The sequence below is a fragment of the Rutilus rutilus genome (genome assembly GCF_951802725.1).
Source record: "Rutilus rutilus genome assembly, chromosome: 12".
NCBI classification, from domain to species: domain Eukaryota; kingdom Metazoa; phylum Chordata; class Actinopteri; order Cypriniformes; family Leuciscidae; genus Rutilus; species Rutilus rutilus.
The window spans coordinates 11,509,022-11,653,200 of NC_140217.1; the positions used below are offsets into that span (position 1 = coordinate 11,509,022).

At 38.1% G+C, this 144,179-nt stretch overlaps 3 protein-coding genes across 24 annotated transcripts; all 3 read right to left on the minus strand.

Annotated features, from left to right (window-relative positions):
- Positions 1-38,809: 38,809 nt before the first annotated feature.
- lrrfip1b (leucine rich repeat (in FLII) interacting protein 1b) lies at positions 38,810-79,817 on the minus strand. 21 transcript variants are annotated; one of them, XM_084425778.1, is made up of 22 exons: positions 79,188-79,814; positions 62,707-62,793; positions 61,025-61,042; positions 60,729-60,776; positions 60,176-60,220; positions 59,090-59,140; positions 58,002-58,067; positions 54,933-54,977; positions 53,795-53,860; positions 52,725-52,802; positions 52,341-52,370; positions 52,091-52,216; positions 51,838-52,008; positions 47,078-47,170; positions 46,827-46,919; positions 46,464-46,556; positions 46,181-46,325; positions 43,714-43,763; positions 43,144-43,261; positions 42,955-43,034; positions 42,642-42,746; positions 38,810-40,717 (listed from the first exon to the last, which is right to left on the minus strand). In XM_084425778.1, exons 1-22 carry the CDS (start codon positions 79,275-79,277, stop codon positions 40,607-40,609), a joined length of 1,809 nt encoding a protein of 602 aa, XP_084281904.1. In that variant the 5' UTR covers positions 79,278-79,814; the 3' UTR covers positions 38,810-40,606. The 21 variants fall into 21 exon arrangements, with proteins under 21 accessions (XP_084281904.1, XP_084281918.1, XP_084281920.1 ...); XM_084425792.1 differs by lacking the exon at positions 54,933-54,977 and having other exon boundaries at positions 79,188-79,815; XM_084425794.1 differs by lacking the exon at positions 53,795-53,860.
- Positions 79,818-88,683: 8,866 nt separating this feature from the next.
- mlpha (melanophilin a) lies at positions 88,684-108,064 on the minus strand. Of its 2 annotated transcripts, XM_084425447.1 has the most exons (15): positions 107,984-108,064; positions 107,076-107,217; positions 99,096-99,317; positions 98,851-98,963; positions 97,437-97,478; positions 97,201-97,262; positions 96,043-96,132; positions 95,841-95,955; positions 93,402-93,598; positions 91,860-91,943; positions 91,521-91,739; positions 90,590-90,760; positions 90,274-90,438; positions 89,989-90,060; positions 88,684-89,888 (listed from the first exon to the last, which is right to left on the minus strand). In XM_084425447.1, exons 2-15 carry the CDS (start codon positions 107,183-107,185, stop codon positions 89,823-89,825), a joined length of 1,728 nt encoding a protein of 575 aa, XP_084281573.1. In that variant the 5' UTR covers positions 107,186-107,217; positions 107,984-108,064; the 3' UTR covers positions 88,684-89,822. The 2 variants fall into 2 exon arrangements, with proteins under 2 accessions (XP_084281573.1, XP_084281574.1); XM_084425448.1 differs by lacking the exon at positions 90,590-90,760.
- Positions 108,065-113,351: 5,287 nt separating this feature from the next.
- trim63a (tripartite motif containing 63a) lies at positions 113,352-114,929 on the minus strand. The gene has a single exon (XM_084427116.1). The coding sequence runs from the start codon at positions 114,826-114,828 to the stop codon at positions 113,791-113,793; it is 1,038 nt and encodes a 345-aa protein (XP_084283242.1). The 5' UTR covers positions 114,829-114,929; the 3' UTR covers positions 113,352-113,790.
- Positions 114,930-144,179: the final 29,250 nt, after the last annotated feature.

Genomic DNA, 144,179 nt, shown 5'->3' on the forward strand with positions numbered 1-144,179 from the left:
AGTCATTTGTCTGCCTTACCGGTCCCTGACGAGGAGGAGGACGCCACTTTGCTCTGCCCGGTCAGGGCATTTAGAGCTTATGTGTCTCGCTCGTCTGTTTTCTGACAGACAGAGCAGCTATTTGTTTCGTTCTACGGGCGCTCTAAAGGGCTAGCTGTGACGAAACAGACCCTATCCAGATGGATAGTGGATGCCATAGCGCTGGCATACATCTCTAAGGGCCTACGATGCCCATTAGGTGTCAGAGCGCACTCCACAAGAGGCATGGCCTCTTCGTGGGCTTGGTCTAGTGGGATTTCTTTACATGATATCTGTATGGCGGCAGGCTGGGCCTCCCCGTCTACATTTATCAGGTTTTATAACCTGGAAGTTCCCGCTTTGCAAGCTAAGCTGCTGTCGGTCTAATAAGCCAGTACTATCTGCCCCGATGTCGGCTCAGAATACTGGGAACTGTTTGAGCAATGCTCACGGATCGATCATGCAGCCCTGAGGGCAATTGTAAGACCCATAATTTTCATCAGATCAGGCCAAATTTTGCCCTGACTGTGTGGAACACAATTATCTTAAAGCATCCTGGTGGGATGCTACTTATTCAGGAATGATGCTTTACCCTCTCTTCCTGGGTTCTCTGTGAGTCCCTGATGATCATGTACCATATGGGCCCCGGGCACATGCCCTTGGGACTTTGGTATTGGATCTCAGCACGCACGGCGTTTTACATTGTGTTCCCCAAGCGTAAGTTCTTACACAGTACGAGAGAACCTCTCGTAAGAGAACGTACTCGGTTACTAACGTAACCTCGGTTCTCTCTAGAGAGGGAACGAGTACTGCGTATCCTTGCCGTGCCTGCAGTTCGCTCTGGTTCGCTCCGGCGATGAAAACCAGTGAACCAGCCTCTCGACGCTATATTTATAGCCCTAGGCCACGCCTATTTCGGCGGGACGCTATGCAAATGGGCGCGAAGCACCCCCATTGGTCAAGGCGTCAAGAGGGCCTTCTCGATAGGCTGCTGCAGTTGCCGCAGGGCAGCCAATAGGCGCGCTAGCTGCCTCGCCTATGTCTGTATGCTGCTGCAACGCGTTTTGCATTATATAAAAAATTAAGGATAATTTTTGGCTTCAGTATCTCACGGAAAGAGACTTTCCCCCAAGCGTAAGTTCTTACGCAGTACTCGTTCCCTCTCTAGAGAGAACCGAGGTTACGTTAGTAACCGAGTACGTTTTATTCCATTTTCCAACTGTACATTGGTTAAGAATGAAATGGCTAGAATTTGTTTACACCGGTAACACTTTACAGCAAGGGTACATGAATAATCATGTACTAATACCTGAATTAATAGTTTCTTCAACATGAACTCATGATTAGTGAAGATATAAACTAATCATGAACAAATGAAGAGCTATCCTTAACTACGACAGGAGTCATAAGGATTCATGCATGAATAACAGCAGCCTTAACTACATGTTAGTACATGTTTGATAGTTAATGCGTTCATTTAGGGGTAAACTAAATCAATCAGGCTCCGTAGGTATATATTGACTTATTTGAAATATTTTGACTTTGAAATGCATTTAAACAATGTATTACTGTCATAATTTAAACTATTGACATCAGCAGCTTCCTCATAAACATTACTGAAAGGCACAGGATTAGTTTGTCATTAATTTTTCTGATCCTCCTTATCAAACATAGATAATACTAAATACACTAATAATTTATCTTAAAAAGGTCTTAATCTGTTTTGTGATATTCTCTATCCCATGAAACTAAACCTATTGTCACTTAAAAAAGTTCTTGAGGAATCGGTTCCCAAAAAAATAACCAAACAGGAAACATGAACTAATGGGGCCAGGGGAAATACACTAATAATTTATCTTAAATGGTCTTAGGGCCCTATCTTGCACCCAGCGCAATTGACTTTGTACACCGACGCATGTATCATTCCTATTTTGCACCCGCGCAAAGCGGACTTTTCCCTCCACAGATGCACGTCGGTTAACTAAGAAATACACTTGCGCTCCCCGGGGCGGTTCAGCGCAAAGAGGAGGCGTGTTCCGGCGCAAACGTTCCCTCATGCTATTTTACAGGTTTAGAAAACAATTGCGCCACTGACCGAAAAAAAAAAACAGTTTAAAGTCAGTGGCGCGTTGCGCATGTTATTCATATGCTATTTTAAGGGCGCATGCTTGGCCTTAATCAATGTAGCGTGTGCACAACGCGCATACACTTTGATTCTCTCATATACACACAGACGCAGCAGTTATCATTTTTGCAAATCATACATTATTACGATAGATAGATAGATAGATAGATAGATAGATAGACATTTTATTATAAAAGCATACATCTAGCTTACACATTTACCCAAATTATCATACGCCTGTTTAACCGAAGTTAATTTGGGTGTGTTTCTCCATCCCCAACGTCCCTGACGAGAACGTCGGTCTCCTCGGCCTTGAACCGCTCCTGTCGTGCGCCTGGCAAATCCGCCGTTATAATAGGAATCCGCTTTAGAACAAGCGCGCCTGCTCTTAAGGAATGTGAGATGTCGCTCTGATTGGTTTATTTCACGTTACGCCCAAACCACACCTATGAATAATGAAGCCACTTCAGACCAACCCCTTTTAGATTTGCGCCAGGCGCAAGAGTCATTTATCCCGCCGGGAAAATAGCAACAGCGCCAAGACCCGCCCACAAAGTTACTTGCGCTTTGCGCTTTGACACTTGCGTTTCAGATCGTTAAAATAGGGCCCTTAGTCTGTTTTGTGGTATCCTCTTTCCCATGAAACTAAACCAACTGTGACTTACAAAAGTTCCTGAGGAATCGGTTCCCAAAAAAATAACCAAACAGGAAACATGTAAGCAAGGTCAGGGAAACGTTTGCTGGGATCAGTAGTTTACTCTCCATCCAGACATATGCTTTAATGACACTGTACCTCCGTTCTCTGACTTCCTGAAAAGCTACACAACATTACTTAACTGGGCTGAATAGTAGTTGTAGTACATGTGTATTTGATAGTAAGTTTATGATAAATCATGAGCTGAATTTGGTAAGTAGTTAACAGTGAATTAATTATGATGTGCCCCCTAAAGTCATGACACGATGCATTAAAGTGCCCCTATTATGGATTTTTGAAAATGACCTTTCATGTAGTGTGTAACATAGCTCTAAGTGAATGAAAACATCCTGCAAAGTTTTAAATCTGAAAGTGCACCGTATATAACGTTATTTTCTTTCAAAAGTAAGAGTTAACTCTGAGTCAATGAAATGAATCATTTGTTCAAACAAGTCATAAGCCGTTTCGTTGTGTCGTCAAGACGAAACATTAGCATATTGCCCGCCCACTTAATGGGTGAAGAACCCCCTCAAACCGGCAGCTGATTCCTGTGGATACTGGATAGCATCATGTCGAGAAGACGCTATGCTCTACAATGTTAAGGTAAAGCCAGTTTTTTTTTTTTTTCGCTGCCCAAGGACGGGCATGTGAAGAATCCGTGGTTAATATTCATCTTTACCACGATACCACAGCAAAAACTTCCTAAACCTAAACCTTCCATCCTAAACTTTTGCTGTGTTACTGAGTTTTGCTGAGTCGTCTTCTCAAATCTCAGAATTCAATGCAATGTTTCTGCTAACTGGTTAACTCACATTATTCCTGTCTTACTGAAATACTTCTGCTAATCAGTTGTGGGCCACTATTACCTAAAACTCTGTCTATTACTGCAGATTGTCGTTCTCACTACTTTGAGTAAAGATAAGCATGGAGCAAGATTTGTTTTACCAACGTTTATGTTACACCAGTCATTCACGACTCGTATAACGTATGCACTGTTATTGATACAGTTTCCACATGTTCACCGTAATAAATTCGGAATACTCTGTAAATAAATAAGTTCAAGTAAAATAATCGGTTTGTTGATGGACATGCACTTGTTAATGCTGATGGTGAGGAGTTACAGTTGCAACATCTCATAATGTACCTCAAAATGAGTTGCGAAACGTCCTGCTCGAGTCGTCCTTGCGACGGAGGTTTGGGTTGAATGACTAGTTCTTTCAATGTTTCATCATCGGACTCGCGCTCGGATTGATATGGTAAAATCAACTTCATTGTTCGTTACAGTTTTTAGTTTACAGTGTAGGAAGCCTCAGGACATGCAGAGCTGACGTTGTTATGGCATTGGCCGTTTTTGTTTTTTTGACGCACGCTGTACACGGTAGACAAATGAACTGAATCACAACAGACTGAGCTGTCTGACCAATCAGAGCAGAGTAGCTCGTGGAAAGGAGTGATTTAGAGAGATTGATTCATCTGACGAGTCGTTTGAGAATGTGGTGATGTGCAAATGTATATTACGAGAAAATGAAACAGTTTTTTGATCTTTGATGCATGTAAACCTGTTGTAGGAGACGATGTGCCTCCTCAAGTAAAGTCATGACACAATGATGCACTTACAAATCATTAACTAAAATTTGAATAAACATACAATGAGTGCCATCCTTATTCCTTTACACCCATGGTACAAAAAAAATAAAACATTATTTTTGGTTATTTTATTTTTATTTATATAATGAAACATATATGGGGCCCTATCTTGCACCCAGCGCAATTGACTTTGTACACTGACGCATGTATCATTCCTATTTTGCACCCGCGCACAGTGGACTTTTCCCTCCACAGACGCACGTCGGTAAATTAGGAAATTAACTTGCGCTCCCGAGGGCGGTTCAGCGCAAGGAGGAGGCGTGTTCCGGTGCAAACGTTCCCTGGTGCTATTTTGCAGGTTTAGAAAACAATTCTGCGTTGAGTTACCGCGTTGCGCATCTTATTCATATGCTATTTTAAGGGCGCATGCTTGGCCATAATCAATGAAGCGTGTGCACAACTCGCATGCACTTTGCTTATCTCATCTACACACAGACGCAGCAGTTCTCATTTTTAGAAAATCATACATGCAAACATCAACGTCTTTAATTATTAATTCTGTTTACCAAAGCAGTCAACATTTATTAGATTAAAATGCCAGCATTACCGTAGGAACACAACTAGCGTGCAGAACGAGCACTAAGTGCGCCACTAATGGTTGTCCAACCAAAAACAGTAGCTATTACTAAACATAGGCATAAATGGACTATAAAAAAAATCAGAAAATGGATTAGATCAAATTAATTTTATTAGTGGTAGTTATTTGTCTATTTTCCACATTTGGTTAGACGAATCTGTGTAATTAATGGCTAAATAATCACGTACCATTCCAACCCTTTGTCACAAAGCTGCAGATTGCAGATTATGATAGTTTAAATTATAGCAGTATTAAATTATATGTTTAATTCAAATTCAGATTACTTCTTATTTATTCTTTTGAAGCCTATGATTTAGTTTACACCTAAATGTTAATTAATGCATTAACTATCAAACATGTACTTTCATGTAGTTAAGGCTGCTGTTATTCATGCATGAATTCTTATGACTCCTGTCCTAGGTTATTTTGACTCCTGTCTTAGATAAGGATAGCTCTTCACTGGTTCATGATTAGTTCATATATTCACTAATCATGAGTTCATGTTGAAGTAACTATTAATTCAGGTATTAGTACATGATTATTCAGGAACAGTACCCTTATTGTAAAGTGCTACCTTTACACCTCTACTTTTGAATCCAACGTATCAATGGCGTTTGGATTTGCTTCAATGGTGCTGTCAAGTACGACTTGCAGTCTGTGAGGTAAACTAAATGCTATTGGCTATTTGAAAAGGGGGAGGAGCCATTCAATATGTCCCACCTTAGCTTCCTGTTTCAGTGGAAATTACGTCAATGCATCATACAAAGTTGCGCATTCCAAGGCACTTCAGTGGGCCTTTAAGTTCATGCCTTTGACTCCTTAGTTGTCGGGTATTGTTTGTGTCTACACTTTGGTTGTCAGCCTTTCTCTCGTTTTGGATTTTATTGTGTATCTAATAAAGACTATTTGCATTTATCTTAAAGGAGAACTTGGTCACTTTTTTAACGTAATAAAACTGTCTAGAAATCATTTGGATGGTTAAACAACCTGTTCTGGTGATATTGGTGACTTTCCCCGCTCTCCCCAGCGTTCCCAGGCGGAAAACCAACCTTGCAACTTGGGGACTACCGTCCCGGCAAGATAGAAATTGGAAGTCTCGTGAGAAGCGAGAACGAGAATGAGAACGAGCGCGAAACACAAATTGCTTTACGGCAATTCGACATAAACAAACACGCATGTATGATGTATTACCAGATTACCCACCTCGGTAGACATAGCTCCACATGATACAGTTGGCTTGCTCCGATTAAAACAAACGCACATGAGCAGCGGTAGAGAGGGGGAGGAGGCCGCCGCAAGTGAGTTTTTTACGACCGTGTTGTGAAATATACACCCTCCCACAGCTGTAGGGGGAGCTCGTGGGGAAAACATGCGACAACAAAAGGGAAAATCAGCGAAGAAGTGAGTAGAGTTCGCTAGAGTTACCGAGTTCTCCTTTAATCTTCCTCGTCGCGAGTGTCCTTTGTGCAGCCAGAGACATTATACATATATATATATATATTTATATATATATTAAAAAAGAGTGACTTTGACTAGGGCTAAACAGTGATGGCAAGGCGACTGGGTCAGAGCTTCTCCAAAACAGCAGATCATGTGAAGTGTTCCTGGTATGCACTAGCAAACATAGTGCAAGACAAGACAAATGGTGAACCAGCTTCAGGGTCATGGTCTGATGAATAACACTTTCTATCAGGTGGAAGGCCAGGTGCATGTTGTTTATTAAGGGAGGAGATGGCAGCGGAATGCACTGTGGGAAGAAGGCAGGCCGGCAGAGCCAGTGTTATGCTCTAGGCAATGTTGTTCTGGGAAACTTTGACTAGCCTGGTTAGAGATATTTTTTTAATTAGTTTCAAATAACAAAAGGGAGTCCAATAATAGTCATGCGATGTTGGTTAGTTAAAGAATTTTTAATATATTTCCTTGGAACTTGCTATGACTATTTGCAATGTCTTGGAACTTGCTATGACTTTTTACAATGTAACCCTTATTTTGTTTACAATGGTACTCATAGTCCTTTGTGAATGGAATAATATATAACTGCAAACCTGTCATGAAGTAATACCTGTTTAAAACACAGTTAAACACAATTCAAGTTCAAATTAAAACGAACCGAATTAATTCATTTGAATATGGAAACTTAATGTGGCACAACACCAAAAGTAGTGGGACAAAACTGATGCTATTAATATCTGGTATGACAATTATTATTATTATTATTTTTTCTTTCAGTTTATGGATATCAGGATCATTTACCAGAATTTAAGCGTGGCATATGGAGAAATGCACAAGGCTAACAAGTTTTACATAGGGGTAATTGTTAACATATTTTGTTGATCCTGGAACAACATTCCATTCCGAAAATGTTGTCCTAATCTTCCAAAAACATGATAATTCTCTAGTAATGACTGAAGTCATTGTAAGCTTTTAAAGTTTTTGTAAGGTTTTGGATAGTAATGACTTCTGATGGATTTGGTAACACCTACTACAGAATACTGTTCCAACTTCCAAATAATTAGTAATTAATTTACAAGGATGTAGTAACATATCAGTCATTCCTATCCAAACCTTTACGAAAACCTCAAAAGCTTACAATGACTTAAGCCATTACCAGAGAGTTATCATGTTTTTTACTTTAGAATACTGACCAAATAATTAGTCATTCCTTCTGAAGGATTTGGAAACACTTGAGTCATTATTAGTGGGTTACTATGATCTTCACTTTAGAATTAATTATATTTTATGCATTATTCACATTAATTAAGAATCCTCTTGCCATTTGCTTCGGCTTTGAAGCGTTGCGAGGTATTCACGCCTCCATCTGCCCCAGAAAGTGTTGACGAGATGTTGCACCCTTCTCCATTGCTGTCTATGAAGATTGGTTTCCTTGAAGTCACCTGGAGGTGGGAGGAGTGTATGACCCTTTTGAGTTAGGAGAATGGCTGGCACCAACAAGAAAGGTGAATCTGGGTCTGTGGAAATGGGAACAAGGGATCTTGAATTGACAATTCCTGTAACCTCTGCCATCAAAGTAGACAACACTTCATGTGTCAAGCAGGAAGGACTGATCTGTTGGAGCATGGAATCTAGTATGCGCCTGGAGACTCCTATCATTTGCTCCCAGGCTCCTCCCATGTGGGATGCGTGAGGTGGATTGAAGACCCATGAATAACCCTCTCCACCTAGGTACTTCCTCACACTAGGCTCTTGAGGATCATTTAGCACGATTTCCAGCTCCTTACAGGCTCCTACAAAATTGGTCCCACAGTCAGACCGGAGCTTTGCAGCATGACTGCGTCCTGGAACAATCAAAGGAAACTTCTCTTTGAGATCAAGAGTTGCATTTTTAAGCCGACCTCCTATCCTGAGAAGGCCTCTACTATCTACGTATGGGTTCAGTTTTTTCAGAGCGCTGTGCCTCGGGATGTCATTTCTTTTGGCGATGCAGGTAAGCTCTTCTTGGTAAGCTCCCTTCTGAACGCTCTTGATTACAACTTCCTCTGCTTTTAACAACTCTTTCACTGTACGAGGCTTAGCACAATAGTGCCACAATCTGCAGGCTCTTTCTCTATCATCAGACGACTTGTAAGTCTGGGCGACATGTATGAGAAAAGCTATGGCTCTGACTAATGACCTCCATGAAGAGAATCGCCCAAATCGTTGACATTCAAGATGAAAATCATCGGATACAGTAGTAGCAAGAAGACGAACTTCTGTATCCAACTCTGGCTCGAGGAGGTCAAATTCCTTCTCTAGAGACAGATTCTGATCCATTTGCGACAGGAAGGCAGGTCCTGTAAGCCAGGTGGTGGTGCCCAACAGAGCTGCTGGAACAGAGCGGGTGGCGTGGTCTGCAGGGTTATGCTTAGTAGACACATAGTGCCACTGCATTGGGCTTGACACTCTGTGGATACGCTGCACTCTGTTGGCTAGGTATACGTAGAAACGCCTTGTCTGGTTATATATGTACCCCAGAACGACTCTACTATCTGTGCAAAACTCCACAGCATCTAGAGTGAAGTCCAGCTCATTTGTGATTGTCTCTGCTATCTCTGCAGCTAAAACCGCAGCTCCTAGTTCCAGCCTGGGAATGGTATGAGCAGCTTGCGGAGCTAATTTCACCTTCCCTAAGACAAACCCGGTGTGACAAGCTCCTTCGCCATTGATGACACAAAGATATGCCACTGCTGTAATTGCTCTGACAGAAGCATCAGAGGAAATGTGGAGTTCTTTCCTCTGAGCTGTAGAGAGTAGTATAAACATATGTTCTAGGAATCTCCAGCTGTTTGAGATCTTGTAGGGATTTCCTCCATGCATTCCATGCTTCTTCCTTATCTTCAGGGAGAGGAGAGTCCCAGTCAAAAACCTCACCTGAGAGTTCTCGTAGCAGGAATTTCCCTTCAATGATGATAGGGGCAACCAACCCAAGTGGGTCCCTCTGCGAGTAAAGGGCTTCTTAATGTCGGTTATATGAAAGGTGAATGTGTCCCCCCTCACATCCCAGCTAAGTCCGAGACTACGTTGGATGGGAGTAGGGTCAACTTTCAAGAGTCCCTTCGCATGGTCTTCGGTCGGGAATGCGTTCATTACTTCCTTGCTATTAGAAGCGAACTTGTGCAGTTTTAAATTCGAAGTGGCCAGCATTTTCTTTGTTCGCGTCAACAGATCAATTGTTCCCGCAGCTGTGGGTGTCGACAAAAGTCCATCATCAACGTAGAATTCTCTTTCTACAAAGTGTTTGGCATCTGAACCATACTCCTCCTCACCATAAGCCGCTGCTCGTCGGAGACCATAACTGGCTACAGCAGGAGATGGACTATTACCGGACACGAGCACCCTCATGCGGTATTTGATGATCTCTTTGCTGGTGTCATTATCCTTGAACCAGAGAAAACGAAGGAAGTCTCTATCTTCCTCTTTCACAATGAAGCTGTGAAACATATGTTTGATGTCAGCAGTTACAGCTACCAGCTCCCTTCTAAAATGCAGTAAGACTTCCAAGATGCTATTATTTAAGTCAGGACCAGATAGAAGAACATCGTTCAAGGAGATGCCCTGTTTTTGCGCACTGGAGTCGAAGACAACTCTGATCTGACCGGGCTTCTGTGGGTGGTACATCCCAAAGGTAGGTAAATACCAACATTCCTGTCCTTCTCGAAGAGGAGGGGCTACTTCGGCATGGTCACGATCAAAGAAGTTCTGCATGAAGGTAACAAAATGAGACTTCATCTCAGGCTTCTTTTCCAGTGTGCGCAAAAGGGAGATTAGGCGCGTTAATACCTGTTCTCTATTATTAGGGAGTCGTTGGCGAGGTGTTCTGAACGTTTACATCTACATTACAGCTAATGCTAATCGAAGCATATGTGTACATTTAGACAATAAAGAATACAGTTAATTACTGTGCATAACTTCCTGAAAACTCCCAATAAATCATACATGCAAACATCAACGTCTTTAATTATTAATTCTGTTTACCAAAGCAGTCAACATTTATTAGATTAAAATGCCAGCATTACCGTAGGAACACAACTAATGTGCAGAGCGAGCTCTGAGTGTGCCACTAATGAGTGTCCAACCAAAAACAGTAGCTATTACTAAACATAGGCATAAATGGACTATGAAAATAAAAATCAGAAAATGGTTTAGATCAAATTAATTTTATTAGTGGTAGTTATTTGTCTATTTTCCACATTTGGTTAGACGAATCTGTGTAATTAATGGCTAAATAATCACGTACCATTCCAACTCTTTGTCACAAAGCTGCAGATTGCAGATTATGATAGTTTAAATTATGGCAGTATTAAATTATATGTTTAATTCAAATTCAGATTACTTCTTATTTATTCTTTTGAAGCCTATGATTTAGTTTACACCTAAATGTTAATTAATACATTAACTATCAAACATGTACTTTCCATGTAGTTAAGGCTGCTGTTATTCATGCATGAATTCTTATGACTCCTGTCTTAGGTTATTTTGACTCCTGTCTTAGATAAGGATAGCTCTTCACTGGTTCATGATTAGTTGGGACATTCTACCAGAAACGTACATTATCTGTCCTTGGATTGTTTCAGTGAATAAAAAAGTATTTCATCCAAAAATTTCTAAAACTGGCTCATAGTTGATTTCTGTGAGTTGTTCTGTAAAGGAATATGTCATTCATTAGGTTCTCAGATATTTTTTTCTTTATTAAAAACACTTTTGAAAATTACAAATCCTGTCCATGCCCTTGTCCTCAGCCAAATTGCTACAGCTTTCATAGTTTTGTTATGCTACAAACTGTTATTTAGAAAAAAAAAACTCATCAATATTAAGTTTAAGCTGTTATCATTCACATCAACTGATCAAAAACATAAAATTATATATAAATTCTACAAATAAATTCTATTTTACAACTGTCCCCATGTTTTGGTCAGTCCTGTCACGTTTACATAAAACTCTACATAAAATGTGTGAAATATGCCTTTACGGGTATCACTCAGAGGAAGTGACATCATTTGACCCAGGTGAAGCTTACATTGATTAAGGCTGAATTCTTTCATTGAATTGTATGATTTTAAGCTTGTTTTGTATGTTTTTTTTAGGAAGACGAGCTAAAGGGTCAGGCCCTGTCACGGTTAAAAATTCCAGAAAATAATGAAAATGTTTTAAATCCAAAACATGTCTAAAAAGGTTACTGAAATTCCTTGCTTGCATGTTAACAGTTTTTATGCTAGCATGCTAGCAGGCTGAGTAATGGCAGTTTACAATGGCCAACCGTCAGGCCCTGTCACATCAGGCCCTGTCACATTCCTGTGTGACACGGCCTTACAAATGAATGTTATTGTTCTTTTTTATAACATTTATTGCATATGTTATGTATTTAACGCATGCAATAGTAAAATGAAGGCCAAGGTGCTTGATTTTTATACAACTGTGGCCATGGAAGCGATTTAAACACCTAAATTCAATTATTTGGAGGGCTGTCCCAATACTTTTAGCAATATTATGTATGTCCTTGGCTGAATTTTACCATAGTCTAATATTACTTTAACATTAAAATTATAATAATAATTTAAAAAAGAAATGGCAATCAAAACTTAAATAAAGAACACAAAACATAACTTTTTCTGCATCATCAAAATCCATAAAGTCAGTCCTGTCACAGTATCGTCAGTCCTGTCACGCCATGGTCAGTCCTGTCACACAGGAAATATGACAAAAGTGTACTATTTGAGGAAATATTAATTAATTAATCTCTTTAACTGTGTAGATGAAGGTGGGGGTATATATCCACTACTATGTTTTTATAAAAATCTCCTATGTAAAGGTAGTTATTTTACAACTATATGAGTGCCTGCGGGTATTCTGTGATTTTGTGTACTACAGTTGACCGAAAAGTTACTTATATTTCTTAAAGGAATTATAAAACCATGTTAGATACAATCAGGGACATGTGATCAATAAGAAAATGCTATCTGTATCAAAGAAATTCATTAGGAAACCATTCTAACATATACAAATTTGTCTGTGACAGGGCCTGACATTTTAGGGGTGAAATGCGTATAAAAATGTATTTTATTTAATCATAAAAACATGCTGAGATGGGATGATATGTGTTTCTCATAGTTTAACATGTCCTCCATATGACTCAACGTTCAGATTTAAGAAAAATATATTTTTTTCCCCAAGATTTTTTAAAGTGGAAATGTACATTTCTGGTAGAATGTCCCAGTTCATATATTCACTAATCATGAGTTCATGTTGAAGTAACTATTAATTCAGATATTTGTACATGATTATTCAGGAACAGTACCCTTATTGTAAAGTGCTACCTTTACACCTCTACTTTTGAATCCAACGTATCAACGGCGTTTGGATTTGCTTCAATGGTGCTGTCAAGTACGACTTGCAGTCTGTGAGGTAAACTAAATGCTATTGGCGATTTGAAAAGGGGGAGGAGCCATTCAATATGTCCCACCTTAGCTTCCTGTTTCAGTGGAAATTACGTCAATGCATCATACAAAGTTGCGCATTCCAAGGCACTCCAGTGGGCCTTTAAGTTCATGCCTTTGACTCCTTAGTTGTCGGGTATTGTTTGTGTCTACACTTTGGTTGTCAGCCTTTCTCTCGTTTTGGATTTTATTGTGAATCTAATAAAGACTATTTGCATTTATCTTAATCTTCCTCGTTGCGAGTGTCCTTTGTGCAACCAGAGACATTATACATATATATATATATATATATACACTGTATATAATATATATTTATATATATATTTATATATTAAAAAAAGAGTGACTTTGACTAGGGCTAAACAGTGATGGCAAGGCGACTGGGTCAGAGCTTCTCCAAAACAGCAGATCATGTGAAGTGTTCCTGGTATGCACTAGCAAACATAGTGCAAGACAAGACAAATGGTGAACCAGCTTCAGGGTCATGGTCTGATGAATAACACTTTCTATCAGGTGGAAGGCAAGGTGCATGTTGTTTATTAAGGGAGGAGATGGCAGCGGAATGCACTGTGGGAAGAAGGCAGGCCGGCAGAGCCAGTGTTATGCTCTAGGCAATGTTGTTCTGGGAAACTTTGACTAGCCTGGTTAGAGATATTTTTTTAATTAGTTTCAAATAACAAAAGGGAGTCCAATAATAGTCATGCGATGTTGGTTAGTTAAAGAATTTTGATTATATTTTCTTGGAACTTGCTATGACTATTTACAATGTCTTGGAACTTGCTATGACTTTTTACAATGTAACCCTTATTTTGTTTTCAATGGTACTCATAGTCCTTTGTGAATGGAATAATATATAACTGCAAACCTGTCATGAAGTAATACCTGTTTAAAACACAGTTAAACACAATTCAAGTTCAAATATAAACGAACCGAATTAATTAATTTGAATATGGAAACTTCATGTGGCACAACACCAAAAGTAGTGGGACAAAACTGATGCTATGAATATCTGGTATGACAATTATTATTATTATTTTTTCTTTCAGATTATGGATATCAGGATAATTTACCAGAATTTAAGCATGGCATATGGGGAAATGCACAAGGCTAACAAGTTTTACATAGGGGTACTTGTTAACATATTTTGTTGATCCTGGAACAACATTCCATTCCGAAAATGTTGTCCTAATCTTCCAAAAACATGATAATTCTCTAGTAATGACTGAAGTCATTGTTAGCTTTTAAAGTTTTTGTAAGGTTTTGGATAGTAATGGCTTCTGATGGATTTGGTAACACCTACTACAGAATACTGTTCCAACTTCCAAATAATTAGTAATTAATTTACAAGGATGTAGTAACATATCAGTCATTCCTATCCAAACCTTTACAAAAACCTCAAAAGCTTACAATGACTTAAGCCATTACCAGAGAGTTATCATGTTTTTTACTTTAGAATACTGACCAAATAATTAGTCATTCCTTCTGAAGGATTTGGAAACACTTGAGTCATTATTAGTGGGTTACTATGATCTTCACTTTAGAATTAATTATATTTTATGCATTATTCACATTAATTAAGAACCCTCTTGCCATTTGCTTCGGCTTTGAAGCGTTGCGAGGTATTCACGCCTCCATCTGCCCCAGAAAGTGTTGACGAGATGTTGCACCCTTCTCCATTGCTGTCTATGAAGATTGGTTTCCTTGAAGTAACCTGGAGGTGGGAGGAGTGTATGACCCTTTTGAGTTAGGAGAATGGCTGGCACCAACAAGAAAGGTAAATCTGGGTCTGTGGAAATGGGAACAAGGGATCTTGGATTGACAATTCCTGTAACCTCTGCCATCAAAGTAGACAACACTTCATGTGTCAAGCAGGAAGGACTGATCTGTTGGAGCATGGAATCTAGTATGCGCCTGGAGACTCCTATCATTTGCTCCCAGGCTCCTCCCATGTGGGATGCGTGAGGTGGATTGAAGACCCATGAACAACCCTCTCCACCCAGGTACTTCCTCACACTAGGCTCTTGAGGATCATTTAGCATGATTTCCAGCTCCTTACAGGCTCCTACAAAATTGGTCCCACAGTCAGACCGGAGCTTTGCAGCATGACTGCGTCCTCGAACAATTAAAGGAAACTTCTCTTTGAGATCAAGAGTTGCATTTTTAAGCCGACCTCCTATCCTGAGAAGGCCTCTACTACTATCTACGTACGGGTTCAGTTTTTTCAGAGCGCTGTGCCTCGGGATGTCATTTCTTTTGGCGATGCAGGTAAGCTCTTCTTGGTAAGCTCCCCTCTGAACGCTCTTGATTACAACTTCCTCGTCTTGTAACAACTCTTTCACTGTACGAGGTTTAGCACAATAGTGCCACAATCTGCAGGCTCTTTCTCTATCATCAGACGACTTGTAAGTCTGGGCGACATGTATGAGAAAAGCTATGGCTCTGACTAATGACCTCCATGAAGAGAATCGCTCAAATCGTTGACATTCAAGATGAAAATCATCGGATACAGTAGTAGCAAGAGGATGAACTTCTGTATCCAACTCTGGCTCGAGGAGGTCAAATTCCTTCTCTAGAGACAGATTCTGATCCATTTGCGACAGGAAGGCAGGTCCTGTAAGCCAGGTGGTGGTGCCCAACAGAGCTGCTGGAGCAGAGCGGGTGGCGTGGTCTGCAGGGTTATGCTTAGTAGACAAATAGTGCCACTGCATTGGATAGGCTTGACACTCTGTGGATACGCTGCACTCTGTTGGCTAGGTATACGTAGAAACGCCTTGTCTGGTTATACAGTGAGGAAAATAAGTATTTGAACACCCTGCTATTTTGCAAGATCTCCCACTTAGAAATCATGGAGGGGTCTGAAATTGTCATCGTAGGTGCATGTCCACTGTGAGAGACATAATCAAAAAAAAAAAAAATCCAGAAATCACAATGTATGATTTTTTAACTATTTATTTGTATGATACAGCTGCAAATAAGTATTTGAACACCTGTCTATCAGCTAGAATTCTGACCCTCAAAGACCTGTTATTCTGCCTTTAAAATGTCCACCTCCACTCCATTTATTATCCTAAATTAGATGCACCTGTTTGAGGTCGTTAGCTGCATAAAGACACCTGTCGACCCCATACAATCAGTAAGAATCCAACTACTAACATGGCCAAGACCAAAGAGCTGTCCAAAGACACTAGAGACAAAATTGTACACCTCCACAAGGCTGGAAAGGGCTACGGGGAAATTGCCAAGCAGCTTGGTGAAAAAAGGTCCACTGTTGGAGCAATCATTAGAAAATGGAAGAAGCTAAACATGACTGTCAATCTCCCTCGGACTGGGGCTCCATGCAAGATCTCACCTCGTGGGGTCTCAATGATCCTAAGAAAGGTGAGAAATCAGCCCAGAACTACACGGGAGGAGCTGGTCAATGACCTGAAAAGAGCTGGGACCACCGTTTCCAAGGTTACTGTTGGTAATACACTAAGACGTCATGGTTTGAAATCATGCATGGCACGGAAGGTTCCCCTGCTTAAACCAGCACATGTCAAGGCCCGTCTTAAGTTTGCCAATGACCATTTGGATGATCCAGAGGAGTCATGGGAGAAAGTCATGTGGTCAGATGAGACCAAAATAGAACTTTTTGGTCATAATTCCACTAAACGTGTTTGGAGGAAAAAGAATGATGAGTACCATCCCAAGAACACCATCCCTACTGTGAAGCATGGGGGTGGTAGCATCATGCTTTGGGGGTGTTTTTCTGCACATGGGACAGGGCGACTGCACTGTATTAAGGAGAGGATGACCGGGGCCATGTATTGCGAGATTTTGGGGAACAACCTCCTTCCCTCAGTTAGAGCATTGAAGATGGGTCGAGACTGGGTCTTCCAACATGACAATGACCCGAAGCACACAGCCAGGATAACCAAGGAGTGGCTCTGTAAGAAGCATTTCAAGGTTCTGGCGTGGCCTAGCCAGTCTCTAAACCTAAACCCAATAGAGAATCTTTGGAGGGAGCTCAAACTCCATGTTTCTCAGCGACAGCCCAGAAACCTGACTGATCTAGAGAAGATCTGTGTGGAGGAGTGGGCCAAAATCCCTCCTGCAGTGTGTGCAAACCTGGTGAAAAACTACAGGAAACGTTTGACCTCTGTAATTGCAAACAAAGGCTACTGTACCAAATATTAACATTGATTTTCTCAGGTGTTCAAATACTTATTTGCAGCTGTATCATACAAATAAATAGTTAAAAAAATCATACATTGTGATTTCTGGATTTTTTTTTTTAGATTATGTCTCTCACAGTGGACATGCACCTACGATGACAATTTCAGACCCCTCCATGATTTCTAAGTGGGAGAACTTGCAAAATAGCAGGGTGTTCAAATACTTATTTTCCTCACTGTATATGTACCCCAGAACGACTCTACTATCTGTGCAAAACTCCACAGCATCTAGAGTGAAGTCCAGCTCGTTTGTGATTGTCTCTGCTATCTCTTCAGCTAAAACCGCAGCTCCTAGTTCCAGCCTGGGAATGGTATGAGCAGCTTGCGGAGCTAATTTCACCTTCCCTAAGACAAACCCGGTGTGACAAGCTCCTTCGCCATTGATGACACAAAGATATGCCACTGCTGTAATTGCTCTGACAGAAGCATCAGAGAAAATGTGGAGTTCCTTCCTCAGAGCTGTAGAGAGTAGTATAAACATATGTTCTAGGAATCTCCAGCTGTTTGAGATCTTGTAGGGATTTCCTCCATGCATTCCATGCATTCTTCCATGCTTCTTCCTTATCTTCAGGGAGAGGAGAGTCCCAGTCAAAAACCTCACCTGAGAGTTCTCGTAGCAGGAATTTCCCTTCAATGATGATAGGGGCAACGAACCCAAGTGGGTCCCTCTGCGAGTAAAGGGCTTCTTAATGTCGGTTATATGAAAGGTGAATGTGTCCCCCCTCACATCCCAGCTAAGTCCGAGACTACGTTGGATGGGAGTAGGGTCAACTTCCAAGTTGAGATCTTTGAGTCACTTCGCATGGTCTTCGGTCAGGAATGCGTTCATTACTTCCTTGCTATTAGAAGCGAACTTGTGCAGTTTTAAATTCGAAGTGAGAGTCCCAAGATGCTATTATTTAAGTCAGGACCAGATAGAAGAACATTGTTCAAGGAGATGCCCTGTTTTTGCGCACTGGAGTCGAAGACAACTCTGATCTGACCGGGCTTCTGTGGGTGGTACATCCCAAAGGTAGGTAAATACCAACATTCCTGTCCTTCTCGAAGAGGAGGGGCTACTTCGGCATGGTCACGATCAAAGATGTTCTGCATGAAGGTAACAAAATGAGACTTCACCTCAGGCTTCTTTTCCAGTGTGCACAAAAGGGAGGTTAGGCGTGTTAATACCTGTTCTCTATTATTAGGGCGTCGTTGGCGAGGTGTTCTGAATGGGGGTGGTGTGACCCAACTATTGCTCTCGTCCATAAACATCTCTTTATCCATGATGTCCAAAAAGCGCCTGTCTTCAATAGACAATCCAACTTTGACTCCTTTGTCCTCTCGAAGATGGTATCCCCTATGGCATAGTCATCAAAGATGAAGGTGCCGTGCACCAGAGATATCTCAGGCAGAGGCTTGATGTCAAACTTCTCCCTGACGCCGAGTTTGTTGGGACATGGAGGAAGTATAGAAGGACGTCCATTATCAAGTACAGACCTGTGCACGGATCCTAAGCAGACATCTCCTACTACGACCCATCCTAGGTCTAGTCTTTGCGCGTAGGGTGCGTTATTAAGTCAATTGCGTTGTTCCCGTACTTTATGAATCTGAAGGATGTCATGACCCAAAAGAAGAAGAATTTGGGCTTCTGGATCCAAAAGAGGAATGCAATGAGCGATGGGCTTTAAGTTTAAGTAAGAGGTGTTGGTATCTCGGCCCTGTCGTCCGGCATATTGTTGCATTCGATCAATGTTGGCAATTTCACCTTCGTCACTCCATCTAAAGACTCTATGATTAAACCTGTAGCTCTTGTTCCCGCAGTCTCTGTCACACCTGCACAGGTACGTAGAGTATGTGTTGAGTTCTCTCCTTTGACATGCAGCAAGTTGAAGAACTTCGTTCTAGCAAGCAATCTATTGCTCTGGACATCCAGGATCACATAAAGCTTGATTGCTCCTTCTGGGTGGCCTTCTGGGTAAACCTTAGCCAGGCAAATCTTAGAGCAGGACCGTGAACATTTGCCGTAACCACAGACTTCTGTACAATTGGAAGTGATTGCAGGTTGAGGCATGTCTATCTCTCCCTCCCCGCCATGATCGAATAAGTTTGAAGGCTGCAGTCCTGGATGAAGCGCTGCGATATAAGCATCACTGCCACATCCCTTATATTTAATAGCTGCCTTACAGTCCCTGGCCAGATGAGTGGTTATTGCACAGCACCTGTAGCAAACACCTTTCTCCTTTAGGAAAGTCTTGCGCTCATCCAAAGGTTTTATCCTAAAACCTCTGCAACTGCTGAGAGGGTGGGGCTTCTTATGAATCGGGCAGGTCTTATCCACATCATCCAACTTATAGTTTGAGCTGCGTGTCTGACTCACAGTCCCTGATGACACTTCCATCTTGAGTGTAGACTGGGCTTTTCATTTGTCTCTTGAATGGCTGCTCTGGTTTCAACACACTATGAATTCCTGAAGACAGAGCAAAACTTGGATTGTTGTGTGTTCAAGCCTCTCTGCAGATGAAATCACAGAAGAATGAGAATGGAGGAAAGGCAACTTGATGTGCTGTTTTTTACTGAGAACCTTGAGCCATCCACCTCTCCTGAAGACTGTAAGGTAACTTATCCATGATGGGAGCAACACCACGAGCGGTGTCAAGACAAGTAAGTCCGGGTAGGTAGCCTTCATGTTTCGCAGACTCCACTTCCTGTAGAAGATCTCCAAGTTCTCTAAGCTTTTTCGCGTCTTTGTTGCTGATTTTTGGAAAGCTATCAATCCTGTCAAAGAGGGATTTCTCAATAATCTCTGGAGAGCCATAGCAATCTTCCAAGCGCTCCCAAGCCTGTGTGTGGATTACCTGTGTGCACAGCTCTGATCCTTCACACATGATGTGAAGACTGTTCTCCCAACCATTTCGACAGAAAGTCTTACCTGCTCAGCAGCTGACAGGTGCAAACCTTCAATTGCATTGACGAAAGATGACTTCCACGCCCAATAATTCTCAGGACGATCGTCAAACTTGAAGAGACCTAAGTTAACAAGCTCTCGGCGTGCTAAGTACCTGGCGACCTCACTCACATTAGTGTTGTTGTTGAACGATGGTTGTGGTGTTGTCTTATATGGAGAAGAAGTGAATGGCGGATCTTGGTATTTATGACAAGTTGTTTGCACTGACTTCTGAGAATGCTGCGTTATACTCTCAGTATCAGGTTTATTGTTGGAATCTCTGACATCCCAAGATGCTAAGCAATGCTGCCTTGGGGGTGTCTCGGGCCCGAACTTTAGATGTGGTTGACATGGTTCATCTCCAGCAGGAGACAATAACCTCAGTTGAGACTGATTCATGACGTAATCACGGCAGCTTCCAGTTAAGCACGAGCCCTGGCAGCAGCTATGCTAGCCGATGAGCTTCTAGATCTATTAGTCGAAGCAGAGGCTATATATCTTGTTTCTAATGCTTGACTTTGCTCTATAGCTTCATCAACCTCCGTAGCTTTCTCTGCCATCAAGAATTGCTAATACCGTCTAGGAGTACAGGGCGTGATGATGAACAAGGAATGATGGAGTTAGAGCTTGCTTTCCTTGAACTTTAGTGCCCACTGTGCAGTTGCCTTTTTACTATTCTGTCCTAGATGCGTGTTCCATCTACGCTACACTGACAGATAGCTAACAGGAGTCAGAAAAGGGGCAGACGCAGGAGTAAAGTTGAAAGTTTTACTGTTATATTCTTTCCTCTTCTTTCTCTTTTTTTGTATAACTGAAATATACAAAGATTACAAATATCTTGTTACAAAATGTTCTCAAAATAAACACAAATGAATTTCCGTTGTTTACAAATTTTCTCTGAGCACATACTAAAAGGCTACAGCAATCAGCTCTACTTAGTGTTATTGTTAACAAATTGCCATCACTGTAGAATAGTTCGTTTTTAAACTCAGACTAATGAATTACAAATATATACATGCACATACATTCATGCAAACACTGGAAAAAGGTAACAAACTTACAGGCAAAGCCTTTCCGAGGCACAAAAACGTAAAGGAAATAGAGAGATGACTTGTTGGCCAACCGCATGGAAAGAATCTGTAACACTGCGGTTATTTCCTGGTTAACCTCTAACCCAGGAGTCACATGATCTAAACCAACCACTTAGAAAACAGTTTACAGTCATCAATTTCTTTGTTGTAACACCAAACTGCCACAAGATGGTGCTAAGAAATAAAAAACAAATGTGTGCCATGACACGCATACCAATCCTAAACTAAGCTATAACATTTTTATTTATTTTCCCGTTATGTCTATTCCAGAACCATGTGTCAGTTTCCAGGGCTGTAGATACTTTGGAGCGCCTCCGGAGAATAAAATACCCCAACAGAGACACCATAATCCATGGTTACAGTCATTTTGAGGCCTTGACAGAGACCGAATACTTGCATTCTTGTGTTAACTGTGACTACCATCCTCCCGTGGTCATCATGGACTTGCACAAGTAGGGTGTTTCATGTCAGGCAAGAGTTTGTTTTCTTTAATATAGTAACCAGTGTAATGAAATGTAAAAGTACTTTTCTTGAAATACTATCTATCCGCCCATACGAGCGAACAACCGACTATCTATCTGTCTGTCTGTCTCACTTTTTTGTTTGTTTCTTTTTTGTAAGTGAGTGACCTCAAAGAGCCTCCACCTGATTTTAGAGGGGAAGTTGACATTGAGGATTTCTGGAAATCAGTAAATCTTGAGATGATTGCTTTTTTTAAGTGTTTTTTTATTTATTTTTACCAACAATAAATTTATCTTTGTTGGTGTCTCTTTTGGGAATGATTTATTACATTTTTAATCTAATTATTTTTCCTCTGAAATATGTCTCAGTTTTCATATTATGTAGACTAATAAATGTGTGCATGTGCATCAGGCTGGGCCAAAAATCCATTTGCTGTGCAACCTAGCTATGAAAGGTGGGCTCCATGGATAGGAAGCAAGACTAGGAAGGATAACACTGTATTGAATACAGAATACGCTAAAGTTGTTACAGCAAAGATCACATCAGCTGAAGCTCAAATGATGAATGTGTCAGAAGACAGTCTTGTGGATGAGCTGATGAAGCAGAAGGTAGAAATCTTCATAAAAATTCAACTTCAGTTGAATCGTGATCTTTGAGACAAAACGACTAAGGAACGTTGCCTTGCAATTTATATACATTTAGGGGGAGGGATTTACATTGAGGTTGAACAAAGCATGTAAATGAAGTATACAGGTTTAGGAACCAGCCCTAGACTCCAGCGTGTTACCAATCCTAATCCAATCAGCATAACTATTCAAACGCATAGATGATAATCCAATCAGCCTAACTATTCAACGACTGGGGCTGGGGCTCGGGCTCCAAGAACCATTAAAGACAAAAGGTAAGAGTCTCAGTAATCTTACTCATTTAACTTACAATAGAAAAAACAGGTCTGGCAGGAATATCTTCCTGGAAACTCAATAATCATCATTTATACCTCAAATGCTAAAATCAGTCTACTAAACTTTCTCAGTTTATATACTATTGTAGGGGAATCTAAATTAAACATTTAATAAATTTGTAATACAACATGAGTCTACCTGTATGTTGTTCTATTCCCTGATATGCATGCTGTTTTGATGTGTTCACTAAAACTTTCTAATTCATGTCAGAATGATGCTCACTTGAAAGATGCCCATGTGATTCCGATTTGGACACCTGGGGCCTCATTTATAAACGTTGTGTACGCACAAAAGAAGGCGTACGCCGCTCTCTACGCAATAATTGGTATTTATAAAAAGCAAACTTGACGGGAAAATGTGCGGTCCTTCACGCAAACTCTGACCCAGGCGTACACACAAAAAAAAAAGTGTGAAAGTGTGTGAAACTGTAGACCGTTGTGTAAAAGAAATGGCAATACTGCCTCCCATAAATAACATGAAGACTTCACACTGTGCCCTCCAAACAACATTTTACTCCTCTTTTCCACCTCGCCAACGATAATTTCTACTTCTACTTTCTACTGAAGTTACGTTTCTTGGTTTTCCTCTCTGTGTTTGCCATGATTTCGCAATCGATGAATATTAACTTGTGGGCGTTTCACGGACTATTTATGGGCAACTATGGGCGTGACATGAAGCCGCAAAAGCTGCGCTACATTTAGAATTGATTGTGATTTATTAAGGGAAAACTGCGTAGGATGTGCGTGCGCACGGTTTTATAAATCCGAATATTTCTGTGCGTACGCACGTCCTATGTTTCATCCGTACGCCACTTCTGACGCAAATCTTATGCAAAGTTTTATAAATGAGGCCCCTGGACACTACCAGTTGTGTGTACGAATTCACACTGCATTTAGTGAATATTTAAAAAAATATGTCGTCTTTGCATGACCGTAGTGCTTTGATTTCAGTGTATGTATAACTGCAGCAAGTACCAAATAGATGTAAATGTACACATTCAAAAAAAAAAAACTGTTGTTTTTGTAGAATGTAAAAAATAAATAAAATAATAATAATAATAATAATAATTTGTGCTGTTAATAATGTTATTTAATGAAAAAACAATACTGTACTTTTCTTTAGGTTTTGAAGTAATTCTCTTTTTAGACTCTAAATGTTCTGAGACACCATTCGGATTTGGTAACCAGAGATACAAAGCTCTGTTGAGGTCTAATTTACTTAAAATGCGTGGTTGCGCTTTTGTTCAGAGAAGGTCACGTTCATATGACCTGTCTCTACACTGCAAGATCATCTTGTTTCATGGATTGTTCAGTAAGAGCTAAGGTTTTTACTTGTTCTAATGTACTTCAGGTTTCTCAGACATTTTTTGCATTAGTGATGATTTCAGATTTAAACACCTTTATTTCACTGTGACAACTTATGGTCTGAGAAATCTGTGTGATCTGACAATGCTTGCATGTTCAGTTGTTCACTAATAGTCACAGTTTTGTGACTTATTTCATGAAGTTCATGTTATTGTACGTATTGTTCAGGTGTTGTTTTCCAATATTATGCATGAAGGTTTGTTCTCATTGTGTTCTTGAAGGGGTTTCTCAGAGGTTACTGAGAGTACTAGGGGATCCCTATCTGATTCAAGCTCTTGTTTTGTAATCAATATCATGCTAATGTTATGTACATAGAACTTTGCAGGCCATATTTAAAAATGTATGGATCCCCTAGCTCTTTCACTTAACCCAGTTTGAGAAACTGTTCTATTTAAATGTGCTATCTATTTAAATGATTTAAATGTGCATGAACGTTATTAAGCAAAAACTGCTAATGTTAAAAAGAACACAATCTGTAATCAACAGGGATATTGCGAACAGGATAATGCCTGGGAAATGTGCTGAAAAGACAGGCCTTGATTTAGAGGTAAATTTGATCAAGTCTCAAAGTGTTACTTATTGAAATGTCACTAATGTCTTTTGCTATATGGGGTTTCCAGGGCAACCATATGGTAATGACTGCGGTGTCTTCATGTTAATGGTAAGATTGTTTTTTGTGTGTACATCATCTGGCTGTTTTTAATTCTCTTTTGCCTCATCATGTTTCCCTGTATAGTCTGCATTTTACCTAGTGATGGATTCCTCATTTGACCACAATTATGAGTACTTGTTTACAATAATGTTGAGTCAGTGTGATTTTAAAATGCAAAGGGGTAATAATTACTTTCATGTTTTGTGCAGCTGGACATGCCAGAACTGTGGAAATGGTGGTGTGTGATGTTAATGGAGAACTATGGTCTGTATAGGTACAGTATTATTTTTTTTAGATATACAAATACATAATGGAACAATGTGTAATATTGTCATGCTTTACAGCCATGGAAATGTTTTTGCACACTTCTGAGGAGTCTAAAGCCTTCCTTGAGGGGTGATCGACAGCTAGTTTTTAGGCTAAAGAAAAGGAAGTTGGAGGGGACCTTTCAGGTGAAAGCATATACTAGGGGATATGACACTTAAAATGTCATATTACCTTGTGAATGTTTGATTTGCTTATGCTGTGGTGTTTGACTAACAGGCAGAGCCACAATATCGGATTCAGGAATTATCATCACAGGTATATGTACTGTGTAGTTGATAAAAAAAAATAAAAAAAACCCTAATCATCTTTAAATAAAAAGTTATTAAGTTAACACAGACTTAAATGTAATATTAATTTCTTTGTATTTTATATATTTTTAGGCAGATGTACTGCATCCTGTGTTGGAGGATGCACACTAGAATCATCACAAGAGGTACACTGTTTTGTTACATGACTAGCAACAAAGTCCTAATAATTGTAAATAGTTGTTGCTTTGTTTTGGTTTTTGTTGTCAATGTGTTTGCTTTATCACAGTTGTATTTCCCTTTTTCTCTGTGTTATTTCACAGATTCGATTGATGCCAGATTTGAAGATAGCCAGCAAGTGGTGTTTGGATCAGTCAAGTGTGCTGCTTGGTTCTGTTCAGTTGCCCAAAGTACTCTGTATGGAGGAACAAGACGTTGCGGAAGCCATGGACAGATTAGAGAAGGCTGAGTTTCCAGACAGAATCGATGCTCTGGAACCCTTCTGCTTCATATTTTCTGAAATGAATGACATGCAAATGTTCCTTGAACATGTAGTTGATGTCATGAAACAGCTAATGTTTTGGAATGTTGGATCTCTGAAACGTCACAGATGTCGCAAATTCGTGCCACGACTGATGTGAATGGTTTTGAAGCGATCACAACACATGAGTAGAGAGCACTAATTGTTCTTCACGCGCACAGTAACTTTAAAACTGTTCAAATAAAAGGCTCAATAAACGATTGCATAGATAGATACTGTATAATACACTACGCATCGATCTATGTCTTTCCTTTGTGCTTTGAACTTTTCAATGCAAACTCGAAGAGCTGCATTAATCTGTGACTTGCTTCAAGCGTATCATTCTGCGCACAGGATGCGCATAAGCGCTTTGTGCCGCACTGTATTGGAGTCTTTCATATCATAATACTTTTGCGAAATGAAAGATTATTAATAGCCTTTCTTGTTCTGTCCTATCTATCATGTTGCTGCCTCATTAAACAGCTGTGCTATACATTTTTTTTAAAAAGTCTTAATTTTATAATAGCCTAGGCTTAGGCTATAAAATAATTGATCTTTTTGATTTTTGTTGTCTTGGTTTTCATGAATGTATTTTACAACAATACAAAGAGCAATGTGTAACTTTTACCAGTGCTACACTTATTGTCTCTTATTTGTTCCCCACTAAATGTTTTTTTTTTTTCACTAAATGTTCAGATTTTATACAATTATTGTGCACTCGTGATCTTTCTAGACTAAATTTTACTGCTGAATTATCCACTAATCTAATTTATAATAGCATTTTTGTCATAGATTATGATCAGATTTTTTTTTTTGATTTGTAGTTTTTCTGTATAATGAAGTTTTGTCTGTTGTCTGTAGATTGTGTTTAACACACAAAAGAGTGATTATCAGTTCAACACACAGAGTTATAGAAAATTATACTTGATTTAAAAAAAAAAAAAACTGCGCTGGTATAGTATCGTATCAGTCGACACTCAGAATTTTTGGTATCGGACTGGTTCTTAAAAAAAATATATTTGTAGCATCTACTTATCAATAACAAATATTCTCTGTTTATGTACTCCGTATGAAACCACCGAGAGGTACAGTTTCTCAATACTTGCTCATTATCTTTGAAATATATATGCCTTTGAAACACAAATCGTCCACATGTGAGGCACGCAAACCTGTAAAAGCCCCTATCACCTTAAAACAAAACATCAAATTTGATCTTTCCTCTGCTTTTCATGGATTTTGCTTTGGGCGTAATAATAGTAGTAATAATTTTAGGGCATAATGTGCTAAATAATAATGTTTCATGGTGAGCGCGTTTACATGCACCCTCATGATGCAATTATAATGTAATTTTGGCAATATTGCTATTACTCTTTCTCATGTAAGCGCAATACTTGAGCGGCTCTATCGTTCAGTAAATGGTCTCTGCAAGCCTGCAAGTTTGAGTCACTTACTCTTTTGCATCTGAAAAGAAAAACGCAAAAAAAAAAAGAACGTTTTTACTCCAAACTCACTTCATAAATTCATAACGTATGAAAACATTTGAAGTAGGCTTAACATATGATAATCCATATATTTTTCTCTACTGAAGTGTTCCTTTCTAATGATTTATAGGTACAGTATAGGCCGTAGTTATAGTTATAACATGGTGTTCTTTACATTTTTTGTTTGTGAATTTTATATCACAATTACATTTTTTCCCCCAAAGGTGTTTTTTTTTTTTTTTTGTATGTTTTTTAACTGGGACCATATGCCACTGATGAGTCCTGCTGACTGAAACATTCACACAAGTCTCTTCAAACTGTTTTTCTCTGCGAGCACTGTACCAACATCAACACGCTACTCTACACGAACATAGTAAAATAAGCTCCATCACTGACTACTGATGGCAGGGCAGTTTCCATGGCAAAAGAAAACAAGTAATAAAAACTCAGTGAGTGTTTTAGCGCAATTTTCTCACGTCATGGGATCACAACACTAAGAGATAGTAAATGAAAGAGAAAATAAGTTGCTCGAGAATATAACTTTCTCTTGAAATTCAATTGAACTTTCTGAAATCAAATCAGCAATGGATAATAAAAAAGGCACAATCACTTGACTAGTTGAACATAATTTTTTTTTATTAGCTCATTATTTTTTACATCTTGTGTTCACTCAATATCCTCAATTTTCTCTGTATCAGCTTCCTTTTCTGCTTTGTCCTCTTCAGATTCTTCCTTCTTTTCTGCTTGACTATTGGCTTGTGACTTTGTAAACTCTTCTTCTGCTTTCGAGATATTTGCCAAAACATCATCTGAAAGCCACGAGTCATCGTAGAAATCAGATACGCCTGATGAGGAAGCCGTTGGTGTGGATGTCGCCATCTTTTGTCGCTTTGCTGAATGTTCTTCCATTTATTTTGCAACAACCTCTTGTCGTTTTCTCATATATTCTTGCTCCTTCTCCAAATCTTGATCGATACCTTCATTGATTTCTTGCCGTAATTCAGTGGAATTAATTGTGCTCATGACTCTTGTGAATACCTTCCTTACGTATTTCTGTGGAACAATAGTTTTATAGGTGAAAAGGCAATATTTTTCTTATTTCCCTTCATATAAAGTTTTAATTAATTTTTGAAGCATAAAGGATAGATTTTTGATCAATTCTTGTTTTCTAATATTACTGTAAATTTTAGAAGCTATCGATTGCAATTTGTTTCAACTCGATAGCTATTATGGTTGCCGAGAAATTAGCAAAAAACGGATTTTTTTCTGGAATTTCCAGGAAATCCAAAATCTTTTCCTGGATTTTTTTGTGCGTTCCCGAGATTAGACCTTCCTTAACATAATGCCGAAAACCCGAAGTCTCTAGGTGGTCTGGTTGAGGAGTAGATAGAAGTGCAAGATTGGTGCGCACAGACAGAACAGAAATCATGAGTTAACAATCGCAATTTTGTCCGGTGGAAAATTGTGCTAAAAAGGAAACACCTTAGAAATGACAGGTATGTTGAACAGGAACTGTTTCAGGAATGGCACAGAGGTGTGTGACTGTTCAAATCTCGCTGTTTAGATCATGTGTGCTCAATAATGTGCCTTTTTGTCCTTCGTTATGTATATTTGGATTATTTAGAGTTGTAAATAAAATGCAATCAAAAAGTCATTCTTTTAATATCCTCACATTCCTTGTTGTAGTTCCCTCACAGTCCCATTCAGCTGATAGGGTCATTAGGGGTGGTGTCTTTGTCTTCCCAGATGTCAAAGACATCAATATTCATGATGATTCACGCCCTCCCCGCATACAGCTTTCTGACACAAAACAGGTCTTACAAATTTTAAATCAATAAAATGTTTTATGTGAATGAGTGTGATGCAGTTTCCAAAAGTCTTGTGAACAAATATTATGTATGGAGTAAAACATTATTATTATTTTTTTCACTAACCATGCATAAACGTAATTTTCTCGAAATTACAAACGTTTACATGCTGCTCACATATTGTTGTAGCAGAGTTTGTGCTCAATACAGTGTAATCAGACTTTAGCTATGAAAATGTTATAAGTAACAGAAATAAGCACAAATGTCAGGGCATGTCAAATCACCTCCAGGGCCCAGAAAACACCTCAGACCCAAGAGGGTTAAAGCCAAGTTCTTAGTGTGTTTGCAACACACACTTCACAACCGGTCAAACAAAGATTGTTTCCCATAGCGCTAACTCAGCACAGCATCTTGTTCCTGCTTTGTCAGGGAACAGGGTTACAGTCAAGTAACCCGATACACCCTCTAGTCTAGGCAGTGGAGTAGTCTGTGTATTTGTTACATTTTGTGACAGCAATCGATTTAAATAGTACATTGGGTTTAATTTGTCGTTTAATGAGATGTAATATGTTGTCAGTGCAGAGAATTTTCACATGAATAAATACATAGACTACTTACGTGTGCACTTTAATGGTCCAGTGGTAGAACTTTGCCAAGCGTGTCAGAGGTTCTGGGTTCTAATCCGCACTCGTATATATATATATATTTTATTAATTTTTTTTTTTATCATCAAAACCGAATATGTTCATCAGTGGTTGTATATCAAGCAGGGACAAGTTTGTGTGCATTTTGTTTTGTGATTTCACCGGAACGAATAGAGAGTCTCCGCAACGGATTGGTTCGTGCAAAGACTGTGAGTGAGCCACAAGAGAACACTGTATCCGTGCCACTGATAGCAGTGGCGAAATGAATGCTCTGCTAGTTAACTGGAGATGTTTTATTTATTTGTATTGGTACATCCGTGCCGCGAGATGTTTTAAAAAGTGGTGGGAACAAAATCGACCCTGGCAAAAAGTGGTGGGGACATGTCCCACCCGTCCCTATGGCATTTTATGCCTATGGTAAATTACGCCTATGGTAGTAACTGTAGTTGTACAGCTGAGCTCCAGAAAGTAATGTGAATCAGTGAATCAGTAATGAGGTGGCTTTGACAGTTACAGATTTGAAAAACAAAAAAGTGGGGATTAAGAACCCCGAACTCTAACATAAAGAACCATTTCAGCTCATAAAGGGTTCTTCAGGACAGTGGCGTGCACAGACCTCCTCCAGGGCAGGGGTGGAAGGACCAAAAAGGGCACTTTTTTTTAAAACGTTAAAAACTGTATTTAAAGCAGTACCCGTCTGTCTGTTGTGTTTTTATATATTTGAATGATTTCCTCACAATTATTTGGAATATCTCGCTCGGTGGAGAGCAGCAGTAGGTCAGAGAGCCTCTCTTCATTACCAATGAAAATATGTTGATACAATTAGAATGCATAACACATCAAACAAAAATAGGGAAATAATATTAGGATAATATTACTAAATATGATTTACTTTACCAAACAAAACAGAGAATCAAGTAGGTAATTATGAGGAATTCATGTTTAGTTATGTTGATGTTATAAATTGTATGTAGGCTATGTATTCATTAAAGTGTTAGCTATCATGAAATCAGTAACACTTTACAATAAGGTTTCATTAGTTAAATTTGTTAACATGAACTAATAATGAACTGCACTTCTACACCATTTATTAATCTTAGTTAATATTAATTTCAGCACTTACTAAAACATTACTAAAATCAAAAGTTGTATTTGTTAACATTAGTTAATGCACGGACTGTGGCATAACATGAACAAACAATTAAAAGTTGTATTATTATTAACTAAGATTAACAAATAGGCCTACAGTAGCCTAACAAATGTTTTGCTCATGATTAGTTAATGTTAGTTAATATAAATAATAAACAATGAACCTTATTGTAAAGTGTACTTTGAAATCAAAGATATAAATTCCTTACAATTTAGAGCTTGACATGTTCTTAAAATTTCCTTTCACTAGATGTAACGTTATTTCCCCAAGCTAATAACACTTGCTATGGCCGTGGACAAAAACGAATGACATTGTCAGACTCAGAATGCGGCTGCAATTAAGTTATACTTTTATGATTGTTAAGCATAACTCACATGCTGCCGCAACTTTTACAGTAGCATGGTAGGATAAACGTAACTTTTACGTATTAGCTTAATGTTACCTGCTGCCCGTGCAGTTTGAAGACTCGCGGCGAACTGCTGCGTACATAGCGCTGCAAAGGAAACTCCGCCTACCACTTCACCTCCGCCAAATGCTTCCGCCCAAAATTTTTTTGTATTTAATATTTTTTTGTATTATTATTGTTAGTGGCAATGGTGTATAAGTGTATTGTTATTTATTATAATATTTATTTTAATAATAATAATAATAATTTACATTTATCAGAGAGGGGCACAATACATTTTGAGACAAATGGGGCAGGGGCTTGATTTGGTTGTCTATTTAATGTCATGCCATCCACCTTGTGCTTGTCAGATCGTTTTGGAGTTTCCTGTGTTCATGTCCTGGTCGTCTCAGTGTTCCTTCGTCTTGTATCTGGATCCAGTGTTTGTCTTCCTGATCGTCTGATTCCTCGTGTTCCTTGGAAGGCTGGTTGCCCATTTGCATCCCTGCGCTGCCAAGGAGGGACTTCCGTGCACCTTGTTTCATCCGACCCACTGCTACTACTCTTGTTGGACGTTTTCTAATAAATATACTGTTTATTCACTCGCAACTGAATCCTGGTTTATTGAACCTGACAGTATAGCTTCAGTTTATAATTTATAGAGATCTGAATGTTTAAACACACATCCTGATACTGAGCAAATACTATCACACCTACATTTGAACTAAGTTTTGCTGTTCCTGGAAAAGTTACTGTAAGGTTAATATTTAACAGCAGGTTTGGAGATTTAATAGTATTAGATTGATGATATTTAGATTAGATATTAATGTTATTAGATTGAAGGAAGTAGCCCCTTAAAAAGAAGGCTAGAACCTAAACATTTGATTAAAGTGTCCCTATTATGGATTTTTGAAAATGACCTTTCATGTATTGTAGTGTGTAACATAGCTGGTGTCAAAATCACTGTTTTCTCCTTTTTAACTCCAACAATGAAAATACTGTTTAAAAATATGACTTATCTGGTATAATGTACCTGAATTAAGCACTAGTAAAATAGTTAAAATACTTTATAGTATTTAATTTGAGACCATATTCAATATTACTTTTTATACAAAATATAGCTGTCACACAGTATTGGTGTCATTTCCACCACAACACTGTAATGTCTCTTTAAAAAATTTGTGTGAAAGTGCCCTACCAACACTGTTTACAGTGGAGGTGGGTAGCTGTTGACCTCAACTGGGGATATCGTCGGACGGTGGAAGGAATACTTCGAGGATCTCCTCAATCCCACCGACACGTCTTCCATTGAGGAAGCAGAGGCTGAGGGCTCGGAGGTGGACTCGTCCATCACCCAAGCTGAAGTCACCGAGGTAGTCAAGAAGCTCCTCGGTGGCAAGGCACCGGGGGTGGATGAGATCCGCCCTGAGTACCTCTAATCTCTGGATGTTGTGGGGCTGTCTTGGCTGACACGCCTCTGCAACATCGCGTGGCTCTTTTCAAGAAGGAGGACTGGAGGGTGTGTTCCAACTACAGGGGGATCACACTTCTCAGCCTCCCTGGGAAAGCCTATGCCAGGGTACTGGAGAGGAGAATTCAGCCGATAGTAGAACCTCGGATTCAGGAGGAACAGTGCGGACTTTTGTCCCGGTTGTGGAACACTGGACCAGCTCTATACCTTCTCCAGGGTGCTGGACAGTGCATGGGAGTTTGCCCAACCAATCTACATGTGCTTTGTGGATTTGGAGAAGGCATTCGACTGTGTCCCTCGCAGCGTCCTGTGGAGGGTGCTCTGGGAGTATGGGGTCCGGGGCCCTTTGCTAAGGGCTGTCCGGTCCCTGTACGACCGGAGCAGGAGCTTGGTTCGCATTGCCGGCAGTAAGTCAGACTTGTTCCCGGTGCATGTTGGACTCTGGCAGGGCTACCCTTTTTCACCGGTTCTGTTCATAATTTTTATGGACAGAATTTCTAGGCGCAGCCAGGGGCCAGAGGGTGTCCGGTTTGGGGACCACACGATTTCGTCTCTGCTTTTTGCGGATGATGTTGTCGTGTTGGCCTCATCAGACCAGGACCTTCAGCGTGCACTGGGACGGTTTGAAGCTGAGTGTGAAGCGGCTGGGATGAGAATCAGCACCTCAGGAAGTGTCTAGGGAGAGGGAAGTCTGGGCGTCTCTGCTTAGACTGCTGCCCCCGCGACCCGGCCCTGGATAAGTGGAAGAAGATGGGTGGATGGATGGATTATGCTATTATTTTTATTTCTATTTTTATTTTAGTATGCACTGTAACCGTTCATCTGTGAGACAAATAAGTTGTATACATCAAACTCAGAACTACATTAAAAACAGGTGTGGTTATGTTTAATGACTTTGTGAATTGAGTTTAATGAGTAAAAAATATTTGAAAAGTTCTTATCACACATTAAAAATGTATCCTCAATTTATGAGATCATGCTCTACTTAATATAAAAATTCAAGTTATTTATTTTCTAATATCTTACCCAAACCAATATTAAATTTCAGAGTGTGACAGGTGTACAGTTCAGCATTTGGTCCATAGGGCAGTTATTTATCTCATTGACAAACATAATTATTGTACATTGTGGAAAAACTGGTAAAACTAGTTACAAAAATGATCTTAGAGACCATTCTTGAGAGGCATAAGTTATTCTATTTTTTAAATAACAGCTGTATATTGTGATGTGGTGTAAATGACATTTGTTCATTGCAGGTTGGAAAAAATGTAAAATACTAACAATATCTTGTAATCTAAGTTTGTCCTCTTACAGACCTTAAAACTAGACAAATTATTTAAACTTATGAGACTATGTTATGTGACTTATGAACAAGTTTTTTTATTCAACTTCACAAAGCTAAAAGTGCCCCTAGTTGAAGAAACACCCATATATAGCCTATATATATGTCTGTAATGAAAGTAAAAATGACTGATACATGTCTTTTGAATGGAAATAAATAACAGTACTTTGGGTGTCTTATTCATTACATTTGGACGGTGCAAAACAGAAAATCTCGCTATTAGTGAACAAAAACAATTTCTAAAGCTAGGTCTTCTAAACATTAGATCACTCACACCTAAGGCAGTTATTGTAAATGAAATAGTCACAGATAATAGCATCGATGTACTTTGTCTTACTGAAACCTGGCTTAAACCAAATGATTATTTCGGTCTTAATGAGTCTACTCCACCAGGATACTGTTATAAGCATGAGCCCTGTCTGATTGGTCGTGGCGGCGGTGTTGCAACAATCTATAGAGATATTCTTAATGTTACCCAGAAAACAGGTGACAAGTTTAATTCGTTTGAAGTACTTGTACTAAATGTTACGCTCTCAGATGTAAGAAAAAAATCCCTATTATCTCTAGCCTTGGCTATACCGTATATAGACCGCCAGGGCCTTACGCTGATTTCCTAAAAGAGTTTGCAGATTTTCTCTCAGATCTATTGGTCAACGTCGATAAAGCATTAATTGTTGGAGATTTTATCATACACGTAGATAATTCAAATGATGCGTTAGGGGCTACGTTTACAGATTTATTAAATTCCTTTGGGGTCAAGCAAAACGTCACTGGTCCCACTCATCGTCTTAATCACACACTCGATTTAATTATATCATATGGAACCGATCCAATCGATATAGATATCATTCCACAAAGTGATGATGTTACTGACCATTACATGGTAACTTGCATATTACGCACTGCTGTAATATGTCATGCTGCGCCGCGTTATCGACCAGGCAGAACAATCCTTCCATCCACCATAGATAATTTCTCAAATTGCTTATCTGATCTGTCTCAGCTGCGGCCTGAACCCAAACAAACAGATGAACTAGAGGAACTAACTAGCACTATGAGCACCATTCTCTCTAGAACATTGGATATTGTTAGAATCGCGTGGAAAGACAGTATTGGCGCTTTTCCACTACACAGTACCAGCTCGCCTCGGCTCGGCTCGGCTCGACTCGACTCGGCTCTGTTTGGTTTTCCACTGTGTAAAAGTTGTACCTGTACCTGCTTCCAGGTACTTTTTTTCGTACCACCTCCGGCAAGGTTCTAAGCGGGCTGAGGCGAGCTGAGGCGATACTAAAATGTGACGCAGTATCCTGAATAAAAAACAGCAAAAACAAAAACAAAAACATCCAAAAACAGCATACACTCGATTTCCTCCTTTGCCCTGTGTGTGTGTGGGTAGCGGGTGTGTCTCGCGCGTCTCGCGTAAAAGATTAAGTCACGGCAGTTTCCTGCGGCGTCGCTATGACGACCAGGTACTATTGTGGAGGTACTATCTGCAATGGAAAACGGAGCGAAAAGCGAGCCGAGCCGAGCTGAGTCGAGGCGAGGCGAGTCGAGTCGAGCTGGTACTGGTAATGGAAAAGCGCCATATGTCACGTTATAAAAAGGCCCTAAAAGCGGCCAGGGCTGAGCACCTCCGCAAACTAATAGAAAACAACCAAAATAATCCAAGGTTCTTATTTAACTCCGTGGCTAGACTAACAAATAAACAGACGTCACCTGAACAAAATATCCCGTTACAGTTTAGTAGTAATGATTTCATGAACTTCTTCACTGAGAAAATAGAAAGCATCAGAACCACAATTGTAAACGTTCAATCTTCAATCGCGCCTTATAATTCAGCGACAATTTTCAACCCCACAAGAACAATTACAGTGCTTTACAACTATAGAACAAAAAGAGTTAAATAAACTTATCACTTCATCTAAAACAACAACATGTTTATTAGATCCTATACCAACTAAACTACTTAAAGAAGTGTTACCTATAGTGGAAGAGCCTCTCCTCAATATTATTAACTCATCTTTATCTTTAGGTCATGTTCCAAGAACATTTAAATTGGCAGTTATAAAACCACTCATTAAGAAACCACAATTAGATCATAATAACCTAGCAAATTATAGACCCATTTCAAATCTTCCATTTATGTCTAAAATATTAGAAAAAATTGTGTCCGCTCAACTGGGCTCTTTCTTGCAAGAAAATGACATCTATGAAAAGTTTCAGTCAGGATTCAGGCCGCACCATAGCACTGAAACTGCGCTCGTTAAAATCACAAATGATTTACTTTTAGCTTCTGACCAAGGCTGTATCTCAATATTAGTTTTACTTGATCTTAGTGCTGCGTTCGATACTATAGATCACACAATACTCTTAGATCGACTACAAAATTATACTGGTGTTCAAGGACAAGCATTGTAGTTGTCCAAACTATGGAGTGCCGCAGGGATCTGTGTTAGGCCCTCTATTATTCTCAATATATATGCTGCCACTTGGAAATATTATAAGGAAACATGGAATTAGTTTCCATTGTTATGGTGATGACACTCAAATATATATTTCATCACGGCCGGATGAAAACGCTAAATTATCCAAATTGACAGAGTGTGTTAAAGATATAAAAGTCATTTTCTTTTATTAAATCCAGACAAGACAGAGGTACTACTTATTGGTTAAAAAAACCGCCCACAAAACCTCTCACAATACAACTTTAACATAGTAGGATGTCCTGTTACTTTATCCTCTACAGTAAAAGACCTGGGTGTTATACTAGATTGCAACCTGTCTTTTGAAAATCATATTTCATATGTTACAAAAACAGCCTTTTTCCACCTTAGAAACATTGCTAAGCTACGTAATATGCTATCAGTTTCTGATGCAGAAAAGTTAGTTCATGCATTCATGACCTCGAGACTAGATTACTGTAATGCTTTATTAGCTGGTTGTCCTGCATCCTCAATAAACAAGCTACAGTTAGTCCAAAATGCAGCCGCTAGAGTTCTTACTAGATCAAGAAAATATGATCATATAACACCGATTTTAACATCACTACATTGGTTACCTATAAAGTCCCGTATTAATTACAAGGTATTGCTACTGACTTATAAAGCCCTAAACGGCCTAGCTCCAGTCTATTTAACGGATCTTCTATCGCCCTATAATCCATCGCGCTCTTTAAGATCACTAAATTCGAGGCTTTTGGTCATACCTAGGATATCCAGATCCACCAAAGGAGGGAGAGCATTTTCACATTTAGCTCCAAAACTCTGGAATAGCCTTCCTGATACTGTTCGTTGCTCAGACTCGCTCTCCCAGTTTAAAACTAGATTAAAGACGCATCTCTTCAGCCAGGCATTCATATAATATTTTTAATCTTACAGTTAAATCCTGTCTCTAGTTCATAAACGCCAGAGGAGAACTGGCCCCCGACTGAGCCTGGGTTCTCCCAAGGTTTTTTTTTTTTTCTCCATTAGGTCACCTGATGGAGTTTTAGGTCACCATTAGGTCACTTGATGGAGTTTTTCGGTTCCTTGCCACTGTTGCTCAGTTGGGGATATTTTGGGGATATTTAATTTTATCAATTAATAAATTCCACTAGAAACAAACCTTGTTGTATTATTTTAATTTAATACTGTGAAGCTGCTTTGATACAATCTGTATTGTGAAAAGCGCTATACAAATATACTTGACTTGACATTTATTTTCATATGAAAGCAACAGAACTTAAATTACATCCAGTTTATCATCAACACATGTGAATCCACGATATCTACCACTGATCACGTAGGTGTCAGATCCACTGCGAGAATAGAGAACTGTCCAGATTGACTGCACTTTTTTTTTTTTCACTCCTCCCCTCACCGCAGCCACCTACTCTCACAAACATTTCTTGCGAGGCGAGGCGCATCTCAAACAAGCCTATTGATGTAGACCACTTATCTATATAGAATAATTTTTTTGCGCTGACATCACAATTACGTCATGGCGTTAGCTGGAGGCTAAACAAAGGGAAAACTGGAGGCATAGCATACATGACCCTAGTTAACTGTGGTTGGCCTGGCCGTGCGTCAATCAGAAAACAACAGGACAATCAGAAAAGAGGCTCATGGATATTAATTAGAAAGGCCAAAATCGACCTGTTCTTCGCAGAGCCCCTGAGAAAGGAGCTGTACAAATATATTGGGATGGTTTTTGGTACTTATACTACAAATATATATTCTTAAGGACATCAAAATCTAAAATAAAACTTCGGAAAGGTGTACAATATGGGACCTTTAATTGAGTGAGTTTGTAATTTATGTGTCGGCCAATCTGGTTCCGTCCGTAAAATTAACTTTTGCAAATAACAATCGCGGTCCTGGACAGTGAGTGACCTTAATGAGTGACAGTGAGTGATTTTAAGATCAAATCTAATTTTCTCCAGTCATTATTAAAAAACAAGCTAACAAAACTTGCAAACTGACGTTAATTAGTGAAGCGGCCAGGGTCCACCTAAGCTCTGCCCACAAAAAAACGTCACCATGTTTATATAAATTATTTTTATTGCCAACCATATGACTTCACCATGACATGTTCCTGAAAGATTTGCCTTTAACATCTTTAACACCAAAATGCAGAACCGATTTATCAGCAGAAAATGTAATGCTGCCCTCTGCTGTTCAAATGTACACCACTTCCATCTTTTCAATGTTTTGAGGGAGCAGCAGGATCCATTTTGTAATTCTTGTTTATTAAACGTAAAATGCAATAAAAGAATGAAATAAATAAAAACCTGAAAAGTCAGTGTTATTGCATGAGTTTATTTATCTTGCTATGCCATGTCTTACAGAAGAGGTGTAATACAGGTAAACAATATAATTTGTGTGTCTCTGTCTGTTATTTCAAAAGTTCAGCATATCAGTCCTTATGAGACAGCATGTTCACTGAGTGTGTAAACAAGGTGGCGGATTGTCTCCAATGGTTGCAGAACCCTGGGAGGGATACAAGTGAAGCTCACAATCAGCAAAAAGAATCATCTTGCCACGAACAATCATCCAGCGGATATAGCATCATGACATCATTGTCACAGCTGTTAGCATAATGATGTACATCTGAGCGTGTTGTGGAAATGTAATGGTCAGTTCCTCTGAAAAGCATTATTGCAATACAGTTCCTTTTTCTTTTTCTTAAAAAAGCCATGTTTATTTCTATAAACCCCAAATTCATTGAGATTAATGAAACACTCTTTAAGTGGCAGACCATTAGTGAAAGTGCTACAACGACCAGCTTAAAAAAACCAGCTGCACTCCCATTTATAGTGTTGACTCAGCATGTTTTCGAAAAAAAGACTCAGATTACAGATTGTATCTATAAAGGCTGGTGACGTCTCAAATGTCCACTTAGCCCTCCGATGATATATGCTGTTGCAGTATGATCTGAGTTTAAACTGGATATGAACAGTATTCTGATGATCAGCTGTGCTTATACTGTCTACTTCTACTTACCATATTACAATGACCAAGACCTCTGTTTTTATACACGGAAAGCGAGTAGGTGATCTAAAACCTGCATATTAAACAAAACAAAAGTATTTTCATCATTTGGCCCACTTTAGTTGAATAGATATGTGAGAAAAAAAGAGTGCTTCAATAAAGCAACAAAGAAAAATAATTGCTGCCACTGAGAACATTTTCAAGGACAATGATTCAGATACTTCCAATTTTGGCTTTGACCCAAATAAACTCCATAAAGTTATATTAGCATTGTTATTGCATCAAAGTTTTTTGTAACCATGTCCTCATATAAGTTCCTCAGGATGTTTGCGCAACATTAGCATGTAAACAAAAATTACTAACATCATAAAGTGCTAGTCCACCTTATTTAAGTACGAACCAACACTTGCACACACAGATTTGGCGTAAAACAAAATGGACATTATAACAATCCCCCATTAAACGTTCAAAGTGATGTTGCACATATCCTGCACATGTCTGTTGTTAAGTTCCTGTCTGCACAAAACACTGCAAGAAAATGCACAACTGTCTCTGTATGAGAGCATACATTCATTCATTTAATATCTGGACTACACAATTTCCATTACCTCATTATGCAAAATGGTTCCATGTACAGTTTCCGAGTAACACACTTGAATACTGATGCAGAGATAAAGTGCATGATCTGCTAAGTCAATGTCCCTCTGAACCAACATACTACCATAAAGTAACATGCTGTCATAGATGCGCTCTGCCTGTGTTGTGTTGGTCTGCAGACACAGAGATCCGTAACCCAGTCAAAAAAGTATTGAGAGCTCATTGAGGGCCTGAATTCTGCTAATCCAAACCAAAGGTCACTTTAATGAGCCTCAGTAAGAATTTGTTTTTGATGTGTCCTCCGCTTGGAATCCTACTAGCAAACAAATGAAGGTTGATGTTCATGCCTGTTAGCCTTATTTATCTTTTCGAAGTCTGAATTAGCAAGATGATTGAGCTAATTTGATCTGATTTTGATAGAAATTTTAGTTTTATATGGGTGGCACGTCATCTGTGCCAGTGGGTGATAGGAATCATGCCCTGACTGCAGAGTGGGCACAGGCGGGCGTCACTGCTGTGCCAGTAGGGCACTCCGATTGGCCTTCATCTTCTCTAGTCTCTTCGTCAGGTGGCTGTTGCTTGCTTCCAGCTCATCGATACGGTCAAGCGCAGACCTCAGCTAGAATAAGCACAGCATGAATTTGTTACATCACACGCTAAAAAATATTCAGTGGCTTTGTAAATATCACACAATATACTACCTTAATAAAATCTCTGAATATCACTTGTTTGTTGAGTTGGACATACCAAAATAAATGTCTGAAAATCAAACAGTTAATTTTGACTAAAATGTACATCTCTTATTTAAGTTTAATGAAAAGAAATTAGTATTTGACAAACAAATTATATTTTTAAGATATACTTCATATTTTTGTTAAATTTCATTCATCATATTTGAGAATGAAGAAATGATACTGATCAGTTTCAAGAACTACTATTGTTACTCATTCCATCTCAACATTCTCTCATCTTTAACAGCAACTTAAGAAATTGAGTAAGTTGGACAATCACGCGCAAAGAGAGGGAAATGAGATTTTCCAAGCATTCTATGATACGGACTGTATAAGGAGAGTAATTGTCGAAATTAAGTGTTATTTTGTGTTTTGCACAAAATTAATATAGTAGGAGATCTGTTAGTGCATGTTCTTTTATGTTTGGATTCATGGGAGTTTCTGTTAAATTGACGTTTTGGTTAGGGTTGTCACCCGTCCCTTAAAATACGGAATCGTCCCGTATTTGAGAATAAAATAGCGCGTCCCGTTTTGAATCAATACGGGACGGGGTTTGTCCCGTATTTTCGAGTTGTCTTCAATGCAGCATCTCTCATGCAAATCATCCCACCGGCATTCTGTAAAGACTCGTCCTATTCTGCCCCTGATTGGGTAATACTCGCTGCTGCCATCGTTGGATTGATTGGTTTGTTTCATGGTCATGGCCAATCAGAGTCAGAGGAGGGCCGGTCTCTTGGCACTCACAAAGTCGATTTGAAAGAATGGCGGAGGCTGCTCCAGATACCCCCCCGCGTTCAGCGCTGAAACGAAAGCGGATGCAAAAGTACTGACGAGAGTGGGAGGAATCAAATACTTGGCTGGAAAGTGTCAGCGGAAATGAATATCAAGCCAATTGCACAATTTGTCGGCGAGTGTTCTCTGTTGCGCACGATGGCTTGTCAGATGTGCGACAGCATGCCTCGGGAGAGCAACATTCCCGCAATGCCAGAGGTCACAGAAATCAAAGCACCATCTCACAGTTCTTCATACCTCAATCATCTCCTGAGGCAGATAGTGTAATGACAGTTTTTTAATCACCTCAGTAATTTTCTGATTGATTACATTAGATTTAATAGGCTGCCTATTTGTTAAGAAATAATGTTAAAAATGTAAATGAATCATGTTATGGTATGATTGGTTGGTAACACTTTACAATAAGGTTAATTTATTAAACATTAGTTAATGTATTATTAACTAACATGAACTAACAATGAGTAATACATTTGTTACAGTATTTATTAATCTTTGTTAATGTTAGTTAATAGAAATAAAGCTGTTCATTGTTTGTTCATGTTAGTTCACAGTGCATTAATATTAACAAGATTTTAATAATGTATTAGTAAATGTGGAAATGAACATTAACAAAGATGAACAAATACTGTATAAGTGCAGTTCATTATTAGTTCATGTTAATTAATGTAGTTAACTAATGAACCTTATTGTAAAGTGTTACCGATTTGTTTATTACGGTTAAGGTGTACAGTCAGACACGTAAGCATAATTTTAATAAGAGGGATATATTTAATAATAGAAATATAGTGCCTATGTGAAGCAAATAAACAACTTAACTAATTTAGTATGAAAGCATTTGTTTAATTTAAAGTTAATAAGTTATGGATCTGTTAATTTAATAAGTTAATAAAATATGGTTCACATCTCACAAGTTCCTCCAAATGCCTATTTTTTGTGGTCTCACTGTCAAACTCTCACTGTCAACCCCCCCAATCCCCCCCCCCCCCCCCCCCCCATTCCCCCAATCATTTAATAATGTACCTCTCTCTGTAACTTGCGTTTCTCCACTTTTAGTTCATCTTCCACTTTCTCCGCAGCCTCAGCAGACATCTTATAGCGGCCCACCTGACCCTCCAGCCGAATTATCTGCCACATGACAGAGATTACAGGTTATGCATGAAACACTGTGGAACTGGTTGTACCACAGTCAGAACAAAATGAATAGTGCATAAAGAGAAGTAAAACTTGAAATGAAAATATTATTAACCACTGATGATGAAACTGAAAGCAAGAGCACGATACTGAGTTGTGCCTCTGGGGAAAAAGTCTTGTGTTAGATTTAACCATGACTTACATTTTGTTCAAGCGCTGTGACTTCTTGCACAGACTTGACCAACTTGAATTTCAGGTCACTTATCTGCCTGTTAGCATCTCCTGTAGAAAAAAAAAAAAATGTTGAGGTCACATGAAAACATTTAACTCCATGTGACAAGCCAGCCTAAATCAAGACTGATAGTGATTGAAATTGAAAGGTGTATCTTACTCTGCAGATCTAGGATATGAGGGTCCAGACCATTCTGAAGGTCATCGTCATCCGTGCTTCCCATTTCTTCTGTCCCATTCTTCTGTTTCTGCTCTGCAGTGGCTTTAAGCTTCCGTACCTGCAAATACACACACAGCACAGCAGAACCTGATTTCACCAAGTGCAACATGTTCCTGGATCAACATCTTTGTTGATCCTGGAACAAAATTCCAATCAACCAATTAGATTTGAGGGACAAGTTTACAGTTTTTATCAAATTTAGGCTTACAGCCAGGGTTAGGTGCTTCTACATCAGTGTGATTCACCTATCATTTCCCTCTGATTTTAGGGAGAAGTTATAGGTAGGGATATGGTGATGATAAAATGTTCGGACAGGTATGTTGTTCCAGGATCAAAAAAATATGTTGACACAGGAACGCGTCAAACTCGGCAAAATCAGGACGTGCCACCACAGCGCACAGTCATGCTAACAAAGTCCTTATGACAGAGATTTCATAAGATGCTCTCCCACAATATCAATTATACAGAAAACAATGAATCACTTGAAAAGCATAAGATGACAAAACTCACCTGGTCGAGCAAACTCTCTCTCTCTTCCACCAGCTTCCTTAATCTGATCTCTGAAAAATTCAAACAAAAATATGTACAGCACATGAACCTCATACAGAATCGAACAATGTAACATACACAATGAGTCGATGTAGGCACTAATATAATTTATTTTGTAGTACAGAGTATACAAATTGGAACTGTCATTTTAACATTTTACAATGAATTATACAATGAATTATAAAAAAATGCAATTAACGTGCATTTAACATGACCAAAAATGCACGACTCGATTGCAAAATAGATTGTTGGGGTGATAAGGAATAAGGAAAGAAAACAAATAAAATATTTACTTCTAACGGCAGTTTTGTAAAGTCTATTTAAAGCTTTATTCCTCTTGTATGTCAAATTATCTTAATTTGAGTTGGGGGGTTTTCACAGCAATATTTCTATATAATTAATTCATTCATATCATGTAATTAATTTTAAAAAGTTAACATAATTACTGTTTTTATTTAATATGAATATACAATTGTGTATAAATAGAAAATGTATATAATGGTGTTATTATTAATATTATACACATTGTATATGTACACTGATGTGAATATTATTTTGTATAAAACATTTTTGGTATTTGCTTTCTATTTGTGGTGACAAGTGATTTCAATTATGATGATGATGATGTATTGGCACACATGGAGAAGTACTTATTCTTCCAAAGTGCAATGCATCTAATTGTCCATGCATTTGGATTTTATCCATATCACAATGTATTCACATTTCTCTTGAAGAATTTCTTTCAAAAACCAAGCTTTTTATAATTTCAGAATATTGAAAGAAATGTACAGCTTTTGCATGCCCAAAACATGTCTGGATCATTCTCATTTACATTAAAGATTTAAAAAGTATATATGCAAAATTACACCACGAGTATAATTTCTCAATGAAAAATCAAAATCAAAAGGACATTGTCACAAACATCAGGAAAAAAAATCTGTGAAAAATCATAACACACAGCAGTTGAAGATCTTCTTAATTTTAAACTTTGTCTTAAAGAACGTCTGTGTTTCATTTTCTACACTCAGTCCTCTCAGATCGAATATTGTTTCTTTTGGAGGTTCACTGCTATGCATATTTACACCATCCAGCACTAAAAGAGCAGCAACTGCTTCCTCACAACTATCGAGAAGGAAAGCTTTGCCCTTGTGCTCTACAAGCATGCTATACGTGTCCTCCACACACTGCAACTCTGGCTCAGCCTCTGTCTCTTGCTGGTCCCTGGATTGTACACCATTGTCTCCTGTGATATTAAATATATCCACTTCGTTAGAGTCTGTGGGTTCAAACATGAGATCTTGAGAGGTTTTCATGGCAGCATTGAGTTCTATTCAGTTAATGTTCTCTGCTAGTCTGGTCTGAGGTTCATATACTGTAATTTCCGAAATTATCTGATTCTCAGGTTTAAATGGTTATAGTGAATCAAGTTTCTGCACTTGAATAAATGTCTCCTTTATCCTCTGACATGTTTTTTTCTGATTTTAACAGTAGTTACAGGTTATTCAACATTAACTGGAGTGCACTTTACCTGTGAGGTGTTAAATCTGCAATCAGTAGACTTGGAATAGTGGTTTTCTAAATATTGAGAGTTGGAAACCTCCTTTACGTACATTGACCTTTCACTGAGGGCTGCCATTTCTGATTCATCTAGGGTTGTTTGACCTTGCTTTGGCAACACATTTACTGAATGATTTTTGTTAGGACTTAGAAGATTCTCCTGTGTCAGAATTTCCTATTATTAATCTTGACAACTCTCTAAGTAGTTTTGGCAATGTTAATGAAAATGGCAAGGTTAATGTGTTTGGTCTTGGCAGATTATATCTGCTACACACTGTGAGCATGTAAGATATGCTGCTGCATTAATACATAAATCCTGTTGCAGATCTCAGCAGGTGGAGCTAAGGGAGGTGGAGGATTTCAGAGGAACTCTGACAGCTTGCTGCCAAACTAGCCTACAGCGAACACCGAACCAGACTTTTTAAATGTTGAACAAGCAATCTCACTGACTGCAGAATCAGCAGACGCCAAACAACTTGTGCCATGTGCTAATACTGTGATTGCTTGCAGTTTGCCAGTCCAGTTTCTGTGCCTCAGAGTTTGTTCTCCCTGCTCTTTTAACTACTTTTTTGGGGGATGTACTGTATACAGTCAACGTTTCCTCATTTAACAAATTGACACATGAATGACACCAAAATGATTTCCTCCCACCATCTTGAACTACGCAGTCTTCACCATAGTTTTGTTTAATCTCTAATCTTTAACATATTTATAATGTTTTCTACAATAAATAAAACATTGCAAAAATGCATTTATATGCCATAAAAGCAAAATGGTAAACATTTGACTCCATCAATTTGATGGCAAGAAGTAAATCTGCAGCAATTGTTTAGATTATGAGTTAAAAAATACTGGAAACCGTTTGTCTTACCTAACATGCTGTCTCCAGTCATGGTTGGCGTGTGAGAGTCTTGATTCAGTCGGCAAGCTGTTTCCGAATCAGCATGCCCATCAATCGCCCCGTCTGCTACCTGCCCATTGGCCGTCACCTCAGATCCCAGCACAATGCCATGTTTCTGAGCAAGAATACAATCTGATGTCAACATCCCATTTTTTCCATTATGTTATTATGGTCCTTTGAATTTAAAATAATGATGCTTCATTTAATGACTTCTTTATCTCTGTGATTGCAAATATTCCTTCTACACCACTACCTTTAAAGCATCCTTAAGCCCGCAAACCTCATCCCTGAGTGCCTCCCGTTCATCATGGATAATGTCTGAATATTCCTTCTGCCTCTCTAAGGCCTAAATTAGGCCATCCGCAAAAGTGAACAGTCAGGGAAGGGAAGAACAAAGGAGTAAAAGAAAGCTGTAAGGTTAGGAAAGACTACAAGGGACATGTGACACAGTATAAAGCATTCCATCCTTAAACAAGTTGGGTTAATAAGTTACACAAGCTAAGGAGGATTTAGGGAATTTTGAAATTCAAAATATTATTAAGTGTTAAAATCTAAAAGAGAGAAATGTTTCGATGTGATATGATTAAAGAAACATGGCCATGAAAAGTAATTGTACCAGGATCTTTTTATCTTTCCATTCCAATGTTTCTTGCAGGTCAGATATCTCTCTAATATAGTCCGCCTGCTTCCCGCGAGACTGTTTGGCTTCCTGAGCCCCGGCCATGAGGGCAAGCAGAGGAAAACAGATGGGCAGATAGAAGAATATTAAGAGGAAAATATGAAAGAAGACAACAAAAAACAGAATCCATCTATGTTAGGAAGACAAAGAGCCAGAAGAGTGCACCATCATTTACTGGTGATGCTCACCGTCAACAACTCTTCACTCTGCTTCAGTGTTTCCTTCATCTCCTCAAACTGGATCTTTAGGACATTGTGGGCATGACGTTCTCGCTCGCACTCCTAAAAACAGAAATGCCCATCATTGAAGTATGTACTGAAAAATTCATTGTAAATTTGCAGTATATTCCTGGTTACTAGCAGCTGTACTGTCATAGTTATTTGAATGCTAGTATTTATTAAAGTACAACCAAATTCTGACTTTCACAATGACCATCTGCATGACTGTGTGCATGTCAGTAATCTTTGCATATTAACAGTCTGTGTACTGTATATTGAGTGTTGATATCTCTGTGTGCTTGATTGATAACTCACACTAAAAGCTTACCAGAGATAACAACTTCTCTGCTAACCATTTCCATATTTGCAAAACAACTTCAATATAACTGATTACACTATAACATGCAACATTGCCACATACAGTAGTTTAGTTATGATCAGACTTAACCCGAAATGCCCAAAAGGGGGTCAAATTGACCCAACAGAGTATGATTTTTAGATTTTTTCCCAATATAATCTAATAATAGATCCAAGATGGCGGCGCGAGTACATCGCGAGGCTCGCGGTCTCTCCAGATTCTGTAATTTAGCAGTATTTTTCTTGCTCATTTCGGGTCTGTTCGTCCAGAACAGTTGTGCCTTAACATCGTACACCCAAGGTGAGCTTTTGGATATTGGTTTGCGAATTTCCGACAGTTTTATGGACAACCTTCGACTCCTTCCTGAGATCGCCAGATCACCCGAGGCTATGCACTCTGCCCGGCCGGGCGGAAGTGCTCGCAGGCGCCGGCGAGATCGTAAACAAAGGCGGGGGAAGCGCGGAGGACTAAGAGCTAAGCTAAAGCTAACACCACACCGGCTCTCTTTACCCAGCATTTTCCTTGCCAATGTACGGTCGCTGTTGAACAAAATGGAGGAGATTCGACTCAACATCACATACAGCAAGAGACTTTTGAACTGTAATGTTCTAATTTTCACGGAAACATGGTTAAACAGCGGAATACCGGACAACGCTATTGAGCTAGCGGGACGCCATACATTCCGGGCGGATAGAACATTACATGGCTCCGGTAAGACCAGAGGTGGTGGATTGTGCATTTACATTAACAAAGCTTGGTGCACAAACTCTGCTATTGTTGGGAGACATTGTTCAGCTAACCTTGAGTTTCTCATGGTTAAATGTAGACCGTTTTATCTACCGCGGGAGTTCACTTCCACTATTATAACTGCAGCCTATATTCCCCCGGATGCTGATGCCAAGTTTGCTATGAAAGAACTTCACGCAGCCATCAGTAAACAACAGACCGTTCACCCGGAAGCTGCGTTTATTGTTGCGGGTGATTTTAATCATTCAAACTTAAAGTCAGTGCTACCGAAATTTCACCAGCATGTTTCCTGTCACACCAGAGGAAACAAAACCTTAGACCATGTTTACACAAACATGGCTGAAGCTTACGTCGCGACACCCCTCCCCCACTTGGGACAGTCAGATCACCTTTCTTTGTTCCTCACCCCCAAATATGCACCTCTGATCAATCGCGTGAAGCCATCAGTGAAGACCATCAAGGTGTGGCCTGCGGGGGCAGATTTCTCACTCCAGGAAAGGTTTCTACACACAGACTGGAGTATGTTTGCTTCTCAAGCCACCAGTGGCTCTCACACGGACATTGACTGCTACACCTCCTCTGTACTGGATTATATTAATACCACCATTGACAGTGTTACAACCCAGAAGCAGATCACCACATACCCAAATCAGAAGCCATGGATGAACAGGGAAGTGCGACTCCTATTGAAGACACGCAATACTGCCTTCAGATCAGGAGATGCACAAGCCTATAGCACATCCAGAGCAAATCTGAAAAGGGGCATCAAAGAGGCCAAGCACTGCTACAAGCTTAAGATAGAGGGACACTTTTCCAACGCTGACCCTCGGCGCATGTGGCAGGGCATTCAGGCCATCAGTGACTACAAACCCTCTCACTCCACCCCCGCAGCCACTGATGTCAACTTCCTGAACGAGCTAAATGACTTTTATGCTCGCTTTGAAAGAGACAACAGAGAAACTGCCACCAAGCTCAAATCCTCAGCTGACCACCCACCGATCACACTCTCCTCCACAGATGTCTGCAATGCACTGAGCAGGATCAGCGCGCACAAGGCTGCTGGACCAGACAACATCCCTGGACGCGTACTCAGGGCATGTGCGGAGCAGCTCGCTGGGGTTTTTACAGACATTTTCAACCTGTCTCTTGCCCAAGCAACTGTACCAACATGCTTTAAATGCACTTCCATTGTGCCAGTGCCAAAACACTCCAGCCCGAAGTGCCTTAATGACTACCGCCCTGTAGCACTCACACCCATCGTAATGAAGTGCTTTGAGCGGCTGGTCCTGGCACACCTAAAAGACTCTCTACCATCCACATTGGACTCACACCAGTTTGCCTACCGTAGCAATAGGAGCACAGAGGATGCAGTCTCCATGGCACTGCACTCTGTGCTCACACATCTGGACAATAAGAACACTTATGCACGCATGCTGTTTGTTGACTTCAGCTCAGCATTCAACACTGTCATCCCAACTAAGTTAATAGCCAAACTTGGAGACCTGGGCTTCAACACCTCCATGTGCAACTGGATTTTGGACTTCTTGACCAACAGACCCCAGAATGTTCGATCAGGCTCCAACTGCTCCACATCCATCACACTCAACACTGGTGTACCACAGGGCTGTGTGCTAAGCCCGTTCCTCTACTCCCTCTTCACCTCCGACTGCAAGCCTGTGTACGGATCTAATTCCATCGTCAAGTTTGCGGACGACACTACGGTGATTGGTCTCATCAGCAACAACGATGAGACTGCCTATAGGGAGGAGATCAAGCACCTGGCCACATGGTGCACCGAAAATAACCAGCTCCTCAACACCACCAAAACGAAGGAGCTCATCGTGGACTTCAGGAAAGTGTCAAGAGGCACACACGACACCATCCACATCAATGGAATGGCTGTTGAGCGTGTCTCCAGTTTCAAGTTCCTGGGGACCCACATCTCGGCGGACATGACCTGGACAACCAACACCTCCAGCCTGGTCAAGAAGGCTCACCAGCGCCTCTTCTTCCTGAGGACACTGAGGAAGAATCAGCTTTCCTCCACTATCCTGGTGAACTTCTATCGCTGTGCAATAGAAAGCATCCTGACCAACTGTGCTACAGTGTGGTATGGGAGCTGTTCTGTTGCAGAGCGCAAGGCACTGCAGCGGGTGGTGAAAACCGCCCAGCGCATCACTGGGACTCCACTACCTGCCATCGAGCACATCCAGAGGAAACGCTGTCTGCATCGAGCTCGCAGCATCCTTAAGGACTCCTCTCACCCAGCCCACAGACTGTTTTCTCTCCTGCCTTCCGGCAGGCGTTTCAGGTGCCTCCGGACCAGGACCAGCAGACTAAAGAACAGTTTTTTCCCCAGAGCTGTCTCTTTATTAAACTCTAACCCTCATTGATCCCACTCCCCTCATATACTGATTGACTCTCCTCTCCCTCCTCACACCTGCCTCCATTTTGTTATTTGCAATACTATAATGTTCATTTGCACTGCTGACTGTTATTACAGTAACAACTGTTTACATATGCATCTTGCACTACTACCTTGACTGGAATATGCTCATTTGCACTGCCGACTGTTTATTTACAGTACCGACTGTTATATATACATTGCAATATCGTACCTTAACTGTAATATGCAATTACTTTCCACTGCACTTTCACTCGGATAGCTTCTGTCCAAACTTTATTTGCACTACTTTAAATCCATTGTTATACTGCTCATTAGCCTAACTATACATATATCTATTTGTAAAATTCTGTTTATAGTAATATCCATCTGTATATTATGCTCACATTCTGTTTATAGTAACAGCCATCTGTATATATATTCATAGTACATATCTATCTGTACAATTATGTTTATAGTAACAGCCATCTGTATATTATATTCAGTAAATATCTATCTGTAAACATTCTGTTTATAGTAATAGCCATCTGTATATTATTATATTCAGTACATATCTAGCTGTAAATTCTGTTCACAGTAATAGTTATCTGTATATTATATTCATAGGACAATCTATCTGTAAATTTTTGTTTATAATAGTATTCAACTCTATATTTATTCAGTACATATCCATGTTCTGCACTTATGAACCACTGTATATCCTGCACTTGCTGCTATTGCACTTCTGGTTAGACCTAAACTGCATTTCGTTGCCTTGTACCTGTACTTGTGTAATGACAATAAAGTTGAATCTAATCTAATCTAATAACAATATTTTTCCAATAATAATTTAATTCCTTGATATTCCATTCATTCCTCTTGTATGTCAAAACGTGTACTATGTGAGCCTCTGCACTGTTATTTATTTCTTGGTCATAGGCAAAAAAAAAAAAAAAAAAAATTTGTTTCAATACTCTCTTTGTACAATGGGGTCAAAATAACCTGTATGCACTTCCAATGGGATTTTGTCTCACCGTAGTAGTTTTGTCAATAATAATATTTATTCATCACACTTCATGGATTACATGAATGTAATGTACACTTTACATTAATGTAAATTTCATATTTTGTAATAAAAAAAATAAAATAATTATGTATTGTAAAAGGGTCAATTATTCTACAGGATTTTGTATTAAAACCCTCTTTATCAAATAATTTATTTTATCATTTGATTGACCTTACCCTGTTTTTCTCCTCACACTCTCTTCGTGTCTCACACAGAAGTTCCTCCAGCTCCATCAGAGTGTCTCTCAGTGTGTCCACCTGATACATCAGGTTTGTCTTCTCATTGTCCAGCTGAGCGTTGGACACCATGGCCTTACGGTACTTCTCCTCTACCTCTACCAGAGAGTCCTGAGAGTAGACAACAAAATGAAGATCTTTACATATAGATCATGGCCATTATAATTTAGTATTATGAACACACCAAAACTACCTTCATTTCCCGTATGGAGGCCTCAGTGTCAGCTGAAAGCGAGGTATCACAGCTTCCTCTTCGTGATAACCCTCCACCCAGAGATGCTAGAGTGGCAGCCGAGAGGGTGGAGGCTGTCCTGGAACCCTGAGGATGTAGTTTAAATATTTACTTTGTCTGGTAGATCACTTTGTTGCGGTATTATTCACTGTGATGGATTAAAAATTGTGTTGGTGCATCTATTCAACATCCTCAAAATGATTCTACTGACCTTTTCCAGGAAGTCTGACCTTTCCTCCACCTGTATGAAAAATGAAACATGTTCAGCAGAAGCTACAATGTAAAATCATCCAGCCTCTTTATACAAATCCACATTAAATGAGAAATACTTATTTAAAACAATAATGCATCAGAATTGGGGCATCTATAGATATGTTCCATGCTTTACTCACTAGAGGGAGCACGACACAAACAAGATTCATGCTAATTCCACACAATAGCCTACTGAATATTCCAGAGTGAGGAACAGGATATGCAAAGGAACAGGAGAACAGGTCAGTTTTTGCCATGGATCTTCATGTGTTACAGAGATGACAGACTTGACCTTGAAACTGCAGTACTAAAGCTTGGTCAGTGATAGAAATGGGAAGCTCACCACAGGACTGGCACGGGCTGAACTCGCCCTAGATGAAGCCCTGGAACTGGAGCCCAGAAAGCCATTGTAGTCTGAAGGCTGACCAGAAAAGCAGGTATAGAGAACAAAGCAGAATAAGATGGACAGAGGAGCAGATGTTAGCAGAAAGAGAGTTAGTTCTGAGCATTAGAGGAAAAATATGGGAACTGATAGGTATAAAGTTTAAAGAAATGACACAGTACACTACTGTTCAAAAGTTTGGGGCTAGCACGTTTTTAGTCTCTTTTGCTCAGCAAGAATGCATTTATTTGACCAAAAATATAGTAAAAAACATTAATATTGTGAAATATTAATACAATTTAAAATAACTGGTCCTATTTTAATAAAATGTGATTTATTCATGTGATCCAAATTTCAGCAGCCATCACTCCAATCTCCAGTCACACAATCCTTCAGAAATTATTCTAAAATGCTGATTTGGTACTAAAGTAACCATTCTTTTTATTATCAGTGTTGTCAATGATTAATTAAAAACAGCATTTATTTGAAACAGAGGTCTTCTGTAGTAATATAAATGTCTTTACTGTCACTTTTGATCAATTTTATCCATCCATGCTGAATAAAACTATTAATTAAAAAAAAAAAAAAACACTTTTAAAGAGTAGTGTAAAACCATACCCATATTGTGGGACAAAACACACTGACACACAGCATTAGCAGGTATCTGTGCGAAGCAGAGTCAATCAGTGTGACTAGTAAATAACCATATTTCGACCACACACAAAAGACAAAAAGATATTCAATCCAAGATGATTAACCATCAAATGCATGCTTTACATACTGTACATACACCAACAGTCCCACTCTACTGCCATGCAGGCATCCAAACACAACAAGAGTGAGAAAAACAGTAGGGTGGAGACTCCCAAACTCCATGAGAAGCTCATGACATAAACAGACACAGACAACACCTAGTCAAGCCTGTGGTGTGGTCTGAAAACAGAACCATGCAAGACGCTCAACAAGCCCAGACTGGCATTGGGTATCAGGTCATGCCTCTTTCAGAGGGATAGGTAAAAATTGGGCCTTACGCCTCTAGCGCTGGAGCCACTGAAACGCCTAGTGCCAGAGAATGAACTCTCTTCATGCAGTGACCCCTGCAGACAGAACAGAACACCTCACCATACTATATTCACCTCACAGACTCGATATCTCTCAGACATAACCATGGAGAACACAACAAACAGTTAAAATAAAGACCCTTAAATGGCCGCTTTATGTATCCAAGATGGTTCACCATCATGAAATGTGATCAAACAGGGCTGCTAACAACCAGAGTAGATGTACTTTAAACACATTATGAGGAGGAAATGCTCATGACATACAGAGGAGTCCAAAGAAAGCTTCTTTGTGTGTTTACAGAAAGTTAACACATTAGCCATCAACTCTAATGCACTCTGATGTATTCTGATTACTTATGGAGTGGCTAAATAAAGAATTGATTTCTGCGTTAGATGCCTGAGTAAGAGGCTATGGAAACCATAAACTTGTCAACACAAGATTCTGCGAATCAGTTTACTACACTGCATGCAGGTATCTGCTCAAATGAGGGATTGAACACACACAACAAGTCCGTAAATGAGATAGTTTACCCAGAAATGAAAATTAATGTCATTATTCTGCTCTAATATTGTTCCAAACTAGAGATAGAGATACCTAGCAGAATGTCCAAGTAGCTCTTTTCTAAAATGAAAAAAAAAATATATATATATTTTTTATATATATATAAAAATATATAATATAGAAGTTGTAATTTAGTACAAATATTAATATATTTTAAATATATTATATAATATAAATATATTAATAGTTAAAATTATAATCAAGTACATTACATGTGCTTTAGTCAACACATTACATACTTCTCTAAAGCACAACAAAAGAGTATTAAATATAATGATTGTACTTTAAAGGAAAACAAGGAACAGCCGGGGTCATCATTCACTTTCATATTATAGAAACTAACAGTTTGAACATTCTACTAGATCACTCCTTTTGTGTTCCACACAAAAAATGTCATATGGGTTACGATGACAAAATAATCATTGTCATTTTTGGATTAACTATCTTTAAATTCATTACAATGTGTGTCATGTATTCACAAGATGAAACAGAGTTAACGAACAATCTGCATGTCAGGTTGCATGCAGATGACAACTGGAAACAAACCCTGAGACTTCTTGAACGGGGGGTTTCACTAAAAAGCGCAGAGGGCTAAAAACAGACAGAGAGGGGAGGAAGAAAAATGTATGCTCATAACATTTCATTTAAATACTATACATTCTTCAAGTTTTAAAAAAAATCTCTCCCCTAAATAAATAAATATCAGATTTTATCAAACAACTTCCTACAACATCCTACCAGCAATACAGCACCACATCTTAAAACAAGTTTGTATAGAAAAACGACAGCTTACTTTTGCAGCTTTCTTCGTTACGAAAGTATTTTTTTCCATTAATTTTCTCAATAGGCATTTAAAATAGGAGGTAAAATGTGCATTTTACTGTTTGCATTTGCATGTAAGTATTAGCATTTCGTCCCCTTGGAATTTTATAAGGTTCTATCTGACATTTTTGTCAAAATTTAGTTATTCACATATTCTTATTCTGTGACCACTTCTTTACATTATGTGATGTTGTTTTTTAAGTTGGGTACATTTTGGAACTTTTTATTTAGAAAATAAAAAGGTTCTTTCTACACAGTCGAATGGAATGCAAAAACTTTAAAGTTCAATATCTCAAAACTGCTCAGAACGCAGATAGAACCTTACAATTCCAAGGGGACGATTTCTGCATTCAATCAAAATAATGCAATTCAAACATATACCAGAAACAGTACTGTATTTAATCTGGCCACACTTAAAGTCCCCCTGTAGTCAATAATTGTATCCCTTAAAACTCATCTTTGATCACCAAAATTACATTTTTAAAAGGTTTTTCCTTGAAAAAAATTCTTCATGGCTTAAAATAGCTTGAATGTAACTATACACCCTTGCCTCATTTAGTGTACACGGTTCTATGAATATGCAAATTAGCCCTGCCTCCACTCACTCACACCAGCTCAGAGATCCACTCGTTGACGTGATTGGTTACAAGGTAGTTTGTGACGTCAAAAACACCAGTGATTTCAAACCGCATTTTTGAGACTGTCTTTGGTTCACTGCTGTTTTAAGGAGAAAATACTCAGCAATGGTGTTGACTTATGAATTTGCACATGGTTTGTCTTAAAGCATATTTAAAACAAGACATAGACATATAAACAACATTAAAAACTTGATTTTCACCACAGGGGGACATTTTCAACATGCTATAATTTGGGATTTACTAATTCTAACCTTGACTACTTTTTAAGGCAGAAATTAAGGTGCAGACACATTTACAGATGTTTGGAAAATATTTGCGACCAAAATAAAAATAATTTAGATAGGAATCCATCCGGTTCAGGGCGAAAAATTTCCATTGCATTGGGTTCAAGTTTGTCAAAGTAAGTTCTGGGTGAGCGATGCTTCATACATCGCTACACTATTAATAATGGACTTTTTTAGTTCACAAAATTTCATAGAAGTTTTGCTAATGTGGTTTCAGTAACAACAACTTCTCTAATTGGTGGATTTCACAGTGCTATTGTGGGTAATGTAGTACTTAAAAATATACCGCAACATTTTTATTTTTTTGTTAAGTTAACATCAAAATTTCAGACCTTTGGATTCTAGAGTTGCTTATACAATCACTTAAATTGATTTTTTTATCACAAAAAGTCAATACAGTTTTAATTAAAATTATTCAAACCCCATTGCAATTCAGGTTTTTTGGCAACATTTACAGATTTTCGGGTGTTTGCAATGAACAAATCAAACCAAAGTAATTGAAGTAGCTCAACACAACAAATGTTTCAAGTGTCTTCCCCAAATTCAACTAAAAATGCAACTTTTAATGACTTCTGCAGACTCAAAATTATTCAACCCCCTGAATAGAATCCCCCACAACATCACAAAACAGGAAAACAGATGCAACTAATGAAGGCTTCATTAGTTGCAGCAGGTTTACTTAAGCTAGAACACATGAAATACCTGAACTGGCTAGGTTTGTTGTTGAGTGTTAGGCTATGTTTACACGGAAACGATCTGAAGAGAAAACGCAAAAGTGGCGTTGCGTTATCACTTTTTATTCTGCGTTTAGACGAGCGTTATGGGGGGGAAATCTGCGTGCATATGGTGACGCAAAAGTGTGTGAAATTCGATGTAGTATGCACTCCAGGCGGCTAGGTGGCAATGTGAAGCACTGCCACACAACAACACCAAGTCCGCGCGCCTTCATACAACCTTCACTGTCTAGCAGACTTTTGCGTTTTTACCCTCTAGACGGGAACGTGTTACGTAACGGCTGTTACGTAAGGGTGGAGAGTTTTTAAGATTTCCACTCTGGAGGGTGGTTTCACTTTTTTGCGTTTTTAAGCCCCAAAAACGCTGTGGCCGTCTAAATGAAAGGCACATCTGATAAAATATTTTTACGTTTTCACCAGCGAGCGTTCTTTTGACTGCATGTTAGAAATATGGTTAAGTCAAAAGAATGGTCCAAAAAGTTAAGAGAAGAAGTCCTGGAAGATTCTACAGTGGCCATCACAGTCACCTGGTTTGAACCCCATAGAAAATCTCTGGTGGGATATGAAGAAGGTGGTTGCAGCACGCAAATCCAATAATATTACTGAACTGGAGGCCATTTCTCATGAGGAGCCAGAAGCTGGTGTCTGGTAATACATCTCATTTGCAGCTGGTACACAACAGCAAAAGAGTGTTCTACTACATATTAAAGATGCTTGCCATGAAAGGGTTGGTTAATTTTGAGTCTACAGAAGTCATTCAAAGTTGCATTTTCAAGTTGAATTTGGGGAAACCACTTGAAACATTTGTTGTGTTGAACTATTTCAATTACTTTTGTTTGATTTGTTCATTGCAAACAGCTGTAAGTGAATTTTGCCAATAAACCTTATTTGCATTGAAAGTTGAATCATTTTGATTACAACATCTATTTGTCTATCAATTTGGATATTTTGAATGTGATTTATTTTTTAGTTGTGGTCGACTGACAGTTGTTTGAAAATAAGCGTCCCTGTGAGATGAACGAGGAAAGAGGAGCGGGCAAAATGAAGAAAGGGTTATAAGATAAAACAATGAGGAAGGGAACTAATTATAAAGGCAGGAATAAAGAGGGATTGCTAGGGATTGTGAGAGGGACAGACCCGTCCATTTTGTAGTCTGGCTGAAGGCAGACTGCTGGTGCTGCTGCAGAGATCTGTGTGGTTACCCTACGGTAAGCAGAGGAGGACAAAAGAACAATGTGAGAATGAGAAATAAAAAAAAGCCCCATGAAAATAGCTGAGGTGACAGATTGTTGCTCAAGTGTGATGAAGAATGAATGAAAGAGGGAACAAGCAGTGAAAGGACTCTGTGTGCAAACGGCAGTCGCACAGAGTCTGGATTCATTATTCTGTTACCAATTCCATCAGCTATTTTACAAACATTGTTTCTATTTGCATTTCACTGATGTTTGCTTACACTACCGTTCAAAAGTTTAAAATAGGCTAATTGCAATTGTGTTATGTTTTACAATTTAAAATAACTTTTCTATTTTAATATATTTGTGTTTATGTAATGTTTATTCCTATGATGGCAAAGCTTTTCAGAATCATTACTCCAGTCTTCAGTTTCACATGATCCGTCAGAAATCATTATTATATGCTGATTTGCTGCTCAAGAAACATTTCTTATCATTGTCATTGTTGAAAACATTTTTTGCTGCTTAATATTTTTGTGGAAAGTGCGATCAAAAGTTTGGGAGATACTTTTATTCAGCAAGGACACATTAAAAAATGAGGCAGAATGTTTCAAAAGCTTTCTATTTTAAATAAATGCTTTTGACATTTCTATTCATCAAATAATACTGGAAAAGTGTATCATGGTTTCAACAAAAATATTAAGCAGAAAAAAACAGTTTTCAAAATTGATAATAATAACCATTACTGACCATTGAACCGAGCTAATAACTAATTAGACTAATTTCACATGATCGAATCATGTGACACTAAAGACTGATGCCTAAAATTCAGCTTTGCCACCACAGGAATTAAAATGATATTTTTAAATATATTTAAATAAAATTTTTATTATTTTAAACTGTAATAGTATTTTTAGCCTTGGTGAGCATAATCATAAAACAAAATAAAAAAAAATCTGAATTAAAATGATTCCAAACTTTTGACCAGTAGTGTAAGTCCTGAATATCTGTTCAAATGAAAAGCTTTATAGGAGGAATCACAGGTATACTAACCCTCAAACTCCCCCGACTGCCAACAGACATCCGCTCCTCATCATCTGATATCTGAGACAGGAAGACAAAGAAAACAGTGAGTTTAGAACTGTGCTTTGGGTAAACCATGCTTTTCTGTATGCCTGAGAGTGTACTTTAAATGTGGGTCAAAAAAGGATAGAATTAAATGCATATACAACATTTTTTGTCAGTGAATTATTTAAAAAAAAATTATAATTAACATTTTGTGTGTACCTACATATTTTGAGGTTATAGTATTCATAATTAGCTACAGGCTATATAAAAACTATGGAAGCTTGTTTCCACCACCACCAAAAAAAAGAAGAAGTGAATGCGACTTTAACAATTCTCTTTTTTTATCGCAATTGCAAGTTTATCTCACATTTTGTACTTTATAACTCTAATTCTGACTTTTTTCCCCCTAACAATTCCAAGTTTATATCTCACAGTTCTGACTTTATTTCTTACAGTTCCGAGTTTATAACTCGAAATTTGATTTCTTGCAATTCCAAGGTCATATCTCGAAATAAGGTCAGAATTGTGATATATAAACTTGCAATAGCAAGAAGAAAGATTTGTGGGATAAAAAGTTGTAATTGCTGTGGCAGAAATAAGCTTCCATGAAAAAAAGTATATGTAACCATTTAGATAGTAAATGTGTGCGTGTGTGTGTGTGTGTGTGTGTGTGTGTGTGTGTGTGCGTGTCAGCCTACATTGTCTGTTTTTTCACACAACGTTTTCATATTGGAAGAGTTGTATGGACTATTTTTATGACAATGTAATGGAGTTTTATGATGCTTGAAAGCTTCAGTCCCTGTTCACTGTAACCGCATGGAAATTAGCATGAAATTTAGTTTTTTAACATCATAAAGGTGATAAAGTGATTTTCATTTTTGAGTGAAGTACATCTGACATCTGTTATGAACAGCACACTACAGGCCTTTAGCAAAAATAAAATATAGGAAATGAGTGATGAAGAGGAGAACCGAATGAGGAAGAAGGGGAAAAAAGGGGAAAAAGGGACTAAGGAAATATAAAAAAAGGGAATAAAAGTGTAGGACAAAAAGCAGATGGAGAGATACAGACCGAAGTATGTCTCCGAGAGTGGCGGGAATACCGCTCACTGTCCTCCTGAAAAGCAGAGTGGGAAAAGAGGACAGAAAGCAGGAAGTTTTAGGTCAAAAGGTCACATGACTATCAAACACTGCAAAAACTGAACAACAAAGCATGCACTGAGAGATTATGCTGTCTGTCATATCACGGTTTATTACAGGGCTCAGACAGGGTGTCTGGAGGGGTGGGAGGGGAGGGAGGGTTGAGTGCTTTAAGATGTGGGTCACGCGACCGCCCTATAATCCTGCTGTATGTTATGACCACCTCTACTAAGCCCTAACATGTCAGATGGGCCTCCTGCCCCCCACTGCTCCAGTAAAGCCTGTGAAATGAGGATCAGACACAGACTGCCTAAGAGACATGCAACACCAACCAATCACATTTCATTCTCTGAAGGATACACTGTGATAGTTAGGGTTTGATTAACTGCATTCAGGACCTGTGCTGTGTGGGACCTGTTTCTAATTTGAATTCTATCTTAGGCGGTCTATTGCATGCAGCAGTGTGGTATAATAACAGGTCATACCATCCACTGTTCAATATGGCCCCATTTGTTGTCCAGCCCATAGTATTTCTGGTGCAGAGAGGAGGAGAGCAAGACGATCAAATGAGGAAGGGTTATAATGAAAGTATAGGAGGATGTTACAAACAGATTTGCAAGAGAACTTGGTTTGAGATTGGTCTTGTTTATTTCTTCCTCAAGCTTTAGCTGTATTTTTATAACCTGATGTTCATTAAACAATGCAAAATACTACAGCCTTGTATTTCTAATGATCAAATATGAGGACTGTTAGAAAGACATTATGGAGGGACAGATCTTACCTTTTGCGCTTGATATATCTAATTAAACAGCAGGGAGACCAGGATGAAGAGAAAGAAAGAAAGTGAGGCAGGAAAAGAAAGATATAAAGAGCTTAAAGGAGACTATAGGGATCATTTGTAAATAAATCAGGATAGAGCTGGTATAAAGAATAAAAATCTGTCATTTTTATAACCTGCACACCATTTACACAACCCAAAACATTCTCAAAAGCCTTGTTAAAATGATGCTGATTCAAAATGCCAACAAATTAACAATATCCTGGGGGATCACATTTAAATTTAGCAATTGATCACATGATGCACTGAACGTTCTCAGTCAACAGTTTTCAGCATTAATATTAATAATAATAATAAAATTAATAATAATAAGAAGAACTGTTTCAGTTATCAGCATATTAAAATGTTTTCTGAGGGATCATGTGACACTAAAGACTGGAGTAATGGCTGCTGAAAATTCAGCTTTGCCATCACAGGAATAAATTACATTTTGAACTATATTAATTATAAAAACATGCTCATTCTTTCAAATTGTAATAATATTTTCTGTTTCAGGAAATAGTATTGAATCAGGAAATTTTTATAAATTATTGTTTCATTGTATTTTTCATTAAATAAATACAGTCTAGGTGAGCATAAGAGACTTTCTACAATTAAAAAACTTTAATGACCCCAACCTTTTGAACAGTGATGTATTATCAGTCCAATATACAGTATATTTAAACACACACACAATAGCAGAGAACACTCTAAACGACAACTCCAAATATTTGCACTTTTATGCTAAAAATGATCAAAGAAGCTATTCTGAAATATGATACTCTTAAAACACCAAAAAAGTCACATGACAATACATGTACTAAATAAAGGATATACCTCCAATGTATGTGAAAAGTAATAACATTCACCCAGTTACCTCATAAGCCATACTCGGCACTACGTACAGTACATATCACATCTTCAGTTTACTAACACAAACTAGCAAAGGTTAACACCAGCACACACACACATACACACACTAGGATCCATGATCACACGCATCCCCCCTTTTTCTATATGCTAAGCAAAACCTATATGCAAGAAAAAGGAATATTTATACTTTTTTTTCTCCGCATCATGATTTAATGAATAACTGTGTTTCTGCTCCAGTTTAATTCTGAGAGTGGTACTGTACTTTAATGCTTGGGTGGTTTATGAAAATTAAAGAGAATTCACAAATCTTTCGTCCTGGAGAACCATTTTACTCCACTTTGTTTTTCATTTCAGTTTGTGTATTAGTGGTGGGAATTTTCAAACCCTATCTGACTGCAGGTTACATTATAACCTTATTAAGAGTGAGTGAATGAAACATTCACTAAGCTGACTCGTTCAAAAGCACTGATTCATACACTAAACAATTACTATATGTTAAAAAACAAAAACATAAATGTCAATATTGCTTTTAAAATTTAAGTTACTCAGTATTAACTTCTTGTTTACTGAACATTTACACAATTATTTTGTATTATTTAATGATACAAGATATTTACTAAATTAGAATTTAGTAATTGTACTTTTGCTTGTATGGATCTGCTTAAATAAAGCTAGTGTGAAATTCTATGTAGAACCATACAACACAGGCTATTTGTTATAGCCTAAGAAGAAACTAGAACTGCAACAGTCTGCCAAACAGATTATCTCCTGACCTCTTTCTGTTGCCTCTCCAATTCCTTCATACGGATTTCTCGAGCTTCTGCCCGGGCTGCCCGTTTAGCTGCCAGTCTTGCCTCCGCCTGGTAGAAAGAGAGAGAGAGAGAGAGAGAGAGAGAGAGAGAGAGAGAGAGAGAGAGATTCAGAGTCAGAATTGCCCAATAGAGAAAACACTAATCACATAAAGCAGTTTTTTTTTTTTTTTTTTTTTTTTTACAAATGAAAGTCAAGACTATTTACCAGTGTGAGTGAGAAAGGAAAATTGTATGACAGAGAAAACCCTTTTCTGCTTGAGTTCTATGTAGAGCGAATGCTAAAATTGAAGTTGAGAGTTCTTGGAATGTAATCTAATTAAGCTATTGACAGACTTTCAGTGATTAATCCATTATAGTTTTAATCTCATCATTGTCTTGAGGGGGTGGAAGTCCCATGGAAATGAGTACCAATCAGTAGCACCATAACTAAGATTAAGAACCATTAGAAATGACTGTTCTACCTATAAAGAAAATGTTTGAAACATAACAACAACAAAATCAACATGATGGTCAAGGAAAAATATAATCGACTGTTATATAAACATGAAAATAAGCATTAATAGATTGTAATATTGTAAGCTGTATACATAGATTGTGATACTGTGACCACAAACACCGATTGTGAACTAAAGTTACCAGCAAAGCACGCACACACACAAACTGTGCCAGGAAGGAATAGCTCACTCACTGCCTCCAAGCTGCCATTTCCGGTCAACAAGTGAAACCCAAAGCATAACTGAGAAAGAAATACTGCTCAACAACCCAACTGATGTACATCATTGTAAATGCTTACTATCTGTCACCATACAAATAGCATTTTTTGGTCCTCACACTTCAAATGTCTCAGTGGTTTAAACTAAAGCCAGATGGAACAGAACTGACAAACAGGAGAAACACTGTTCGATACGATACAGTCACAAGGCTTTTCATTCAACAAATGGCCATCATTTACCATTGTGGCAGAAATGTGGGATATTCATATCGAATTTTTTTATATTTTTAATGTAGACGTATTAAATGTATTTAAGTGGTGGTTGATTATGATTTCATTTTTCAAACTTGAAATAGTGTGTAATGTTGTTGTTTGAGCATAAACAACATCTGCAAAGTTATAACACTCAGAGTTCAAAGCAAAGGAAGGTATTTGCTTTTAAAGAAATTGTTGTTTAAGGACTAGGGACTACATGACATTCCTCCCGGGTTAGTGACATCACTAACCCTAAAATGTACATAAACCCCGCCCCCGGGAACACGCAGTCCATGTTGAGAAGAGGAAGAGTTGTTGTAGTAGAGCACATTTGTGAGTCTGCTCAAGCTGTCGCATCCGTCTTTTCACATGCAATACAGTACGTAACACAAATGCAATATCATGTCACTCAGTAGGCATCTTACAGGAGTTCCCACACGAGCGATTTTATAGATTATCATGACAGAATATGCTAATCCATGACTTGAAGATAGTTAACAACTAACCATTCAGAAACGTCCTGTTGCATTCTACATGTTGTCACTTCTTCTTGAGTCTCTCCATCATTGTCCGACTCGAGTTTAAATATAAAAGGCAGAACATGTAATCAGAGTAGCTAACACACACAAGCTCTTGAAGCTCTGCCCTTTGTGCCGAGAGCAGCAGCTCATTTGTATTTAAAGGGACACACACGAAACAACGCGTTTTTGACAAAAATGCGAATTATGATGTTGTTACTTTCATTTTTGAAACCGTACGTTTTTAATAAGTAACTAGATAAGGCAGTTTGGGGTGTGAGTGTGTGCAGAAAATTTTATAGAAAGGAGATTTTTCACAAAGAAGTGGAATCAATGAATTATGAATAATTTAGTGCCATTGTGAGAATAACAAGTAATCATGTAATCAATACAAAATGAACTGTAGTCTGATTACAAGTATTTTAAAATGTAATATAATCTAATTACAATTACAAATACTTCTTTTTTTTTTTAAATCTAATTACGAAATCCAGATTACCTGTAATCAGTTATTACCCAGCACTGCATAATATAATGTATAATGTGTAAATTACAATGTGAATAGAGATCAGTGGTGGTAAGGGGAATTCAAACGAGGAAATCAAACCTTTGTGTGAAAACAGCCTGTCTCTGTTGAATGAAATTAGTCAATTCCATTGTGCTACCTTTTTGTTTTACCCCAAAATTATTAAAGTAGCATAAAATGATTTATTTTATTTTATAAGCTCCGGAAGAGCAAGAGTTTTGTTGTGCATGCAATATATCCAGACAGCATAGGCTAATGCACTGTATGAAGTCTGGCTAAATCTCTGAAAGTGGACAGCATAACAAGCTTGCCGAGGCGACACAAACAGACTGTTAGAAAGCAGCTCTGTTTCTTTTGTCTGAACAAGTCACAACTCATTGAATAAGGGGCTTCAGACAAGCCTCTGGCCTAGATCCTGCCAACCACGTCCACTGGCCTGTCAACAGCATGCAGGGAGCTGGGAGTTCACACTGCTCAGCAGAGCAACTCTCACACTACTGACTATCAGAGACATAACAATGGAAAACTGTTACAATATAAACTGTATAATTGTACATGTATATTATCTTAGCTTCCGCCAGGAAAAAAAGTTCACTACAATGTACAAAACTACATAGCAACAAGACAAACACTGCAACAATATTACAGTAATATTAATAATGAAGTCCTCTGAGGTTATTTTCACCACAATCAATAAGTGAGACACAAAATGGCACCAGTTGTGTTTCTATAAAAGAAGAAAGAATATGAAGTGTAGCATCTGTTTCAGTTAAGGCCAGTTCACATCAAAACAAATGTATGACGCAAAATTTAGGCGTTTTAATTTGAATGAACGACTGTTAATGCATCTACTCAGGCCTACATACAGTAAACAATTGCATAGCGTCAATGTGACAGATTTTTTTATTGAGAAGTGTTCTAATCTCTTTTCCATCGCACTGTTAAGAAAACTGGCCAACCAATGACATTCGTGTTTTTGGTCACATGACATGTCTATGTTCTATAAAAAAGTATGTTCTATATAGCCTAGTATGAATGTGTGTAGTATGAATAAAATTGACGTGACCTACAGTGTCAGTTGCGTGTGCACTTCAGAATCCCGCTAGAAGTAGGTAATTAGGATACTTTTCGCCTTTATTGTTTTATAAACAAAATGGATTTGTACATGCTGCTTGGCTCACATGCTGTTTTTCGCCCACAATGTAGTATGTAAGTAGGCATATTTGGATGCAGCACATGCCTTGGTGGCACTAATGAACAGATTATTTAGCTATAAGCGACAGTGAATGGCAGAGAAAGAATCCGCAACCGGCTCTCTTTTCTCTGCACTATTTCATTTGGTGTTATTTAATAAACCCCATAGAGAATACAAAAATCTGAATGGCTGTTTGAAAACATAAAACATTTTTCCATAAGCGCCACCTACTGTCAGAGAGTGAATTTGTATTTTTATTCGGACCACCTGCCGTTTATTCGCACTGGTTCAAACTGACAAATCCCATGCAAAATTTGCACCATTTTTTGTGCCAAACATTTGTGCTGGTGGGTAAAGGCCTTTACCTATAGATAAGTGGTCTGATATGCACTGTTTCAATAAATATTATGAAATATCAGACTGCTGGATTGTGCCCAACCAAAATCGAGTTCCAGAGAGCCATGCACTAATATGTGATCTCCATATTGTGAAGTAACCTTTCAGAATCTTTCTGTCATTTTATTTATTTTTTTTGTGCATTTTCAGTTTTACCATAGTATAATCATGTTAATAATCCAGGTGGACACAGTGGTTATCATGATGAGCATATTTTGTAAAAGAAAATGAACAACCCAACTAGTCAACAAGTGTACGTTAAGCAATATTAGGCTGAAGATTCTAATGGACAATATTAATAAAGAAACAAGAAGAGATCCCAACCACAGTTTGAGAAACGATTGCCATAATGTCTACTGAAATACGGCACCAATAATGAACAGTTAAAACACATGCACATGCCAGTATCTCCACAGGTTAAAACCCTTTGATCAGTGACTCAGCATGAGACACATGTGTATGCGATAAACTGGTGCCTTATCAGTCATACCAGACTTGTGTACATTCTTTAGACCACTGATTTTTGTTGGTTTCATGTATTGGTGCAGAACTAAATCGTAGTGAAATAACATTATTACTACTAATGCAATATTAAGCTTCTTTAATTATGAAAGGCTCCAGCTTCACTGATTGTCGCAGCTGTCATACATGAATGATTTCTAAAGCACTAAATCTTTTTGCAAATACACTCTACCAAAGAGAAGAAAGAAATACAGTCACTGCAATCTGCGTTTTTCTTCTTTGGCTGGATTCCTACACTGGGGGAGCTATATTTTGAGCTTTAATGTTCAGTTTCTGGTTTCGTTAAATACCGCTCTGTAAAAACAGACTGCAAGTCACTGCTATTAGAGGGATTTGAGGTTCTGTCAGGAGAAGACAGAGTGCCTGTCCTAGATCAAGCATGAGCGTGGCAGAATATGACAGATGTTCCTTTCCTCCTCAGCTGTGTCAGGACCCCACAGGCCTCCCTATGGAACCATAAGGAACTAGATTCTTTCAGAGCCAGGAAAGAGATCAACTCTGTGAACTTGCATATAATATAATATCCTAAAAGTTTTTACAGGTCTTGGGTGAAATAGCCTACTTGAGTGCATATCTAGTTTAGACATTTTTGAAAACATTTAATATAGTCTACCAGTTATTGATTCTTCATTTTTTATTTCAGATGATGACCATCCCATAATTGAAGATGTAGCACAGGTACTACCACCTATACCAGCTGCAGTTCAAGATGAGATGCCCAAGAGTTTGAATGTACTTGCAAACACAATGATGGTTTCATTAAATAATAGTGAATCAAGTGAGTCTGAGGATGAAGTCATGTGGAATGCCGTCGGGGTCGGGGTCAAGGTTATGGAATTGAACTGTAGGTGTCTGAACTGTAATAGTTATGAACTGTAAGAGTTAATGTTGATATGTCTGGATATTTCCCTACGTTTATAGTCTTTTGCAGTTGTAATTAGTATATTGAGTGTATACATTTTAAAGTTTAATTTCAACAATAAATGTGAATAGCTGTGGTTCAGATAATATAATAACATAATATTAGAATAATTTAATTTTAATATGAATAGATCTTAAATATTTTTATAGACATTTTTTAGAGGATTAAAAAAAAATTGTTAATAGAGTATGTAACTTGTAATAAGGCTCTTATACAAACAGAAAATGAGTTAAATAAGTGAAATACATTGAATGTCATAATAAACAGATATACGTATCTGTACACTTAATGTTCAAAATGTTTGTAAGTGGTGTGTGTTCCTTGGGGTCAAAGTAATAATTTTGTATCTTTTACATGTACAGTGACTAAAATAAGTCTTTTACCACAGCAAAGTGACTTTTACTTGTGTTGTGATACTTGACTGTTGTGTTTTTATTTTCATTGCCTCTCTTTAACCCCTTAACTGTCTTTTTGAGAATAGATGTGAAAATGCACTAGCCAAACTTAAATGGTTGTAATTCAAAAATGCTTAGGAATATCGTTTTTTTTTTTTATATAATCCTTTAGGTGAGTGTATATATATATATATACACTCACCTAAAGGGTTATTAGGAACACCATACTAATACTGTGTTTGACCCCCTTTCGCCTTCAGAACTGCCTTAATTCTACGTGGCATTGATTCAACAAGGTGCTGAAAGCATTCTTTAGAAATGTTGGCCCATATTGATAGGATAGCATCTTGCAGTTGATGGAGATTTGTGGGATGCACATCCAGGGCACGAAGCTCCCGTTCCACCACATCCCAAAGATGCTCTATTGGGTTGAGATCTGGTGACTGTGGGGGCCATTTTAGTACAGTGAACTCATTGTCATGTTCAAGAAACCAATCTGAAATGATTCGAGCTTTGTGACATGGTGCATTATCCTGCTGGAAGTAGCCATCAGAGGATGGGTACATGGTGGTCATAAAGGGATGGACATGTTCAGAAACAATGCTCAGGTAGGCTGTGGCATTTAAACGATGCCTAATTGGCACTAAGGGGCCTCAAGTGTGCCAAGAAAACATCCCCCACACCATTACACCACCACCACCAGCCTGCACAGTGGTAACAAGGCATGATGGATCCATGTTCTCATTCTGTTTACGCCAAATTCTGACTCTACCATCTGAATGTCTCAACAGAAATCGAGACTCATCAGACCAGGCAACATTTTTCCAGTCTTCAACTGTCCAATTTTGGTGAGCTTGTGCAAATTGTAGCCTCTTTTTCCTATTTGTAGTGGAGATGAGTGGTACCCGGTGGGGTCTTCTGCTGTTGTAGCCCATCCGCCTCAAGGTTGTGCATGTTGTGGCTTCACAAATGCTTTGCTGCATACCTCGGTTGTAACGAGTGGTTATTTCAGTCAAAGTTGCTCGTCTATCAGCTTGAATCAGTCGGCCCATTCTCCTCTGACCTCTAGCATCAACAAGGCATTTTCGCCCACAGGACTGCCGCATACTGGATGTTTTTCCCTTTTCACACCATTCTTTGTAAACCCTAGAAATGGTTGTGCATGAAAATCCCAGTAACTGAGCAGATTGTGAAATACTCAGACCGGCCCGTCTGGCACCAACAACCATGCCACGCTCAAAATTGCTTAAATCACCTTTCTTTCCCATTCTGACATTCAGTTTGGAGTTCAAGAGATTGTCTTGACCAGGACCACACCCCTAAATGCATTGAAGCAACTGCCATGTGATTGGTTGATTAGATAATTGCATTAATGAGAAATTGAACAGGTGTTCCTAATAATCCTTTAGGTGAGTGTATATACTGTATATATATATATATACATATTAGTCAGCTACAACTTTAAAGTGAGCAAACATATCACAATAAACAATGACAAGGACAAGTAATTCTTGAGAACTGGTTCTTTTTTAATGGGAAACTCACATAAGTAAGCGGTATGAATCCAACTCGGCCAGTGAACCATTCAGCACCATTACTGAGTTTACAGGAACAGCTGACTCCCTCATTAAACCATGATTCAAAATGAAGACTGTAATACAACAATTTTTCCCCCAAATAGGCAACAATTTTCTTACACAGCATCAATATTTATCTGGCACAAGTACAATCAGGATCAGTAGTGTGTGAACATAAAATTTCTCCATTGATTCTGTAACTAAACATTCCCTTGGTTCTAAAATGATTTGTGCAGTCTCGAGCCCTGATTCTACATCTGACACACTGCAGCTTAAAATATGTTGCTTTCTGAAGCAAAATGTCTATCATAATCCAACCACATAATTAGTATTCAGAAGAGTTTAATCTTCATAGATTAAGGAATAATGATTCAACTACTTGCACTTAAGTAGAGTCTGTAGTCTTGGCATAAACTATAGACTGTGCTTGGGATGGTGTACTTGTTTGTGTGTATATATCAAACTCAAGGAGGGAGAGAGGTCAAATTGATTCAAATTGCCGCAGTGGAATGGCTAAATATCTGAGATCAAACTCATGCTTTGGCAGGCCCATGTGAATTACCTCACAATCCGCTCCAGGGCAGACCAGCTCAGAATAGCTCAGCTCAGCTCTCTTTCAATTAGACAATCCTATAACAAAATCACCTAGCCTTAATATATTCTTGATCTATTGTATAGAACTTCTACCATGGAAACATTTATTAAGTTTGATATGCAGTCCACATGGCAGAAATGAAATATAGGCAGCTGTGGTTCTGGCCCAGCACATTTTAACTTACATTCTGGGTGTCTTTGGAACCATGAGCACACATAGTAATAGCCTCCAAAGCAAACAAGCCTGCACCTCACAGCCATATTTAACATATGTGGCTCAGAGCAAGAGTGCAAAATGAACTTTGCATAGGGACTGATGGAACAAACAACAAGAGCGTTCCTCCTCCTCCACAGTCTTGCGGAGGGGTTAATTTGAATATCAAGTATGCTGACTCACAATTCAGATCACAAATGTGTGTGTGTGTGTGTGTGTGTGTGTGTGTGTGTGTGTGTGTGTGTGTGTGGACTGGAAATGGAGTCACCAATTCAGTTTGTAACACTCAGTGAAATTTGTTAGGAAAACACAAGCAAATCATTAAAATAATCAGAGCAAATTAATAAATATTTGTATGTGTCGTAATTCAGTGCAAGAAAATTATTTTTTACATTTATTGACTCTCAATGACAATTCATTGGTTTTATTTAACTATTTACTATGTTTTTTTTTTTTTCCTGCATGTTTCTGCATGGTGGTTGCACCACGTGACTTTGATTAAGCTGATTCAGTAGATTTAGTAAAGTTTTAAAATAAGCAGAAATTATTTTTGTTAAACAATCGTATAAGAAATGATAATAAATAATTCATATGGAATATTCACAAGGTTTTCTTTTTTAAGAATTTTAATGCAGATTCATTCAAGTCAGTTTTTGAATGAATTGCATTTTTTAAATATATTTTTTTAATAAGATAAAAGATTTAAAAAAAAAAAACCATCATGTCATTTACCCAATTATTGCTTGTATAAAGCCACCACTAAATATTTTAGAAGATAAATATTTTGTTTACATTTTCTATTTTAATTTAATTTTAATTTTCTAATGAAAAAAATGTACTTTTACTTCGTTACGTTGGGCGACGTTCCTCTCGTTACTTTATTTTAATGCAACACATGTTGTTAAATGCGTAGTTTACCAAGCGCGCTGTATCTCTGGGCATGATCGATGCTCAATTCACAATGAATCACTCTTTTGAGTCGATTCTGTTCAAAGACTTTATCAAACAAGTTGGCAGATCTGTCTAAATCGGTTCGCGAATCAGTTTGAATGATCTGTTCAGTTTCCTGCAAGCACTGAATCGTCTGAAGCGCTTTCAATTCACACTCGACTCGACTCGGAGTCGTAACAGGAAGATTTAAGAACATCAAGAGCGTTAGATGAAGTGGCCGTGGACCTACAGTACAGTCAGTGAAAGCAAATCTGCAAATGCATCATATTTTTGCCAGCGATGAAGATCTATTAGTTGAAGTTTGAACATCTTCGTATGCTGTCTGTGAATGAATGATTCCAACGGACGATACATTCGATTTCATTTCATTCAGGTAATACATTTTACAACAGATTATTACGCCACGATAGCACGACATTACCCGTTTTTTGGACATATACATTAATTTATACATTAAATAAGCTACCATTGTCCACAGTTTATGAAATGAACACCCACCATCCCGCGGTAATGTGTGTGCAGTAATGTGAATGCAAAACTCTGCAGAGTCACTTTATTTCGACATTGTCTAATAATCCAATTGTAGTTGTATAAGTTACTATTAATTAGGCTACTATTAAAGGGCAGGCAATGATTTTCGGGCTACAGATGGCAGAAATAATGCTTGTCTCTTCTGTTTTTGTTGCAAAGATAGCCTATCTAATTATGATATTAATAGTCATTTAAAAATATCTAGGCCTAAATAATATCATGTTATATATAGGCCTATAGCCTATATGATCCGAAGTAACTAGCTATTGAGTAGTTTTTTTCATTGGATACTTTTTACTCTTACTCAAGTAACTATTAAGATTATTACTTTTACTTTAAGTACTTGTACTTTTACTTGAGTACAGTTTTTGGATACTCTATACCCACCTCTGATCATTTTACAGAGCCTGGATCGTAATAGTATAGTTTAGCATGGTAGTCTGGATCCTCCACAACTAAGCACTCAGAAATGGCCTGCAAGAGGGAAAATTGCACAGTACAAATTGCCTTCGGCGCAAAAGTTGTTGGCTTATTTGTGGCATTACCTGATTTGCATAATTCTGTTGGTTAATTTGGTACTGAAACAACACAGAGTGTGCAAATAAACAATGATTAAACAATTATGTGATACTGGCCAGATAAACTGGTTGAACAGTGATTCTGAGTAAATGTAAAACACAATAATAGGGAATCAGTTGTTTGTGTTTTCTAGGTGACAGTGCAGAAGATTAGACGGCCATGGAGAGTAGCTCCAGACTAATCTGCTCTTAGAGCGCAATGCAGGCCCATAAAGCATCACTTCCTGTCTGCTCCTCACCTTGGTCTACCCAGCAACTTAATCGCAGGCTTACTGCAACCCCCCTAACATGCACACTCGCAATGGCCTACAACATCAGCTTTGCCTTCCACTGCACCACAGAGAGCAGAATATGCTGATATATGACCCTGCGTGACTAACAGAATAACTGCCTCTGCATTCCTGGCACTTTACACTGGAAACTGTCATCAGTAGCCCTGTAAGGGAATACATTTTAGTTATCTGAGGAGTTGAATGAAAGCGGCCAAAATGATGCACAGTATTGAAGCTCCTAGAGGGGCGATTAACACAGGATGTTGTGGAGAGGCTTAAAGAATGCAGGTCAGTGGGTGGTGGCTGGCCAATCTGTTGCTGCAGTGAGGCAGGGGCTAAATACACTTCTACTACTAGGTCAGCTAAATTCTCTTCACCTCGTGAGCCAAAAACCACACTTTTCCCTCCACAAACCAACCCTCTATGCACACCGTGGCAATAGAATTGCCATTGGCTAGTCATTTTCTTATGGGCAGGTAGCAATGCTTGACATTATTGGTTAATCAGTGTTTCTGTAAAAAAACGAACAATAACCCTAATAAAATACTACTATTATTAATTCTACTACGATATAAAAGGTCTGATATGCTGCTGGGCTCATGAATAATGTTGTCTACATTCGTTCAAAACGCGATGAGCACTAGCCAATAAGATTGCTGCTTGCGCGTTATTCCCGCCACTTGAAACACTCAGCATTATTCAATGTGTTGATGTAAGGCTTGTTCGACTTCATACAGCGCGGCCTGCGAAGACCGATCAGCGGCTGACTTGAAGCAGTGCATGCCGGTTAGAAATTGTGTCCGACTTGAGACAGCGCCGATGCCAAGTGACTGTGACGTATGCCATCAAAGTACCGCGAGAGCGATTCTAAGGCAGTCGGCTGATTCATTCTGCGTAGCTTCTCAAGAGTGGCTGCACAAGCTCTGATGACGACAACTGTTCCACGATTGGCCGAATCCACCACATGACAACGATCACGTGTGTTTCATGTTTATTCAATCACCTTTAGTTCCACTAATGTTCACAAGTCTGTTTTTTATAACAGTAAAAGCAATTTTCATGTAGTCACAATGTTATATTGTCATGTTCATCAAAATAAAACTGATTAAAAAAACGTAGACCCCACTACATTGGTATTTAAATAGTATAGGCTTATGTTGAACTTTATTCTTGTACAAACATACGTTGTATTTAGCAGTACATAAAGTATTAAATGGAAATATTGCATTTATTTCACTTCAGCGGTGGTAAAGTATGCAAACCCCACGTGAGCGGTCACTACGGGAAGCAGAAAGTGTCCGACTTCACGTCTCTGTTTTCAGCTCCTCCCCTCCTGTACGCGGCAACTCTCGCCGATCGGTTACATCCAGCCGCAGCTGATAATTTCCACTGAAACAGGAAGACAGGGTGGGACATATCTAACAGCTCCTCCCCTTTTTTAAAATAGCCAGTAGCGTTTAGTTTATATCACAGCTCGGCCAGAGCCATTGTGCTTGGTAAAGCCGCAGTTTCCTCTTAATCTCTAACCGTTTCTCCTCCTAATCTCATCCATAATACAGCATTCTGTGCAGAATTCAAATGGGTCCGTTTTGTGGTCTGCGCGGACTCGTGCATACAATCCGCTCTGAGATATCATGTCTCTGGACCGGAGCAGACTGTGTGCGCTATGGAGGTTCGTGTGACACTAACGTAGAACCAGACTTCATTCGCCCCAATGTTTACACTGTCTGAATTGTTCCCTATCCCCTAAATAGTGCACTATGTGCCATTCACCATGTAGAAAATAGTAAATGTTTGAACAAGTGATGATTTTAGCCACAGCTACAGCGTCTATTTATAGTGCAGGGGGCGGGACGCTTCAGATTCTAGAGAGAATTCGATTGGACAGAAAATCTGATGAGAAGCTGAAGTGCAATGTGAAATCATTGATCCATATTGGCGGAAGTGAAAGACTTCCTGTTTTTGAGTGAGAGACTGTCATTGTTTTTGAGCACAGTAACACTAGCTTATAGATAACAGTAAAGGCTAACATATTCATACCAAAAGCCAAAAAACTTCAATTTTGATTTCATGGTGACTTTAAAGGCTGAATAATTCTGAACAAATTATGACAGGAAATTATGATTATAAATCTTTTTGACAGGAAAAAAATAAAGAATATTATGTTGTAGTGCATTAGTATGTGGTATATAAGACTCTCTTGCTTTCTCTCTCTTTGCTTGTGTGTGAGAGAAACACAAGAGCACTCGCAGCCAAGCCAGGAGTGTGTCAAATACACTGTGAATAGGAATAGTGCACTCACTGTGGTGTAAAGACATGGAGACAGAGAGAGAAACTATGTTAAACTACTTAGCCTGTAGCTAATGATAGACATTATTTAGTCGCATATGTGTGTGATTTACTTGCAATGTAGAGAGTTTAAATCACAACCTTTTTGCATTAATAACTGCCAGAAGCCTTCACAAGGTCTCAAATGTCATGCTTAACCTTTCGGTCTACTTCAAAATCCACACTTTGGTGACGTTATGTCGCATAAACTGTCCAGTAAAGTTTTGCTGGAGCCTGCATTAGTGCTTCTGCAAAGTGGGCGGTCGCGAAATCCCTAAAATATCCAATGGGATGTTCTACTGTCTCACAGGCACACGAGCCATGGCAGGTCTGCAACACCATAAGTACATATCAAGAGTGCCATTTGGAACAAAGCCTAAGACGTACAGCCTTGAAGGCTTTCTGCTTCCTGTCTCAGGAGTTGGAAAATACAAGGGCAGTAAGTGGAAAAAGAGTCGAATGTGAATGGAGTCCAAAGTTCCAATGGACTCCACATGCTGTGACTGAGGTAGATGTTAAATTTGGATCATGAGATGTGATTTCTGCTTCTGTGCAACTAAAACACAGTAAAGATATTTCACTTGAAAGGAGGTCATCATGGAGTTCAGATTGCATTCAATTAATTCTCAAATTCTCTCCATTTCGCTGGATCCATAATATGAGTACCACAAAGAAACATCAGAATTCATTTATTGGGGCTCATAATTTAAATGTATTTTATAATAATAATAATTTAATGATTTTTGGGGAATGTCAATAAAAACAATACTGACATTCAGGTAATTGTGCAGCAAATTTCCAGAAAAAAAGTTTTGTTTCTGCACTGGCTGTTTTGTTTAATTGAGACATCTGCTATCATTGCAGTCAAATTGTATGGGTGGACCCCTATCCCCTGGGCCCAATAAAGGACCTTTGGCAATGTTCATACTGTCAGTGCAAATCCGATTATTTGTGTATCCGATTGGAATCAAAATCATTGACTGTCCACATTGTGTATTGCAACTGTTCAGATTCAATGTGTGTCCTGTGGTGCTCTTTTGTTTTCCGTAATATCTGCTTTGGTTTTTATGACATTGCATTGCATACTCCAAAAACAACAACAACAACAACAACAGCAACGTGGAGGGATTTGCAATACAGATGCGGTCTTATCTACAACATGACGGTATGTAGCCATCACGCTGGACTACTACCTCTTCTGATGCAGCAGCAGAAACGTAGGAGGCTGGTATACACGGCTTTATTGTCATCTACGCTGTATCAAAACATGTCTCCATTATTCCTGTATTGTGATGAGCAGACCAAACCATCACTGTACAATAAAACAGAGCGAGCAGTTTAAGCTCAGAAACATGCTGAGAAGAAGCCAAAAATCTATTAGGACAATATAACAAGCATTGTTTAGGCTAAATAAAAACATTGCATCAACTATAAAATGGGTGGGAAAGACTTTATAAGACTTTCACATGACCGTCATGGCAATAACTAACTAGCGCCACATTGAAACAAAGTCTACACCCCAATCCAAAACGCATCTGCGAACAAACAGGAAAGAAAAGTGATCAAGTTTCTACAGAGTTTTGCTGTTCCCTAATGCCTAGTGTATAAAAACAGCTCAGATGGCAGAGATGTTGATTATACTGATCACAGATGAACCTTGTAAGTGCTACATAGCTGTCTGAGTGGCACAGTGTGATAATGACACCATATCAGATTGCACACCTAATTCATGCCTAAACAGAGCTGTCTAACACCACATTTACATAACATGGTTCAAGTGACACAATTCAGATTTTTTCCTCCTGTGTGGCACAAATCGGCTATGACCCATGAATGTGTAAGCAGATTTTGTGAACTGGACCAAATGAATCACTGAAAAGATCAGACTAAGTGCACAGTTTTTCAATCATTTTAGTTCCAGAAAGCACAAACGCAAGTGCATTTAATCAACTTAATTGTTCATGAATTGGACAGGCAGGGCGGATAAAGTTTTCAGTGTGACAACTTAAATTTCTGCCTGTTAATGGAAAATAAGTCACAAATCGTATGGACAACAATAACAATACTTTTATGGTACATTTTTGTTGAGCCTGTTAGCAACATTTGTCGTTTATTTTCATTATATTGAAAACAGCAGCCAGTTAAAAAGAAAATCAACTTTTGTGTTAAACAGAAGAAGGAAAGTCATAGGGGTTTGGAATAGCATGAAGATGTGAAAATAATGACAACATTTTAATTGTTTTTAACTATTCCTTTAACTTCGACTCAATTCTCCCTGCCTTAGGCAATGGCTGAATGTGCAGTTTCAATGAGAAAGGAAGAAACATTTGCGGATGTAGAGTTTATTCTACTCTACAGGGACTGATTCATCCTGTTAGAGGGATGGTAAGTTTAAAAGAGGGTGGGTACAGAGTTTTACAAGAACAAAAGGACCAGAGGGCAAATGATGCAAAGCATCATTACTTTTTCCATCCCTTAACTGGAGCTAATTTTATAGACTAAATATCCCTGATTCATTTCCATACTACATTGAAAGATTTTTCCTATTAAGGGCACCAGCTAAGCATCAAGGTATGGTCAATGTCAATTAGAAGAAAGAAGTGTGGTGGGGAAAATTGTGAAGATGTGTGGATTCTTCAGTGAGGAAATGCTTTCCAGATGTGGTCAGTTGATCCAAAAGGTCACAGAGGTTATTAGGTGAACCTGAAAACCTAAATATTTTTGTAAAGAACTAAGTGACACAAAATTATGTTTTATTAACAAAGTTCGGGAGGAGAACGTTCAAATGATCTATCCGATCAGCATGAGAGGCCTACTGTATGAATATGTAGCTGACTCACCTATGTTCCTAGACAGTTTTTGTCTGCATCCCTCCACAACCCTGTGTCCTCACACTCGCCTGGTTACTATCCTAACGAGAGATATGGGGGGCACTCTGGGTTCGGGATACATTCCGAGCTCGGAGCCCTCCCCCGGACAGCACGCCAAAATACGCATACTCTTTTACTCTATCTAATCAGAGGTGTGAACTCATGAAACACAAATAGCTGACTTTTAATATGGAACATCTTTTGAAACATTAGGAATAAGATGACTTAATTATAACAACATCCATTAACTGTTTATGATAAATAATTGATAGAATAAAATGTGTAGTAGGCAAGATAATATTTGATGAGTATAAGTAAAATTAGCAAGCTTGACTAAATCCCTGCACCATTTATTTTCTGCATTTATAACGCACATTTTCCTCTCAGAAAAGAAATAAATCTAGCTGCTTGTGTCTGCTTTTCATTACAAACTGAAAGCCAAACGACAAGAGGACGATGTAGGATCACATATGGCAGAGTATTTAAGTGATAAGCACGATCGATTTGAGCTCTGTGTATTTTAAATATATATCCCTAAGGTTATTTGGGCCATTTACTGGGTGTGATGTGCCGCATCAGAGTAGTTTCTGACGTCAGCAGTCTGGGACCTTCTCTCAGCATTTTCGTTTGATCTTCGCTTCATGACGTCACGCAGCTGTGCAAGTATCCAAACATGATGATGCTGTTGCTCAACTGCACTAGCGCTATTTGTATAGGGGAAATGCTTGTCTACCTATTAACTGAAGTCGTGCAATCATGTAGGTCATGCTAGCAACAATGCCTCGATTCAGACTTTTGTCATTCACAAGCGCCTAATAATTGGGAGGGGAGGGGTCCAATGTTTCCCATTCACATTATGAAAGGACAAGCGTCATCGTATCCGTGCTCATTTTTCCGTACTGCATGCGGAAAAAAAGGGACAGCACACAGCACAACCGACAAAACCGTATAATTCAGCAAGATCGTTTGGGATTCCAGTTAAGACTAAATTTGAAGAACTCCAGCACTTGTAAAAGGACGACATTTTGCGCAGCATGATAGAGCTGCGGCTACAGTACCACGTGAAATGCTGTTCATCTGTCTTACCTCTCGAGCTATTTGACTGAGCGCATCATCCTCCGCCGATAGTTTCTCCCGGTTGGGAATTCTTTTCCTCCCCGTAACTTGAGTTGCCATTTTAAATTCCCTTATACTCTGGCACAAACCTCGACAAAAATGACCTCGCCAAACTGAAGTGCTGTTCAGTTGTGTGCAGATCAAAGATCACTATTCAAAGAGTCATGGTCGTGAGTGAACAACATTAATAAACGGCTATATTGTAACCACAAGTAAAAAAATGTAGAGCACTAGGACGCATCCTCCCTTTGATGACCCATCGTCTCCATAAACCGCATGAATATATGGCGGGAGCCTGTTGCACATTCAAACGACACATCGATATGTCAAAACATCACGGATAGGACGGAAGATGACAGTTTGCTGATACGCCATGAACACGATAGACCATCTACACTCCTGTGAATATAACCGGTCATCCCTTAATAGTCCTTCCTACGTTCGTTCGGTGTAACGTCAAACCAAACGAATGAAGAATAAAGTTGTCGTTCCAAAGCTGCATTTGTTTCTAGGGCAAAGCGAACCCGGATGATGAGCGGCCCTATGAGGATGAGAATATAAAGCAGCCCAATGGCACACGGTCTGATTTCAGGCTGTGCTGGACGCAGCGCGGAAAGTGGGCGGGGCATGTGGGCGGGACCTGACCTTTGCATTTGAATTATTTCAGTTTTCTTTCATTTAGCACCAGTCCGCAAAATATTTTCAGAATATTATTGTTGAATATGATTCACGCGCCATTTTTATCTATCTATCTATCTATCTATCTATCTATCTATCTATCTATCTATCTATCTATCTATCTATCTATCTATCTATCTATCTATCTATCTTTTTCTATCTGTAGTCTGTCTATCTATCTATCAATTCAATAAAAAAAAAAGCTTTATTGGCATGACTGTAAATAATACAACATTGCCAAAGCTTGGAATACATAGAATAATAATAATAATAATAAAAACATCAAAATAATATAATAATAAAATATACATAACTTAAATTTAAATAAACAGTGTAACAAATTAGAACATTTGATACCACAGTGTTTTAACATACACTCACATTACTGAGGGTCACTGTGGTGGACATGCTGAGGTCAGACACACACATTACACACATATTCACCTGCTGTCTCTCAGGCTGTGGCACATCGACACATATCTGTAAGCCAGTCCTGTCCCTCACCTACGATCTATCTATCTATCTATCTATCTATCTATCTATCTATCTATCTATCTATCTATCTATCTATGTGGTCCAGTTATATTAGAAGAGGCTTTATTAGACAAGTACAACTTTATATGTGATTTCCAAAGCCACCAATGGAGGAAAAAGTTGTTACACTGTTTATATATCTGACTGTGTGTGATATTTTTTTTTACATTTCAAGCATATAATTTACTTGTTTTCTGTGTTTTAACTTTATTACAGTTTTTCTCAGTCGCTTTGGTACATTTCTCGAATCATCCTCGACATTTGCAAAACAGTAAGTGCATTTCTCAAAACAATTCGTACAAATAGCAAAACACCATGGATTACCTGCAAAAGCTGCTCAAAATCCTTAGTTCATCTCTCAAAAGTAAATATCTGTGTCAATGAACATGTCAAAGAATATTTTAGAGTGTATTATCCAGCCTCTTCAGGCATCTGCTGTGATGTCATCACACGCTGCATCCATGGAAGCCAGAAGGGTCACCTGTGTATGTGGCTGGCGATCATATATACTTTCCATCTCCATACTGAGAAAAATTCCTCAATGGGGTTAAGGAATAGGGACTAGGGTGAGATGAACTCCAGCATCCTGTTGTGGGCCGCAAACCATTGCCTGATGATGTTGGAGCGATGGAAACTGACATTATCCCAAACTATCATGTACTTTGGCAGGTCATCTCCAATCTGACCCCTCTCTTGTTCAGGGATGAGATCCCTGTAGAGTGTGTCTACACTGTTAGACTTTTCAAGGGTTTTTTACAGTAACTTACTGTAATTAAGATTTACAGTACCAAACCGTATTTCAGTTTTACAGTATGGTACTGTAATTGTGTAATACAGTGCATTACTGTAAAAATGAAGCTAATCAGTACACTACTGTAATTATTTTTTTTATTTCTACTAAACATAAATTAGATTTCATAATTTTGATATATGATTCATTTTATTTGTACTACATAAGTACTACTGACATGCAAACCAATTAGACAAAGTTATCACAAAATAAAAATTTTTTATTTAAAACATTTCATATATATCACAAAATAAACAGTCTGCCAATGCTGGAAATGATGTGTGAAATTTTTACACATGAATGGGTGAGTTTAGGGATAATGTTTTTTGTGTTAATTTGAACTCATTCATTGTGTTAATGATTTTAACAAAGTACATTTGTCAGAAAGGTTAGCACAAAGATGTGTAAACGTGTTTAACACATTATGTGCTGTCCTTCACTGCACACATTGTTAAAAACATACATAAAACCATAAACAAAACGTTAGCATTTGACAAAATGAATGTAGAGTCATTGGTTGTTTAGCTTATATTATAATGAAATATCAACCATTACATTCATAAAACTGCAGAATATAAATACATTTTTAAGCAGTCAAAAAGGACATGTCCAACACAGGACAAAACACTTTTCACAATACATGACACATAACCCCACCTTCAAAATAATTTCACTTATTTACAAAAATGTGTTGGATTCATGTACACTGGTGGCCAGAAGAAGTATTTAAGTGTCAATGTTTTTGAAAGAAGTCTCTTTGATGCTCAAGAAACATTTCTTATTATTATCAAAGTCTGACTGTCTACTCCTCCATCTTTTCTACAGCATAGGAGTAAAAGTCATCATCAAAATAATTTTTAAAAAGCCAACACAATGTTTTTGTCCACCTTTGCGAATAAATGACCTTCTCCAAAGATTGGTTCCTGTTCAGAACTTGATTGACAACATCAGAATGTTCCCTGAGGGTTGTTCCATAAAACAAGATTAGAATACAAGCCAGGCTTATTTTGGTTAGTCAGACTTATTGTTGGTGGATTCTGTTTCATAAAGCAAACTTAAAATAGTTCAAACTCAGTTACCCTGGCAACTTATGCTGGGAAACTAGCCTGGTCCAGGGCAGGCTAACTGTCAGGCTAAGCCTCAGCTGTTACACAGATCCTCTAACACTGACCAACAAGAACACAATGATACTACCACTGACACTCTCTCATACTATTATTGGACTTTATGTATACATATAAATACACAGTATACAGAAAATCAACTTTAAGGCAATGATAAATTAGACAATATAGAAGTATAAAAGAAGTATAAAATATATGAGTGTAATGAGCTAGAAGTTCACTGCAACTTATCCAACATCCTAAAGATAAATTATTATAATTAGAAGATATTTCTGGTGTTATAAAATATCGCATATTAATTTTCCAAGCAAAATGTATATTTTAGTCAGAATTATTGCGCTCCTATATGGCGCGCATGTGCGCAGCAGCGCTCGTTCAATATGAAGATTATCAGCAAAATGGGTATATTTGCATGACTTTCTAACATTTACAGATGGAGAAAAAACTGTAAAATGTAAGTTTTGCACTGAGGGGGGGGGGGAAAACATGTCACAAACGCATAAAACAGCACAAAATATACGCTGTTTGATGGTGGATCGATTTGATCCACGATCGACCTCTGAGGGCTGTTTCAGAAACGCGTGCACACGCAATTATCTAGACTAGATAAACCTGGCTCAAATTAGTGAGATTGCGTGAACTTCAATTACCTTTTATGGGACCACTTCAGCCCCAACTTATTTGTTAGGCTCATTCAAGTCCGGTTTTGGAGTTTAATCCCCGCTTTTCTAAGCGTCTTTTATGGAACAACCCTCTGGTCTGTGTGCGTGTCCACAAACACAAATGTACTCTGTCCTTCAGAGGAGATCCCGGTTCCAACACTATATAAAACACACAGAGAGAGAGAGAAAATATTAGTGTCAAATTATTTTAAAATTAGTGTTATTATTATTTTCACAAAAACTTAAGAATATATTTTTGTAAACAGCTTTTGTCAACAAACAGCATACAAAAGAACTAAATTAAATTATGTCAGATTAAATTTTAATACTCACAAATCCTAAATTCTGTCCAAAAATGCTGAGATCCATAGAGAGAAAGACTGAAATCGATGTTTTAGCCCATTCCAGCTTGTCTGCAGTGAAGGGGTACCTGTCTGAGAAACACACAGTAAGACACATGCAAGAAATCACTGAGTGATGATCGTTCTTCTTCCTACAGTAGTTAACCCACCTGTGCGCTGGTATTAGGACCTTCCTGGTCAGGTGGGACTGCAATGGTAGAGAGTCTTCTGCCTAATAAAATATCAAAATAATGCAAAAATATAAACCTAAATTGTTTAGAATGCTAGATTTGGTATGAATTAATTAGTAAAAGTTTTACTGCAGTGCTTACCTTGATACATTTAATCTGGTGAGACTGAACAAAGACAATGGTCCATCTTCTGATTGGTTCATTTGCTGTGTAATAGTTAGACATGATGCAAAGGTCACTTATTTGATATAAAGTTAGCCAATTTTATAGAGATTTTATAAGATATTGTAAGCTACCTAGTCTGCACCAGTGGCTCCAAAGCACTTTTCACATATTGCTAATCATTTAAGCAAACTTATCTCAAAATATATCACACATGGCCTACCTCCAGAATCTTGCTAGAAGTCACTGGCGCGAATTGGCGCTTTGTTGCAGTTGCCTTTAAACACATACAAAAAAAAACTATAATATGTTATAGTTTGCAAACTAATGCTAAAACTATAAAGGTTCTCATCAGTAGTCCAACATTATCTACAACCAAAACAGAATTTCACATTTATTGTTAATGTAAACTAAGCGTTGCTCGTTGGCATATTTAAACTCGACAATTCAATAATCTAACAAAGTCTGTAAAATGAAACGTTAGCGCAGTTTACCGTGGTAAAGTTCGTTACCGCCATGTTGACGAGTACGTTAACGCTAGGCTAACGTTATAACATAGGTTAAACTGGGCACAATCCTGTCAACACACACAGAATGTTTTTTTTTATCTTGCTTGTTGGTCTCTCTCTCGGTGAAGTGAATTCCGTCTCTTCCCCAGGCCAGACACGAACGGCGCGGTCCAACAAAAGACAGTCAGACCCCAGTGATATTACACTGGATGCTCCGGCGAGACACGACAAATCCCAGACAGTGTATAGTGATGCGCCGTTATATTTCTGACGTACGGTTAGTCCAAGCGCTAGCGCTATTTCTGACAAGGGACAAACAGGTTTGCATTTTGTATTAATGGTCCGGTCGCTTCAATGTGTCCAATATAGACAGCCTCTGGCTATTATAGCGTTGTAGACACGCGGTGTAAGCCAAAAATTAGGAAATAAAAAGCACGATGGAATGGTGCCAGTCAGAGAGGCCGTTACGTCAAATACAGTAGTATACTGCAAATTAAATAAATACAGTAAGTCTCTGTATGTGGTGTTAGACGTCACAGAAAATTCCCAAGATGCAATGGGAATCAAAGTTATTTACTGTAAAGAGAAATAACAGTATAATACTGGGGGATTTAAAGTAAATAACTGTAGAAATTACAGAAAAGTCTAACAGTGTAAAAAGGTGACAAGACACTCTGTATTGTATGGCCCAATAATGGGAATATGCGTTAGCACACCATTCTCAGAGATAGCAGCACCCATGGTTATGTTCACGCCCCGTTGGCCTGGCACATCAACTGTAGCGCTGTGGCCGAGGATATTTCGCCCACGCCTTCTGCGTTTCATTATGTTGAAGAGCCTCATCCATGTAGATGAAGCTGTGCAGTGATTCTCTTGATTCCAATTTCATTTACATGTATGCATTTGGCAGATGCTTTTATCCAAAGCGACTTACATTGCATTTCAAGGTACACATTTACATTCTTATCAGTACTTGCTTTCCCTGGGAATCGAACCCATGACCTTGGAGTTGCAAGCGCCAACACTCTAATGTTTGAGCTACAGGAAAGCTATATCCAGAAGACATCAAATGTATACAGCACAACTTCTTTTCTACAGCCATAGCAAATATGTAAAGGTCACACTTACTGTACTGTATATCACTATACGATACTGTTTACTGTGAGGTACAGTTGCTGCATGACCTGGTAGCGCAGCTCCTTCATTCTTTCACCATTTCTTTCAAACGGAACAGTGTACAGCTGCTTCATATTCATTTGGTGTCTTTTCAGCACCCAGTCAATGGTTGAGATGCTGACTGTTTGGATGTTTTCAAAGATGTTGCTGTCCTCTATAATGGCCCTCTTTATCTCCCTTAGTCTTATGGCATTGTTTTCTACAACCATGGTGCAAATAGCCTCCTCCTGTTCAGGTGTGAAAAGGGGCCCTCTGCCACCTCTGTGAAGTTGTCTTGCAGTCCTATGTGGAAAAAATAAAGTAATGCAAAACACAAAATTGAGTAAGATAAAATGTCACTGTTTAAATTATACTTACTGTATATTGTAAAATGCAACTGGAATACTGTAATATTGTATGAAGCATTACAGAAAGTATACAGTATTACAGTACAGTGCCTATTGTTAGATTACAAACCTGTCGACGAAAAGTCTGAATGATCTAAGACACAGTTGTTCTCCCAACATTTGGCTGCACCCTTCGACCAGCCTCGGCCATTGTAAGCCCATGATTGAGAACGTGGTCTACAAGTGTGGCTCTTATCTCATCAGGAATGCGCATATGTCCTCTGCCTATTCTGCCTCTTCCTCTGTTTTGCCTCCCAACTCCTCCGCTACGCAGCCTCACTCCTCTTCCTCTTCTTCTTCTTCTTCTTCTTCTCTCTGGCTGTTGACCCCGTCCAATTCCTTGTCCTTCCTTTGTCAGACATTGTAACATTGTGTTGTGCTCCGGCTATACTTGCCAGTTGATGGTTCATGAGATGCACCTGTAACAGGTACAGAAAGTGTACTGTTAAATGTATGTATAGTTTATTAGAATTCTCACAAAATTGTTCGTTTACATGTACCTGATATGACTGCCTAAGTGAAATGAGTACCTTTCCCTTTAATTAATTGTGATGACGTCATGAGTCAGTATATCTTCCTGTTCTGTCCCCTCCTCTTCCTCTTTGCATTGGTGGTGATGTGGAGAGGTGAGGTTATTTTGGGCTCCTGATAATCTTATTTAATCCTAATTTTAATCATTGCTTTTATGTCTATATTTTCACTCTAATTTATGTATATAATATTATTTTACCTATCTGTGTGGTTATTTTTGTCATTTCACCCCGATTGAGAGATATTTTTGCATCTGAGCCTAAATGTGAAACGAGAGCACATGTGACAAGTGTACATCACATTTGTTTTATAGAGTTAACGAGGGCGACATTCACTAAGAGGCTGATTACATTTTGTTTGTATATCAGGTATGTTTATTGTTCTGTGATTTATTTCTCTTTGCATTGGTTGTGATGTGGAGAGAGTTAACGAGGGCGACATTCACTAAGAGGCTGATTACATTTTGTTTGTATATCAGGAATAAAAGATCGGTGAAACTGCGAATGCTGTCTTGTTCTTCTCATATCAACCAAAACACAACGCAGACAACAGACCAGTTACACACCTTCATTAGAGAAAGTCAAGATTCACCTGGGAGCAATTTACCAATTCAGGACAGATTTAGAAAAAAAGTCTAATGGAAATGTATAGAAATATGCTTGGCATATTATGACAACTTGTTCAACCATTTTGCATGTAAAGACTTATGCTAAGAACTAATGCCTATGTTGTGGGGGGTGAGACTATTCAACAGAGACCCATTATAATACATTGTGATCAACATGACATAAGCAATTGATAATGTAGGAAATAGCAGAGAATTCTACATAATCATTTGCATGGATGTACCAAAGCATTTGCACTTAATTGTTCAAAGGAATGAGAAACTACTTTTTTGATGTGCACAAGTAACACGATGTGAAGATTGAACAGGTAGTTTTGAGAATTTCAATTCTGATCTGAAATGTACCAAAGCGACTGAGAAAAAAACTAAATAAAGGAATCTCCTAACTCCCCCCAAAGGGCCTAAAAGTCTGGTCAATCCAATCACAGGAAAAACACAATATTCCCAAATACAATTGCAAGGTTGTTTGCAGTTTAGAATAACAGGTTGTCTTCAAATCAGTCTTAACATTCTCTAAACTGTAAGCTCAATTGTCACAACTGTTTGCTGGAACATCAGAACTCTGTGGCATGTCTGCAAAACATAACTCACGCAAAACATTTAATTCATACTTCAAAACTTAGTTATTGTGTCAGTAAATTGGCCAATGCCTCCAACATAATTAGTGTTTTTGTCATCGTGTGAGCCACACTGGTCCAAATGTTTAGATGCTTTTTCACCATGGAAGTATTTGTTACATACAAATTTCATGTTTTTTTGTTTGTTTGTTTGTTTTGCTTTCTATACTGAACAAGAATGTAAGTTTTGTCTGTGTAAATACAGATTCAGATGACTGGGAAAAGTCAACACTGTAAAAAAGAAAATTAACATTTTTATTTTTTACAGTTCATTTATTTTTGCAGCAATGGGTTACATGTCAACTGAACATTCTCAGTTGCTTGTTCATTTTTACACACTCTATTATGTATTTCACTAACACATACAGTACATATCTTCTTAGTTAGGCTACATGTCTTCCTATTGCTCTTCCATGACAATTTTTAGTTTACTAGTTTACTAGTTTATTTCTAGAAAAAAAAAATGACTGTAAAAATACAAATGTATTTATACAGCACTGATGCAACTGGTGCTGTTCAGAGATGTGATGCTCCTCCATGTTCAAAAATGGTGGTGATCGTGCTGTCAGCAAACTCCATTATATACAAAATGCATGTGCTTTGCTTAAATCAATAAGAAATTCAAATATGATGTGAACAAGAAATTAATTGGTCAGAGATCTGAACCTAGGTTTTTTTTGTGTGTGTGTGTGTGTGTTTTTATTTTAGAAAAAATGTCTAAGAGAATTGAGCCAAAGCAACTGAAAAAAACCTGTAAAAGTGTTAGCTTTCTTTAAATGTCCACTAGAGGGCAGCACACTCCTCAACAATGGACACCAAGTGGATGCGAATGCAATAATGGGGTCATGCTTTGGCTCGGTAGCATATACCCTGCTCGTAATCAAGCCTGTCAGTATGAAACAAACTTTTCCTTGTCTGCTGCCTTACACTTTCGCTCAGATAGTTGCTAGTGAAGGTACTTGAATGAGATGGCTTTCTTCATGCTTAACATATCTACAAAGAAGCATTTGCCCTAAGCTGTTGTTAGAAGTGCCTTAACTGCTTTAAGATGGTCGCAAAGCTGCTGTTTAGCCCAAATGCTTTCAAAACTAGTCAACAGACCAGCATGACCAGGCTGGAACTAAGACCAGGAAACCAAGTCAAGTCAAGTCAAGTCAAGTTTATTTATATAGCGCTTTTCACAATACAGGTTGTATCAAAGCAGCTTCACAGTATTAAATTAAAATAATACATCAATGTTTGTTTCTAGTGGAAAACGTCCACGTTTGGTAATGCTGATCAATAGTATTGTTGATTGATTAATTAAATTAAATATCCCCAAATATCCCCAACTGAGCAAGCCAAAGGCAACAGTGGCAAGGAACCGAAAAACTCCATCAGGTGACCTAATGGAGAAAAAAAAAAAAAACCTTGGGAGAACCCAGGCTCTCCTAAGAAACCAGTTGAGGATGATTTAATATCTTTTTTTCTTCAAGCAGGGAAAACAAAATAAACATGTTCCTTTTTACATTTAATTTTCCAGGTTAAGCCTACTAAATCAACATTTATAACTTAAAGATAAGTGACAGGTTTAGTGTAGGCCCATAAAAAATAAAAAAAAAAGACCAATAATGCAATAGAGAAAAAATATTTTTTTGGAATACCTTCCTTTATTATTAAAATCTCAAAGTTTTAAAGGCAATTTGAGGAACAAAGCAAGCAAGGAAAAGCAATAGCAATTATTCCTATTTTTCTTGGCATGGATACTTGACATATTTTGTCTTTAGAACAATCACCTTATTTAACTAATAATGATTTTAGTTAAAGTTGGGGTTTGATCAAGTCACCTGATTATTTACACAAGAGACCCAAAGTTGACTAGTGCCAAGTCAAGATCAGATGGATATTAGATAAGTCATGATATTACAGGGTAATATGGACACAGATATCTTCACATAGGGCATGTCATTAGCAATATGTGATAATAACCTCATTGACAGTGGTATAAATTACATTTGTGTATGAGAGAAATGTTATTCCCTAGTAAGTGATCCAGTTTGTACCATTAAAAAAACAAAACCCCACATCATAATGATTCTCATGTATTCTGAAACAACATAATTCACAGTTAAAGGTTGTATATAGATAGAAAAATACTGTTTAATCCTTTAGGGCTCTTCTGTCTTCTGATGATTTGCAAAACTGAATGCATGTATGGATATAAGAGGCAAATGTACTGATGGATTAAGGGCTGATTAATGCAGAGCAGCAGAGAAGTTAAAGCGTGGTCCTGTTTACACTCAGAAGTGTACTCTGTTTGAAGGAATGTCTTGGGAAAACTTCCTTTTTTGTTGTATACTCAGTGCCTGAAATAAAATATTAACAAAAACATCTAATTAGTTGCAAATCAGCAAGAAATTTAGTTTAAAAGTTTAATTTTACTAAGGTTATTTTTTATCAGTTCACCTTTTTCTTGGCTTTATCAATTGATAATCCTTTAGCACTTAGAGCAGCTATCTTGTTCTCAATGTCTGAGACCTGATAGATAGATAAATAATTAATTAATATCTGCATACAGTTAGAGATAGATAGATAGATAGATAGATAGATAGATAGATAGATAGATAGATAGATAGATAGATAGATAGATAGATAGATAGATAGATAGATAGATAGATAGATAGATAGATAGATAGATAGATAGATAGATAGATAGTGAAAGACAGATATCTTTTTTGGAATGTAGCTCACCTCACTTTCTGTGCTCTGAACTTTAGTGGCTGCCAAAGAAACCTGGTCCTCCAGTTCAGAGAGTTCTGAATCAATAAGCGGGCCGCTGTAGTGATTGTTGGCATTCTGTTCAATCTTTTGCAACTTTTTTGCCATATCAAAGGACTTCCCTGCAGTCATGTACACCTGCAGTAACAAAGAAAGAAAGAAAAACTACAGCAAAATTCAGCTCTGAACAAATCTTAACAAATCGAGTGATATAAAACCGACTGGTCGAAGAGTCTAATCTCTCTCCTTCAAACAAACATAACAGTATCTATAAGAGGGATAAGCTTACATTTTCCTCAAGTTCCCTGTACGCATCATCAGCCTGCTTAACATCTGTGCCCGCTAACTGAAGTCTGTCATTAGGATTTGAGTGGGCCAACTCGTTCATAGCGCTTTCAGTGGCATTAATTGTTCTTAGAATCTCAGTTGTGATGTCGCATAGGGCCGCCGCGGTGGATCTCTGAAAGCCATGTAGAGGGAACAGTAATTAACCGAGAGGATAGAAGCCTCCTCAGCATTGAAACCGTAATAAAATGACTGTAGAGAGGTATTAGCATTGCTGAGATTATAGCTAAATGAGGCATAAGTGTTGTATGGTCTAGTTAAGTTAAGGATTAGTTATTAAAATAACTCAGGGGAACTACGAACGTCTTTCAGGTGTTTCTTTGGCTATACTAATGAAAATGCTAGAACTAAACTCAGTATTTTAAGATTATTAGGAGATAGTTAACCCAAAAATTTAAATTCTGTCATCATTTTACTCATCCTCATGTCGTTCCAAACCCATAAGACCTGAAAGGTTTCTGTCCCTCCGTTGAAAGTCCAGGTAACCAAACCTTCATCATATAAAGCAATTAACAAGACTTGGATTAAACCGCTCAGTTTATATGGATTTATTTTACGGTGCCTTATGAGCTTTTTGGATCCTCTAAGTTTTGGTAACCAGGACTTTCAATGGAGAGACAGTAACATCTCGGGTTTCATTAAAAATATCTTAATTTGCTTTCCGAAGATTAACCAAAGTCTTATCGGTTTGAAATGACATGAGGGTGATGACAGACTTTTCTTCTTCTTTTAATACCATCTGGTATTCCACTAATAGTCTGATAATGAGACATTTGAATCAGAGATGCTTCTCAGGAAAACCTTACCTTGGACAAAAACAGCATCTCCCATAGATTTTTGGACTCTATGGATATGTGTGTTGTCTGTGTACTCACCTTTTGTGCTTCAGTGGGCATTTCATCACTGGAGGAGCTCAAGGGTTCTTGGGACACAGGGGCCATCGGTGCCTGGTCCCCCCTCACAGCGGACCCTTTGGACTTAGGAGGTCTCTTCGGCTCATCTTCATCAGAGGAAAGTGCCTTGTCGCTCAACAGCTCATCTAGTTTTCGCCTAAGCTTCTCCTCGTCCACCTGTCCTGCTGTGGGCTGAACAGGCTACAAACATACAAAATGAATCGTTTTTTTATTCAAATCATGAGATATGGACCTACATGAAACCTTTAGAATAATAAGAAATACTGGAGCTACATTTCTGTTTTGAGACTTTATTCATACCTGATCAGAAGGCAAAGTCATTTTCACTTCCAGTCGATTCAAAAGACTCTCAATGGCAGACATTCTCTTGCTCAATTCATTGATCTACCTCACAGCAACATTTGAAAGAAAAGGGGGGGAGGGAGGGGGGGGGGGGGGGTCAAGGTTAAGTTGACTTTAATATGCAGATTGATTGCAGGTATCACTCCTAACCATACTTTTGTCTAACTCATCTTAAATAGGAAGAAAACACAGTTTCTTGTTTTATGTGACATCTGAAATAAATCTTTCTACAAATACAGACAAACAGGAAGTAACTGAAACTCATCTTACCTACAGTAATAAATGGTTAAAAGGTGCAATAAAAACAGTACTTTTAAAAGATACGCTACTGTTCAAAAGTTTTGGATCGATACGATTTTTTCATGTTTCTGAAAGAAGTCTCATGCTCACAAATACAGTAAAAAAAAAAAAATAATAAAAAAAGTGAAATATTATTACAATTTAAAATACAGGTTTCCATTTTAATATATAACAAAATGCAATTCATTCCTGTTGTCACACCCGCCAGCTGCGAGTGCCCTTGAACGCCAGCAGAGGGCACTCTTACCATTCACTCTACCACTTTAATGGACTCAATTTCCCACAGTGCTTTGTTTGTCATCAATTTAATCATGGGAAGCTGTTCCTCATCACCTCTCTTTGTCTATTTGCCTGTTCTGTACAGTTGTTTGTATTGTGGCAAAGTCTTGTCTATACAGCATTACTGAGTGTTTCCATGTTCCTGGTTTTTGAAATCTGCCTGTGTCCTGGTTTTCTCGTTCCTGTCTTACACTCTGGATTGGTTTGTTTGATTTGACTGATTTACGGTGCTCTGATCTTATGCCTGTTTAATGGACTACGACTTTGGATTGTGCTACAAATAAAACTGCAGTTGGATCTTCTTTCATTGTGCTCAGTGCTGTCTACATCCAAATTACAACACCTGTAATGGCAAAAGCTGAATTTTCAGCAGCCATTACTCCAGTCTTTAGTGTCACATGATCCTTCAGAAATCAATATGCAAATTTTGTGCTCAAGTAATATTTCTTATTATTATGACAGCTGTAAATGGTTGTGCTGCTTAATTTTTTTTTTTTTTTGTGTGTGAAACCATGGATGCATTGTTTTCAGGATTCTTTGATGAATAGAAGGTTCAAAAGAACAGCATTTATTTGAAATAGAAATATTTCTAACGATTCTTAACTGCTTCTTTTAATCAATTAAATTTGCCCTTGCTGAATAAAAAACTTTAAAAAAACGGACTGACTGACTGACTCCAAACTTTTAAATGTTAGTGTATGTTTTAAATCATGTACATCCACATGAGGTGAAGAACCAGGTCATAGCCAGTCACCTTGTTGAAATCACATGACCAGCTGAAAACAACTCATTTTGTCTCAGTAACCTCCCTAATACTTCCTCTAATTGTGAATAGTGCATTTTTTACAAGGCGTCTGAAACCATTTATGCACTTTTGTATAACTATATTTCAGATGCCTCTTAAAAGTCTTTTAATCATACCGGTGGTGGTCCCTGATGAATGTTTTCCTGAGATGATGCTCGACTGCGGCGTCGCGGGGGCAGCTGGTAGACAGGGTAACGGAACATATCTTCCTCCTCTGAAGTGTCCAGGTAGATCTGGCGCGGAGCCACGGAAGAGTTGATTTTAGAGAGAGAGCGAGCACGTACCATTCTGTGTTCAGAATACAGTCCATCATCTACAACAAAAATGAAGAGGACAAATTAGTTAATTTGCTTAATGCTGAAACTCCATCTAAGTTCTCCTGGTGACTGTCCACGCAGTGCATCCTATGTTACACAACACGTATACAGTAATTGAACAGATATCAAAAAACAATATATGATTTGTAATACTTAAACCTCTTAACCCACTTAACCTTGACCTTGATCACTTGATCAACATTATGCACAACATAATTACAAATGTTATTTTCGAAATGTTATGTCAGTGATCCACAGATGCTGGATTACAAAAAAATAAATAAAAAAATTCAGTAGAAACAAAAAAATTAAGGGGGGTAATAGGGGTAAACTACACATTTAAAATACATGAAAAAAAATATATATATATATTTTATAAGAAAGATTTAACATATGATCCTGGCCTGTGTTCCATTGGTCTTGTTTGTACTTTTATGTTACTTCCTGTTCTTCTCCATGTTTTGTAGTTCTTTGTAGTTTTTCTAGTAGATTAGTTCTGCAATCATTCCCACATGTGTCTTGTTTTCCTATTGCTCCTCTAGTATTTATACCTCAGTGTTTCTTGTGTTCTTTGTCGAGTCTTGTCCTTCATGGCTGTATGTTTTGAAGAGCTCATTCTGTTCCCTGCATATGGATCCAACATTCCCTCGTTTTTGAGCTTACCCGTGTTACACATTATAAATAATAAAACATAATAAATAAAATATTTTAAAATACGTTCTGTGTACATTCTGAGACACTGATTAAGAGTATTATTTTAGAATTACAATATTATGTAGACACAGACAACATTAATATTCTGGTAACACTTTAGAATAATGGTCCGTAGTTAACAAGTAGCTATGCAGGAAGTAATAGGTAGTACTGCATTAACACCGAACTTAATACTATTAACTAATATGGAAGCAATATTAACTAAGCAGTAAGTAATATCTAATTTAGTACAAAGGTAGTATACCTTGGTAGGTATATTTGATTATTACTAAAGAAATATATCCTCATTGAGAACTACTTGTGAACTAAGAAAGAATAACCAATTAATTACTAATTTAATTTCATTTAATATAAATTCTTAACATGGTCATAACATTTCAGAAGCTTGTGCCTCAAATGGGTTGACAAGGTAACGCTTGAGTAATTAGTGAGGAGTTAGCATGTTTTTCACAAGTAATACAAGTTATTTAATTTTATATTTGACACATACTGTACAGGCATGCATTTCTGTGAGGCACTAGTAATATTCTAACAAACATTGTAATCTGGAAAATGTGGTTTTGCGATTATCGCAACATAAATGCAGCCAATTTCTTCATTAAGGATGCAAATTGTTTTTGACAAGAGAACATCAATGTTTATATTCACATCCTAAAGAGAAGTCCTCCTCAGGCGGCTACTGTAACATAAAGGTAGGTCTTTGGAGTCTGAGACATATTGAACTGACACTCAATAGAGCTCATAATAGTGACCTAATCCAATCATGAGTGTCAGCATCACTTCCTAATTATTTAAAATTTTAAACAAATTATCATTATTAGTATTATTCTATGTTTAAGTTTGAAATAAACATACGTCCATCTTTTGGCAAGAGTTAGTCACAATCTCAACCTGTAACTAATGTATTTGGGGGAATATAATATTCATAAACTGGTTTCCACAAAGAACCCATTTGAGGCACAAGCTTCTGAAATGTTATGACCATGTTAAGAGTAAAAAAAACACCACAATTGATCACTTTTTACTTGATTACTTTTGTGATTAGTAATTAATTGGTTATTCTTTCTTAGTTCACAAGTAGTTCTCAATGAGGATATATTTCTTTAGTAATAATCAAATAACTACCAAGGAACTACCTTTGTACTAAATTAGATATTACTTACTGCTTAGTTAATATTGCTTCCATATTAGTTAATAGTATTCGGTGTTAATGCAGACGCAGTACTACCTATTACTTCCTGCATAGCTACTTGTTAACTATGGACCATTATTCTAAAGTGTTACCAATATTCTTTATGTGTAATCTGAAAACTTTGTGAATATGCAAATTCTTTTATGATGAAATCTACGCCAAATTTTACTTGAAGTCCCTGATATGTGATCAGTTTTTTTACTCCATCCAGCAGCAGTTTGTGTGAATTTGTCTATTTATGAAAAAAAAAAAAAAAATGAGGAAGAGAAAGAAAGGTAGCCTAAAGAAAGAAAGGGAGATCGAAATGTACAAACAGAACGTGCTTTCTTCACCTGGGCGTGAAATCCTGTCGAGACTTTTCCTGCGGTTCATGCGATGGTGATGGTGATGGTACATGTCAGAATTGTATTCTAGATCATTCCGCTGACCTCTATCTTCATGGATGTACTGGAGAAGAGAGAAAAGTGTTTATAATGCCTGAGTACCCCTTAAAAATGCGGATGTTGATAACAATAGTGAGAACCATATCAATACCTGGACAGACTGTCTGCGAGAGTGAGTGGCATAGTCGTCCATGTCAAGATCCATGGGGTGGACAGAGAGTAGACGCTTGGTCTTTCGCATCTGAGAGGAAGTCACAAGAAGTTCATAGAAGATAATATGAGTAACAGAATACTGGTTTAAGAGACTTTGGTTATCGTAATTGCACAATTTAAAATATTCCCATTGCTTTTACATACTGATTCTAAAATATTCCCAGGGTTTTATGAAATATACAGTAATGTATAATAATGTATAGTAATGTAATAGCATTCAACTGAAACAGAAGCATCATGCCCATTTAAATGTGCCACCTCAGATTTATGAACAATGTGGATTTTTAATGAAAAAAAGTATCTTCATTAATTAAGTTGTAGACTTAAAAAAAAGTTTGTCTAAAACTCTGTGGCAGAAATCCCCTTTATATATTTAAGTATAAAAAATACTTAAAATATATATTACATAACATATATAGGCCTATATATTATGGCATACTAAGAATATACTATTTGAGTCAGTTTAGTAAGGAAGGCCATTTCCGCCACACAAAAATAAAATCTTTGATACACCATAATTGATGTAAAAAGTCAAAATTATGACATTAAAAAGTTTTTGTCTTAATCATTTTTTACTTAATATGTCATAAATTCGTATCACAATTCCAACTTTTTATCTCATAATTAGTATATCATAATGTCAATGTTGGCAACACTATTTCAATAGTCCACTTTAGACATTCTATAAGGAACTTTGTAACTACATGTCATCTACCAGTCAGTGGAGTATTAGTAGACTGTCTGCTCAATATCTACTAACACTTTATTGTGATGGTCTTCCAACAGACATTCTACTGACTATAAGTAACTTTGCAACATGTTCACTTATTCTACTAACCCTAACACTAACCTAACAGTCTAATACTCTAATGAGAGTTAATTGACATGTAGTTGCAAATTAACGAGAGTAAGTTGACATTGTCTAGCGGCTAGACTAACACACAAAGCACAAAAACAATGATTTACTAAGTTGTTAAAAATATATATATATATATATATTTTAAATCATACTTTATTTCACCTTGTGAAAGCCTCGAAAAATGCTACTGAAATTCATACTGAAATGTGAATTCAAATACCTAACACTTTAATCTACCTGCTTATAACGTTGAGCTTCAGCAGCATCCATATTTTCTTCATCATGACCATTACACACATCTAAGAATAAAACACATTATATATTTCAGTGGTGCACTATCAAAAGGGATTACATGGTTTCAATAGGGATCCTTCAACAATACTTGGTCAAATGCCCTCAGCTCTACTCTGTGACAACACCAACTATATACTTCCTGTTTTCTTCACAACGCCATGAATGTGTTTTGTACTCACTGCGCACATCAGGCATGCTCTGTGTGTCATCATCACGTTGCCCTAAAGAAATAAAGGACGACAATGTATATGCTGGTCTTGTGTAACACAAAAGGAAAATCTGACTATTTAAAAAAGGACTATTTAACTCAGGCACTCAGACAGATTACAATATGTGGAATTATTGCCAAATTTTTCATGTATAATTAACAAATTAGATATTTGAGTAATCACTTTTGCATTGAAGTTGTTGTTCATAATATATATATATAAAAAAAACCTATAATGAAGCTTTATAACTATAAACAAAGAACATAAACAGCTTTACAGCTGTAAACCAAAGACAGATGTCACTTCAGTCATCTTTAACCTTGGGATAAATAATCTACGCCTCCATTTTTCTGTTTAACATGTCCTGTTGCGCAAGGCTATAAACAACATCAACAAGTCATACAGCGCCCCAGACACAGCATGTGACCCAGTTGTGGCCTCAGCACTGCTGGGACACAGTCTCTGGACAGAGTTCTTTGAATTCAAAAGACTGATCAACAAATCCTTTTGGTAACTAAATACACATAGACATAACAACGATTACACATGGTCTAACTATTTGCTGTCTCTTGCTGTTGTTCATCTGAAAAGCAGTATATACATGTTTTACATATTTACTATGTTAAACTAATTATTGATCATGAAGATTTTTTTTTTTTTTTTTTTTACATTTCTTCATTTAGCAGGTGCTTTTATCCGATGTGACTATAAGGTAACACTTCAGTTTAGGATTTATAAAGCACATGATAATGCCTTATTCTGCATTACCATATTCTACATCCCTTAATCCTACCCAATACCTTACCTTACCCAATACTACCTTACTAACTACCCAATACCTTACCCAATACTACCTTACTAACTACCCAATACCTCACCTTACCCAATACCTTACCTTACCCAAATACTACCTTACTAACTACCCAATAGCTTACCTTACCCAATACTATACTAACTATTACTAAGCAGTAATTAGTAATTACTAATTTTTGAGTTTATTGAGGCAGAATTCGTAGAAATTGGACCCTGATCTAAAGTGTGACCTACTATACAGTTTAAATTACTGTATACAATATGTTAAACTGAAATCACTATTTCATATCCACACATTTGTTTAGGAGCTGTGTACTAAGTGGGATAATGAACAGTCAGCCAGTCATTACTGCAAAATAAACCCTTTCAGGATAAGACAAGAGCCCTCTGAGGCCCAATCACCATGCCAAGGTTTACTTTGCGATAATAACTGGCTGACTGTACATTATCTCTTACTTAACACTCCCTTGCTCGCACAAGCACTTAAAATGACTGGTGATACTGAACCAGTATGATGATGTGACCACAGTGTGACAATAAAGGTTATCAGGGGGCTTTTAATAGCACTCACCATTTTCATTTAATCTCTTGTACAGTGACCTCATTACTTTTGCACTGCCAAAACGCTTGAAGCGAGAGTGTACATTGTCATGGTACCACCCCAAGGTTCCAATTTTTAGGACCCTGGATTAAAAAAAAAAAAAGTGCTATGTATAGATTTTATTTATAAGTGATTAAATATTCATATTATTTTATAGAAGTAAGTGTACTAAGTGTATAAGCTCTAAACTCTGAGAAAAGAAAACATTTTCTAACCTGGACATGCGGCAGGGGTCACATACCCAGCCACGCTCTTTCTTGTTGTAGCGGCTGCAGGTCTTGCAGGTGTAGAGTTTGCAGTCCATACACTGCCGTTTACTGTTCACCAGGAACTTAAAGGGCTGCAGGCAGCGGATACAGTGAGAGTCACCCAGATTTGACTGAGATCCCAGGAGTTCCCTCTTTGTTTCCTCCTTCTCAATCTTGGATTTAAGCTCCCTGCAATGTAATATAAATAGACAGAGCCTTTCAGAATGTCTCAGCATAATGACATGCATGACTATAAAGAATAAGCTTTTCAGCTGAAATCAGCATTATGGCTTTGACGGTGAGAATAACTAAATATAAATCATTGACAAACAAACTCTGATCCTTGTGCAGGACACATAATGTTCATAGGGATGCACAATACACTGTGTTCCAAATTATTATGCAAGTGACATATCATTAGGATTTTATACAGTAAACATTCAGATGATGTTTATGATGTCATTCAGAAAATGTTGAAGGAAATGAGTGAAAAAGAAATCCAGCCTGATGACATCAGGGACTTCATAAAAGGCAGATACTTAAGTTATATAAAATATACTGACTTAATGCTTGAAATATTTTCTTTTAAGGTAAGAACGGAAAACAAAGACTAAACCCTCCAAATGTGTCTGAATTTATTGAAGATGCTTTATACTCTCATTTCCACAGGATGTGCCTACCATTAAGCAAACTCCAGCTATGATAAAGTATCTGTCGTTCTACAGAGAACTAGTGGAAGATCCACTGGACTTTGCTGTGGGTCTTCTGCCCTGCGCCAGACTCTGGGTGTAGCTGGGTAAAAATCTCAAAACACCTCAAAATAATGCATCCTACAGTTGGAAGGTGGAGAATATGGACAGCCATCCTGAGAAGCACAACAAAGCTCTGCTGGACAAGCATCTGGACACATATGAAAAAGTGGCCAATAATATATTCTGTGAACAGACACGAAATGAGCATGATTTATTTTACTCATCTTGAGTGGTTGATGGCTGGTAAGTAGTTATGAAGTTTTTTTCTACCAGTATAAACAGGAATCCCATACTAATATGAAAATATATTTGCATGACACGCCACTCTTAAAAGTAATCAGAAATCCTATTGATGGTTATCCAGGGCATATATTCTGTATTACTTATGTTTGATTGTGTTTCACGTTTGATTATTCATCTTTGATAGTAAGGTCTATAGAAGAACAAAATTCAAGGAGATGTTTTGTTTTATCAAAACTATGTAGGGGAGATCATGTGGGGATTGAGACAGGGATGATTGTAAAATTGTTTGCTTTTACCATCTGTAACTTAAGTGTGTTATGTATCTCAAGCGTTGATATCATTTTCACATTTCTCTGCTACAAATTAGTTGTTTTGAAATCTACAACTTGTCCTTAAAATGTGAAAGTTAATGTTAAGCACAATAAGTGATGTTGTTGCAACCTTCCCCACTATCAGGGTGGCAAGGCAAGTTTATTTATATAGCACATTTCGTACACTGTGGTATTTCAAACTGCTTTACAGAAGAAGAAAAAGAAATAGCAACCATAAAACAATTAATAAGAAATAAATAAATAAAAAACAAGAAAAGAAGCAAGAAAAAAGAAAAGAAAAAAAGAATAAATTAGTTAAAATGAGATAAGATTATGCGGGTAAACTTTTACTTTAACTCAAGTAGATTTCTAATGAAAAGAATATTAACTTTTACTTCGTTTCACTGGGTGACGTTCCTCTTCTTTATTTTAAAGAGGTTTTTCCACATTAAGCAAGTCACAGTTTTGCAATATGGGGAGGAAGTAAGATCTTTCTTATGAAAAGCATATAAAAAATGTCTTGCAAAAGGCATGAAAACAACTAATATTTTGCATAAACTGACTAGAGATTATCGAACTGTCAAAAGATTTGTGAGTGATTTAGAGCAGAGAAGAACTCTGTCATTTAAGGCTTATTAAAAAAAAAGCTTCTGTCAATCTAAATAATTGTATTAAAAGGGAAACTATAACAAAAAGCCACTGTTGAGCAGCAAACAGGTATTTGAAGCTGCTTGTGTCTTTGGAGTCCCAATAACCTCTCCATGCAGGCTAGCAGTTGTCCATAAAGTTGCATTTCAGCCACCTCTAACCAAAGCTTGCAAAGAGAAACGTTTACAGTGGGTGTAGCCCCCCTTTGTAGTTCACTCTTATGACAGGTCAACATTCTCTATTCAGTTTTTGCTAAATATTAGTTGTTTTTATGCCTTTTGCAAGACATTGTGCCATTTCATGCTCCCTGCACACTCCCTTTCTTTTTTATCACTTAATTAGAAGCACCACAATTACAAAATTTTCATCTGTTACATAGGGTCTACATTTAGAAGTACAATTGGAACAGAAATTTAAAAGTTTATTTTAAAATGCAAAGTATTGAAAATCAAAATAAAGCTCTGTATACACTTGCATTTTTATGACAATATGTTCTACAAAAAGTTCTACACTTGCGGTATTGATGTCTACTTGGGCCAAATACAGGAAATACGTCACGTGAGTAGACAAGTGGTCAAGAGCCATTTTGTTCCTGTTTTCTTTTGTTCCCATCATTTCTAGGTTGTTATGGTTACTCATTAGCTGATTGATTAGTACCCACCTGTGCCTTGTTTTATCCCTTATTATTCTGTCTATTTAAACCCTCTTTAGTTTGCAGTTTAGTGTCCTGTTTTGTCTTTATGCTACTGAACAAGTAAACTGTTATGTTTTCTCCTGTGCCTGAGTTTATATTTGTATTATTTTCTTTGTTTTTTTTTCAATAAAATGGCTGTAATATTATCCTTCTCCTTCTCCTTCCTTCATCATCACAATGCTCTTACGTGACAGAATACGGGACCTAGAGAAGATTTTTTGGGTCTGGTCTCAATGATTACAACAAACTGATAGTTCCCTTTCGAGGGAACTCGAGCTGTGTCAATGACGCTTTGGGAACACCCCTGCGTGATTGCGTCTGAAGCACGTATGTCAACTAGTCTAATGGCGAGAGTGAGCGTCACGGGCGGGTGAAGTCACGACCAGGAAAGGATAAAAGCACATGCCTCAGCAAGCGCTCTATGTTGAAACTGTCTGTCTATTTATTGTTGTCTTGTCACAAGCATTTATATCTATATCATGGCTAAAGATTTATACAAGTTGTGTGCTTCTCCCTGCCCGCACTATTTTACGGGTGGGGATACACCTGATCTATGTGTAATGTATTTGGGAGCGGAGCATGCTATGTCAGCCTTCGAGGGGGTTCGCACACTCCGTCCGCTTCACACGCTCCGCTCTCGCCTGTCACTTTTCGAGTAAAGTGGCCAGGCAAGCGATCCTCAGGGATCCAGACCCGCTGCTACTGAGGCAGCACGGAGAAGGCATTCTTGAGGATCGCAAATGGATCTCTCAGCGGGGTTAGAGATGGGCCCCGCCCTTTCTCTTCCCTTACCCAGCGCTCCAGCACTCTCTCACCGGTGTCGGAAGCCCGCCCAATGCTTCAGTGCTCTAGTTCTAAGGAAAGTGTTGAAAGTGACAATAAGGGGGAAGAGGATTCGCCACCTCTTTCCCCAGCATATGAGGAGCTGGTGGAGGTGATTACTCGTGCTGTTGTTAAATTAAATATTGAGTGGCCAACCGAGAAAAGGGGCGCTCGTCCTAAAAGTAAACTAGATGAGCGCTTCCTGTCATCAAATGTATCACCTCCATCATGGGGCCTTCCATTTTTTCCCGATCTACACAGTGAACTGTCTAGATCGTGGAACAAGCCATATTCATCCCGTCTTTTCAGCCCCCAAGTCCATGTATATTCCGATAAGGGGGCTGAAAGAATATGAGGCGATGCCCAGGGCTGAAAAGACGCTAGCTAGCTATCTGTCCCCTGGTTCAGCATCGTCCCTGAAGGCACCAGTGCTACCCACTAAGCCACTCAAATCTACATCTAATTTAGTGGGTAAATCATATACGGATGCCTACATACAGTACAATGGCAGTGTTACAGGCATTTCAGGCTGATCTGCTGGGGGATTTTGATAAGAGCGAGGGGGTAGGACCCAACAAAGTTCGAGAACTGCGTCGGGCCACATATCTGTCTCTCAGGGCCACCAAGGAGACCGCCAGAGCAATAGGGCGGTCTATGGCAGCCCTGGTGGCCACTGAGAGGCCCCTTTGGCTAAACCTAGCCGAAATAAAGGACAAAGACAGAGCCTTTTTATTAGATGCCCAGTTAACGCCTCCTGGCCTCTTCGGCGACTCTGTGAATACGGTCGTCAAGAGGTTTCAGGAGGCCAAAAGACAATCTGAGGCATTTAAAGATTATCTCTCTCTCCGTACCCAACTCCCTGGGGCTGCTGGGCGGGGGGTGGGAACTGAAAACAGTTCAAACAGTTCAAAAACTGTCAGTTCGGTCGGTTCCTGCCAGTATGCTTCAGGCCACCGAAGTGGCTGTTCCAGTTATACCAGAGGCCAGTCTCGAGAGGCTGGTACCCATAGTAGATTATCTGACAGAATGGAATAATCTGCCAAACATATCTCAGTGGGTCCAGCAGATAGTAGAAAGAGGATACAGAATCCAGTTCGGTTCTTGTCTGCCACGCTACAACAAGGAGTTGCTCACGTTACTGCATCCTGAGCAGGCTCTGGTAATGGAGCAAGAGGTGAAAGCTCTGTTAGCGAAGGAATCTATAGAGCAGGTATACTTTATAGCCGCTACTTCTTTGTTACAAAAAAGGATGGGGAGTTGCGTCCTATACTAGATCTTCGTCAGTTGAATCGTACAGTCAAGAAACTCAAGTTCAAGATGCTGACACTCAAACAGGTCGTGACTCAAATCAGGTCCGAGGACTGGTTTGTCACGATAGATCTAAAAGTTGCATACTTCCATGTCTCCATCCTCCCTCAGCACAGGAAGTTCCAGAGGTTTTCTTTCGGGGGCAAAGAATACCAATATTGGGTGCTTCCATTCGGTCTAGCACTACGCACTATTCAAGAAGTGCGTAGATGCAGCTCTGGCCCCGCTCAGGCTGCAGGGCATACACATTCTGAACTATATAGACGACTGGCTGATTCTAGCGGAATCAGAGTAGTGGGCGGTTCGGCATCGGGATGTCGTCCTCGCACACATGCAGAAATGGGGTTGAGACTCAATGCCATGAAGAGTGTGCTTTCTCCACTACAGATAACCACTTTCCTTGGTGTGGCCTGGGATTCAGTCACAATGCGAGCCGTCCTATCGCCTGCTCGTGTAGCTGCTATCCTCACAGCCACGAAAGAGTTAAAGCTCGGCCAGTCACGGCACTGTGAAACAGTTCGAGAGACTGTTAGGCCTCATGGCATCCAATGTGAAATGGGACCTGATATTGGGACCTGGCTATAGCCCTAGAGGGCCTATCTGTGGCTCCCTTTGAGCCCCTTGAATTAGTTTCAGAATAGTTTCTGACCTACTATAGTTTACCTATAAACCTATACGCTATACCTATAGAGGTATACGACCTATACCTGGATACTTCCCCAGGGTCTCAGGTGCTTATGACTTAGTTGCCAAAAGTTTCTCATACAGGCAATTGTAAGTACGGCGTTTGGGTATTATCGTTCCCAAAGCGTCATCGATGCAGCGCGAGTTCCCTCGAAAGAGAACGTCTCAGGTTACAACTGTAACCCTAGTTCCCTGAGAAAGGAACGAGATGCTGTGTCGCCCTGCCATACTTCCTGCATCCCTGTGATAGACTTGCTTTGGCTAAATCGAAGCCAGAGCCCGTCTACGGAGAGCCTGCCCACTCCCTATTAAGTCCTATTGTACCGAATTTTGGTTGTAGTACCACCAGAGTTCCACTGGGGGCGATCGCCATGAGTGCAAAATGAATGGGAGTCAATGGGGCTAGACAGCTAAATTTGTCTCTTTCACCCGATTGCCGTTGAGAAATCTCAGATCTGATTGTAGATTTTGCAAGTTCAACATGGGTTTTAGGTCGAAAGTTGAATGAACGAGTACTTATGTCGTTTTGATTTCTTACAGGTTGAGTTGTTGTTGCCCATAACACGCTAGCATTCTGCTAATGACGTCAGCATTCTGACGTCATTGACATTTTGAAAGACTTTTTAAAGCAAATAACTGACTCTAAAAAATCTAACATCCAGCAATGTGTAATTTCTTTGCATCTCCTTTCGAATACAACATTCAAATTATTAGACAAAAAATTATATCCTGAGAAAAGTGGATTTTGAGGGGTATACCGCCATTGACCTCCATTCATTCTGCACTCGTCCTGTGAGCGCCCTCATATGGAATCAGAGTGGAACTGCAACCAGTTCAGAAGCCGGAAGTGTAGTGAGAGTGAAACTTCTCGCCATATTAGACATTCTCTGTCGAAGCTAACGCCGGTCAGACCGGATGTGCTTTTACCCTTTCCTGGTCCGTGACGCTCACTCTCACCATTGGACTAGTTGACATATGTGCTTCAGACGCAATCACGCAGCGTCTCGTTCCCTTCTCAGGGAACTATGGTTACAGTCGTAGCCTGAGACGTTTCCATGCCTATTAACGGTCCTCAAGAGAAGTTTATCAATTTTGTCAAGCATATGCTAATGAGAAGTGGCTACTCTTTCACTGTACACAGCTACACACACTAATAATTAAAAAACCATGTTAAATATTTATCAGCAAATGATTTGCTAAAAAATTATGTTTAACATGGATCGTAAATTATTAGTGTGATATGTGTACAGTGAAAAATTAATAATCACCTTGTGATTTGCTACAAATAATATTTGCTATAAATAATGTTGTGATGCCTAAATTGACTTTAATAAGAATTGGCAACATTTAAAATGACTGATTGTACATTTATAGTTTATAGTTTTACATTTATGATTTAAACAAAACAATTTAGAATTATTGTTCATCCAACATTACCATAACAATGATCAGATTATCAACTCTGCCAGAATTGTAATATCAGTGCATGTCTATTTTTATATCAAAACTCAGAGTTTATTAGTGTCAGTGAACATTTGAAATGGAATCCTTTCTAAACAGTCACACAAACTTGCACTGAATTTTTCACTATAATGATAATAGAATAATTCAGCACTAGAACACATATTGGATGTCGTAAAATAGTCATATCAAGAATTCAACTTGAATTCAAGACATACACTGACATACACAATAACTGTCCTTGCCAGGAAATAGAAAAGAACATAATTTTCTAACTCAAGCAAATAAGAATTCAATAGGCAAACAGAGACCTCCTTGTGAATAGAGAATAGAGCTCTGGGGCATCATGTTTTCCCACCCAGTGGAATGGTGTGATCAGGCCTTGTGACTATACCATGATCATCATGATGTCTTCACAATAGTGTCCTTTTAAACTTTATGCCCTTTCTCATAAACTTGTTTTTCTGGTGTGTATGATATATAGAGAAATATGGAAGAAATGATGCATTATGGATAGACCTCACAATACACGATGTGCTGGTTGGCTCCACTGACAGATCACAAACGTTAACCAATTTACCAATGTAAATGTAAGATTTGCTAACAAAAATATGTTTTTTACATTAACATTTTACTAACATTCCCATTTAGTTAAGAAAATGTTATTTTTGAATGTTCTCTGAATGTTCAAAAGGGACCGTTTTTAATGTTTTAATGTTGTTGTTTTTTTGTTGTTATGAAAGCTTTAAGGGAAAGTTCCATTTTATAATTTTGCAATAATTATGGGAAAGTTATTTTTGAATGTTCTCTGAAACAAGTATTAGCATTTAACAAAGGTTTGACAAATTTCCAACTAAAACTTTCACAAAAAAACAAAAAAACATTCTATTCCGTTAATGATACTGGAAGAAATTTTGTTCATAACTTTGAGAGAACCTTGCCAGAACATTAGCCAAGGTTCTGAGAACATTCCCTGTTAGCTGGATAAGTGGTAAGAGGTAATCATGCAATTTAAAGTTCTCACCCAAGCCTCTCCTCTTCCTTCTTCCTGAGGACGAAGTCTCTCTGAATGACGTCCCACACATGTTTGGCCTCCTCTTCTGATAGTCTGGACAGGTCCAACTTCTTATCCATAATCAGAGCTTAGTTGGTTTTTGTATTTTTTACTAAATAACAGGAAAAAATACTCAAGTACAAGGCTACAAGAAGTCTAAGGATAATGCGACTCTTTCATCATTCTACCTCTTTATCCTCTAGAGAGATATGGGCTACCTGGACATACAAATTCATATGAAGCACCACAGTCATTATAATCAAGGATCCATCCACTGGGTGTGACCCTTTTCATTCCCAAGTCTAGGCAGCTACTTTAAATAAAGGTACATTTAAAATGTCTCTTAACACATCTTCAAAATAATTCAGTATAGATTAGTCTGTAAACATCTGTAACATCAGTAATTCAAATCAAGTTTGTGAATTCCAATATAAAAGAGGCATTAACTACTGATTAATAAAATTAGTACTAACACAACAACTACATTACCTTTAAAAGAAAGTGATGGATGCATTTCATTAAATATCGATGATGGCCATAACAACACTACTGTGTGTAAATGTGAAACTGGTGTCATTCTAATTCATAGAGCATTGATTGCCATGGCTCCTCAGATACAAGTATTCATGATGAGATCATAATGATTTCAGCCAGAGTGTTATAAGTAATTAAACCCAGGAAATGAATAAAGTCGGACAGATACCTGATGCAGTCGTTAGAAAGTATTGTATAATCACAGTGACAACATGCATGAACTCTTCACATTGCTAGCCTTAATAGCAGCAAGAGGAATTGACTTTTACATTAAACCTATTCAAATTATTTAAAAATCAGACTTTACACTTAGTTTCATAAGTGATAATGAAGATTTAGTTTACCTTGCATGCAGACACGTAGCTGCTCTTGCCAAGTCTCTCAGGATGAGGCAGATAATGTGAGAATAGTCAGAGGTATGGCAGTCTTAATCACATGTCTAGTTTTTCAAATGAAATGCAGAGAAAGCTCCACCCTTTCCACGCTTGAAATATAACAGCCTGGTCTCATGAGATCACGTTGAATATAAATGAATGTTTTTTTTGTTTTGTTTTCCTGGCAGATTAAAATAATTGTTATGTGAAGAGAGATTTTAGTTGTATTTTATCCTTTACTTGTATCTTGTTGATTCTTTCTGGTTCAATTTCTTCTATAATAAACAGTTGGTTAAAAATTATTATTATTATTATTATTATTTTTTTACATTGACAGAGCAAAGCTTCTTTAGTTCTGTTATAAATAAATAAATAAATAAATAAATATACAAACAAACTTTTATACAACAGAAAGTCCAACAGAATCGGGACTTTTTACTGTTTGTATCACTACCATTATCTCTTTTTTTTTTTTTTTTTTGCAGCTTATATCGTTATGCTTGGTGACAACAAGTTCTAGTTAAACAGTATATCCAGTGAGGCGCTAGATAAGTTATTTCTTGAATGGGCAGTCTTCATAGAAATGTATTCGACCTATACTACAGGGAGAGAAAGATTGCAGAAAGACTAAAAAAAGTATTATATATATATATATATATATACACAAGTATATACACAATTATATACACAAGTATACAATTATATTATAACTAGCCTATCTATTATGGTTCTCAATTCCAGTCCTCGGGACCCCTTGCTCTGCACATTTTGTATGTCTCTCTTATCTGACACACTCAGTTCAGTTCATGGAGTCTCTCCTAATGAGCTGATGATCTGGTTCAGGTGTGTTAAATAAGGGAGACATACAAAATGTGCAGAGCAGTGGGTCACGAGGACTGGAGTTGAGAAACACTGATCTAAAGATTAGCCTAACTAAAAAGCGCTACATAAAATACCGCCACTGGAAAGATTCCTGAGAGGTCAACTAATGTGATAAAATGTGGAAAAGCATCACCACAGTCCATTAAAATGGTCCATTCTTGGTGTGCTTCACATTTCTTGTTTGTGCATCTTTGTTCCCTTTCAAAGTGGAACTCTACACTGCATCTTGGATCAAAGCTATGGGGACGCCAGGGTGATCGTGACCTGTGTCTAATTTCAATGGAGCATCATAAGCAGAGCCCCCTTAGTACACGTCATCAGCCGTTTGTATAGTTAGCACGTGGTGAAGACAGCATCCAGAAGTGTGTGCTTCCGTGTCCCAGATATTTGACACCTAAGGACATACGTGTACTGTGTGTTTATTGTGTAGGTGAGGAGCATGCAGGTTCAGTTCTCAAGGGTTCTGAATGGGCTCATTGTGAGAAATCCTCAATGAGAAAGCTCAGTTCGTGTTTCTCCTTGTTCTCGAGGGATGTAGGAAAAGCGTCTGTGCCTCGCGGCTCAAGCCCCGCTGTTGCCGAGGCATAGCAGAGGCTTAGGTCATGGGGATCGCAGATCAAGCTAGCAGAGGAGTTTGAGAAAGGTTTGGCCCATTTACGCTCCTTGGTCATGGACTCGAGCGATCTGTTGGATCAGGATGTGCTGTCTCTCGAGTCATCCGATCCAGATTCAGATATACGTTCAGATAATTAACACAAGTGGAGAGCACTCAGCAATCAATGGTAAGAGGTATATATACATTCAGCAGTCTCACCTCAATCCATTGACAGTTTAGCAGCATCCCTCCACCACCCCTTCTCCACACTTCTAGTCCTAACCACTTACATACGGGGGGGAGTACTCTGGGTTTGGGCCGAACTCCGAGCTCGGAGCCCTCCCTCCGGACAGCACGCCAAATACTGTACGCATTAAACTTTACCCCCTCTAATTGTATGTAAGTGTGAACTCGTGAAATGCTGGAACGATTACAATACACAGGAACGAATTCTTAATTCACAGTTAGCAGCTCTCTCTTCGGCTACATTAACTTTGCATTGTTTCTAACATTTAAAAAATGTATTCACATTCAGTACTAAAACTGTAATTGTCGTCCATCTTGTATAAGTGTGGTGATCCAATTCGGTAGGTTGCGATGTCTTAAAGAACTAGGGTCCTTGAAATGCGGTCCTGAAACTGCAGTCTCCAGTATCGCACGGTTATACTATTGGCTCTACCACCGCTGTGGTGCGATTGTTATGCTCACTGGCACAGCTAGCAGCATTACACCGGCACACACTGTATAAATGTCCTAGATCACATAATTTTTTTATTACACTTCCTTTAAATAATTTTTTTGTCTATTTAAAGTAGTTTTTTTGGGAAACTACTTGCTGACAACACCGCTCATTGGTTTAAACAACCGTAATGTTTTGTTCTCTTATCAAATATTTGACCTGATATCATGTTATATGTGTATAAATTCCCAAACACTGACCCTCGATCCCTGAAGGAGGGAACGGAGACATCACATCAGAACATCCCAATACGTCGGTGATGTTCCGACATGACGTCGAACATGACCGACTGAAAGGGAACAAGAGATTCATTGTTTTTTGTTTATAACCCATACAATTTGAATACAAGTTTTGTTTTTCATGCTGCTCAGTACACGGCAATGTTTCTGGATTTACAACTAAGGGATACGGTGATATTTTTCACCCTAAAATGAAAATTAGGTCATCATTTACATATGTTTACGAATACACATTTGAAGGCTACATGCTGTTTAAATGTATTATTTACATAAATATAAATAATAAACTCATCATTGAATAAAATTAATACATAAATACAATAATTAAAACAGTAAAATACAGTGGTTCCAACTGTTTTTGCTATGGTAACGGTTACAGAGAACTGAAATGTTACTGTTATTGGTACTGACTACTGGAATTTTGGTACCGTGACAACCCTATAGTATATAAACTAACTGGCCAGTTTTTACCTGAAATATAAGTTACTTTATATGAATAACTTGTATGATGAACTTTTGTACAGTATAAAAGCCGAATGACAGACATATTCAGCACAACATCACTTTTCCTTGTACATACAGTAAATGCATTTCTTACATTGGGAAAACTGCAAGGATAGAATTTGGCACCTGCCATGTTCAACCTTTTGACTTCCACATTACAGTAGAGCTTATGAGGCATATGGCAAGATGACAGAGTGAAAGTTTCTATTTACTGTACGCCCATCTACAGGCAATGTCTGAGGTGGCTAAAAATGAATCTGGGATAGTTTTACACACTACAGCGCAGTCAGTAATGTTTCATGTCTTGTGCAAAATGACACAGCAGATTATCTCCTGGAATTGAATAGCTAAACAATGCATTCCCTGGTCTGGAACTGTCTCTACCTTAGTGATCATCAGAAAAGCCCATCTCTAGGGCTGTGGTTCAGGTAAAAAATGTGTCCTAATTCATGCTGTAGGGTAGGAGGTTGAATGAGAGTTGCCCTTTAGTGCATTGGGTCTAGACTAAGGGCAGGCTGATTCAATACTCTAAAATTAGCTCCTATGCACGGCCCTTGCTTTAGGTGATGGCTAGGGGAAGTCCTGCTCTTATTTAGGGAAGCATTGCTGAGCTTTCAGTGACTTTTCAAATGTACCAAATGGATATTTGCACACACTGGTTGAGTGTTTCACTGATGAGCTGTAAAGTGGGAACTAAAACGATCTAAAGAGTTTCTCAAGAATAAATGTGGTTAAATGGAAAAGTATGAGACTGACACTGTAAAAGGAAAGCTGTAAACAGAGCCATAATAGAAATCACTTTAATGTGGGCAAAATTGTTTCATGCTGAAGTTAAAGTATTGCCTGTGGCTCATTTCCTAATGGAAAATAAGGTATATTTATATTACTTTAAAAGATTATAATTATAAATAGAATTTAATAAATAAACTACAATTATAAATAGAATATAATTATAGTTCTTAAAAATTATAGTTGTATGAATTATTCATTTCTTTATGGCAAATCTTGGAGGAACATCTTTAAATTAGTTTCTGGACCAAGAAGGTACTGATACACACGTGCACACACTTCATCCCGTGCCAGTGTGGACTTCAGCTCCAGCATTTTAGAAACAGGAAAGCTGAGCCTCAAACTAAAAGAGATAAATATACATGACAGACATGCACGATACTAGTCACAACAGCTCAGACCAACATTCTTTGAGAATTTTAAATCAGCAGGTCAACCCTGTAAACAGCTGATTCTTTTGTTCAATACCACATTTTTCTCTTAAATGGGCACATAATTGTTATTGTCGCTTATATATGTCTCTATAAAAAAGTACTCTGTGATAGTTAAATGTAAAGATTTGAGTCTGAATTTGTTAATGGACATATTAAAGTATGCTGAGTAAGCCAATGGGGTAAGCCAGTCCCCATATTGTAGTTCAGCATGCTGGATCTTGCCCACAGGGCACTGGGTTCATAGCCAGGTACGAGTAGAAGAATTACATGTATGTTTAGATTAGTTTGACTGGTTCTACAAAACATGTATTGAAAAAAAAAAAAATAATACATATTTTAACAAATATTGTGAATTTAAGTTTGAATATTTAAATGTAGAGTACAACTACATTTTAATAATCATTAATACAATAAAAAGAACAAACAAAAAAAAGAGTTATGTGGAAAGGTTTTCAGTATTGCCTTTGTCATTTAAATGACTGTTTGACAAGCAATAGTTAAGTTTAACATCTAAATGCTGTGTAGATGTGTTGACATGGTTTATCTCTCCAGTCTCAGTGCTTTTATTTTTAAGGGAAATTTAATAGCAATTTAATTTAATATTTATAGTTTATTTTTCAAGGACCAGTGTTGATGGTGTTTCTGTAAAATCGTTATAGTTTTTGCAAATCCTGATAAAATAAGTTATTGTTCACTTTCTAAAGCTAGCTTATATATAACCTTGAATGGCATTCATTTTAAAGGCTGTTTACTGGTTGCTTGACATGTACAACATTGTTATTCAAATCCTCTGTTAGGGTTTGTTTTAGGGCCATAGCAACTGTTTCTGTGGTTGATAGAAGAGTCAGTGTTAACCTCCCATAACTTTGTCAAACATGCCTACCAGCAGCTGTAATTGTCAGGGTTGGAAACATGAGGCCTGCATCCTACTGTGAGTCTATTCCTGGAGTCATGTGGCTTCTCTCATTCTCACCAAGCTAAAATAACCACCCACTCCAACTGTGTAGCTCAATGCCTCACAAGGATAGGTTGGAGAGAATGCAGATATAGCCACACAGTTAAAAGGGGTAAAATGTTAAGAATTTGAAGGTCATCTGAAGGTGTGTGCACTTCAACAAATTAATAATTTAAATAAGTGACACTTTTTCTTGTAAGTCCTTTTATTTCCACCAAATTATCCAATGAAAATGGACATTACATTGCAGTTCATCAGTCAAGTGCATTTAATATTTCAAGTATTCAAACATTTGGATCTCACATGACACTCTAAAGTAAATTGGCAGAGCTGTATTCTACAGCATGTAATCTAGCTTTAATTTAGCAAACAAAACATAAACTTCTACATTCTAATAAAAATATAAAAAACATAATTAAATATTAACATCCATATTAATAAAAAAAAGTACAAAAATCAAGTGGAAAAGACATTACAAATGGTGCAATTTGTACAATTTGTACTAAAACTGCTTTAAGATTGCACTTCCCTTGTCTCACAGTTATCAAAAGCAGCTAGATTATTGTCCTTATGACTGAGGTTTGTATCTGCTGTCATCTCTTTTTCCCCACAAAGTCTTTTTTCTAAAGTCTATCATTGCTTATTCCTCTTCTTCCTCTTCCTCTTCCTCTTCCTCTTCCTCATCATCGTCGCCACTGACTCCAAAGTCCAGTTTTGCAAGCATGACCTCTGCGTCTTCAGTGAAGAGCGTGAAGTGGTCCATACTCTCAAAGCCTGGCTCTGGCCTCTCTAGTTGTGAGTTTTTGGATGTATCCTTGGCTTCAGTGATAAGCTGCTTAGCAGCGATGAGGAACTCTGCTGTATTGCTGTTGTCTATTGTCTGGGAGGCTTTATCCATCAGCTTGATGCTGGCCTGCAGGTGTTCATTGTACTGCTGAACTAGAGATCGCACCACAGCTACCTTCTCATCCTGTTCTTGAGCGATCTTCTCTAGGAGTTGGGTCTTGCGGTCTTCTAGGATGGCATAGAGTAGGTCAAACTTCTCCCCAAGCTTCTGCTTCTGCACTTGGCTGTTTGCTTCCACCATTTTGCTGTTTTCCTCCATCTGCGTTAACATCGCCTTTAGGCAGCTGTTGCTGGCGCCTAGAAGGTCGATTGCATTTTGAAGTTCAGACTTCTGTGCTTCATAAACAACTTTTAGAGTGGAAACCTCACAGTCCTTGTGCTGACCGAATACCTTGCACATGGAGCAGGAGGGTGTCTGGCAGGTTATGCAGTAGATGTTAATTTTTTCATCTTCGTGTACCTCGCACATAGGCTCTTTTGTTTCTTTGGTTTTCAATGTGGGTTCAAGGGCATTACCTCCTTTCTCCAACTGCTGCTTGTAGATGTCAATGATGTTCTCCACCAGAAGGTTCCTCTGAAGACCATAGACACCGTGGCGGTCCAGAACCACCTCAAAGCGGCAGGTAGGACATCTGAATATACCTCCAGAGTAGTGGTATGGGTTTTTGGAGTCGTAGAGGTCACTGGCGCAGCCGCGGCACAGATTATGCTGGCATGGTAGAATGACAACTGGCTTTGTGAACATGTCCAGGCAGATGGGGCAGCTCAGCTGCTTCTCTAGACTCTCCATGGGACTCGGAGCCCGGACTATTTGACCCGTTCTGATGTCCATTTCTGTTGTTTGAGGTAAAGTCCTTATAACCTTCACTGCTTTGCCTTTTGGTTGAGCTTGAGCTTTTCTGGTTGCTTCTTCCTTTACTGAGGCTTATTTGATCTGTCGAGGCAGAACGCACTCAGGGCTTATATACTGTCCAGCTGCCTGTGACACTTGATCTGTGAGGCGGCTGTGACAAGATTGCTCCCACCACTTGTTTGTGCGGCTTGATTCGAAAAAACATGCTGCCCTCCAACACAACCCACTAAAGAACAAGTCACATGCCAAACTTAGCAACACGACCCCCTCCCTTTCCAAACTCTCCATCTGCAGTAGAAATGTGTAGGCGAATCACAAAGTCAGGCCAAACAAGACCCATGTGATAGCTGTTGGCATGTAGACATCCAGACCTTCCCTGACTGCACAACAACATGGCAGGTCAGGAGGATTTTTAGGACAATTGAGCAAGGGGTGAGTTGTGTGCCACATAAACTGTTTTAGGCTCCATTGTCCTTAACCCCTGATGTAGTACTGATGGACGCTTACCACCAACATTCGTCTGTATGGTTCTAGAAGAGAGATCAGATGGTTGGTGTGCATAGGCAGTTCAAGATGACAGATTTCACAACCTCAGCACAGTGAATTTGTAAACAAACAAAAGTCATATGGTCGACAGCCATGCCACACCTCGTCATCTTGAGCAATATCACGCTGAAGGTGTCATTGTCCCCTCCCCTCCAAAACAACAGGTGGACACTGCAGTAAAGCATATTTATGTAAAGTATGTAGTGTTGCAGAATCATCTCACGCACATATGCGCTGAAACAACATGTTCAGACCAGTATGTGCCCATCAAAGGTTATTTGGAACAAAATGTATTATCGATGAAAAATTTTTTCAAGTGACAAAAACATGTACAATTTACAGTATGTAAAGTGTTTAATTATTATAAGTGGTCAATGTATTTTCAACTGTATGCTGCTTCACTGCTTGTTAAGCCGGGGACACATTTAACGACTGTAAGGCTGATTATGAATGTAACTTGATAGGACTGACCATGCCCAAACGCGCCAAGTCAGAGACAGTTGCGTTCAGTTGGTGTTTAAAATGTGCTCCAGTCACTGGAAACAATAAGTGTGTTCAGTTCAGTCTTAGAATGTTTCAGCTAGTCCTTAAATGTGTCCTGGCATTAGTATTTGAAAACCATTGTCCACCAAATCAACGTCATGTGAAATGACCAACACAATTCCTGTGGTGCAAACAACATGTAGAAAAACAAATCAGTGTTGTTGTTGTTGTTTTTGTTGTTCTTGTTCTTGTTCTTGTTGTTGTTCATTAAAACTAACATTGTTAAAAATAGTTTTTGCTAATTGATAACAATAAAAATCTAAAAGAAAAACTTTGAAATATTATCTTGGCAACTACCTGAAATACAAAGTTAGAAGTTCTATATTATTTTAAACTTAAATAAGCTAAAAAGCTATTAAAATTGACAAAAGCACATAACAAAACAAAATTATAAAAACTTAAACTAAAATTGAATAAAAGATCATTTAAAATATGAATAATATATATATATATATATATATATACACACACACACACACACACACACACACACACACACACACACACACTGTATATATATTTAGATACAACCTATATATATAAACACATTTATATCAGGAAATAAAGCTATGCAGTTTCTGTGTGAGTGAACACAATGATCAGTGGTGGAATTGGCTGAGATGCAAAGAGCATCAGGTAAATAGGGCAGCAAATTGGTCAGTAACTGAGTTTGACATCCCAAATCTAGAGCTTTGTGTAACCTTTATGAAAAGTAATCGAGGACAGTTTGTTGGCCCTGTCACCATGTATCATCCATGTAAATATAAACAAGTGTGGGAGCCAGCTGCAAACTGACACCTGCAGAGACACTTATGTAACTCATGGACACAACTCTTAAAAGTGAATTTTAAAATATGTATGTATACTGTTCAAATGACTTCAAATGGATGTTTGTGGGTTGTTTTAATATTTTGTGTGTGTTTTGGCAGTGACGCATGTTCCTGGAAGACACTATCTTGGTTCAGCGTGAGGAATAAATGACAAAGACTGGATCAAATCACCAGATCATTTTCTTGTCATGGGTTATTCTAAAAAATCTTCAAAGTGACATCTGTGTTATCACAATCCATACAATTAGCACAATGTGAGGAAAGAGATCAAATATAAAGCTTTTCCTCTCTAATTAAACAAAAATAAATGAACGCTCTCAAACAAGAAAAATGATTATTTTCACTGCTGTCATTTTCATGAAACACAACACATGCACATGTGGTGGAAATTAAAGTGTAGAGGATTTTCAGGAAACAAATAAAGAAAAAATATTATTTTAAAAACATATTTGTAAATATTAATATATATATATATATATATATATATATATATATATATATATATATATATATACACTATAGCCTATATGTAAGTATAAATGCATAAATGTCTTTTAATTTACATTAATATCTATTTGTTACTATTACTAACATATTTAGCTGACAAAAAAATAAACAAGTGAACATTTTATGTGAAAAGGCTCTAAAGTATCCACTAGGTGTCAGAATATACCAACTTTTTTTTCAACACCTCATTTACAAACGGTCTCAAACAAGCTCTTTTCACTTTTGATTTAGTTCAAATTTTAAGTTATTGGTTCAGTCTATGCTATGTGAGTGAGCAGACTTAAAGTCGCAACCATAATGCACGCAGTTCTTATGTCTGTGAGAATGTGTCGCCTCTCCAACAAAAGTGTTTCCTACAGTGTATGTGATCACTGGAGACCAATTATTTGTTTTGGGGCCACAATCAAAGATAACAGATGAATGTACATTTCCTGACTGGAGCCAGTTTGACCCCTATCAACAGAACCATCTTTGTGTCCACGAGTCTACAATACGAGTTCATTGTGGCTGTGTGTACGAGAGACACAATGATTTGAATGACTTGTAGCAAGCCAATTCTGACGTGATTCACTCTGTAAGGCCGCTGTGCAGAATTCCGTGCCATGTCAAATGTGCCACGACATGGCGTGCAGACGACGTTCCTGTTCTTGACCGTGTGTTTAACTTCCGCCACTCAGAGGATGTCAAATGGCCATAAATACAGCAGTGTGTTTGGTACAATGGCACAGTCAACAACAACGCTGATATAAATTTTCCCACGCTTTAAGAAATTGAAATGCCAGCAAAAATATTATTAATAACTAGTGTACTTATAAAATGTAACGTGTTATGATCCTTCTCGTAACTGGCAAGACATGAAACTTAAAAATAATTCCAAAACAAGAAGCTATTCTAATGGTTTCTTTCCTTGAAGGAGCTGCTTGATATGAGTGATATGATATGAGCTGCTTGTTATGTTATTCCGACAGTTTCTCAAAGCTGGTGATCTACTCATTTTGGCAAGGAGAGGGTTAAGTATTATCTCACTAAGTTCAGACCAGGTCAGCAAAGGTCAGCTTCCTATTGCTGCTAAGATTTTCTCTCACCTCCTGACAGCTGTTGATCAGTGAACTTTTGGCCAAAAAATCTGCTACAATTTAATCTTATAAAGTTAAAGAAAAATATGACACATTTTAACTTTGTACATAAAATTCTCTGAAGTCAAAATCTTCATTGTTGTTCTGAGAGAACTTACTGGAGCCCTATACATGCTTTAAAACATACTATTCTGGTGCCATGTGACTATGTCTCTGATCGCCTCCACTCTGAACGCCCACAGATTTGTCAGAGATAAAAATAATTAAAGCTATACTTTTTTCGTGCTCCTGACAAAAGACACATGTGTCGGGAGTCACAGAATGGAGGAATGTGTGAAGGAAGATGTCCAGACAGGGACCTTGGTTGTACACTCTATAAATCTCTGTCTAGATTAATCATTGTTCTTGTGGTTTCCACAGGCAGACAGAACACATGCAGGCTTCTCTCATCACCTATATACTCAAATCTTCCTGCTGGAAGATAGACTAATGAAAACCTTCTGGGACTAGAACTGTTAGGTTTCTTCCAGATAGTTGAAAGCAAAAGACCCCGGCAAGACATGCCAGTGGGCCACATAAAAATCTGCAGGTGTTCAAGTCTATACTTGTCTTTTAGTGAATAAAACTGGGTTTGGAAGAAATCTGGTACATTTGCAGTACAATAAAAAAATTTCATGAGATAAATCCCTTTTTCTATTTACAATCATTTGTTAACAGCAAACAAATTCTGCATTAAGTTTTTAGGAAAAAATTACACTTTCCTTTCAATATACATATTGTCAAGAATATTTTGTACTTGCGCAGTATCTTTGTAAGATGTTTTTTTTTCTCTACTTTCACTTTTAGCTTTCATGGTGGGCAATAATATCTCTAAAGCTGCTTTCGAACAATATTTATTGTGAAAAGTGTTATACAAATTAATAAAAATGAACTGAAAGCGTTTCTCTTTGAGTTTATACTGTATGTATAACCCCCAGTTTCACAGACAAGGCTTAAGCATAGTCCCAGACTAAAATGCATGTTTGAGCTGTTTTAACTGAAAGCTACTTGCACTGACAGATCTTAAAATATATCCCATTGTTTTGTCTCAAGATGCACACCAGTAATTATTATTATTTTTTTATTTTTTTAAAGCTACTTAAATTATTAGGCCTAAACCTGGCTTAATCTAAGCCCTGTCTGTAAAACCAGGCCTAAAAGTACTATATAATAAAAGCATAAAAATTATACTGTCACGGGTGGTTGCAGGCAAACAAACGAAGATGTAGAAGAGAGTTCAAACTCTAAGTTTTAATTATAAGAATCCAAAATAACAGACAAACAGGTAGAGCAACACACATTAAATGTAAGAGTGACCGGACAACAATCAAAGGAAAAGGAGGAACTTAAAGGTGCTGTATGTAGTTTTCAGCGACCTCTAGCGTTGATGTTTCAGATTGCAACCAATAAGTTTACAAGCGCGTGCTCTTGCGCGTGCTCGAATTTATGAGCGAGCAGTGTGGGTAACTTCAGACTGAGACGCAACACACCGGGAAAGCATCACACAACATGCTGGAAACTAAGGTAAACTCCCACTGCAATAATAGGCTACTTTTATCAGCTTCACGTTGAACTAATGCTCCATGCTCGTACCATGGTAAGTATGGAACCCTATCAACCGTGCCGAATTTTGCCACTGCAAGCACCACTTCACATTTTCTTCAGGAAATGTACATTCTAGGTTTGTAGATAAGGTTTCTCCATGATTCAAATGCCCTGCCGATGTTGAGCCATGTTTTTTCACCCGAAGTTCATGCGATTCACGTCTGGCCTTACGAGCTTCAGCAGAAAAAACTTCTTCTTTCTTTTTTTTATCAATATGTGGAGTCTGTGTTGTGCTGGGAGCAGGTCGTTTCTTAGTGTTATCAGACATGTCATAAGTTGCATAAGTCATAAGTCCATATCATAATTTGCAGTGTCGTCGCTGTTGAGTGCAAAGTCAGTTGGCTAGACGAGGCGAGAGGCTCGGGAGCGCGCATGCAGGTCACGTTAGTTACATTATTACACATACATCCTTACACATTCCGCATTCTGACACCGCAGCGCACAGCCTCTGCATGGGTTGTACCATGAGAGGGAGTTCTCCCCTCCCCTCCCCTCCCATAGACTTGGTTGGGTCCATAGCCCGTCTTTTCCAAAACGTTTTCTCAGGTAACTTAGGCTACCGCGGCACCGCTGGCGCCTACCGATAGCTGGGCCGGCCCTACCGTAACGGTACGCGTCAGGGAGGATGGATGGGAGGAAGAGGCCAGGAGGGGCTGAAAAAAGAAAGGCATTGGAGGAGGATGCTGCCAAATGTGCCAAGCTTACAGATTTATTTTCAAGAGGACAAACACAACTGACAACAGGTAAAGAGAGATAGGCCTAGTAATTATTAGCTCTCCAGACACCTGATGACAGCCTGGGATGTCTGGGAGGTCTATAGGGTGGTGGTAGTTGTCCCCGATCCAGAACAACGACTTCAGGGTCTTGTCATAGAAGGGAGAGGTGATGGCAAGATTACGAAACTGTTCGGTGTAAGTAAAAAACCGAACAAACCTCGCTGCATATACACTTGGTGGTCCGGTCATCTGTCACAGGTGCATGCAGGCAAACAAACTGAACATAACTGTGACAGATACGCAATAACTTACTATAAAGTAATTATTTTCCAGATATCATTTTAATAATTACTTTTGGCTTAGGAACAATGACAATATAAAAGTCAATTATTTAATGCATTTTTAATTTTATTTTTAATAAATTATATCACGCTTACTATACACAGTATAAACAGGATTTTGTATCCATTTTTTTTCATGTTTATTTGTTCAAGTAAAGGGTTTCTTTACTGAAAAGATTGCCAAGGACAATGAGGCAGGAATTCCCAGTTGAGCCGTGTCTCTGTTTAGCTGCAGTGCGCCCAGTTGGAGTGCGTGAGAAAATGAAGGAGCAGGGTGGTATTGTTCGTTGCCATAATTTCCCTATGTTTGATCCCTCACCTCTGTTTTAGAAGCCCACTGCCAATTTTAACACCAGCATTAGGAGTGACCATAGACTGGCTTTGTTTGGATGCTGGCATCCATACAGATGTGGCTAGTTTCAACATATTCGCCCAGCATGTACCTAAAATAGACTTTTTTTTTTTAGTTCATGGGTGGAGTGTGATTTCAAAGAAGTGCCAGTCATTTCTTCATTTATGACTTACAAAATAGTTTCCAGAAGGTTTACATTAAAAGAAAAACAGAAGGACACAATGAGTATAAATTTGAGTCTATTACTTCATTCAAATTGTTAAATTATAATAAACATACAGGCTGTATTTTAGTCTAACCCTAAGCAGCACTGCCACAATAAAACACCAGATATTTCAGTCTGAGAATAGTTTATTTCCCACAGTCCCACAAAGTGGTGCTTGACTTTTTAATTGAGTATACGATAACAGCAGAACATAATCATTTAGAATTGGCAAATAGAGTTAAAGGAATTTCTATATGTGGAAGAGGAAATGGGTCGAACGAAGAGGACAGTGAGGGAAGGATAAGAAAGAGAAAGATCATATCCATCAACATCATTCACCACAGAATTGGAGAGTGGAAGACTGTCTTTCCAAACAGGAAGATGTCGTCAGATTAAAAGCAGATTACTGAAGTTTCTGCGCCCTCTCAGCAAGAGAGAGAAAAGCCCACCGGTGTAAACAAAAGATTATTCTCGCTTGCAGTATCTTGGGTTAAAGACATTATTCACTAAACACCATTGGATTGTAAATAAATGTGCTGTTTGCCTACCTAATGCAAATTTTCAGGGTCTTTTACCATATTTAATGTCCAGGGTGGAGGTATACATTGATGTAGTGTAAACAATCCTGTGACGGTACAATCTAACAGTATCTGCTTGGCTTTGGGCTTACTATTGTTCTTAGAAGTATTTGCTAGATGGATTAAGGGCTCCTAGTGGTCTTCTTTTATTTTTCTTGGTTTCATTTGGAGCCTTAATACATTCTCTGTGACATTTATGGTGGTGGTAGTGTGACTGTGACTTTACTTTTAATAGGTTTTGGGGTTTTTCTGGTATGGAGAGGAGCTAGTGTGACAGACATTATTGGTTTATGATGTCACTGGAAACCAGAGTTATACATGTGTCACACAGCCTTGTGAGATCGGTGGTCTTCATCAGATCAAGAACATTTGGAGCTCAGCCATGCTTTTGCATAACACATTTTTCACAACCCAGACACATTAAAACTTAATTCCTTTACAAGACTGATCAGTGTAATTTGGCCTGTTGTCAAAAAATAAAGCATAACATTTACAACTGAATATAAATGAGCAATATTACATGAGCATGAGATCTGTTCTTACTACTATGAGCATGATTGTGATTACAGCGGCATTTTATCGCAGGTAATTATAACTATTGTTATATTCAGACGACTAAGGCTATATTTGTGATATGTGTTATATTGATTTAGCAATCATTTATGTCCATAAACAAGAACATAATGAGTATCATATATTTTATACAGAATATTGCCAGTTATGCTGTCTAATTTTGCTCTGCCAATAAAAATAGTTCCAAATAAAACTTACTCATGTCATGAGTTCACGTCACGTCATGTTACTGTAACTTCTAGATTCTGACTTGTAAAAAGTGTTCATTTTCTTGAACATGGCCATACACAGAGTTTTATAAATAAACACCAGCTGTTAAACTGTTAAACTGTCAAACTGCCATTGGTTGACGAATACATAATGCTCTGGTCTGGGGGACCACGCTCTGTGGAAATCAGGTTCATTCCTTCTCTCAATCTGACACAAACTGAAATGCAGAGCTAGTACAAACATTCACATCCATATGATAAAATGCTCTTTTTTGGTCATTTTAATCATTTGTTTTTTGTGTTATTACAATACAACAGGACTTTATTAATCCCTGAAAGGGAAATTAAGGTGTTACAGAGGTGTAATAAATTAAGGTGTTAAGACAAAATACAAATAAAAAATATAATCTAGCAAATCCCACGCTGAAAGTATTGCCCACAGCAATTTTTAAATACTCATCTAAACACCGCACACAGCAGCATGGTGGTGGTTGGAATGTCCGCAAACAGTAGGCCTATACTGTTGCTCAGTTATTTTGAACTTGTTTACCCTTGAGAGAAGAATGAAGAAGTACTTTGCCAAAAGCATATTGGCCATGACATACTCATCCCTTTGAAATCCGGTCTACACTATCAGCATGAGAGGAAGCATATATTTATTCACTCTGTCAACTCACCTAACATTCCTTGACAGTTTTCTGCATCCCTCCACTCACTCTTGGCTTGTTCTTCCACAGCTTGGAATACGGGGGGAGTAGCCTGGGTTCGGGCCGAATACCGAGCCCGGAGCCCTCTCCTCGGACAGCACGCCAAAAATGCATTTATTCTATCTGACTTATTTGTAAGTGTGAACTCGTGAAATCTCAATTCTCCAGCGGCAGTCATTTGTTGTAAACAAATTCAACCCAAGCGCTCGTTGATGACGTGGATGATTACGTTACCGTTGCTCATCTGTCCATCATCGTATAAAGCCCGCCCTGACAATTTGATTGGTCCGAACTATTTTTGTTCGGGCATAATAGCTCCTCAACGGATCGAGTCCGGCTGGCATCCAGGCTACATTCACACATCAGTACCAAAATACCGGAAAACTCTCTAATGTCAATCATTGGAAATGACCTTTAAATGCTGAGCCGGTTTCTTCATCCACCTACAGTAGATGAGAGAAAGCACTTTAGTTTAATTTTAGTTATTTTTTTATTTTTTTTTACTCCTGAGGGACAGGCATAAGGGGATGATCACACAGTACTTGTTTTTTGCTTTTAAAAACATGAGCAACAGCGCAATGGTCAGATGTTTAGTGCATATTTATATAGAAAACAATTAAATGCAGCAGAGCTTACAGTAAACACCTCTGACAGAGCTTTATGATTGGCCCAAAGTAAAGTTCTTACGTAAGCGCATTCTGACCTCGTACATGCTCATGAATGTAATCTTCATTCTTTGTTCACACACTATGCCAGGAAATCTCTTTATAGGTAATTTACTAGTAAAGACTTTATGTGTGATAGGGACTGTCATTTGTTGCCACCTACTGGCATGTCGATGTAATTTCCCACCACTAATGAACAGATGGTCTAAAATGGACAAAGACAAAAGGAGTGATACAAAAATTTAAGTGCTGTTGGACTGCCAAATTCAGGGACCGGAATTGTTGCATAAATAGTATTTTGCTATGCTTCTTCTACAATGAAATATTTTAGATGAAGAAAAGAGATTTGTCTGTTTTGATTTTGATGCTTGAAATTTAACTCAAGGAACTCTCACAACTGAAATATAGAAATGTTTTTAATTTATAACAATCTTATGGTTTATCAAAGTGTGGTTTCGGATTATCTGCCAGTGTACTTTTCCCATGGCTGTCTAAAAGAACATGAGCTCTGCTCTGAGGGACAGCTGTAGAGTTTGATTTCCCCCAAATAGCCATAAAATTACCCAGAGTGTAGCTTGACCTCTATATTGCTTTACCCTGGTCAGCTCCATTAGATGGATTCAGGGATCCCTGGCAGAGGCTTAGGGACCCAGTCAATCTCTAATTGAATCTGGAACAGGTCCAGCTAGCCACAATACAGGTCAAAACAGGTATGAGACAACTATGCTTCACGTTTATTTGCTTTTCTTTTGTCTTTAAGCTTGCTTCTTATCCAAGAGCTCCCATCTCAGATTGAGCGTCGGTGAGATGTTGTTTTAAGAAGAGTCCATGCCAAAGATAACCTCTTTCAGGTGGCAAAATTCCTCTCTCTTTTCTAAATCCCTTTAATTTTTTAAGTCACAAGATCAAAATGAGGGTGTTGAGCCTTATTTCCCATTCCCAGTACACAGCATAGCTAAATATAACTTCAGTATTTCCTCAGCTTGTCTCCTTGTATTTATTAATGATGTCTCGGAACTGAATTGGAAAAGTGCCTTACGGGTTAAAAATGTTTTGTTTTGTTTTTTTAAATAAAAATAAAAAATCCACTGCATCAACTTATAGTTCTTATGCTAATACTGGGAACATTGTAGGAAATTTCTCGAGGTTTCAACCAAAACATAATTAATGGTGTGCCAATCTAATTAATCTTCATCGAAAACATCTGCACCACTGCACTGTGCTTGAGGTTTAATTATTCACCATAAAGCCTCCCCTGATAATTCCAAGGTTGTAGCTCTTCTAATTGGGATGTTTTGTATCTGAGAAGGAAGTGGGTCAGTGCAGGGTCAACAGTGCTGCAATTAAACCATTTTCTGTAGGTCAGCGCACAGACGGTGGACCAAAGCCATAGTTCAAGGGTTTTTTGCTGGTATGCACCTCAAGCAAACTCTCCTCAAGATGTGCTTATTTGTGAAGTGTCTTTTTTCTATCCAAGTGTCTTTGAAATGTGTCGGGGGAGGACAAAGCCAGACTCTAGATATAATAGTGAGGAAGTGCTTTATGATCTCTCTGATTGAGTCTCAGCCCATATGTTTGCTGATTCTTATCTGCTCAAAGACATGGCAATGGTCTTCTGCTCAGTGGGGGAGAAGGACAGGAGAGTATTTATGCCTCCACATCCCTTCCTCAAGTCTAAAACACGCCACTTTTTCTAGTACACGGCGCCACAGAGTGAAGCACAGCATTTTTACCTTGTTTATCTCCCTCACATTAGTCTGAAAGACAGGACTCTGAGGCTTCATTAAGTCTGTGTTTTATAGAGAGGCCTGGACTTGTTTGCTATTATCTGTCTGTGGTATTCTAAACAGAGGGGAATTAAGGCCATCTGCATTATGGCACATAATGGCTTTATTCCACATGAGACAATTATCCCTGAATGTAACCATGATGTATCACTATCCCAAATACAAAGGCAGCATATTTGTTTCCATTTGATTACACAAGGTTCATATAATAATAGGATTAAGAATATTTCCACAGTCATGGAAGGCTGTCAACCACAAAGTGAGCCAAACTTGGAGTGGAAGAAATCTTCCTTTGTCTTTATTTATTTGTTTGCCCTTAAACCAAATTGCTTTCCAGCAAAGCCCTGAAAGAAGAGATTTGTGCAAGTTTCACACAGCAACTTTTGGCACTATCATTCAGATTTTGAAATAATGACCTACATAGACTCTGTCTAACTAAATAGTTCATGCACAAATTACAATTTTACTCACTGTATGACTTTCTTTCTTCTGTAGAACACAACAGATCTCAGTGTTTTATTGTCCACATAATGAGAGTCAATGGGGTCCAATGTTACAGCTTAAGGATTCTTAAAAAAAAAATTCTGTTATGTTGTATTGAAGAAAAAAAAGTCCTCGAAGTTAGGAAGGGCATGAAGGATTGGATGTGCTATCCCTTCAAGTGAACTCTCTCTATACAAGTTTTGGACGTGAAAAAGGTTACCTGAAACTGCTGGCTTCGGCTCTCTTGTGAGCAATGATTACACAAACGTGTACAGTACGTAATGGTGTTCATGCAATCAGCAGACAGGAATCTCTTTATGGCACTTTGAAACAAAGCCAGGTCAATTATGAATGCACATACTGCATGCACCTTAGCACATAATCAAATTATTAATCAATGGGGGGAAATGAGATCTTTGACCCTTCCCTCACTCCTCCCCCTAACCGAATGTAGCTATTAGCCAACACACTTTCAAAAAGGATATGGACTCTTGTGAGACTACTGATTGAGGTGGTAGCAGAAGAAGTGATCAACAAATGTTCTGAAACCAACATTCCGTCTTGAATCTACAGAAGATTTAATGCTTAAAAACAGGTGTGCATTTCACCATATCTTCACTATGAATCTCTATGTTATTTTGTTCCATGCACCGTAAAATTCTTCCTTGACCTCAAATGAATAATGCCCTAGAGAAAAGCATAACGGGAGAGTAACATCTTCCAAACTGTATCCACTTGGCTAATGTTTCAATAGAATTACATTTTATTAGAATATTAACCCTCCCTCGCTTTACAGATGAATTGGCTGTCATGGTAAAACTCAACTTAGACAAAATGATTGGCCAACAGTATGATGTAAGACCTCTTGTGAGTCTTTTCAGTGATTTACAATGCTGTAAATGATATCCTGGTTCATACTGTAACACAGTTGACAAATCAATTGTGCAGACTTTCTGATATGCCTGAGATGGTACATAACAGGTGATGACAGACTGAATATTTGCATTACTCAAGGAAATGGAATCTTTTGTAATGTTGCATTCTCTATCAGAAACCTGTTGTCAGTTGTCCTGAGCTACTTAAATCAGAACAAACGAAATCTCAGGTTTTAACATCCATATTGGGTGATCTGACCATGGTGAAAACCTGGGTTAGATACAAGCTCCGGAAAACTTGGATATTTCTGATGTCAACGAGAATTTATTTTGATTTCTTTTTCATCCTAATTGAAGCTCAATTATAGCATTGCTCTAGACAGCAGTGCATTCATTCATTCATTCATTTTACACTAAAAATAGATTTTAAAAAAAACATTACTGTATAATTCATTTGTATGCTTATTTCTTAGTGATAAACTAACAGATACTGTGAATTAATATACCATTATTTAGAAAAACAGAAAAGAAGGAACTGGACTTTGTCTGCTTAAGTTTTGTTTTGGTCATCTTTTTGTTTTGGGAAGCAGATAAAGCATCCATGATTGACAGTTTTCTGTGTCTCTGTCTATCAAAAGTATTAAAGCACCCTCAGGGTTTATTTGAAATTGACTCCACATCCTTGTTGCCTGAAGTCTAGTAGATGTCAGAGGAGAGAATGAAGGTCAGGATTCTATATAGTATACTGACAGCTAAGCTGCCTTTATCCCAGGATCTGGCCCCATTTTGTGTGTTCCTAGTGGCCTCTGGTCTTTTTCATCTCCTTGGCCTAATATTTACCCAATTCTGGAACCTTACCAGAGGAAGGAACACCAAGGAAGGAACCTTGAGTAAAACTTCAAACATCGTAACTGTTGAGAGACATCCACAGGCTGTAAACCCATATTCTACCTGACACAAATGCACACATAGAGCTAAATGTGTTTGGCTGAAACTGACAGGTTAGTGTGACTGAAACCAGCAGAGAATGTTTATATTCTGCAGTGTCATTAGGAAAAGTGTTTTTGGTTGCATAAATGGCTATGTCGTTCAGCATCATCTTTGGCAAATGCAGCAATTGGACCCAGAGACGCAGAGAGGGATGTTGTTTCAGCAAATGCAATGCTGTATCAGGTTCCTTTCTGATGAGAGATGGACAGGTTATGCCATAGAATACGTAAGTCTGTGTGGGTGTGAAGATGAATGGGGTTTGCATGGCCTGAAGTCAAATGCTTTTTATAGATTCACACCACTGCAAGGGCTGGTGGGTAAAGCAGACAGTTATGAATGGGTCTGACTAAGACCCCATTAGCAAAGAGTTATTAATTACAGCCCATGATAACAGATGAGTGAGAGCAATTTATTGAATATTGCGCTGGGAAAAATAACCTTGTTTAATCTTCATCATTTGTACAATCTGGTTTCTTTGAGTTACAGGTTATGAAATAAGGAAGGAAAAATCTAACTGGAATATCCCACATGGTAAAAAGTACCAGTTTAGAAATATGCAACATAAAAATACAAATAAATCCAGATTTAATGAAGTGCAGAAAAACTACATTCATTGAACTGTAAGATATTCTACAATTCTTTCTCTCATAAATCCAGAGCTGACGGAAGCACTTTCCTGGTTGACTTGAACTTTGGACCAAAATAATGAACTTGAGAGAAACATTTATTGAATTTGTCAATGAGGAATGTAGTTATTAGGGTAGCACCAATCTCTGCCACAACTGTAATTTGATCCACGATCTTTCTGTTCCCAGACCAGTACACAAAACAGTCTTTTGCAGATAAGATTAGAAATTAAATTAAATTAAATTAAAGATATTAAAATGGGAAAACACTTATTACATCAGCACCAATTTCCCACAGAAGTTATAGCATATGTGTTAGCTTTCATATATAAGAAAAACACATTTCATAAGTTACACAAGTTGTCCACACAAAATGTTTTGTCACTTGAGGAAGTGAAGCCGTAAGTGTCTGGGGTAATGTCTTAAATAAAATACTACAATATAAAAATACTACAACATATTATATTATTTATTTACTGTAATCTGTACTTATCAGTTCAGTATATCTGAATCTGAAAAAATAAATGATTTACTTAAATGACACTTGACGGTTTATTTAATTCAGTTCAATATAGAATGAGTTTTTTTTTGTGTGTGTGTGTGTTTTATACAATAAATGATCAACATTTATTTAACATGGGCATTTTGATGTCATTATATAATGTATGGCCATAAGAAGATAAAACCACTCGGAGTGGCAAATAGTACAGTATTGTATTGTATATGTATATTGTATTGTATATGTATTTTAAGGAATTATGGCTTCTATTTGAAAGTGAATTAATCAGTTAACTGAATTTGTAATGGTAAACTAATTGCCCATATTGGCTCTATTCATAACTAGACTGAATGAATGTATGACTTCACCATGTAAGACCCAAATAACACGTCTAGATTATTTTACATCTGGATTGGTGCTTGCCTGACTTTCATTTTTACTTTGCATTTACATCTTAACTGTAGGTGTTACACCCATGTCAGAACTTTTTGTTCACTCGATTATTCCCGGTTCAGAAAGAAAGATGATTATATCCAGCCTGGATTCTGCTGTGCAATAAATACTGTGGGATTTTTTTAATAAAGAGCAATTTACTCCATAAATATCTAAAGAGATTGCCAAGGTCAATATATGTTGTGGTCTGCAGTTCCATTGTAATCAAAACACAGTCTTGAATTTCTTTAAATGTTTTATATATCCCTGGTTGCCTAATGCACGTCTTTTGGCCGACTATATGTTAAATTGCTTTAGGTTGCCCTGGGTCAGGGTTCTGTGGAGAGTTGCGTTTCACTTAATTGTATAACTGTAACACAATTCAAGGAAGTCGTTCCTGTTGTGGAAAATATTTAATTCATATCAACATCGTCAGAATCACAGCCATTTGATCCAGAAGCTTTTGCGCTTTAATGATTTTCCATTATGTTAACATGTCATGTCTCAGTTCATCACATTTGAACCTGTTCCAATGAGTCACAGTGTTTTCATGGTTTAAGTCATAATGTCATGAAACAACCACTTCGCCCACATGTTCGAGAGCCTCTCGAGAGTATACCTGTCCTTCAAAGGATTGTGTGGTAAAGAGACAGCTGTAAATTCATTGTGGTTACAGCAGTGGGAATGACCGAGGTTCAGACTTTTGATCTTGTTCAAGTCTCTTTCACAGCATTCGAGTGGAAGCGGAGGCCGGGTGCCTCACAGTTCATTTTCCAGCATTTAGAAGACATGAGAGAAAGTCAGAGTGGATTGTGATGACTTGCAGAAGAGTGGTGAAGGAGCTCTCTGTTTCTCAGCAGTCAGAACACAATGCCCACCAATCTCCCTGTGGCAAACCCCATGCGAACATGTATGGAAGGTTCAGAGGAAAAGCGAATGCAGGTCACTTTCCCTCAGTGTATGAGATTAAGTATGGGGCCTCCCTCTCCTCACTATCTGGCACTTTTTTGGCTCTGGCTACCAGGCACCTTTGATCTCCCTCTCAATGGACTGCAGACTGCTGCCAAAAGAGGGGCATGGTAGGCTATTATAATCAAATCCAATCCAGCTCCATCTAACAGCAGAGATGGAGTGATATATTTAGATTGTGAACATAAGTAATGAATTTGTACTGTGGGGTATGAGGGAGAAGTAAGGAAAAGAGCTAATCAAGCGTTAGATGTTTTGGCAGGGCTTCACCACTGAAGAGATTTAGTGAAGTATTGCTCACTCATTTGAGAATGATTAAGTGGATTCTTACGGTTGGTGTGGAGAAAAGAAGGGAGAAATCCTGCTGGTCTGTCTTTGCTTCCTTCCAGAAAAAAAGAACAGTCCAAAAATAATGTATGCACTGTTTTAAAGTTAATACTTTTCAGCAAAGATGTATTAAATTTATCATAAGGGATAGTAAAGACATTTACATTGTTACAAAAATTATATTTCAAATAAATGCTGTTCTTTAGAATTAAAGAGTCCTGATAAAATATATCACATTTTCCACGAAAAAATATTATACAGCAACATTTTCACCTGTGATAATAAGAAATGGGTAACACTTTACAATAACATTAGTTAATGTATTAACTAACATGAACTAACCATGAGCAATACATTTGTTACTGTATTTGTACATCTTTGTTAACATTAGTTAATAAAAAAATACAGCTGTTCATTGTTTGTTCATGTTACTTCACTAATGTTAACAATAACTTATTATTTTAATAATGTATTACTGTAGTAAATGTTGAAATTAACATTAACAAAGATTTATAAATGCTGTAGACGTGCAGTTTATTGTTAGTTCATGTTACAGTAACTCATGTCAATGAAACCTTATTGTAAAGTTTTTCCAAGAAATGTTACTTGAGCATCAAATCAGCATATCAGAATATGTGTCGAGATTCTGATGGATCATGTGACACTGAAGACTGGAGTAATGGCTGCTGAAAATACAGCTTTGCCATCACAGAAATACATACAATTTGTAAAAAATATTTAAAAATAGATTGCAGTTGTTTTAAATTGTAAAAATATTTCACAATATTACTGTTTTACTGTAGTTTTTATGAAAGAACTGCATGTTTGGTGAGTGTAATAGACTAGATAGATAGATAGATAGATAGATAGATAGATAGATAGATAGATAGATAGATAGATAGATAGATAGATAGATAGATAGATAGATAGATAGATAGATAGATAGATAGATAGATAGATAGATAGATAGATAGATAGATAGATAGATAGATTATTATTTTCCAGATAATTCTTGTCTGGCACTATATAGAGGGCACAAATGATCTTTGATTAAAAGAAGGCTTTTGTCGTATCCCCTGACCGCAGGAAATGTGAACATCTCAGCGGTGCTCTGTCAACATGCAGCCGGGTTGGTGAAAGACTTATTTGTTAGGCGGTGACAGTATCATTGGGCTCATATCATGTTTGCATATTTGTCTCTGTTTGACAGCAGCCCACAAAAGGGGGAGGCCTGGGGTTAAATCCTGATGTATTGAGCTTCCCCGAACAAGAGGAGTGTGGAGTGACGTGTTTCAGACCCCCATACATCACTCTCTTTCGGTCACACATTTTAGTTGTCCCCTGCTCTCTCTCTCTCTTTCTCTTGATTTCTTTATCTCAGTGTTTCTGTCTCTCTGCGTCTCGCCAATTTTCTCAATTTACAAGCTGTTTTGATCGACACATTTCTTTGTTTTTCTCAGTTCTCTCTTAATTTCAGTTCTCCTGCACATGTCTTTAATTTATTTTCTCTAATTATTCTCTCTCAGCTCTCTCTCTCTCTCTCTCTCCCTCTCTCTCTGTATATCTGTCTTTCTTTCTCTCTCCTTTACACTCACTCACACACAAAATAACACTGCAGCAGGTGATGAGAGCACTTCTCTCTTCTTTCTTGCTTTATGGCCATCTGTGGCCTCCTGAAAAGACTCCACTGAATAAACAAGTCTCATTGCCTTCTCAAAGGCTCCATTTGCTCTTATATTACAGGCAACCAATAAAATGCCCTGTAGGGTGTAGGCCGTTCTGTCTATTTAACCAGTTTCCCTTAGTAACAGTGTCAAGCATACCACACATCTGACTGCAGGGTGAAATATGATAATTGTATTGAGAAGTAACTATATAGAGAAGGATTTTCAGATAATAGCATTTGTGGAGTGTCTGGGTCTCAATTCAGACCTTTTCAATGCAACTCTATATAGAATTGCAAATGTTGACATTCTTACTGACATACTTATCTACAAATATGTTGCTTTTCGACAAAAGAGAGTCAAGTTTAGTATAGATTTTTTAGGTGTTTGAAAGATTTTATGCTCACCAAGTCTGTATTTATTTGATCAACGGTGCAAAAAATTATATTGCAAAAATTTTAAGTACCGTTGTTTATTTTAATATATTTTAAAATGCAATTTATTCCTGTGATGGCAAAGCTAAATTTTCAGCAGCATTACTCCAGTCTTCAGTGTCACATTATCCTTCAGAAATCATTATAATATGCTGATTTGGTCCTTAAGAAACATTACTTAATAGCAATGTTAAAAAATAATAATATTTGCCGCTTAATATTTTTATGTAAACCGTAATACTCTACCATTAAAAAGTTTAAGATTTTTTTTTTATTAATACTTTTATTTAGCAAATATGCATTAATTGATCAAAATTTACATTAAAGACATGTATAATGTTACAAAAGATTTCTATTTCAAATCAATACTGTTCGTTGAACTTTCTATTCATCAAAGAATCCTGAAAAAAGTTCACTGTTACCACAAAAAAATTAAGCAGCAGTTTTTAACATTGATAATTATAATTGAGCACCAATAATTATTGATAATAACTGAGCACCAAATGAGCATATTAGAATGATTTCTGAAGGATCGAATAAAATAATAAAATACATTTAGCCTAAATGTATTCATAAAATACATAAAATATATTTAAATAGAAAACACTTCCTTTAAATTGTAATAATATTTCACAATATTGCTGTAATTATGGTTAAATAAATGCAGCATTGGTGAGCAATAAGTTGTGTTGCACTGTTGTGTTTCTGTTTAGTTTGTTTTTTCATTGGACTTGTCTTCACTGTCATCATTAGTTCAGTTGTATCACCTGTGTCTAGTTAATCATCATCATCTACATCACCTGTGTTCAGTTAATCAGTGTCTGTATTTAGTTCCCTCTGTTCAGTCAGTCTTTGTCTGTTCTTAGTCATGTATAGTCTAGTCATCATCTAGAATCTAGATTATGGTGTGTTTGGTGATTTAAACCTTCTGCCTGAATGTGCCTATCAGAGTGAGTTAGTAAAACATATGTATTGGAGCCATTGGCCTCTTTGTCTTCTTCAACTTACACCACACCCTGACGGAAGAACGGACCACATAACGAGATGAGATGGGCATACTCATCACCTCTGCCAACTCCACCAACGGTCTTCTGACCTGTTTCCAGGATGGCCGTCACATAGAGGAATATGTCGCTGAGTTCCTGGAGCTCTTGGACGGGGTAAGCTGGGCAGATGACGTCCAAAAGACTGTTTTGGTACGGGTTGGACGATCATCTGCACCAGCAAGCTCCAGCAGCAGCGATCCCGGGGACATTTGTTCACTATCTGGATTACATGCTTTTTTTGAGCGGCTCAGCCTACACTGTGGGTGAGGTTGACTTTAATATTGCCGCTCAACCACCGTCACCAGCCTCCATCACCACCCGTCCTGAGTCTCATTCCGCCGAGCCCGCCTGTCCAGTGTCTCCTGTTCCTGTCTTCATCCAGAGTCCAGACGAGAAGGACTTAATTGACCTTTTTTCAGAGCTTTCTTTGTCACCTGAGCCTTCAGCAGAGATGGCCGTCGCCTGAGCCCTCAGCAGAGATGGCCGCCGCCCAGCCAGTGTCTCGGGACAAGATGGCCGCAGCCCAGCCAGTGTCTCGGGACAAGATGGCCGCCACCCAGCCAGTGTCTCCGGACAAGATGGCCGCCACCCAGCCAGTGTCTCCGGACAAGATGGCCACCGCCGAGCCAGAGACTGTTCACGTCAGTCCCGCCGAGCCAGAGACTGTTCACGTCATGCCCGCCGAGCCAGAGACGGTTCACGTCATACTGTCAGTGTTGGGTTTCTGTTGTGTTTGTATAGTTTGTTTTTTCATTGGACTTGTCTTCAATGTTGTCATTAGTTCAGTTGTATCACCTGTGTCTAGTTAATCATCATCTACATCACCGGTGTTCAGTTAATCAGTGTTCATCAGTGTCTGTATTTAGTTCCCTCTGTTCAGTCAGTCTTCGTCCGTTCTCGTCTGAGTCATGTATAGTCATCGTCTAGATTACGTCATGTTTGGTGTATTTAAACCTTCTGCCTGTATGTGCCTATCAGAGTGAGTTAGTAAAACATATGTATTGGAGCCGTTGGCCTGTCTTCAACCTACACCACACCCTGACAGGTATACATACCCTCTTTTAATCTCAGACTGAACTTTGCAACTATTAAAAGGCCTTATGTATGAAACAGATGTCTGAGTGCAAAACTACTCAGCCATAATATACTTGTTTAATAATAATAGTGATGTCAGGATTGTGGATTACTTTTAAAATTCTTCCTTATCCATCACGGAAAGAGCAAGAGAGAACCTCATTTCGCCTCCCACTGCACTCCTTTCTACCCTGATAGATGTGTTCCTGCCACCGCACAGCCGAGCCTGATGAAACTGAGCTTAAAAGAGAAAAACTGCCAGCCAACCCCTCTCTCCACATGCAACCATTCCTAATGAAAAAACTGAGCTGGAAGTATCTCAATATGCTTTTGCTAGAGTCTTCAGAAGAAAATGTGAAATCACGAGTCTTTAGGAGAAAAATATGTGCACAGTGTGTGATGTTGTAGAGGTCTCTTATACAACTTTAAAGGAGACCATTGTGAGAGTGTTAGATAGGAGACCAGTGTGAGAAGCAGGAGACTCAAGCTAAAGTCTCCATGATGTTAATGTAACCTAATTTCTGTCTAGGAGAAACATTTGAGATAGAAGTTTCATTTTTGATTTTGATTTGTAATTAAAAAAAAAGAAAGAATAAATGAAAGAGCAACCTCTTATAGTCTTTAAAGAGATTACAGCAAGACAATTAAGAGACCTCCCATGTTTATCACAGCCCATTCTCATTTGGACGGTCTCAGTTTTGTCAACATTAAAAATGTTAAAATGTTCCCCTTGAAAGGGATTACAGCAAGACAATAGAGATGGTTTATGTTTTTTCCACAACATTCTCAGTTTTGACACATTTTCTCTCAGATATTTCTCGTCTCATTTGTCTCTACTTTTATTTTTCCTAAGGAATTTTAGGAGAAACATCTGAGACACTGTTGATACTAAAATAAGAAATATTTGAGAATCTCAACTAAGTCTCCTGAGCTTAGAAAGAGCAACCTCTGAGCAATAAAATATTATGAAATCTTGAAATAGATTACAGCAAGACAATAAAGAGATGTTCTTCTTCCATTGTCAATTTTGACTCAATTTCTCTCAGATATTTCTCAGGTCTCATTTGTCTCTACTTTTATTTCTCCTAAGGAATTTTAGGCACTGAACAGAGACACTGTTGATAAATAAGTTCATGAGCTTAGGAAAAGCAACTGAGCAACAAGAATTTTTAACAAAAATAAAGACTAATTCAAAATAATAATAAAAAAAATATACTATAATTGCAAATAATACTAAAATAACATTGATGCAACACAATTTATGTGCCAATGAGGCAATAAGAACACAAAACAAAAAGTCCATGTAGATTATCATTCATATTACAACATACAGTATATCATTGATCACATCACCTGATTATTTGCAGTCTTATTTTGTGGTAGTACAAAGACTGAGAGCTTGACTGACAAATAAAACCTCATGGAATGTCCTTTAACATAGCTATTTATTTGCACTTCGTTGAGCGAATAAAACATACAGCGAAAAGAAATACACTGTCTTCTCCCTCAGTTTCTTTTTCTGCCCTGCTCTGTCTCTCGAAGTGTGTGTGTGTGTGTGTGCATGAGTGCATGTGCTCTCACCCCAGTGCCACGGAGTCGTTTAGTCTGGGTCTCCGTGTGTAGGATGGAGGATGGGGCCGTTTGTGTGCTGTGGAGCATGTCTTAAAGTTGACCCTCAGCGTCTCTTGCGAAGGAATGTGTGGGCTCCCTGCCTCACTAATCCAACACCTGCCTTTAGTAAACCCAGCCTGGGCCTGACCACAGACCTCCCAGGTTAGTCCACCCGTCTCTCAGCACTCAGGTGAGGTCTGTACAGCCACTGAAGGTCTTGCATTCATTAGTCTTTTGAAAGAACACACTTTGCATTTGAGCTCAGTTTTTGCGGAAAGTGAGGGTTTTCCTGTAGAGTTTTAAGGAACACATCAATCACGTAAATCATCATTACTCTGAATGTGTCAGCCAATACTGTAAAAACAACTCTAAAGCAAAACATATAGCACATGGCATGTGTTTGTGCTTTGGCATTTAGTTATTTTAATTACATATTCAAGCAATTCCAATTGATTTGAATGAGCGTAGCTGACTTACATGCCTTCAAGCAATAATAGCTTTCAAGATTGTGCCAACTGGCTGGAGTTGTTTGAATTACCCCAGAATTCAGTTTAACCAAATGTTGTTCTACTGAATTCTTGTGGGAATGCATTTTATGCAAGCACACTTTTCACTTATACCTTTATGCCATTGTTGTGATTAACTGTTTCCTTTTAGATCCCAGTGTGTTTCTACTCCATTACAAGCCTGATAGAGCACATTCAAGACCAAGATTCAAGACAACAAATCTTGATAATATAATGATTATTATAGTTTTAATTTAAGTTTGTTCTTTCAGTTTAGTTTAGTGTTTGTTAGATTTCACTCTCACTGTGTCCCAATTCGCCCACTTATACTATGCCCTACTGTGTTTGTAAAGAAAAGGTACATACTTTTGAGAGTGTTGCAGAATTAGGCACGCTTTGGGACATACTGTAGACTACTACTTCGTCATAGGAGTGAAACGATACCCTCATGTCACGATTTGATACATATCACGATACTGAACTCACGATACGATATTATTGCGATACTCCAAGACGTGGTTAAAGGTTAACAAAAAATGTACTGTTGATTAAAATGCTAAATTTGGTATTACATTGTGGGTGTAAATGAATAGGCTTGGACTTGGTACTGGTAACCCAATGCACAGGACAATGGTGACACCAGAATAAAAATCCTATCACCGTTTAAACTGGCATGTCAATCATCTTGTCACAGTTAAATTAAATTAAATTTCCTCCTGTTTCGGAGAGAAATATAATAGCATGTTGATCTGCCAATCGTGGGCCTTCCGTGCAGAGACTCTCCTTGTGTGTTCGCAATTTGCATAATGATGCATTTAAAAGTTAATGACCAAACGCATCTTTACAAAAGTTCACAATGCTGTTGCAGATTAAATATAATTTGGATAAAATTTAATAAATATCTTTTCGTCAGATTAGATACTGATTATTAATCACTCAAACCCCTTCGTGTTTGTAGTTCTAATCGAATCCTCATTCAACTCGCAATGGGTTGTGGGCAATATTAGCAATTAGAGTGTGCATGCATTTGCACTTCAGATTCTAACAGGAAAAAGTTGCCCATCCGGGTATCTTTCAACATACTATGATTTGGGACACACTAATTTTAAAATTGAATACTGTTTAGGACGGATAGTATGCGAATTGGGACGTAGCATCTATCCTTTTTTAAGTGTTTTATATATTTTAATTAACAAAAATGTTTTCATTTAGTTTTTGTTTTAGATTTCATTTTTGTTTTTGTTAACAATAACACTCATGAACTTGTGCTACACATTTATGTTATTGTTAATTAAAGCTGACTCTAAAATTATTACAAATGATTTTCAGTAGGCTAATTGAAGCTAAAATAAAATATAAATATTTGATGGAAAATTTAAACCTAAAAAAACTGAAATAAAGTTTGTTGAAGTACTAAAATGACAAAAAAAAAATTAAAGCTAAATAGAAATATTAGAAAAATGACTAAAATGACAAAAGCACATAGCAAAATTACTGACACTTAAACTAAAATGCCAATGAAAACTGAAAACATAATAAAGGCTAATTCAAAATATAAAAAAATACAATAGTAGTATATAAATAATAGTAAAACAACACTGGTGCCACAAAATTTGGGAACACAAAACAATAATTGCATGATTATGATTCATATTACAACATACATTGATCATATTTGCATAAGAAATCACATATATACCAATCTTGAAATGCAAAGTTAACACAAGAAGCTTTATGTGGGATCCCAAAGGTCAATGATTGTCTTTTAAAAATGAAACAGGGCTTCAGAATGTGATGGGATATTGCGGCATTTCATAGCTGTAGGCAGATCTTAAACATGAGAAGAACAGGAAAAAAATAGAAACCAAGATCGAGAGTGGAGGAAAGAGAGAGAATGAGATGTCCAGGTGCTGGGATTTGGTGTTGAATGTCCACAGACTGCTTGGGGCAACAGATTTCTTACACCTGATCTGAGGTGTAGTCTCCTTAGAGAATCAGTCTGCAGGTCCCGTCTCTAGTACAAGGTCACTCATTACTAGGTTCAACAGTCCATCCGTAAATGCATTCATTAGCATAGCAAGAATGTTGTGGTAAGCTAGCAGGTTTAAAAATAATTGTCATCATTTACTCACCCTCAGTGAAGAATGTCGAGAAAGGAAACAGAAAACAGTTGATGGGGCCCATTGACTTCTAAATAAAAAAAAATCCATACTATGGAACTGTTTGGTTATACCCATAGTCTTCAAAATATCTTCTTTTTGTGTTCAGCAGAAGACAGAAATTCATACAGAGTTGGAACAACATGAGGATAAGTAAATGATGACAGAATTTGAATTTTGGGGTGAACTATCCCTTTAAGGTTAGCATGCATCTAGCTACAGTGTTACTGTAGATGTGGAAACGGAATGGAATGTTAATTTTATTGTGTTGTAAATAGATCACACAAACAAATCATTTATTTAAAGTCCACATGAATTCAAAATTGACCATATTTACTTTGTTTGCCTAAATTGTTAGTTTTGTGGTGAACAATTCATCCATGCAAGTCAATCCACACAAAAAAAATTTTTGGCTTTGTAATCTTTAATCAAAGTCTGAAAATGCCCCTCCCCTCTGCCTTGGAGGACCTTCTCTGATGACGTATGTTTGACGGCTTGGTTTGGGAAACGCTTAACCACTCCCCTCAAACCGTTAGTCTGTAATGAGCGAGAGATGGAGAGGAGGAGCGCTAGAGTAAAACCCTGCCCTCTGTTCAATATTCCTTTTCACTGGGAAATACGTCACAGCACTGGAGAAAAGTCGTTTGCAACTTCCGGTTCACGCGGACTTTAAACATTTTAGAATACTGATTGCTCATAAAGGCTTACTGATTAGCATTAAGCCATGATATACTTCAAGCTAAATCATAGAATGAATTTAGAATTTGTAACAAAATCAGGCCAAAACAAACTTTGTTTGGAGTTTGTTTTGGGAGTTCAAAACAGCTTGGCAAAGCGAACTTTCCAGAAAAGTCTGGTAAACACCTTTGAAATACCATTGGTCGATGGCGTTTACGTAATAGGTGTTCTCTGAAGCTCCACTTTCTTTGACGTGGAAATGTTCTCCAGTTCATTCCATCTTCTGTCCAGTACGTGGAGGTAAGATATGACACTGGAGAGCTGCTTTATAGAAGAAAAGTTGTAATTCTAATAGGAAGCAACGCTGACACTGTTTTTTCATGTTTAGTACTGCAGAAATGCTTTAAGGCAATATACTATGATCAGATGCTTTCTTAACTACTGTTTTCTCACCACTGTCACTTTCGTTGTGTGTTTATTTAGTTATTGAGAGGAAAGTGCACAGCACGTATATTTACATATTCATATAAATACCGCTTCCAGCAGCGTGGGGATGTCGGGATGTTCGCTAACAGCAAATGTATTCTTTGTAACTTTTTTTTTATCGCTAAATGAAGAATGAAAAAGAACTTTGCCGTGATTATATCGGGGCCTTTAGCATTTTTGTGGCCCTTTCCTGTGGACTTTTATCAAGTTTTGCTAAGCAGTCTGCAATAACAGCAATAGGTCAAGGTCAAAACCCTGTTCTTAATTCACATGCCATGCTGTTTTGAATTGAATGTGCCCACACTCAGTGTGCCAGCGAGTTAGTGAAGCATTATAGAGCGATTCTCAATGGCACTGCATACAATCCTGCACACTTGGCAGAGGCTGGACAGCCACAATGGAATCACAATTGCCCACTGCTCTAAACATGAGTCTCACCATAGCCAAATGCTGATAAGCCAGTCTGAGCTGCAGTTAAACCTGATGGGACACAAACAATCCCAGATAACAAAGTGGAATCGAGACAAAAGCCCCCATCCCCCCTCTTACAATGAGGGCTAGAATAGTAAGAGAAGATTTTAAGAAAGGTGGCATGCCAATGAAGAACCGTTGAACCTGAATAAGCCAGTTTAACTGGCCTTATAGGAGATTTGGAGGTGTAATGTTTCCTTAATGCTGTGTGACACTGAACAAGAGAGAGCGTTGTAAAAGGATATGTAAGAAACTAAATGTGTTACATGCGTCATTGAGTATGAAACTTTCACCTATTTTTCTTTCTGTCTTGAAACAGTTTGTCCTTTAAGATACTGAGTGTTCAGTTAGTGAGTAAGAGACCAGGAAGGACACAATTGTTTAAGTAGTATCATATGAACTTTAAACCTGTCTCTTTAAATAACTGTGATGCTTGTGAAAGCAGAAATCTGAGGGTTTGACAGTTGGCCAGAGTGTTATTTACAGATGAGGATGTGTGTAAAGTTTGGGTGATGAATAGTTCCAAGTTAATACGTGAGCTTTTCAGCATTACCAGTGAATCCTCTCTCTGACGTAATGTATGATTGTATTAAGAAGATTGCAAAAAAGAAAGGAAAAGGTTTGGGGGTATGAGAAGTTCTAATACATGATATTCATCAGAAAAACCTTCTCATGTTAAATTTTAATTAACATGAATGATGAATTAACAATGGACAACAATCTACATTAATGATAAGTTATATACTATTGCTCACTAAAGTTCATTGATAATACATGAACTCATGTTTCAAATCTTAAAATCTTAAAACATGTAATATATGTAGATAATAACAAACAATAACAAAGATAATAAATGCTTTAAAAATATGGTTCATTATTATATGGTGCTAACTATTCATTAACTAATGTTAACGTATAGAAGCTTATTGCAAACTGTAACCGGAAATATAATACCAACCACTCTCATGTTATATACAGTGGCCCCCCTTTAGACACTTTTGGACATTTAAGTCTGAATTTCATTGCATTAGATATAAAATATCAAACTAGGTGGCATCTGCAAACAAATGATGAGAGCTTTTCACTGAGCTAATTTTTCTGAGCCACTTTTTCCAATTAGTTTTAACCAGCTTGTCTCAAGGTCATTTTTCAAGGAAAAATGAACTCAGTTCCCCTCAAGTTCACAAATATAGTATGCATTTATGATTTTAGCTGTCCATATCCTATACTCGGTTGTGAGTGGCTGTTTGGGTGTGCGATGGTGGATTTACTGCCCATTGTATCATACATTGTAAGATCATTTCAATATGAATGAAATCCGTGGCTGCATTTAAACATGCGGAGACAGAAAAAATCTCAGACTATGTCTTGAGCTTTCAGAACACAAATGAACCGTGTCTTGGAGGCCAGAGTAAGTCCTTTTCCTCATGCTAAAATTCAGCCGTGTTTTTTTTTTTGTGTGTTTTTTTGCCAAAGGCTCAAGCCACATGCTACGGGTCTCCTGTGAACTCTTTTCTCCACACAACAACAGCAGTGCCCCTGCCCTTCACTCAAACTCAGACTCCACCCACACGTCTGTCAGCGACATGAGCAGCCCCCGCTTTCCTTTTATACATCTAGGCACATACTCAGAGAACAGTCTCAGTGCTCAAAGCCTGCTGCTTATATTCATTAGTATTGTGAATGCTGAGTAATTCAGAGGAAATTGTTAAGTGCAGAATTGTGACATTAATGAACCATAAATGAATGTCTGATCATGTTTTATGTTGCTGTTCAGCTGCTGGGTCAAATTTGTATTCTGTTTTCAAAAATGAGATCATCAGTGCATATTAGACAGTATGACAGAATCATGGCCAAGCGTGTTGGTGCAAATCATTCAAAGTGTGAAGAAATTCTTATGTCAACATCCAGAAGTCAGGAGTTTTCTACATTTCTTAAAGGGGTCCTATTATGCTTTTTTTACATATTCAACTTTCTTTAGCATGTCATTTTGCAGTTTGAGCATGAAAAAGGTCTGCAAAGTTACAAAGTATAAAGAACACTCCAAAGGGAGTTATTCTCTATATCAGCAAGCATTGTTTCTGAACTACCTGAAAACGCTCGACTGCAGTCTTGAGTTTTCTTCCGGGAATGTAAATGTTACAATATTCCTCATTTAAATAATTCCCACCCAATGCATAGAAAAAAAGGGGACGAGGCCTGGTTGTAATAGTAGTGTATTGAAACTTGCGGTTATAGTAAGAAGCGTAACATTTCTAAAAACACGCTCGAAGCGGTAGACCAATCACAACACACTGGTCCAGCCGACCAATCAGAAAACACTGTGCTTTTCAGAAGGAGGGGCTTCATAGAGACTGGAACTAAACAGAGATTTACAGACAGACTACTGTAGGTGAAGAGGTGCTGCAGTAATGTACTATGTGAACTTTTTTTTAAAAATCCTATTCTAGTAGATCCCCAAAAAACAAAATCAAGGGCATAATAGGTTCTCTTTAAGGTGTGGTCACAAATTTCAGTGACATTTCACAGGCAAAAAAAAAATTCCATTGTCAATTGCAGCTTTCAAAACAAGCAGCTTTTTGTTGGTCAGCATGGTGAATTTACTTGGCCAAATTGAAAATGAGGGAAATCTATATGGGGAAAAATGTTTTGCCTCACACAAACTCACAATCGCACAGATTCTTATTGGAATGACTGTATTTTGCTAGCAAACCTTCGCTG

Bases quoted from the DNA above. Each gene is read 5' to 3' on its own strand.
- trim63a (XM_084427116.1), bottom strand. From the start codon at position 114,828: ATGGACATCAGAACGGGTCAAATAGTCCGGGCTCCGAGTCCCATGGAG.
- mlpha (XM_084425447.1), bottom strand. From the start codon at position 107,185: ATGGATAAGAAGTTGGACCTGTCCAGACTATCAGAAGAGGAGGCCAAA. The intron at 98,964-99,095 runs GTTAGAAAATGT...TTTTTAATCCAG, and splicing joins GACCCCTGCCGCATGTCCAG to GGTCCTAAAAATTGGAACCT. The intron at 91,740-91,859 runs GTATGAATAAAG...GTATGTTTGTAG, and splicing joins TGACTTTGCCTTCTGATCAG to CCTGTTCAGCCCACAGCAGG.
- lrrfip1b (XM_084425778.1), bottom strand. From the start codon at position 79,277: ATGGCAACTCAAGTTACGGGGAGGAAAAGAATTCCCAACCGGGAGAAA. The intron at 52,803-53,794 runs GTAAGGCCCAAT...TTTTCTGGTCAG, and splicing joins GTGGCTCCAGCGCTAGAGGC to CCTTCAGACTACAATGGCTT. The intron at 43,764-46,180 runs GTAAGACAAACG...TGAATTTTTCAG, and splicing joins GACTGGAGACAGCATGTTAG to AGATCAGATTAAGGAAGCTG.